This window comes from Haliotis rubra, unplaced genomic scaffold (genome assembly GCF_003918875.1).
Source record: "Haliotis rubra isolate DU_JTF1 unplaced genomic scaffold, ASM391887v1 Scf223, whole genome shotgun sequence".
Lineage (NCBI taxonomy): Eukaryota > Metazoa > Mollusca > Gastropoda > Lepetellida > Haliotidae > Haliotis > Haliotis rubra.
In genome coordinates, this window is record NW_025766259.1 from 710,447 (window position 1) to 832,342 (window position 121,896).

Below are 121,896 nucleotides of genomic sequence, written 5' to 3' on the forward strand. Positions count from 1 at the left end.
CACACACCAGCCCATAAAATATATTATCGATGGATGACACCAGGTGTTTGCAATTCAGGTAACATGTCCTGATCTACTGGTAGCATCATCCACTCAAACATTCCATAAACACTGTAAACAATCCCGTCTTGACAATCCCATACACTTGGTGTTACAATCATGTGGATGTAACAAGAATAACAAAAATAATTCCTATCAAAATCAAACATTATGCTCAACACCATGCATAACATGGAGAAATATTTTAATTGTGACATTCCACAGAGACGGAATAATCTTACAACAAAACAATCTCTGTTAAATTGAGACAATCCTACGAAAAATAATGCTGTAATCTTTTCAAACAAAAAGCTATTGAAAGCTTCACTTACCAAAGAAAATTCAGGAAATCCAACTGCAAGCACTAATCCCCATCATTAAGCCTCATTAGGACTCACACACCCAAAGTTCATTGATATTAATCCAGAGTCATCATAAATTACTTTTCAATTCCACCCTTACTTGTTCCAACTTCTATTTCAAGTGGTTGCAGCTGCCATTTTAGTCATTTGTAAACCAAATGGATGTAACTGCCAATGGAAGGTTTGGGATGGTGACGTCACACCAAAACTTTCCTCATTAAAGTTTGTTCTGAATAATGAAAGTTTGGTTATGATTTATGTATCAGTGATAAAGACTGTCACTCACAAAGGCAAATTTACAATAAAACACTTCGCGCATCATGAAATATGCTCACAGAGCACTGTCCTCCATCAGGTAATGAACTTCAATTCTTAAATATCTTTGTCTGTCAGTCCTCTCAGAACTATTACTCACATTAACATATAATGTCAACACCAGAATCTTGATAATCTGTAGAAACAGATTGTGATGAAAATATATGAATGGACACCTGAAAATCAATGACATCAGGTGTTCATTACAAAGTAACCACAAATAATGAAGCTTATACAGTATATCCAAGAAGGATAAGTCATGTGACTATTAACCTTCTAGAGCCATAGGAAGATTGCCTAAACAAGGCCTCTTCAGTAAACGGGACATTTTGCAAATATGATCGCTGGTAAATATTATCAATTTTATAGGACATTTGACTATCCTTGTAGGACCATTACCAATGCCACCTTTGCACAGTGTGTGTTCATTGAGGTGATCATGGGCATCTTGAATCCACCACAGCTTGTGTACCAAGATATCTCATACTGTTGTACAGTTTTTAAGTTCATGTATTCAACAGCAAATAAAGCAAATTAAAAAAACAACAAAACAAAACAAAAAAAACCCAAACCTTCTAGCGGCTCACAAGCAGCTTGGGTTATCCAAGGTAATAATCAGATTGTTTGGGCGCTTCTAGCGTGCATTATGCATGAAGAAATGCGCATGATCAATGGGCTATAATTATCGATCTAAACTGATCCAGTATCACTTGTTTGAGTGGCGTTTAGAAGTTGGTGTGATGAACAGCGAGGAGGGTTCTATGGATATACAACTTCTTTAATATAATATGAGCTGATGTTTGGTGTAGCTACTAATACCGCTTATCAAAGCAAATGATGTACAATACTAGAGGCAAAGGAATATATATACATAGTAAAGTTGAACAGTAAGTGATTGATGTTTGCACAATTAATGAGGTTGATGTACAGGCTGGAGGATGTTTACACAAGAAGGCAATTGTTACACGAACATCTTTCTTGACTCTAGACTTCAACCGGCCATGAATAGAGACCAAGGGTATTACATCCCAACTGCCTACAACCAACACATCACCAAGCAATCTTAATCCCATTATTCTCCTGTCTGCCATATCACTGGCTTCCTCCCAATAATCCCCCATAGCTTACTCTGTTTGTGTAACAATTGCCTTCTTGTGTAAACATCCTCCAACCTTGTACATCAACCTTATTTATTGTGCAAACATCAATCATAGAACTCTCCTCATTTTGATCCAGTATCATGACCATGTATGATCATACCAACACAGCATCTTCACAGCACAACTACACACATATTGACGTTGATCATGGAATCTAGAATATAATAAATCACAGATACACTTCTAGAAACATAAAAATGTAATGTACAACTGATCATGTATGTTCAGATGCGGATATTCCTGTTCCTGTCTGAAACATGATGACATCCTTATACAGGAGACACACATGGACGGTTTCTGACATGTGACTAACGTAATACATGGTTTTGAAAGGAAAAGAAAGATGACCTTGACATTTGACAAGCACAAATAAAGGCTAAATATTCTTCCTTCATGCACCTAAAGAAGTTCATTAATTGTTTTCACCACAAGCATTGATTCTTCCTTCTGGTAATTCAAAACACCCCAGTTTATTATATTGCTTTTCAAGAACAAGCATTGCTTTTGTTCCATGGCATGACTTGATGCCTCACATTCAACATTAAATGAAAAAAGATATTCTGGAATTTCCTTAGCTGTCTTACTGCAATGTTTTGCAGAATGTTAAAGCACACAGGTGCTTTAACAATGAATCTGAATTTCCTTAAATATGCCATAAAAATACTTCTTGCCTCAGATTTACAAAAACTAGATGAAAATTTAATCTTTGATGTATTCTGGATTTTAAAACACAAAATCTGCCTTAAGAAAGACTGCAATGTTTGGTGCAATGTTAACATTTTGTAATCTGTATGGGTAATAATTGTTATAGACTGCAAGTGACAAGGCATGTTTTATGATGATATCGGCAAGAATGAAGACTTGTTAATAGATGTACAAACAAAGCTTGCTACTGCAGTACATCTCCATACAGTCTCAGAGCACAGAACATAACAGTGACATATCCTTGGAGAGTTCTTTGGTCATCAATCAATTAATCTGAGTTGAACAAATCATTCATATTGTAAAGTTATTAAGGCTGGCTAGCGATACATATCATAGAGATCGATAATCATAGAATAAACATTGATCAATTATCGTTAAATATCAGTGAAGTAACTTTGAGCTAAAATGACAAGAAGGTCTGAAAGAAATTAGGTTGATAGTTCGGCTTATCTACGGAACGTACCATTTGATGCTGATTTTAAGGGTTGAGTTGACCTCAGCTTATCTAGGACATCGGTTTATCTACGGTAATATATGGTAATATATTTCACGTCATTGGTAAGTGGTGACATGTTTGTGCGTGGATTACTAACAAAACAGCGTCTTGACCATAAGTTTGAAGTAGCAGAGGAATAAACACAAACTTTTTATTTTCTGTGAGTATATTAAAAATTCTTTCTATTACAAAAGTTAATGTATGATAATTATCAATAACACAATTTTCCTATCGATTATCATTAATAATTTTTCCTATCAATAATATTTCTGATTATCGATCATTTTAGCCAGCCTTAAAATGTTATTGTAAAATTCCCCCACAATGATGCAGCTAATGTAAAACCTGACCCATCACTTCCTCCTGCTCCCTAACATCCCTCCTTAAACTGACCCCCTCCCCTCACCACTGCATCTGTCTCTGCATAAGTAATAAGTAGGAAGTATGAGGTTAATATATAGTTACTTCACATCACTTTAAGTAATTGTGCCATTGTGAAAATATAAGTGTAGAAAAATCTAATTTGTGGGATATTTTTCACAATAAGTCCTACAATCCACAGAACTACTATTGCAGGATGTGTTTTTGATTTATAAACAATTTGCAGTCAAAACACCTGACAGGTTGCTGAATTGTAGCTCCTTATAATGTGAGAGGGATCCTTACGATCTGTCACCATATAACAGTGTATGTGTATCCCATACCATCTGTGTGCAACAGTTAACAGTATGATGTAAATAAACATGTCAGTAAGTTATCCTCAATAATGCTGATATCACTGTATGTCAAAGTATCAACTATACACCATTCAAATAAAATTTCTCTGCATTGAACTTGAGAATAATTCTATTTTCTTTTCAACAGTGGACATTTTTTTTTAATTAGAATTGATATTTACCTAACTTCCAACAACTGGTTAAATTTTCATGCCTCCGACAATGGAAGAATGTTATTACTCTAAGCATTTTTTTTAGAGTTCACATACGCCCAATTTCCAATAATGTAAGAGATTGTTTAACTCCTTCACTGGAATCAAGATGGATTTCAATTCCTATGATTTAGTTTCCCAGAAGAAAGAAGGAAATTATCACTCTTTCGAAAATGAAAGAGATTTCTATTCTCCTTTTTGGGAATCAAAATTGATCTGAATTCTTGTGATCACATTTCCCAGACAGCAGAAGAAATATGTCTGTCTGGATATCACATGAGGTATGGGTGTCTTCTGGGTTGTAGGGAGCAAGATATTCCTTGGTGACTTCTCCTAAGCATTATCTGTAAAAATAATAACAGATAGCAAAATTCATATCTCAGGCCCGGTAGTATAGTCAAAGTATAAAGTGTGGATGATCAAAGGATACTACACACTCCAAAATCTACTGAAATTTATGAAGAATAAGTGTATTCTTCACTTCACATTGATATTCTTATTTAGCATATAATTTGTTATGTGAAACAAAAACAAAAGTCAGGTCATCAATTGATCCAGAAACAGAAAACACATGAAAGAAATGTGCACATATGATTTTATATTGTTGTTACATACTGAGGCTAGAAAGGTTTAACTGAAACATGTCAGCCTGTAAATAGGTGAGTCTGCACCAGACAAACCAGTTGTTACTTTGCCCAACAGTATGATGAAATGCTTTAATCCAAATCATGCAGTAGTCAAGGGACCCGCTACCTGATTCCATCTAGGCACCTTTCAACACAAGTACATGTAATAGGTGTCTGGGATCATTTTAATCCTTAGACCACAAAGGTTTCTCTTCCTCACATATGATCTCACCTTCAGTGTAAGCAGTGTCAGACAGAACAAGCTGGAATATTTTTGGGTAGAGGTGTTCATGTTCCTTCCCTAGCATGTCCATGGCCATCCTTGCTCCGTCCTCCATGTTGCCATCTTCATCCTCCTGCAGCGCCTACACAGAAACACAGAGGTCATTGCCAACAAGTATTATGGACACACAGAGGTCATTGCCAACAAGTATTACGGACACACAGAGGTCATTGCCAACAAGTATTATGGACACACAGAGGTCATTGCCAACAAGTATTACAGACACACAGAGGTCATTGCCAACAAATTATGACAGATACTCTCTGTCCATTGCCAACAAGTATTACGGACATACAGAGGTCATTGCCAACAAGTATTACAGATACACAGGCGTCATTGCCAACAAGTTTTTACAGACACACAGATGTCATTGCCAACAAGTATTAGGGATACACAGAGGTCATTGCCAACAAGTATTACAGATACATTCTGTCCATTACCAACAAGTATTATGGACACACAGAGGTCATTGCCAACATGTATTACAGATACACTCTGTCCACTGCCAACTAGTATTACGGACACACAGAGGTCATTGCCAACAAAGTATGACAGATACTCTCTGTCCATTGCCAACAAGTATTACAGACATACAGAGGTCATTGCCAACAAGTATTACAGATACACAGGCGTCATTGCCAACAAGTATTACGGACACACTGAGGTCATTGCCAACAAGTATTACAGACACACAGAGGTCATTGCCAACATGTATTACAGATACTCACTGTCCATTGCCAACAAGTATTATGGACACACAGAGGTCATTGCCAATAATTATTACAGATACACAGAGGTCATTGAGAAACAGAGGTCATTGTTAACAAGTATTACAGATGCACAGAGGTCATAGCTAACAAGTATTACAGACACACAGAGGTCATTGCCAACAAGTATTATGGACACACAGAGGTCATTGCTAACAAGTATTACAGATACACAGAGGTCATAGCTAACAAGTATTACAGACACACAGAGGTCATTGCTAACAAAGTATTACAGATGCACAGAGGTCATTGCCAACAAGTATTATGGACACACAGAGGTCATTGCTAACAAGTATTATGGACACACAGAGGTCATTGCTAACAAGTATTATGGACACACAGAGGTCATTGCTAACAAGTATTATGGACACACAGAGGTCATTGCCAACAAGTATTATGGACACACAGAGGTCATTGCCAACAAGTATTATGGACACACAGAGGTCATTGCCAACAAGTATTATGGACACACAGAGGTCATTGCCAACAAGTATTATGGACACACAGAGGTCATTGCCAACAAGTATTATGGACACACAGAGGTCATTGCCAACAAGTATTATGGACACACAGAGGTCATTGCCAAGAAGTATTACAGACACACAGAGGTCATTGTCAAGAAGTATTACAGACACACAGAGGTCATTGCCAACAAGTATTACAGACACACAGAGGTCATTGCCAACAAGTATTACAGACACACAGAGGTCATTGCCAACAAGTATTACAGACACACAGAGGTCATTGCCAACGAAGTATTACAGACACACAGAGGTCATTGCCAACAAGTATTACAGACACACAGAGGTCATTGCCAACAAGTATTACAGACACACAGAGGTCATTGTCTAGACGTATTACAGACACACAGAGGTCATTGCCAAGAAGCATGATACAGGCACACACTGGCCATTCCTAAGAAGAATCACACCCAGACATATTGTTCACTATCAAACAGCATAATGACACAAATGACAACAACAAGAGTGACTGTCAATAACCAGAATTATAATGGTCACTATCAAGAGGATACAGAAACAGTTTATTACAATGCACAGATGCACTGGCAAGTATCAAGAAGCATAACAATGGAAACACTGATGTTATTTGAAAAAATAATGAATCCACTTGCACTTAGTGCTACGTCTGTTGTAAACCTACTTTACAGTATTGACTGTCGTAGCACTATGATCCCTTTGTGCAAGTGGGCCTTGGTCAATATCTCTAACTAGGGCATTCAAACAGCAAGTGATGTATCCAATCCCTAAGAGACGCATAAAGAAATAATCAGTCAGGTTCTTTTCAACTAGATTAAGACCATCTTCCAATGTGACACAGTGCAGGTCCATCGCCTTCAGTAAGGTTATACCTGAACAGCCTTGTAGACATCGATGAGCTTGTCTCCAAGAGCTGCCTCCAGCTCCGCTCGCTGCTGCTCGAGACGACTGAACAGGTCATCATCGTCATCATCATCATCCCCAAACTGCGTCTCTCCATCACTGTCATCTGGTAGTGAAAGGGTTTCAGCATATAGATTAATGGTGACTTTTTACACATAACATAACATTTCACAATCTCTTGATTCCAGTGAGCTAAAACTTCAATATATTAGCACTACGACCCAATCTTTTAATTGTTCCTACATACATTTCATCTCAATCGATTCTTAGAATACTGAGAATCCATTTCAAGTCTGAGTGTAATTTACTTTCTGGTTTGTTTGTTTTTTGTCTATAAAAGCACTGTGTATGCAATTGTTTATTATGGAATCCTGTATAAACAGGTGATTGATATCACGAACATCTCCCTATCGGGTACATTGTAGTGTTGGGAATTGGTCAAAATCTCATAATTGATGATTGGTTCATTACTACCGATCAATCATCGAAAATAATTGGTTAGCGTCATTTATGAAATTTTTAATGCACACAAAAAATACGGAAAAAAACGTAGTTATTTTGGGGGCTTTGGCAAAATTTCACATCTCTAAAGGATGACTAGTATGTTAGGAACATAACTATCTTGGTGTCTTTAAGATAATCTCAATCATGACTTGGAACGAGCTTATAATGCTTATGAAATGTAACAGACAAAACCAACCTTGTGAAAAATATTGTTGATGAAAACAAGTGTTCCAGAATTATTTGTGTTCGATTATGAGAAAACGTGATCGATTGCTTGGTCGTTTAGTCACTGCTACCAATCTTCGATTATTTCAATTAATCGGATCACCACTAGTACACTGGCATGCAATCAACAAATTTACCTAGCCTGACTACCCTGTCCATAAGCTGCCTTGTTGCACCAGGCCAGGTTGAACCCAGAGTTGGCTGGTAAATAGTATATGGCATGATAATATTGCAGTGCTTTATCCCAATAACGGTTATGCAGAGTTAAATACACCATTGTAAAGAACATTCAACATTAACTTTATAGAACCACTCCTGAAAGTTATAGGTCTCAATCAGCCCTATTTCCTACCAAAGAGATCTGATGTAGAGATTCGGTCATCATCGTCATCATCATCGCCGTCAATAAGTCGTTTCAGTTCTTCTTCATCATTGTCATCCTCATTGTCATCCTCATATTTATTTTCATCCTCCTCTTCTTTTTTCTCTCCCTCTGCCCCCTTCCCCTCTTCATCTCCCCCCTTCCCCTCATCATCTCCACCCTGGCCGTCAGCCCCTTTCTCTCCATCAGGTTGTTCTCCTGCATCTTCAGTGGACAGACTGAACTGGATCTTATTGGATCCCCCACCTGGAAGCAACATCACAAAACAAATAAACCACGAAATATCTCTAAAACAAAAACATTATTTGGCCTCCCTGAGTTTACTCTGTAAGAACAGAGACCATTTAAAAAATAATAATTATTATATGGTCTCTGGTAAGAATACTCTAAAGTATGTGGCAAACAATGTGAACAAGAGACCTGTGAAGATCCGGGTTAGAATTCATCTTCAGCAACCCATGCATGTCATAAGAGGTGACCGCCGTTGAAACAGGTAGCGTTGGTCAGGCTCATTGACATGTGTTAATCAACAACCAATCAACCGTGTGACCAAGCAACTTTTCATTATGCTCTCATGTTCTCGCTGGACGTTAACAATAAATAATGACTGGTGCATCCGTTCACTAAAAGCATATGCTAACATGTGTTACGATTATAATGAGTGTGGATGATGGAAGGGGAATTGACTTATATATGTATGTTGCCTGGTATCATCATGACTTCAGTGGAAGCTTAGGAATGGAAGGTATCGACTAACAGGCATAAGTGTACAAGTGTCGTAATTAAAATGAGTGTTGGCTCAAATTTTGTTTGGTTGAAATGAATGAATACAAATGGGAAGACTTATAATGATGAATTTGGTATCAGTGTTGGTGTTGTTGTGTCACGCCACAACCAGCAATATTCCAGCTATATGGCAGTAGTCTGTAAGTAATCAAGTGTGGAGCAGACAACCCAGTGATCAACAGCATGAGCATCGATCCGTATAATGGGAAACGATGACACATGTCAACCAAATCAGCGAGTCTGGCTATCCAATCCTGTTAGTCACCTCTTACGACAAGCGTAGGTTACTGAAGACCAATTCGGACCTGACATCCACATCAATTTGATATCTTTCACTAAACACTGCCAATGAGCTGCAATAAACAGCACACATACAGATACTAATGTCTTAATTCTTAAACGCCCCATAATGGCTTACTGTCATCATCAATGAGGAGGCTTTGCATTGTAGCTCGGACACTCATTAGGTCATCATCATCATAATCTTCATCGTCATCATCATCATCATCATCATCATCTTCCTCCTCAACATTGTCTTCATTCTTGTTCCTACAATCAAAATTGAAAGAAGAATGTCAACAGCATTTCAGCTCCATTGTCAGTGATATATGTTTTTGATGATTACCACTTTGGTGAAATTCACAAGCACAGGTTTGTCATAACTTAACTCTCACATATAGCATCTGATGCTACTTTCTATTGATGCCATGGCTAAGGTCGTTCACACAAAGTTTCAGATTAATAGTACTTTCACAGATGTCAATATTGCAGACACACTAGAAAATGAGGCAACGGCAAATAAGATATTTTTAAAAAAGGCAACATTTGCAACAATTGACATCTAACTGAAAATCTATCATACTTTTTAAGAGACACCACAGCTGGGATCATCACACAAAGTGGCTTGCAGTACCTGATGAAATGTGGCATTTGCAGTAGCTTACAACAGACAGAATGAATGACTGACAACAGGCCAAAACATCAGCTCACTTGTTTTTCAGTTTTCTAAAACTGCATTGATTGAATGTGAACATCAACAAACATATGCTTATAATAAACATATGAAAGATGGTTTTATTCTTTAGTTTACGGATATATTTGGAAACTCTTTTGGTGAGGTCGTGGAAAATAATAATTAAATCCTTGACTATTTTGGTGTTCTTCAAAAGATAACTATGTTGTGATTTGTGCAGTATAAGTGAAAGCTTGTCTTGTTATTAAACCAGCTGCAGCCTGGTGTCTTGTAATAATGTGCATTTAATACCAAATCATTTTGCACTCAAACAACACCTTTTCATATTCAGTAGGATAATAAAACAAAATAGCTTTCATAGTTTTTGTACCTATTCAGTACACAGTCAAATATGTAAACAATACACATCAACATAACAGAATAAGACGTTTTGATTCCCTGACAAAAATTATTGGGTTGAAAAGACAAAATTGTCATAAAAATGATATTAATGGATCATTGAACATCAGTGATAAGACCAGCGGTGGTCTACCAGAATCTTCCAACACTCACAGATAAAAGTATAGGTTTGTTGTATGACACGATTAACCCATCACTGCAATATATCTACATTACATCACATACACAGCCCACATTTTGACATTGTTTGTGGGACCATCCAGAGAATGGATCATGGGCATAATGGTTTTCTACATGAACTAGTGTAGTCGAAACGGATGTGGTCCTAGATATAGATCCTGTGCTGATGGAAGAAAAATTCTTGGTGTTGATTGGTAGTGGACGTACATTAAGACCCTATTGCACCTGTTTGCCTTCCATGTTTTACTACCTTTAGATGGTAAGTCAGCTTTTATTATGTTTTAATCACTTTTAGATAGATAGATAGATAGATAGATAGATAGATAGATAGATAGATAGATAGATAGATGATAATACTTTATTACTCATGAGGGAATTTTGTGTTTTATAGTAATCACTTATTACATAGTTATACCCATGAAGATCCGGGATAGAACTGGTCTATAGCAACCCATGCTAGTTTGGTACAAACTGAGTTATTCACACATCACTGCCATATAGCTAGAATATTGCCGCGTGAGGCAACAAACAAACAAAACAAACAAATATTACATGCTTAATGTATGCTATAACAACAAAACAAAACATCTTGTTGTTAGTATACAGGTCTCATAGCAAATTTCCGTTATAAAACAATCCAAGTTTTATACAGATTTATTCAAAACAGTGTGACCAAATGTTCACTGAACGGGTCCAATTACACTCATTCACCTATTTAGGACATTTTTCAGAGAAATTATTATTAGAAAATAATATCAACAAATCATACTGATATGGAACTTATTATTTGGAAAGTTTACAATCCAAAGAATTTCAAGGAGTCTGTGATACAATCTCAAGAACCAATAAATTTGCCTTTGCGTGGTTTTTCAGAAGAGACACATTCACGGGAAAATTTATGGGTTTCAACTTGTGTAATATGGGGAACATGAAGTTCTGGAGTATGTTCGTGCATGTCGTGTTCCTAATATTACACAAGTGACATCCATAAACGTATTCATCACTTGTGTTCACTGTGTTAAATGGGACGGAAGGCAAGACGTTAACTGTATCCAACAGGATGCTGGTCATAGATATAGTCTGTTTGCAGTGAAAGCGTGACCGATGAATTTCACTTTATACATAAAAGTAAATCAAATAAAGTGAAATTAAGATTGCGAATCCTCATAATTTTACCTTGCCAACTGAACATGTAAATGTCAGAATTTTTTCAACTTACGATAAAAGTTGTTTAACAAGCGATCATAGTTTCATTAAATGAAACACCGAGAACAAGTAGGGTTGATCTAAGTTAACGCTCATCACATACCGCACATGCATTTGTTTCACTGTTCCAACTACTGCGCTTACCCCTTGTAATACAAACCAATAATAATGATTTGAATCTATGATCGTTTGTTAAACAACTTTTATCGTAAGTTGAGTAAAATTTTGAGATTTAAATGTATAATTGGCAAGGTAATATTATGACGATTCGCAATCTTAATTTCACTTTATTTGATTAACTTTTTGGTTTAAAGTGAAATTCATCGGTATGTTTTCACTGCAAACAGACTATAGATTTTACAGTACATACAGCCGAGGTTAAATATCAGCCTCTGAAAACACTCATAATGCAACACTACATTGGAAGCAGTTTCTTTCCATAATGCCTACAGGAAAACCTTTTTTTTTTTTTTTTAGCACTTTATTGCATTTTTGTAGGCATCTCAACATGTACCACATACATTTTCAACATAGCATACATTGTAGATCCAGACAATTTCTGTTTTATGGCATATATTTCAATATGGCAGAGTATGACAAAAAGGAATTATGTAAAAAGGCTGTGGCATGAAGACCAGAAGGAGATGAATGTTTCATATCTACAATCTGTGTAGAGAAGCTGGTTACTGATGTTACAGGACCCTTGTAAAACAAATTTAAGGCCATTTCAATGCAGCTTTTTTCTGACATTTGCATGTATATATGTAATGTTTGGTAACAATAATAATCAAGTTTAGTACATTTCTTTTTTCTTTGTAACCAAATATAATGTGTGTTACATTTGGTTCTAAATTGATTCCAGTTTATATTTAATCCATTCCAACAAGAGTTACCACAAGCTTTTTACATGTACACAGACAAATAGAAGATGTAATAGTTTCATTTATATCGTTACAAAATGTACATAAAGGAAAATCTTGCAACACTACATTGAAAGTAGTTCCTTTCCATAATGCCCATAGCAAAACTGATATTTGGAAAAATCACTACATTATATTATCCTAGGGTAGTAAACGTATATTGAGTTTCTGACAAAACAAACCCCCGACCGCGTCATACCAAAAGACGTTAAAATATGGTACTTGTTGGTCCCTGTCTGGCACTCGGCATTAATGGGTACAACAAGGACTGGTCGGCTCAGAGTCAGTATAATGTGTCTGAGAGGGGTATTCATGCTTCACTGCGGCATGGTATCTCAGTGGGCTAGCACTATAAAACCAGCTTAAGTCTGGGCTAGGACAAGCAGCTGCGAAATATTCTCAAGTACGACATTTAACCAAATTGCACCTCACCTCTGACAAAACACTGGACAGATGCCATTTTAAACAATGGATAATGATTGATGTAAATAACACAAAAAATGGTAAATATAAAACAGGGCAATGGCCTAGCTGATCCCAAACCTAAACAATTTACGTGTATAATCACTGTGCGAACAGTAGTGTTCGGGTTTTAGATGCATTAGTGACATTTTCATAACAAAGATAGGTCTCATGAGATCAAATTAGTGTCATATGGGTGACAGGACCTACTGTTTATATACACAACATGGATGGCATACTGGTGTCAGATCAATGCCATCTACTTGTACGTGGTGTCGTTTAATTTAAGTGCTGTGTGTGTGTCTTTATATGTGTGTTGTGTGTATTCCTCTCTCGGTAATGCTGTCATTTGCAAAAAAAATACATTAAAAAAATACATTATATATTAACTGTAAAATGGGCCATAAGGCTGCATATTACTGAATAAAGTGTCTGTCTATCTGTCTTTCATTTGCAACCACTCTATCATGCAAAATTCATCTAGTCTATACTTGCTTGATAACTGTTAAAACCTACACCAAAAGGTTGCTTTCACTTTGATAAAGAAGTTGTTCATCAATATTTGATATCTTTCCATACTGCTCCAACTTCTAAATGCCCCTCAGAGACGTTAGTCAATACACACCATTTTGATTTTGAAGTTGGTTTTGAAACAGAATTCTAGTTAAATCATGACAAGTCAGCTCCACATTGAGATGAGCTCCATATTTCGATGTTTACCACATTGAGGAGACCAGTGAGCACAGATGTGATATTTACCAACCTAGGAACTTAATCTGGCTAAAACGGGTTAAAAATGGTACTTGGAGAAAAAAAGTGGAAAAATTGACAATCACTGACTGACTTTACCAACCTAGGAACTTAATCTGGCTGAAACGGGTTAAAAATGGTAAATGGAGAAAAAGGTGGACAAATTGATAATCACTGACTGACCCACTAACTGGTTCCTTTACTTTGGAAAAAATCATATTTTGTATTGCATGTACTACAGATTTACAGACTGAGTATTTGAAATTAAGCATTAAAATCTTAGGGTCCTTGACATGATTTTAAAAGTTAAAGATTTATGATGCTTCCTGGAGGTCTTTCGCCCAATTCTATATTGTGTTGTTCAATAATGTTTTTATATTTGGAAATGATCCCAAACTAGTTTTAGATATAATCTCTGATAATCCAGTTGTTACACTGTCCTTTGATGACAGCTTTTTATAAAGTACACAAATATTTATTCTTAATGAATGCTTATCTGTCATCACAATTGTGATGTACAATTTTAACTCACTCACTCATTATCCTCCACAGCTTTTAAAGTCAGATCAATGTTTCCACTGAAACTCATATTCCATGAAAAATACAAAAGCAGGATTAAAAATGTTAATGTTCTAGTGTTCTCCAATCTTCTCACAAAATAATATTTCAACTTGCATCAATTTTCCGAAGTAGAGTTTTTGCAGGCCTCTGATATTGATTATAAGCCCTGACTACAACATCAATCATTATAAACTTTCTACAGCAGACAGACCACAGCAATATTATTTCTCTTTTAATCCATATAACCTCAATAATAACCTCCAGTTATTTCAAATTTATTTTCTAAAACATAAACTTTTGAGTGACCATGATGAATGATCAATAAAGATGCTCCATTTTACTACAGCGTTATTGATTGATGCCTACCCTTGTAAAGGACATGCTATTTCATTGGCTAAACGAACAGCGTACCCAAGTGACAAGATTAGATCACTTTGTGTCTGGAGTTAATGAGATGACTACTGCAGCAAATGCCAACAGACCTTCAACTTGATCACACCTGGATATCCTGGTGAGGTAAGTACATAAGCTTCTTAAGTGTTAAAGAGTCTAGGTAAATGATATACTTACCTGCAGTGAAATAGAAGTAGTCAAAGATGTGTCTAAAAAATGTCTACCTATTACAAACAGTAAATGCAGAAATAGGTGGAAAAAATGCCAATCACTGACTAACCCACTCACTGGTTTCTGTACTTTTGAAAAAAATATTTTTTAATTCTTTTAGATGTTTTATTTTGTATTGCATGGTCTACAGATTTACAGATATTTTAAATTAAGCATTAACATCTACGGGTCCTTGTCATGACATGATTTTAAAAGTTAAAGATTTACGATGCTCTTCATTTAAATACTACACCAGCAAATCATAATGACCCAAACATACCGATTAATTTTGAACACAGTGCAAAATGAGAATTCCTGCTTAGATCATATTTTATTACTGACATGCCTGCACAGCATGTCAGTGACAAGATTAGATCACTCTGATCTCGATGAGTTGATGAGAATACAAATACCAACTTTTAACTGTATCACCAAGGGATGTTTTGGTGAGGTAAGGATATCAGCTTCTTCAATGTGAGAAGGATATTCTTTTTAGTGTCATGCGTGTCAAACATTTGTTTCTTATATAAATGACTGTCTATATGGAAGGTAACCTCATGTAGAAATTGCACAAAGATAGTAGAGGTAAGTCATTCAAATATTACTATCAATATGTTTATACGGGGTGCGCATTATTTATTTACAACCTGCACAGTTGCATGTTAAAAATGACTGGTGCAGGTTACCTTTAGTAACAAGTAGCACCCGGTGCAGGTAACAATAAATCCTCCAACATCTGATAGTTGTCATCGTGTGCTTTAATTGGGAAGTAAGTGACTGTAAGTAATATGTTTCTCTCCATGTGACTTGTTACAAGCAGCAACACTTGTGTACTTCAGAAATCAGGAACGTCAGGGAAAGAAATCTTTCAAAATTTCCCACTTGACCACAGGACCAGTGAGTGGACAATAATTTGTGGTCTGTCTGTACTTCAATGGTCCAAAATGATATTCGTAGATTTAATTGTCAATACAAAATTCCCTGGCTACCAGGACCACTGCAAACTTATCATTTAGTGGTCCTGGTGAATTTTTACTAGCCAGGCACCACTGGACCAGCGTAAATTTCACACACAGGCAGTAACCATATAATTTAGATCTATAACGAGTGAGTGAGTTTAGTTTTACGCCGCACTCGGGAATATTCCAGCTATATGGTAAATAATCGAGTCTGGACCAGACCATCCAGTGATCAACAACATGAGCATCGATATGCGCAATTGGGAATCGATGACATATGTCAACCAAGTCAGCGAGCCTGACCACCCAATCCCGTTAGTCGCCTCTTACGACAAGCATGGATTACTGAAGGCACATTCTAACCAGGACCTTCACAGGTAATTTAGATTTATAAATAAAGGTAATGCAAAATTGAAACAGAATCATTCATCATTTATCGTCATGGGGTCAGGTTCTGTTGAAAGTATCTGATACTGAGGACTTGTTATGAAAATTTCTAAACAAATATATATGTTACCAGTGACATTTTCCTATGGTACAACCAAAAGTTTGATGATGCAGTCAAACTTATAAGCCAGGATGCACTCGGTGCAGATACTGAATAAACGAAATCAAACCCTGTTATATAGAACAAATGCCAGATACCAGAGCTTTGCAGAAAGGTGACCATATCTTGCCCGACTGATGGCATCCATAACAAACATGTGCAAAGACAGAATTGTGCCTATAATGAAAAACAAATCAACATATGGTACAAATATAATAGCGAATTTGAACACTTCAGTCACTGAACATTGTTACAGTCCTCCACATGTTGACATATAACATTTTGAAAACTTAATATATGGTGTATTTGAAAGGAGTAATACTGATCTAACATTATTAGAAAAAGAGTCATACAAAGCCCTTTGAAACCTTTCAAAAAAGGGCATACTCAGTTGTAGAACCAATAAAGTTGTGAAATGTAGATACCAAAGGTTTGAGCTACTTGAATATTGCTAGACAAAGGGACATTTGATCTGTGGAATATTGAAGTCCTCCCCCTTGACATACGACCTTGTTAACCCTTATCCCACCAAGCTTTCTTCATATCCATTACCGCCAAGTGGGCCTGTGAGGCCCGGTCACTCCTTTTGATTTATGTAAAAGGACCTGACAGGATATTACGTTCTTCTGCACTAATAGAACAGTCACTACTGTCACTAACACTTTCTTCAAAGAGAGGTTCGAACTCATAATCTGATCCACTGTCAGAGGGTACTGCATCAGCACCACTACCATCATCATCTGCAGCAGCAGGTTTGAGCAAAACGTCGCGAAAATTGCCTCTCAAACTTCCTTAAGTGGCATTTAGAAGCTGGTATGATGAAGAGGAACACTTTGTATGGATAGACAACTTCTTTATTGCAGTGGAGGCGACGTTTCGGTGTAGATCCTAGCACCGTTATCTAGCAAATGATACACAGCATCTGCACAAGGAGAAATATATACATTTGGGTTTATACAATAGAAGAGGTTGATGTGTGTTGACATGAGGCTTGTTGTGAAATGATTGAGGCCAGTAGACAAAGGGTGGGTTATTCTTGATTAGTTGATCGTAAGCTGTAGGGATGTAATAACGTTGATCTCTGTTGATTGTCGGGTTGAGCCGTTTGATGTTGATTGCCTCTAAGAGTTCTCTTATCCCTTGGCCTACCTATGGGATCACATCTCTCCCCCATCATCAGCGAGATCTACATGACAGAACTCGAAGACAAGGCCCTCCTCACCTCACCCTTCACACCAATATGCTGTTTCCGGAAAGAAGACGACACAGAAGGACCCCACCACCTTGCTTCAACGAGACCACAAAACCCTCATGTAAGAACTTAGGGACAGAACGAGATAGGTTCGACTCTACACAAGCAGCTCACAGTTCCCTATCATAGACCACTCTACGCCCGAGCCACCATCAAGGTCCACAAAGACCCCATCAAAGCCCATCTCCTAGTCTGTTCCAGAAACACAGTCCATTACAATACCAGCAAGCATCTCGACCATCTTCTCGCCCCTCTAGGTAAATTAGGTAAATCCTTTATCTCAGACTCCAACGAATTCTGCAACAAGATCAGCACCATCGCCCAGCCAGGCAAAATAATGAGTTATGATGTGGTTGATCTATTCACCAATGTACCAAGAGACGAAGCCCTAGCCATCATTAGAAGAAAAGTTGAAGGCATCCGCGCTAAACCTAAACACCCATCTCACAGTAGAAAGCACCATCCGCCTCATCCATTCCTGTATAAGTTCAACATACTTCACCCGGCCTGATAAAATCTACCAACAAACCCATGGTCTACCTAGGGGGATCATCTCTCTCTCCCATCATCACCGAGATCTACATGACAGTACCCGAACACAAGACCCTCCTCACCTTACCCGTTACACCAATATGCTGGTTCCGGAAAGAAGACGACACTTTTGTCATAATCAACCCCCCGATGATCCCATCTGCCTTCTCAAACACCTTAATGCCCAGCATCCACGCATGAAATTCGACGTCCAAGTAGAAAAAGACAACAACAAACTCCAAACAAGTGTCTACAGGAAACCAACTCGCACAGACCAATATCTTCACTTCTCATCTAATCACCCACTGCAAGTCAAGAGAGGTATAATCGCCACCCTAACCAGAAGAGCAAAGAACATCAGCTCCACAACCCAAGGCCTTGAAGTCGAGTTAGAACACCTTCGCCATGTCTTCATAAACCTTGTTCAGTACCCAGCTACTCTAGGAGAACCATCAAGACCACCTAAACCCAAAAGACAAACCACCACGTCAACAATCATCCCCGTTCATCACCAGTATACCATATGTCGATACAACCAGCCACCATATCCGCAGATTACTAAAGAAGCAAGCCAACATAGATGTTGTGTTCCAAAGAGGAACATCAATTCAGCATATCCTACAAGGATCTACACAGAAACGTCGCATCCACTGCAGTGAAGAATTTGTCTATTCATAAAAAGTGTTCGACTTCTCAAACTTGCTCGACGATTCATCTTTGACTGGCAGTTACTATGCAATGTATTCATAAGGAAGCTTTATCAAGTGGTGTTGACTGGAAGCTGAGGGGGGTGACCGGGCCTCAGAGGCCCGGCAAAGCAGTTAATGCAATAATATTTGCTTTTTAAAATTAATGGTAATTATTTCAAAATAATTAAATTGAAACTTTTTTACAGCAATCAGTATTGTAATTTTCAGGAATACATTGAATACTGAACATTTATATAAAGAAATGAAGTTTTGGCATACTATCATAGAGCACTTCGGCCCTCAAATGACCCACTTGGTGGGATAAGTGTTAAAATGATTTGGACACATTATATGCAAAGATCTATATATGAGCCAGACGACATGATTTCACCGGCCTCTTTTATTTCCAGTTCAAGTGGACAAATCAGTGTGATTGTTATTGAACCATACACATTATTGATATACCTGAAGCTCAAGTTAAACATCTTGGACAAATTGTCTTGTTTGAGTTTGCTGAAACTCTGCCTTGTATGCATACAGAAATAGCGTCAGCAAGAACAGGTGTAAAATCGCTGCATATTGATATCGATATTTTGACAAAATGTCATGCCTCCACATGTTTGATTAGTGTTATCCAACAAGGAGGCCTAGTATATGAATGTTGTTTTCCCAGTAAACAATTGCTTTCATTTTTGACAAATTTTCATGAACCTTTGAAGATAGAGATGTAACATTCAATCAAAGGTCATCACATTTTGTAATGAATCCCCATGGACCAAGGAAAGATGTTTTGCCTCAAGTCTATTGGGTGAAATTGTGATTGTTGCAAAAATAAAATAAAATGTTTGGACATAACTGAACATGGTTCATTTCTGAGCTTGTAAATAATCAAGCAAATACTCATGTTGGTGACAATCCACATGGCAGTAATTTAACACTTTCTTGGAACAAAAAGAATTCTTAAAAAATGCCTAACAAGTTAGTATCAGGTCCGATATTTTGCATATCCAAGTTTCAGTAATGAGTTAGCCTTGTGGTTAACATGTTCGCTCGTCACGCCGAAGATCTAGGTTTGATTCCCCACATGGGTACAATGTGTGAAGCCCATTTCTGGTGTCCCCCGCTGTGATATTACTGGAGGATTGCTAAAAGCGGTGTAAAACCAAACTCACTCACTTCAATTATGAAGACTGTTCTGGTCAAAAAACAGAAAAGTCACCTGTTAGTACAGGACCAACAGGTTGGAAGCAATACGATGAGTCTTGGCAGGTGTTCGGGAAGTTGTAAAACTGTGGGATATTTGAGGAAACTAATTTCTGCCTGATTATATTACTATCATTGTTTCAAATTTTAAATTATGGAAAATGCTGTCTTGTTCTGTTTCTAGTTGGTCAAAAGAGTTATCAGGAACAATACTCTCTAGTCAATACCATGGGATCTTACTCCTAAAATGATATATTTTAAGTGATGGCTTAAGATATAACATAATATTTTAGAATAATTTGTTTCAGAAAAAATACTTGTAATTAATCAGAGCAATAGGCAGACCTGAGTGCTGAGGTTCTTTTTATCTTAATGGTAATTTTACATACACAATATATACTTTCAGTTTTATCAACATCCAGTATCTTTGCCCACAGTATCAGAATACCATGCAGACTTCCCTGCTAACTTGGGCACTCACTTGAGATTTTAGAAGTGAGTGAGTGAATTGGGTTTTACGCCTATTTTAGCAATATTCCAGCAATATCATGGCGGTGGACACACATTGTACCTGGGTCTTCGGCGTGACAAGCAATCACTTTAACCACTATGCTACCCCACTGCACCTTTATGACAAGCCTCTTACGGCATGCAAAGTCTCCTTATACGTGTTACTGGAGGTCATTGTGCCCATGTGGGAATCAAACCCGGGTCCTCATCGTGACAAGAAGGAACCACTGAACTGAACCACTAGGCTACCCCACCTTCCCTGAGATTTTAGGAAACAGGACCTTACAATGTTTTCACAGGTAAAACGTTAAATCATACAACACGCCATAGTAACAGACAACAGACCAGTGTACTGCTTTATGACACTTCTGACAACTACATCAGTCCCAGATGATGCTGGCAAACCACTGATTTATGGTGTGTGGGCATTGAGCCATCAGGTGATAATAATGATTAGTCTGTTAAGCCACAGGAAAAACGTTATCATTATATATTTGTCGGTAACATGAGCGTATAGGATATCATGAGCTGAATCCAGGAGAAACTGCTATTAACCCATTTAATTGATAACAATTCAGATATGTTTAGCCTCACCACGAAGTGTATCAGTAAAAGTGATATCATATTCAATGGGTGCATAATGATCAGAGTGATATATTCTGACAGAAACTGGTTTATGTGCTTTTAGGTAGGAACTCAGATTCTATTTTGCCCTCAATCTCTTTTGGGGCTACTTATCGTCAAACAATTTCCTGCTGCAATATTGATTGATTCCGTGAATCAGAGCTTTGTTGCCACATCCTGTAAATATACGAGTCTGGGGCAACTCTGACAGGGAGTGAGGGAATGAGTGAGTGAGTGAGGTTTTACGTCGCTTTTAGCAATATTCCAGCAACATCATGGTGGGGGACACCAGAAATGGGTTTCACACATTGTACCCATGTGAGGAATCGAACCCATGTCTACGGCATGATGAGTGAATGCTTTAACCACCAGGCTATCAAACCGCCCCTTAACTCTGACAGTAGAGGGTATTAAGTCATAACCCTTCTGGTTACACTGGCATACAAGGAGTCAGTGTGCGAAATAGCCACTGGCTCGCTAGCCCGTGTCTAGTAAAAATCCAGTCGGGCCAGTGACTGTGGAGATCTACTGGCCCGACTGTAACCAGAAGCGTTGTGACTTGCTACCCTCTACTGTCAGAGTTAAGGGGCGGTTTGATAGCCTGGTGGTTAAAGCATTCACTGGCCAGTAAATTTTCATGGGGTCATTTTGAAAATATAACACTCTCACCAATACACTTTTAAATCATGCAAGATTATGGCCTGATAACATGTCCATCATATTGGCAGCTTAATGATGAAACCCGTGTCTACATTCAAATTTCGGGCTAGTGAATTATTGTGTGGGCTGGTAACTTCCAGGCATGGCTAGCCCGACTGGCTAGCAATATTTCGAAACTATTTCGCACACTGCGAGGAGTGAGTGTAAGGTTCCAAGTCCCACTACAAAAGATGTATCATACATTAAGCATGATACTTTCCATGGTTAAAGGCTGCATTTGAACAAAGCGATGATTAACATGCACAAAACTGGCTATTGTGTTGTCATGAAGTGCCATCACTGGGTACATGGCATCAACTTCATAGTTTGATGCTGTCAAACGAGAATACCTCAAAAGTGTTGTTAAAAAGTCCAAATCTTATATAGAACCGACACAACTGATCAGAAATGCTGCAAGTCTATCATCTCACTCACTGCAATTTGATTATTTTGATGCAGGAGAATTTCCTGCTAAAGTTGATTTTTCTCTAAAGAGATTTTTCAAACATTTAGTCTCAGATTAAGTGAAACTGCATTTCTGGAAGTTAATTTTTCAAGTTAACTTTAAACATTACAACTGCTTAATTATGTATGCCATGGTGAATTACCTTCACTTTGTTCTAAGATGGATTAAATGTACTCTTTTTGTAGCAAAACTAAATTCTAAGGCCCATTTAAACAACACTCTAGAAAACAAACCCATTGCTATCTGAAAAATATCTAAGTTTATGATGATGAAGCTGACCATTATTCCATCACTACATCCAGATGCAATCTTTACTGATCAGCGACATTATTGGAGGGGATTGGACTTTTGATAGGACATTCTTCAACTTCATTGACAAATTTGAAAGAAAATTGCAGGATATTTTAGATGACGATCAATCAACGTCCTAGAAATGAACCAAATGAACCAAGCTGACGACAGACCAGCACTTAAAGTACAACAACATTGAGTCAACACAAGGATGCTGTTTGTTCATGTTGATGAGGCTAAGGTGCTGAATGTCAAACTAATCACTGGCACATCTCAGACAACACCACATTGTAATTAAGGACGTGAAATCACACTGGTTGGCCTGTCAGCAAATAATTGTATGCTTTCATGAAAATATCAACACATCATTGTTACGAAAGGAAAACAAAGCGCTTCAAGGAAGACTGTGATCGGCATGACTGGAGTAGTTCAGTGTTTGTTCTAGCATTTTCATCCAAGCTTAATTTGTATCAGAGACTAAAACAGTAAGTGAGTGAATGTACTGGCAAACAAGGTTAAGCTGAGCACCGACCCGACAATTGACTTGTATTAGCATGTATGAGTGCCACCACTGGCTTGCCATTGTGAGCGAAGGTGTCCCAGGTTGTCCGCGAATCAACTGTAGTGCTACACCGACCACGTGAGAGCTTTATGAGCAAGGCGTGTGCAGCTATGCGCGGAATCAATTTCACCGTCATGCAATGCACGTGCACTACACACATATATACATACATACAATCATTTGTATAGCACCGATATCCAGTACAACTGCTCAAAGGCTTTGTTTTCCCTCGATCATTGGATGTCCATCACAACGGCACATCGTATTTTCAATCTCAACTCCCTGGGGATCATACACGCCTTGCTGCCTACTAGGCGCACCGAGCTAATGTGGCTTTCCCATCCTTACGAGGTACCCATTCACAGCTGGGTGGACTGGGACACATAGTCACAGTACTTTGTCCAAGTTTACTGCACGTTGCTGGACACAAAGTCTGCACACAAAGTTGACTCCAAGGTTTTTTACACAGGTAGGCTCGATAGGGTTGTGCACCTCCAAGCACAAAGTTGACTCCAAGGATTACTAGCCTGGCTCGATCCCTCAGACAGCTCACCCAGCCTGGCGCCTCAGACAGCTCACCCACCTCGCCCCTACAGCCTACATCTGTTCTACCTTTCACAAACCAAATGGGTTCGCTCATTGCAGTGCACCGCCTACTTCTCGTAAACGTGTTCTCTGCGCCGGTCCAACTTATCCTTGTTTGCCAGTAGCTGCCTGTTGACCTGTCAAAGTTATTCTTGTGACCTGGAAATCATTGGGTAGACAGGCTTGAAAACAAGGGGTTGATGTCATGAGCATCTATCCACGTCTTTAGGGTATGGTGACCAACTATCAACCATGCTACTCACTGCTTTAAAGTTGGCCACTGTTTTGTGAATCTCAATATAATATTCCTGTTCTTTGTGTGGCAGGCTGTTGAGTCATCTGAAAAGTGACATCCTTACTTTATCAGGCTCCTGATGGTGTAAACATCTTTGGTTCTGACCTCAGGTCAAACATAATTTCAATTCTGCTACTTTTGACATTTCTGTCTTGTGGGATCGAGACAACCACAGATGTGATCTGAAGCCAGATGCCCTCTCTGCATGACCAAAGAAGCTAAGTCTGTTAGCAAGCTCACAAGCTATTGGACTTTTCAGTTGGAATTTCTACATCAAGCAATATCTACTTGTTTGTTGTTTAACACTTCAATCTGCAATATTCCAGTTAACTGACAGAGGCAGGAACAAACATGTTTGGACCAAACGAGCAAGTGATTGATATTGATAGCAATGAGTCACTGCCACCAGGATAAGATGGTAAGCGGCCATTTGAAACAAGGTGATACTAACTGTACCCAACCGATCACAATTCTGTTTGCTTTACATGACAACTAATAAAGGATCTGATAGTGTGAGGAGGGGGGAGGCATTCATTGACCCAAGACTTCTGATTGGTCAAATAATCTTGGCAAAGTACTCAACGGTCACATGTTGATTTGTCCTACCTGCGTCTAGTGTAAGCTTAAATGATATCCATCAAAAGTGCTCTCTTGGCTAATGCTTGAGAAGCACACTCACCTGGGCTGAGATTCATTGATTCCATCCCAATCTACATGATCTCTGTACATCCTACTGTAAACAAAGATCACAATCTGCCTCTCCATCAAGCCTAACAATACGGGCTCAGGTTCTCCTATATAGTCCAACATCCAGATTGATAGTTCTTGAGCCACAGAACCTATTGGGATTCAGGGTAGAGCCTTCAGATATTGTACCATGTAGGGAATCAAACCCAGGCATGACTAGTAAATACTTTAACCACTAGGCTGCCCTACTGCCCATTTTCTTTGTTTGAGAAAGAATCATACAGGATTCAATAACATATGGTTTTGCCCTGATACCACCCTGCCGTGCAGCAATCAAAAGTAGTATTTCCCTACATTATTAAATCACTGGACTTAATGGAGAGAAACATTTTCAACGAATTAGGGACAGAATATTTTTTAATTTTAAACGTTCTCATTCGCTAAACTATAACATAAACAATCAATGACCATATTTCAGTCAATACGTTTTAAAACCCCAAGAAACTGCTACTGGTAAACCATCAACCAAGTCAACCACCAGTGTCACAATCCATCAAGACTGGCATCAGAGTGACCCATTCTGACCTAGATTCCCGGAGGAGTGAGTCAGTTAATTTGTATGCCTTTTTTTTTAGCAATATTCCAGCAATATCACTGCGGGGGGACACCAGAAATTGGCTTCACACATTGTACCCAAGTGGGAAATCGAACCTGGGTCTTCGGCGTGACCAACAAATACTTTAACCACCAGACTACCCTACTGCCCATATTAGGTCTTACAGATGAAGTTAGGAGCAGACACTGATCATGCCAAATATATGCCTATCCCAATAGCAAGTGTTCTGTGTCTAAAAAGATCTTAGCAAGATATTCTTGAGACAAGGTGTTACATCCAGATTGTGTTACTTCTTTAATTTATCAGAACATACACCTTTTCTCACAAAAAAAAACACACAAAAAAACCAAGACGGCCTCAACACTATATATCACATCGACCTTGTACACATGCATTTGTGTCCATTTTCTTTTCATGCTGAAACTCTGGAGAGTTCCATAAAAAGAGATAAAAAACTAGGTGAAAGGAAAATACACTTTGAGAGATACTAATGCCATATGTAGAAAATCAAAGAAAGTGTTCTTGAATACCATAGACGTTCTACTGAGTGCCTCATCAGCCAGAGAGATTTACAGTAAGACAAGATATTTATCATGTAGCAACACAAGCTGAGATTTCACCTTGTCCACAAACAAAACCACATTGATTATAAATACAATGCAAACATGTCCACCCTAGTATGTAGTATTTGCATTATACGGAACTTGTACAGCAGAGGACTGAAGGCAGTGGATATTGATTATCCAGTCGTGAGCCTCACATAGAAGCTGACTGTGTAACAGAAGAATCATTTGTTTTTACAGTACATGATATAATAAATAAGTATATTGAATATGATAAATTTGAGTCAGTTGAGCAAATTGTTTCAAGTCAGGATGCAGGGATTTGAAATCTTTGGTGACGGGACAAACTTAATCAGCATGCACTGATCAAGTGGTAAGATCTGACCCAGCAAGCCTTGTACATATTTAAGCAGCGTTGAGTCCTTACGAGTTTTTCCTATAGCTTTTGAATCCCCAAATCCTGAAATAGGTAACTTTCAACATTACGGAATTAAGAAGGGTCCTTTGATTGAAATGCTTTACTTTGAACAGCAAAAGCATTTACTTCGAATGAGTGAGTGAGGAGGAGGAGTGGGTGGGTGGGTGGGTGGAGTGAGTGAGTGAGTGGGTGGGTGGGTGGGTGGGTGAGTGAGACACAGAGAGGAGTGAGTGGGTGGGTGGGTGGGTGGGTGGGAGGAGTGAGTGAGTGAGTGAGTGAGTGAGTGAGTGAGTGAGAGAGAGAGAGAGAGAGAGAGAGAGAGAGAGAGAGAGAGAGAGAGAGAGAGAGAGAGAGAGAGAGAGAGAGAGAGAAAGAGAGAGAGAGAGAGTGTGTGTTTTACACCACTTTTAGTAATATTCCAGCAATATCGTGGTAGGGGACACCAGAATTGGGCTTCCCACATTGTACCCATGAGGGGGAGAAAGCCAAAGCAATATGACACATATATTACAGTTCAATTTTTCAATTCATTTTTCATATATGCTTAACATTGTTATAAAAAAGATATCTTGAATTACATGTTCACTTTTGAAGACCCCAATCTGTCAGTGTGGAAATATCACTTTTGATCAATGTGATTGGGTCATTAATAACTTGGGGAATCAAACCATGGTCTTCAGCGAGATGAGTGAACACTTTAACCACGAGGCTACCCAACCGCACCCTTGAAAAGCAGAGCAAGGCGGGAAGAAAAAGTACCTGAAAAACCTGTCCTAGACCTCGCAGTATTTGTTTGCTACAAAAAACGAGGTTGGATTAGAATTGGTCCCCAACCCATGCATGCTTGAAGAGCTGCCAGGATAGTGTAGACTCAGACTCGCTGACTTGGTTGACACGTCACATATCCCAATTGTGTAGATCGATGCTCATTGTGTTGATCACTGGATTGTCTGGTCCAGACTCAAATTGATAGGATTTACCTAACTGATGTTGGAACTTTCTTCAATAGCTTGTAGAATCGCTTTAGAGATCAGTCCTAGTGGGACTTGCAGAGCTTCTTTGATGCCATATTTGTATGGGCTTGTATTTATATTTGCAGAGAGTGTTTGGCCTTCAGTAACAGTTGTGGAATCTCTTAGATGCAATCTGCTACTTTGTAAACTGGAACGTTTTACATTTCTTTATTTTTCTACAATTATATACAATTATGTTAATGAAGTCAACACTGTTAGCTGTTTGGATATTTCCTTTGGGCAAGAGGTTATTATCTCAGGATAGTCCATATTTGTATAAACTGTTCGTTGTTAAACAACACACTTGTCGCTTGTGACTAATTAAGTCTGTACAGACAAACCAATAATTGGATTGTTCGATAGTTTTTTGGCAGAAGTTGACGGATGACAAAGTAGACAGAAATGTTTTAGATTGCATCTTCTGTACTACATGGCCTGGCTTAACAAAAGCATATTTACGGTACGAAGAAGTTTGTATAAACTAAACTTTGTGTCTGCTTTAAAACCAGTGATTGATATCAGGAGCGATGATCAAACCTCTTGGTTTGTTTGTTTCTTGTTTACCGCCTCACTCAGCAATATTCCAACTATATGGTGGCATCTTTAATTTGTTTGCATCGGAAACATCCATCTTAGCTACCTAATATTGTTATTTCATCCATATTGTATTGGCATTAAGGAGCGTAATATAAACATAATGCTTGTGTATTTGAAAAGAATGGTCTTACAATGTCACATATTTTATTGTGTTCTTTGTGGATACAAGAATAACCATGGTTACACACAAACATTGCGAAGCTCCAATGGTTGAGTTCGCCCAGAGCTAATTTGTCTTGTCAGTTTTTTCCCCACATCAATGCATAAGAAGCTTGAATGGGGAAAAACAGTACAGTCGAACACCGTGGTCTCGATATTCGTGGGACCAAGAAAAAATATCGAGTTATCTGAACTTCGAGACATCCGACCAGGGCATATCATCACATATCACTATGAAAGAAAACAAAAAGTTTGTTAACTATCAGTAGTCAGTAGCGAGTACTTTGATTAAATTTCAAACTAATCAAATAACAAACAAGTGACAATATCAAAGTAGTGTTTACCGCATCCCTTTGATTCATGCCGCACCGTGTAATTTTGCTTGTTGGGACCATGAAATTATATCGAGATATCCTAATTAAGATCCTTAGTTATCAGAGTTTGAGACAATCGGTGCCCGACTGTAGTTCACTTTTCTTCACTTATTCTGTTTCACGCAATTATTATCTCCCTTGGATGTGAACAGAATAGGCAGAAAAACAAATAACTGCACTTGTAAAGTGCATAGTATTCTCAGCATGAAGGCTGTAGTAGGTTTTGAGGGGTTATAAATTAGTGGTTCTATTTGCTTCAAGAATCTCTTCAATCAAAGTTTTACTGTTCTTAAAGAGTGCTTATTGACTCATATCCCTTTCAACCATATTGTCTACAATGTGTTAATGGCTGATTGTGAGCCAAAGTGTCCTGATAGTATTGATTGCTGACTCTTACTATCATCAAATCAGCAAATCTGACCACCCGATCAAGTCAGTCGCCTCTAAAGACAATCATGGGTTGCTGGAGACAAATCCTGACCCAGATCCTCAGGGGTAGAGCGAACGATTGATGAAATCTTGCTTTATTCCTGTTATTGAACATCATGACAAAACTGTCGTATTGCTGCCTGCAGCATAAAACAGTGAGTGAGTGAGTGAGTTAGTATGGTTTTACGTAGCTTTTAGAAATATTCCGGCATGATATCATGATGAGGGACTCCAGATAAGGGCCAATGTGGGGAATCGAACCCGGGTCTTCAGCATGATGAGCTGACGCTTTAACCATTAGGCTAACCCACTGCCACAGCTTAAAACAACAGTCAGGAACTAACTGATATATATCATTCATATCATGATATGATATTAATTTTAATATTTTCAGGGACTAATCTCAGATTAATCTGGTCCTGTCCTGTAGGGTCCATATCCCAAATTTCCTAATTTGAATTAACAATATTGAAATTTCTAGGAAATTAATGATCATAGCAACAATAAATCCTACTTTGGACAATATCACAATATTTTTGCCAATGTGCCAGCCAAACACAGTTTCAAATCCTTGCATAAATCCCTCATATTGTCATTGGTTGTTATTTCAGGCATGGAAGCTGCGTTATCCTGCTTAACACATCGATGATAGAAGGGGTAACAAGACACAAGATTCTAACATCCATTTATGGACATAAATAAAAGAATGAACTTTTGAGGTTCAGCAAAGTCCAAGTCCTGGTATTTCAGCAAGCCATCTTCAATGAAAAGGCTTCAACCAGAGTACATCTACAATTTCTCCAGATCATCGTATGTGAACCCACAAATGACACTACTGCTATAATTACATGCAATATCTCAAAGAAAGTGCTGAAAATATTTGAGACTACATGCGAAAGTCTATTCCAATTGATAAAAATCTGAACAAAACAATCTTGTTAAGTGGAAGTAACATTACCTGGAAAATAGGAGATAACTTTGTTTGTTCATGTCTTTATGCTGGTTAATTCATCATCATTTGAAACCTCAGAACTAAAACTGTCAAAGGAGAAAAACGTTCAAATAGAACACTTACTTTCATAGGCAATTTATCATGTAACCAGGAAGTAATTTGGGCATGCAACGCTGGATCAGTTCAGAACCTCAAAGAATCCGACTGACACTGACTAGCTTTACCTGTCCTGCTATTGATTCCTTTAAAAAAGCAAAACTTTAATAAGGTAGTCTCTTTGTAAATGGTTTTCACTATAAGTAAGTGAAAGGTTGGAAACATCTGTTTCAAATAAGTGCCACAATTGACACATAGATACCTCTGGTTGGCCACTTCTGATTTGGAACTCCACTAGAACTGACTGTACCAGTGAAGCTTGTAGAGTCAAATTTTACTGTCAGACTTTAAACTGGCAGTTAAAACTGCAGACTGAGCCTCTCCTACATATGAGCAGACGTCAGCATAACAAGGGTAAATAACAGTGTTACTGCTCCTTCTATAGAGACAATGTCCAGCACCAGCCAGTACACGATAAATGAACCTGAGGAAGAAGAGTCGAGACTGCTGCCTCTCTACACCCTCATCCCAACTATCATCTGCATCACAGGGATGATCATCCTGCTGTCGGTGGCAACATTCTCATCATCATCTCATACATCCGTGACAAACAGCTTCAGACCGTCCACAACATGTATCTCCTCAACCTGGCAGTCACTGACCTTCTTCTGGGCATGATCAGCATGCCTTTCTATGCTGTCTACACCGTCACTGAATGGCACTGGCCCTTTGGGCAAGGATTCTGCAAGTTCTTCATGTTTGTGGACTTTGCGCTCTGCCTGGAGTCTGTCCTGCTCATCATCGTCATCAGCCTTGATCGACTAATCCTGGTCACCAAGGGTGCTGCCTATGTGTCGGAGGAAACCTTCAAGGTCGGTTACATCAAGGTGGGACTGTCCTGGGTGTTAGCCTTGTCCCTCTATGGTCCTGCAATCATTGGCTGGGACTACTGGGTCGGAGAGTCAATCGTAGAACCCGAAGATTGTGATGTTGAGTTTGCTCACAATTTCAAATTCACTCTCGTCACTTCACTGATAGAATTTTTTGTTCCGTTTTTGTCCATATCAGTTCTGAATACTTTGATATACATTAAGATCAGAAAGAGAGCAAAAATATTTGCTAAAAAACCAAACACACTTGATATCCATGCTACACCTGCATCGTCATCCATGAAGTTAAACAGTCATACAACTCAACAGTCTGAAACAACAGTCCTCAAAACTGGCCATATTTCAGAGAAACTTGAAAAGAAAAAAGTATCCAGCAATAAACATGATGAACCCAAACAGGGAAAGAAAAGCCAAACTCGGAGAGATCTGAAGGCAGCCAAAGCTCTGGCTGTTCTGGTGTTGGCTCTGGCAGTTTGCTGGGCTCCATACACCATCTCCACCATCATCATTGCCTTCTGTGACAGTTGCATCACCAGTGATGTCTACGAGTTCCTCAACTGGCTGCTGTGGTTCAAGTCCTGCATCAATCCCTTCCTCTATGCCTTGAACAGTGCTAGATTTACACACAACATCAAGAAACTACTGCAATGCAACAGAAGATGTTCATAAACCAGGGCTGGATTTAAATAATCTGATTTACCTTGCACCAGACATGAAAAAATAGCTCCACCAGACAAAGCTAGACATTTATCAATGTTGAAAGTGTGCACATAATCCTAAAGCATCCAGTTTGATCATGACAAACACCCAAAAGAGTGACAAACTACACAAAACACTGGGATTATTGGTTATTTTGTTGCTTAACGCCGCACTCCTCAATATCCCTGCTATAAGGCAGGCGATCTGTAAATAATCGAGTCTGGACCAGGCCAATCCAGTGATCACCAGCACGAGCATCGATCTACACAATATGGATACAGTGACGTGTCAACCAAATCTGCGAACATGACCACCCGATGCTGAAGGTTGCCTCTAAGACAAGCATGGGTTACTGATGTCCAATTCTGACCCGACTCTTCATGGGTCCTGTGATTATTGATCTAGTATGGTAAACATCGCTTATTGAACATGTTTACAGGTTGATGTTGTTTTGACATTTATATGCTGGACACAAATTTCTATTTTGCCATGTGATCATTACATGTAGACATAAATATTAGGATGCATTGTAAAATGTTTTATGTATCTAATTCTAGCAAGACAATGTGTGATACTCGATTCTGATTTGCTGAGAGCTCATCAAAACCGTACTTAAATGACAGTTTAAGGACCGCTAATTAAAGTGACCGATTCACCGCGTATGAATACAACGAACTCGTTGACCCTATTGTTTGTAAACAAACATGTCGGACATCGGCAATTTCTATCTCGGCAGCATATTTGGTGTTTTTGAAGCGAATGGTTTGAAGAAGAATTTCTTGACCCTTATCCCAGTGAAGAAACTACGAAGCTGGAAAATCAGTCAGCAGCGCAAAAGCGGCAGTATATTCAAAGCGGGTCCAGATCTACGTGTGTTGACGTCGACAACACATGTCGGTCCACACGTCCTAACCTGACCGCTTCCGTCCCGGCTGTAATGCCCAGTCCTTCCACTTCCACTGTCCATGTATCCCACATAAAACGTGGCATGTCAGGTCTTTTCCAAATTGGGAATAGTAGGGTGGTTATCAACAATTATTTCCGTGAATAAAGTTAGCGACCTAAACTTAGCGAAGTTCACGGCTTGCATTTTGGCAAGTCATTACAGTAGGGAGATCAATAATTCGGGCTTGAGAAATATCAAATAATTGTACTTGCTCACAGTATAAACTGTATTTTTTTTATTTATGTATGCTACTTGTTACAAATACAAGCATACTGGTTTTGAAATATAGCATTTATGTTGTTGAAAATGTCTTATTTTGTTCATTACACAACCTGTCCCTCAAGAGGACGATTCCAAGCGATTTCCAGGACAAAGGCCCCTTTGTGCCTTGTGTTCTTGCGCACCAAACAGTTCGGTTTGAAAACGCTTATCACTTGTGCTAGAATGAAGATATAGCTACTCTGTTTTCAATTTTTCGGCCCTTTATCGTTGATTTAAGACCGCTAAATGTTTAATTTAAAACCTCACGCTAACGCTAACGCGTTCGGTTTTTAAATTACATTTAGCGGTCTTAAATCAACAATAAAGGACCGCAAAATTGAAAACAGAGTAGCTTTATCTGCTAAATGAAGCCCTATACTTGAACTTTGTCCAAACAACCAACTTCATCATGTTAATCATTAATAATGTAGGTTTATTCTCACCAAGGTGAATGGAGTTTAGTGCATTATTAATGCATTTCTTCTTATTTTTATATATGTTAATAAAAGTTCAAGAACAATGCTCTTTCCTGTTTTCAACATTTGACCGGCAAATATCTTCAGTGATAACTGCAGGTGACAGGTATTTGGTACATCTGGTGCTTTGTGGTACATTTATCCCTGAACATATTTTAGTCTGTGATATGCCATGACATATGGTAATGAAAACAGTTTGTGCTTTATTTTTGTTGTCACTGTTGTGCTATTTTATCTTTCTGCTGGCTTGATTCTATAAAATGTCAGAATAAATTTGCATTTGTTGTCTCTGTCCTTCTTTATATCATTGAAATAAGATGCTTTACCCTGCTTTGCTCTCTCCATCAAGTTCTGACAAACCCTTCATAGTAAGTCAAGTCATGAAATCCTGAACACACCTTCACTTCCAAATGAGATATGAAGGCTGTATTGGCATGTGTGTCATGGGAGTTTAGGCATGTATGGGCATGGGAGAATAGGCATGTATAAGTATGGGAGTTTGGGTATTTGCAGGAATGGGGTTTGGGGCATGTATGGACATTGGAGTTTGGGCATGAATGGGTGTGGGAGTTTGGGCAAGAGTGTGCATGGGAGTTTAGGCATGTATGGGCATGTGAGAATAGGCATGGGAGAATAGGCATGTATAGGTATGGGAGTTTGGGCATTTGCAGGAATGGTTTGTGGGGAATGTATGGACATTGGAATTTAGGTCTTAATGGGTGTGGGAGTTTGGCCATGTATGGGTATGGGAGTTTGGGTATTTGCAGGGGGGTTTGGGGCATGTATGGACATTGGAGTTTGGGCATGAATGGGTGTGGGAGTTTGGCCATGTATGGCATGGTATGGGAGTTTGGGCTAGAGTGTGCATGGGAGTTTAGGCATGTATGGGCATGGGAGAATAGGCATGTTTAGATACGGGAGTTTGGGCATATGCAGGAATGGGGTTTTGGGCATGCATGGGCAATGAATGGATATGGGAGTTTGGGCATGTATGGGTATTGGAGTTTGTGAGTTTGGGCTAGTGTGAGCATGAAGTTTGGTAATTTATATGCATGTACAGGTATGGGAGTTTGGGCTAGTGTGTGCATGGGCTTTTGGGCATGTGTAGGCATGTATGGGCACGGGATTTTGTGCATGTGTTGGCATGGGAGATTTTCAGTGACTGACATCAACTATGCTGTGGAATATGATGTCATGCATCAACTAGGTTCACCAGTCTGACTACCCAATCCTTATACTTGCCTCTAACAACAAGCAGGGTTTTTTGAAGACTAACTCCAACCATCCTCTTCATCAAAATGACACAGTGTGTTAACTTACCTCAACATTGTTATTCCTATTCAAAACTGTCATCATTGACATTTATTTTATACAAAGTCACAACGTTATGCTGAGTAAATCGATGCTCATTCTGTTGATCACTAGATTGTTTTGAGACTCGACAAAGTCACATACAGTGTGTTAACTTACCTCAACAAGGCATTGTCATTGCTATTCCTATTCAAAACTGAAAAACTCATCATTAACATTTGTTTTTGAGATACAAAGTCACATACACGTTATGCTGAGTAAATCAATGCTCATTCTGTTGATCACTGGATTGTCTGGTCCAGACTCGATTATCTACAGACCACCACCATATAGCTGGAATATTGCTGAGTGCGGCGTTAAACAAAACAACAACAACAACAACAGCAAACAATAATATACATTGACATCGGTTGATATGTACATGTAGTATACAGTCACAACTTGCGGAAGCCAACTATGAGAGGTGGTATATATATCCTAAAACTATTCCAAGGTGAATACTTCCTAGTTCAGGTTACAGTTCCGGTTTCTCAACTCTGGTGTGTCTTAGCGTCAAGGTCACCCTACTCACTAGGATAACATTTACCATAGTAGAAGTGTATGAAGTCCTACCTTCCTCATAGACAACTGACAACTTCCTATTCATGAATAATTCACACTCACATTTGCACAGTTCTAATGCTCCATCATCATGGGGCGTTTGACAGATCTGTAGTTAGTTACGAGAACTTATACAGAAATATAAGGCTGAGGTACAGAAGCTCACCTTTAGAGGTCAGGAAGTGAACATTACTTATTACAATAAAACCATATAATCCAATGCTACATGCTTATTTGAGCCTTATCATTTCCCTACATATATCAAACACTTATTACCAAGTCAAAAGCCAGTCATATCTCTAACATATCAATGACTGATACAATTTCAACATCATATTTAATCAAATTCCTGTTTGTTTATTGGAATAATGCTCCTTAATGCTGCAATATTCCAGCTACATGACCACCATCTGTAAATAACTGATTGTGGACCCTCCATTTTGATCTTTTTAGTTAAACCTGTGAGTGAAGGAGTGAGCGAGTATAGCTTTATGCTGCTTTAAGCAATATTCCAGCAATATCATGGTATGGACACCAGAAATGGGCTTCACACATTGTACTCATGTGGGGAATCGAACACAGGCCTTTTGTGTAACAAGCGAACGCTTTAACCACTAGGCTACCCCACCGCCCCTTAAACCTATGACACACAGTATGCCTTTATTCCATGGAAGTCAAGAATAAGAGAGACTGAAATGCTGTGTTTTGAAATATTCCAGCGGTATCACATTTAGGGACAACTGAATGAACAAAGTGTACCACTAGGCTACACTACCACCATAACAAAGTACATAAGTAATGGGACAAGTATCGATTCCAATACCTTAAATGACCTGAACATCTACAACCACTCCGATAAATAGATGTAGTTAGCTTTACTTAAAAATAGGTTGAAACTAACAGCTTATCCACTTATGTTCTTCTATGTATATATGTTCCCAACATTCCAACACACAAGCATTTAATCTAACCATTCATCTTTGGTGTCTTATTCCCTTTGTTCTCTCAGGTTCCCATGCTCAACTAAGCATTTAATCTAACCCATCTTTGGTGACCCTCTCTCAGGTTCTCATGCTCAACTCCAGTGATAAATGCCCGGTCAAATAGGGGCCTGTAGGCGTGACTACCTGACCATGGAAAACCGATGTTGCATGTCACACAAAAAAGTGACATTTATGATAATAATAACACAAAATTACAAAGTCATTGATAGTTGTACAAATTATTGAATGACATGAATGCAAATTAAAACGATAAATCAAATGGTCCAATTTGGACCAAAATGTGAGTTGAGTGACATTGGACAATTTTTTACAGTGAATTTCCCGTATGTGCATATTTTTAAGAAAGGCAAATTTAGTGTTTCCCTGGCAGATTATTCATTGTAGATCCAAGATATAAAAGTAATTTTGTAAAAAGGTACACAAATGCTTCATAACTCTGAGTGACTTAATATTTAACGTCACATCAGCAATGTTTCAGCAATAGTGACAAATTTAACTCTTTGAGGGGTGGTTGTCACGCTGAAGATCTGGGTTCAATCCCCCACATGGATACAATGTGTGAAGCCCATTTCAGGTGACCTATTGTGATATTGCTGGAATATTGCTAAAAGCGGTGTAAAATCATACTCACTCACACACTCTTAACACTTTAAAAATGTTTACTTTAATTGAAACTACACAAAGCCATCTCATGTACAATGAAGCTGCAGGTGTGAGTCTCATGAATCTTGGTGGCCTTTCTCCCTTCATGAGGGATGTCATCTGGTGTGGCTCTGCCCTAAGCTATGTGCAGGCCACCAGATGCATCAATCATGCTCGGCCATGAAGGAGGAGGTATGTGCCACTGATGTACTGTCTGTTGTGCAGCTGCTCATAAACTCAACTCAGGGTTTGAGTTCAAGGCGACATTTGTGATAAATATTCACTGCCACTACCAGTTTGCATGACATCCACAACTTTCCTCAGAAACAGGCGTTATGAACCATTTTGACCCTACAACATCACTTAACAGCTGAACACATGCGTTACAACTTGTGAAACACAGTGTGCTATGTCTCCAGCATTGTTTGTTGTTTTATACCACTCAACAACATTCCAGCTACATGAAAGGGATCTGTAAACAATCATGTTTCATGCAATGCCACTACACTGTAGCTCACCCGTATTGTCAACGAAGACAGCCACTAAACACACATTGCTATCAGCATTGAATTCAAATGTTTTATTCACAAATACCAAGTGAGTGAGTTTCATTTTACGCTGCTTTTAGCAATATTCCAGCAATATAACGGTGGGCTTCACACATTGTAACCATGTGGGGAATCGAACCCAATGCGCGAACACTTTAACCACTAGGCTACCCCACCCCACCCACAAATACCAAGGTTTAAGAAGCCAAATATTCATTCTAATCAACTACAAGACAGCCTAGAGGTTAAAGCATCCACTCGTCATGCTGAAGATCTGGGTTCGATTCCCCATATGGGCACAATGTGTGAAGCCAATTTCTGGGTCCCCCGTCATGATAATGCTGGAATATTGCTAAAACTAAACTCACTCACTCACTCAACTACACATTTTAACATGATTTTACATCATCCGTGTACTTACCCATCAGCTAGCTTAACAGTGGCAGCGTCCGCCTCACTCTTCTCAGTCTCCTCTGATTGGTTGTCAGGTGAAAGGGGGGACTTTGATTGGTCATTTCTTGGAGAAGTTTCTGGAGTTGATTCCTCTTGGCTTCCGGCCTAGACGACATAGAGAGACACTCTCAAGTATAATTGGTACATTCCATTGATACTAATATTAATTATCTGGGGGCGCGGTGGGCGAACTGGCTAAAGCGCCAGGCTAGTGATCCAGCGAGCTTGAGGTGACGGGATCGAGCCCACCTGTGACCGGGTGTAAAAAACCTTGGAGTCAACTTTGTGTGCAGACTCTTTCAGTGTTGTCACAACCCCTAGTGTACAGTACACAACCCTGTGCACTTAAAAGAACCCACGAATCCGTTGGTATATGACCAGATGGTGGCCACATGAATACGTGCAAACACCCAGTTGCGGGTACAGCAACGTGCAGTAAACATGGACAAAGTACTGTGACTATGTGTCCCAGTCCACCCAGCTGTAAAATGGGTACCTCGTAAGGATGGGAATGCCACAATAACTCGGTGCGCCTAGTGGCTGCAAGAGTTGTATGCTCCCCAGGGAGTTGAGATTGACAATACGATGTGCCGTTGAGATTGACATCCAGTGAACGAGGGAAAAAAAACTTTAGCGCCTAGAGAAATTGCCTTGCAGTTTGATTTGTGCGCTATACAAGAACACTTATTATTATTATTTATTATTATCTTCTGATTGTCCTGTAATAAATGAGATAATTCTTTGGTTTCACATTACGTTTTAACTCGCTGTTCGCTGTGCGCATGCGCAGAGCGTGTGAAAAATATCCAATGGCATGCTTCCGGTTTGGTCGTATGTTTATCGATAGTGTAAATGTACGCTAAGTAAAAGTTGTTATGAAAATTATTTACGTTGTGACAACTGTTCATAGCTGAGTGAGTGAGTGAGTGAGTTTAGTTTTACGCCGCACTCGGCAATATTCCAGCTATATGACGGCGGTCTGTAAATAATCGGATCTGGACCTGACAATCCAGGGATCAACAGCATGAACATCAATCTACGCAATTGGGATGCGATGACATGTGTCAACCCAGTCAGCGAGCCTGACCACCCGATCCCGTTAGTCGCCTCTTACGACAAGCATGGGTTACTGAAGGTTCATTCTAACCCGGACCTTCACGGGTCATAGCTGAGTACATACTTCCATTTGCCTATGCTTTTCAATAATTGATGTCCTATTTTGGTTGCAACTCCATCAGAGACGTGTTTGTTTAGTTGTGAGAAGGGGATCTGCGGGAAGGACGGTGGTGGTGAGATGTCTTTATACAAGAGCTTGTTAACATAACTTAAGCTATTTATTTAAGTAATCCCGGCCTCTGTTTCATAAATCAACTTGGATCAGTTGTATTCGACATAAAACTATATATTTGTTTTGATTTTTGTTTTCTTTGGAGTGTTTACGCTATCGATAATACGACCAAACCGGAAGCATGCCGGTGGATAGTTTTCACACGTTCTGCGCATGCGCATAGCGAGTTGAAACATAATGTGAAACCAACGAATTAGTTGATAAACATTCTGTGTTGAGATAGATGACTTGAAGATTAACTAGCCCAACTTTCAAGCTCTGTTTGTCTTCAAAACTTATCCCTAGTGGTATTCCCATGTAGACAAGTGATTATCTCCCCTTGCTATGACATCACAGCGCGCAACTTGGAATAACTATGACTTAGTTTAAAATTTCATTTCCATTTCTGTTTCCCTTTGAAGATTTCTTGCCTGCACAAAAAATATTGCAACATATTCCTGGAATATTGCAGTAACACTAACTTTTCATTTTGTAAAATCATATAAATAATTATTTTGAAAAGCTGAGAATGAAAATAGTTACTATCTAGTAAATATAGGTTTCAGTAGTAATTCAGCTGATATATCTTTTCAAACACAGGGTTTTATTTGATACCCCATGATTGACCAATCAGAATCAAGCAATTTCCTAATTCATAGTGGAATGTTATCGAATTTGAAGTCAGCAATATTTCAGCTACATGGATGTGACCTGTAAATAATCTGGTAAATCATAGACAAAATACATGAACAGTATGAGATTCAGACCCCGGATCCGAAATAAATGTCAGAGGCACCCAAATTAAACGCAGAAAATGTTTGAATTAATAAAATGCATATTAGAACCATTTCGTCAATATTTGGCAAAATTTTCATAAACGTAAATGATCATAACTTACTGTCAACAGTGATCAAGCCCCATTTCTTGAAGCAAACTTAAGTTTTTACTCAAATTTCAAACTGAGTTTGAGTTTTCTAAAATATTCCATTTCTCAAAAGAATCTCAACTCAAACTCAATTGAGATTTGATTTGAGATCTCGCTGAATAATTTTTGTCCATGTTGTACGCAACATGAAGTGGCCGTAACCTCCGTTTCTACCTTGAATATGTTATCCCATGTACATCATTTTGGAGGAAAATAATTACAATTCAATTTGAGTTGTTGAAAACCAGTAAAACAAATCAAAGTATAATTGTGTAAATTGATTAGTTTGGTTTGTTTAATGACGGACTTAGCAATATTCCAGCTATATGGCAGCGGTCTGGACCTGACAATCCAGTGATCAACAGCATGAGTATTGATCCACGCAATTGGGATACAATGACAAGTCAGTGAGCCTGACAACCCGATCCCGTTAGTCGGCCTCTGAAGACAAACATGGGTTGCTGAAAACCAATTCTAACACAGACCTTTACAGGTCCATTGCAAATAAATTGTCTAAGCTGATGTAATGTTTGCTGCTGTCATCGATGTTAGAATGCATATCATGGTGTAAGACATCAGATACAGGCTTCTCCCTGATGTGTAAGTGATTCAACCACTAACTACTTCATGGTAAACACAACGAAGATGTTTTTCCAAATTCTCAACAAGGCCGACCAATTATACAGACTATTGATGTCTGGTTGAGTGTATTTTTTCAAATTTACCAGTATCACACAGACACTACCATGCGTAGTGCATTGATTGGCCATTGATTAGCCATTTGAGCAACTGCAGTATCTGAGTTTGATGACAGACAGGTGGGTGTGCTTCATCTTCCCACATGTCACCAATAGGTACTGAACAAACACTGAAACCATTAGCAGATGGCCCGGAGAAGTCATCCATCTTTCACAACAAACATCTTCAGAAATGTCCAACCTGGGATCTCCTTTAGTATGGCTTGTAGTTTTCCAATATTTCAGCTTTTAAAGATTGCTGTCTGTAAATAACTGAGTCTGTATAAGTGAGTGAGTGAAGTGTTGCACCGCTTTTAGCAATATTTCAACAATATCACGGTAGGGTACACCAGAAATGGGTTTCACACATTGTATCCATGTTGGGAATCGAACCCAGGTCTTTGGGATGACGATCGAATGCTTCAACCATCCCAATCTACCCCATCGCCCCGAGTCTCGATGAGACAATCCAGTGATTGATATCATGAGCATCGATCCAGGCAGTTATCTGACAGTGGCATCACTGCATCAGCTTATACTCATAGAATAGTACTTCTTGTTTCAGTTATTGTCAGTAGGCATTTTAAACAACTGTATGTTCAGTTATAGGTTTCTATGTGAAATGTTGCAGGTTAAAGGATGGATGACATTTTTTGTGCAAAAAACAGACAAGAAATCTGCAAAGAGAATGTTTTAGGGTGAGTATGGGTTTACACCGCTTATTCCAGTATTCCAGCAGTATTCCAGCAAAATCTCGGCGGGGTACACCAGACATGGGCTTCACACATTGTACCCATGAGAAGAATCAAACCCGGGTCTTTGGCGTGATGAGCGAACTTAAATTATGAAATGCACCCTTTAGTATAATAAGAGGTGATCCTTAGCAAACATTGAGTAGTACATGATTTTTAGGCAACTGAAGGTCAAGGCATCAATATGGTTAGTTTGATTTGGGTTGCTTTAAGTAACGTTGAGCTGGTGCTGTCTGCTCTGGAGCACATACATACTTTCACCAAAATTCATGTAAACTATGTTGAATGAAATCTTGAAACTTGAAATTTTTATAAAACAGATAAAAAAGTAAGTCATGATATACAACAATTTTACAACAGATTGCGTAATCACAGGATGAACTTGATTATTTAAGTATGGATTTGTTCACGCTATTCCAGAACTTTATGCTCATGGTAATGTGTTTGCATTGGAGAAATAAACATAAAATTCATTGCATGTGCAATTTATCCAAAATCTATAATTTCCAGCAGATTAATAACACAAGAAAAGAAAATGGCCTTGACTAAATGCAAAATATACAGTTATGTCCAAGGTGTAATGAATCTGGGTAAGTTCATTTACATGTGCATGTTATCTCTATGTACATGGTTTATCGGGATCATGTTGTGAATCATGCAGACATGTGTGTATTTTATAATTGTGTAACAGCTCCTTCATTGCGTAAGTGAATATCGAGTCCATGTTTAACAGGATACTGGTTCATTTTCCAGGACACTATCAGACTATCATCTAATGTGTGCTAATATTTTTTGGTCCCGAGAAACTGAAAGACAATATTTTAGGCACTTCACATACTATTTTCATTTTATATCTATTACTGTTCTATATTTCTGTGAGACACTTTAATATAGGATACAACTGAAATATTGCTCACTGGGCAAACCAATGACCTCTTTATGTAACTGTTCCTACACTGTGCTTTAGGCAATGTCAAATATTCACTTCACGTGACAATTTCTACATTAAGCTTCAGAGAATGAAAAATATTCACATTATGTAACAGTTTCTTCATTGAGATTTGGGCAATGTCAAATATTCACTTTATGTCACAGTGTCTACATTAAGCTTCAGAGAATGAAAAATATGCACTTTACGTAACAGTTTCTAGATTGAGCTTTAAAGCATGTAAAATATTCACTTTACATAAGAGTTTCTACACTGACCTCAAAGAACATAAAATATTCACTTTATGTAACTGGTCCTACACTGGACTTTAGAGAATGTAAAATTTTTACTTTATGTAACATTTTCTACATAGAGTCATGAAGAGTGTAAAAAGGGCCAATTACATGCATTGTTAGTAACTGTTAGTAAATGTACCTTTGGATCAGTGATTGAAATTATTTTCAAACTCAACCAGACAGTCGGGCAGGTGACCAATAAATGTTGCCTGTTCGTCTTGAAAGTTGCCTGGCCGCACTTTTGGTGGAGATTTTTTTCAGGCAGCCCGACATGACGGCAGGCTGTTATTTCGATCACTGCTCTGGATTATGGTTGCCTTTCAAACTAAGTCACAGTTATCCCTTGTGGTATTCCTATGTAAGCAAGAGATTATCTCCCCTTGCTGTGACATCACAGTGCAACTTGGAATAACTACGACTTAGTTTAAAATTTCATTTCCATTTCTGTATGTCTCAGTGGTACCCACAGATAAAAGGCAACCATAATCCAGAGGGAACGTTAATGACATTATTTATTCACTTTATTTAACTGTTCATCCTAGAGCTTGTATAGTGGCAAGTAGAAAATATTTATACTTATTAAATGTATGTGCATTACCAACCATGATAACATGCTGATTTGTTTCCTAAAAGTAAAACAGATTGTGGCTTACATACAGTGTTTGTGATGTTTTTAGGGATGCATTTTGTTAGATTTCTGCCCCCTCCCCATCTCTACTGAAGTTACAACCCAATGCTGGATCCCGCCCTGACAAATACATGTCTTCGTACCTCTTCTTGTACAACATTTAGGTCCATGCTGATATGTCGGCTCAGCGTGTGTTGGACGGGGCTCTCACACTCAGACTTGTTCAACTTGGACAAGTCAGGCTCGGAGGCTGTGCGCATCAACTGCAGAAACATAGAGTTTACTTTCAGCGTCTTTTAACAGTATTTAGATGTTCTTCACATCATCTTATGATCAAGAAGGGTTGATATTATAATATTCCAAGAGATGGTGTAATTTTTTTACATCAAATGTAACTGAAGATGAATTCCAGTTTTTGTTGGTATATCATTATTACAATGATTTAGGGACAAAATATCTACCACAATATTACCATTCATATCCTAATACATGTAAATTTAATTTGTTATGAACATAATAATACAAGAAATATTCACAAATTTGCTATGTATATCCACCATGGTTTTGTATATGGAAACAACCATCTGCAAACATTTTGATTGGTTTGTTTGTTGTTTAATGCCGCACTCAGCAATATTCCAGCTATATGGCGGTGGTCTGTAAATAATCAAGTCTGGACCAGACAATCAAGTGATTAACATGAGCATCGATCTACGTAACTGGGATATGATGACATGTGTCAACCAAGTCAGCGAGTCTTTCAATGTATGTTTATTCCTTCTTTACTTGGTCAGTTGTAAATGAGGAAATCTACACACCCCAATATCTCGGAGGTCAAACTGGCCTGTTGTTATCCCCTTGGTCACCAGCTTGTTTTTATCACCACTGAAACACAATCACACAAATAAAGGATTAAGTAGTGACAGCAAGTAACTAGACCTCCATTGGATCACAAGAATCATTTTCAAACTTCCAGTTGGATAATAAAGTATGATCTGATCTCTGATCTGATCTGATCTGATCTGATCTGATCTCTGATCTGATCTGATCTGATCATGTATGTTTGGATGATCTCAAACCAGAGGAGGCAGTTTCCCTCATAGTTTAACTGTCTAGCATCTGAGGTGAAGAGCTTACCACTGCCTACAACCTGAGCAGCTCGAGTGGCACTGCCCCACAAACGGTTCAACCCTTCCCCCAACTGCAGAGTTCAACACAGCCTCCGAACTCCACACTGCTTCTTAGCAACAGAGCTTAACACTGCCACCCTGCTGAATAGTTCAACACTCCCTTCCAGCTGCAGGGCTAACCTTATTGCTCAACCACTTGAGTTCAACAGTATCTAGCAACACGGATGTCTTCTGGTAGAAATAACTGTACTATGACATCATGTAGCATGTTTTCCAGAACACTTCATACACCCTAACCTTCTCCATGCAATACCTGTCCTGAGTATCCAACTCACCTTCCACCCATGTTCTCAACAAGCACCTGCTTCTTCTTCTCCTTGTCCCCTGCTCCCTCTTCCTCCTCCTCTTCCTCCTCCAGCTCCACCTTGTCAAACAGGCTGCCTGCCCCCTGACTTCGCACAATGTCAGGACCAGTCACTGGTGGGATAAACATCTCCATCATCAAAACATCCAATACAAACAGCCAACACCTTCCGAAACCAGAGTATAACATCAACTTGATTGTCCATTTTGTCATATCATCTGACATACACTATCATTCCAGGTTATACATCCGTTCTTTGGAAAAGAGCAACATGCTTATTTTGACAAACAGAGTTGCAAACACAAACATGCATCATAAATAATAATAATCAGTCTAAGTAAACTTAGGATCAGTATTAGTCGTTACACTGCTATACTGAGTCTAACAAAATCTTGTGGAAGGCGAAGCATCAGCTGACCTTTTCAAAAACAATCAGAACACACCTTGATAGAAAGCTGACATTCGCACATACCTTTTGAACTTTTACCTCAAAATGTTTTGTACCTGAGCGATTCGAATGCTATTTTCCGTGCGAGGCTTCCGAGTGATGCACATAGAGCACGCCACAACAGTGAGTAAACAGTCGCTGAGAATAGAGTTTTGTCAGTATTCAAGGATGTCAGCTTGGGGAAATATCAGCTAATGATAGCCATGTCAACAGAAACCCAAAAGCGTATATTCTGCAGGTCACATATCTGTGTTTTAAGCGGGTTTTCATTTGTAATGAGATCAGTGTTGGCGACCGGGGAAGAGAAAATCCATTTTGTAAGTCCTGCCAAACCCTAAATAGTATCCGTTGTCTGATTGGTTAAATCCGTTCGGCCGTCTCACGTTTGATTGGACGGTCATAGGTCGCTCAAAGGTTACCTGATGCAACCTTACACATGGTTTTGTTAAACTCAGTATAGCAGTGTAACGAATAATACTGAGCCTAAGTTTACTTAGACAGAATAATAATGACTGTATAATCAAAGAAATGACGAATAAGCAATAGGGATAGATACAACAAAACACATAATAACTCATAGAAAATATGTTACAGTGTAAGCAAAACATAAGTAATAATAACGGAAAGATGTTGAGGTTAGTAAGCATACAAAGTTTTGCATATTTTGACTCTAACCATAATATTAGGTGCCATTAAAACTATACAGGTAATGCTATATAGCCAAACACCTATAACAACTGTGAATGAGTGAGTAAATGCTGTTTATCCAGCAGTCAGCAATATTCCAGCTTTAAAAATTATATCTATAGACGTGCCATGGATCGGGTGAGAAAGTCATTACAAGTCACGGCTGATAAATCAGGAGATTAACCTGCAAACTGTATATTGCTTGCTACAGCTGAAATTCATAATACTGGTGCTATGTTGACAAGACAAACGGTGGTCAACAGTATGAGCATCAATCCATGCTATTAGGTCACAATAATGACAATCAGGGCACACATCGCAACCACCTGTTTCTCTATTCTGTTCTAAGCAAACAGTACAATTGACAAATCCTGAAAACCACCTGAATCTTTGCAGTCTGAATGGTCACCTGCGCATCTAGATTTAAATTACACTGCAGGGTTACTCGAAGTGAGACAAATGGAAGCAATATTACTTGTTGTTATGTTTTCGTTATCAAATTACTTTAATGAATTCATGAATTACTCATCTAGTTGTAAGCAATGGTAAATGCACGAAGTAATAACATGGAAAATACACATTGTATATAGAACTGAGTTAGTGAGTGAGTGAGTGAGTGAGTGAGTGGTTAGTTTAGAGCAAATGTGATCACTATAAATACCCTGTGTATAGTCATGTGTATTGACACTAGTGTTGGGAACTGGTTAAAATCTCATAATTGATGATTGGTTCATTACCACCGATCAATCATCGAAAATAATTGGTTAGCGTCATTTATGAAATTTGTTAATGCACAAAAAAATAAGGAAAAAAACCATGTAGTTATTTTGGGGGGTTTGGGCAAAATTTCACATCTCTAAAGGATGACTAGTATGTTAGGAACATAAATTTCTTGGTGTCTTTAAGATAAATTCAATCATGACTTGGAACGAGCTTATCAGAGCTCCAGATAAGAGCTGTACCCACTGTATTTGGGTATTATGAATGTTGAGTATTTCATTTTCCGTTACCCACTGCTTTCAAATATGTGGGTATTTCAGTGATTTATAATGTCATTGAGTAAGTTTATGAAATGTAACAGAACTGATTTCATAAAAAAAACCAACCTTGTGATACCAAAATATTGTTGTGGAAAACAAGTGTTCCAGAATTGTTTGTAATTATTTTTCAATGATTATTGAAAGCGATTTTACCCAAATACGCAGCTTATCTGGGCCTCTGCTTATAATGCTTATGAAATGTAACAGACAAAACCAACCGAAAATATTGTTGATGAAAACAAGGGTTCCAGAATTGTTTGTGTTCATTATGATGAAAACGTGATCGACCAATCTTCGATTATTTCAATTAATTGGATCACCACTAATTGACACTAAACTAAACTAACAAAGTTTAAGGCATTGTGAAGCCTTGCCAAGGGCATTCTGAATAAATAGGCAAAGACTTTATGCAGGGCAATAGTGAAGCCTGGACAAGGGTACTGTGAATAGCACTGATACTGACATTATGTGCAGCATTTTGAAGCCTCCTGTAGGCCATGAAGAGACAAGGTGACAGTGAGCACGATGAGTTAGTGTTGTTGAATTTGACAATCAAAATAACGACATTATAGTCCGTTTTGGGTCAAATGAGAACAATGAATGATTAAATAACTCGAAATAGGGCTAAGTGCACAAAATATAAATAAGACACAGAAAAAGTTGTTTAAGAAACAGTCATGTAATATTGTGCTATTTTCACGCTTCACTGCGAGGTATGACAAGTGGCTGGTGGAACAGTGCTGGCACGCACTTCAGGTGCAACTCAGCACAGCCAGGTGAGATGATCCCTACTAGTCAGGAAACAGCCGGCGCTCTTCCACCAGCGGTTTATCACCCCTCGGTGTGACGCGTGAAAATACTGACTGACTGAGTTTGGTTTTACGCCCCTTTTAGCAATAATCCAGCAACATCACGGCGGGGAACACCAGAAATGGGCTTCACACATTGTACCCATGTGGGGAATCGAACCCGGGTCTTCGATGCATGAAAATAGGACAATATTACATGATGGTTTCTTTTTCCGTGATCGATCATAAAATGTCAGATTTCAGATCCTGTTGGGTACAGAGGATTTAGGACCATGTATCTTATTTATGTTTTGTGCATTTATCCCTATTTCGAATTATTTAATCATTCATCATTCTCATTTGAACCCAAATGCACTATAGTTGAAACTGTTAGTACGAAGATAATTTATGAAGCCAGTGTAACCAGAGTTATGTTGTGAGTGTCAAGCCAGTATCATGCAGTATCTGCCACACACAGAGACAATGCTGACCAAATAGTTCCTCGGGCAGATCTGGTTTAGGTAGAAGCCTAGGTTTAGGAAAGACATCAGCAGCTTGGTGAGCAATACCAGATTTCTCCTCCACTCTGACATCCTGGAGTTCCTCCACCTTCTCCTTAACCTCCTCTTCAATCTCCTCCACCTCCAGATTCTCATCGGTAACCTTCACCTTATCATCACGAACACTGGGCTCAATATTAGCTTGTTTCACCTCTTCGGATTGGCCAACATTCTCTTCATCATTCTCATCAATGACCTCTGCAATTTCATTGGATGAAAGTTTTCCTTCCTGACCAATCATATCTGATTCCTGGGAGGACTGTGTGGCTGAAGGATGTGCAATGTGTGAGAGTGCATCATCTATGAATTCTACATCACACATAGAAGAGAAGGGTCACTACTTGTGCATTATATTTACACACAACAAGATTTGCAAATTCTTTCTTAGTGGGAACATTGGTATTTCTTTAAGTCAAAACAAACGAGCAAAGATTATTCATGATCTTCCATATTAAATAAATGAGAAAAGAAATAAGCTTGGTGTTTTTATTAATTACCGATGTTATATTCAGTACTGGACATTTTTGGGGGACCCTATTTTATATTCTAGGACTCCTAAAAGTTTTTAATTCCCAGGACCACCAAAATAATTAACGCATCTGAATATCTCATTTAATTTGTATACGACAGCATTTAGGCACAGACTTAGTTAATAGTATCTATATTGCTTCCCATATCTGTACTGAATAATACTTTCATATAAATCATATTCATACAGTCACGATGCTTTAGTGTTATTGCAGACTACAGTTCATAGGAGGCGAGGTGAGGTGAAATTGGGTTTAACGTCGTGCCTGAGAATATTTCGCTCATATGACGACGTGCATGCGTGTTTATGTGTATGTGCGGCTGCTTGTACTAGCCCAGACTGAAGCTGGTTTTATAGTGCTAGCCCACTGAGATACCATGCCGCAGTGAAGCATGAATACCCCACTCAGACACATTATACTGACTCCAAGCCGACCAGTCCTTGTTGTACCCATTAATGCCGAGCGCCAGGCAGGGACCAACAAGTACCATATTTTAACTTTTTTTGGTATGACGAGGACGGGGATCGAACCTGCGACCTTCCGCTATCCGGGCGGACGCTCTAACCACTACACCACGGAGGCGGTACGGTTCATAGGAACTGATGCCTAGCTGGATACATTTTCTTCATCAAGTGGTATCACCTAATATCCAGGCATCACCTTGAAGTGAATAAGTGAGTGAGTTTAGTTTTACGCCGCACTAAGCAATATTCCAGCTATATGGTGGTGGTTTGTAATTAATCGAGTCTGCACCAGACAATCCAGTGATCAACATCATGAGCATTGTTCTACACAATTGGGATACCATGACATATGTCAGTTAAGTCTGTGAGCCTGACCACCTGATCCCGTTAGTCTAACGGATCCAATTCTAACCCGGATCTTCATGGGTCTCACCTCGAAGTTAGCTGTTGGGTTTTATGTTGCTTTTAGCAATATTACAGCAATATCATGACACAAGATATGAGCGAACAAGTTACCTACAGACCCTATCATCATGAAAGTGCAAGAAGAATTTTGTAGACTACAAGGATGAAGCATGCATGCATGGGTTACATAAAGTAAAAGAAGAAAATGATAAGACAGCAATAAGGCCACACAAAAAAGATTTGTTTGTAAGAGTGAAAGACTTCAGTTTAACAGTATTCTTAGCAATATTGGACACATGAAAAAGGCATTGTACAAATAAGGATAAGTAAACTAGGGTGTTAAGCATGACAAACTTTCACTTAAACCACTGGGCTACCCCACTGCACCATCATTGAATGAATTACTGCTACCTTTTCCTAAAATGTTTGTAGCTGATATTTCATAATTTTGAGGCTAAAGCGAAACAATTAAACTACACATTTTATTCATATTTTTATTTACTGTCTTTCTGGAGAAAAACCCAAGTTGCTAGGTGAAAAAATAAAGCAATATATTTTTATAAACAAGTCTTTGCAATATTCAGCTATATAAAAGTGAACAGTAAATTATTGAGTCTGGACCAGACGAACTGGTGATTGACATTATGAGCAACTACCCACGTATGCAATTAACCAAGGCACCTAGTCTGACAACACAAGCTGTTTCTGGGAACAATTCTAAACTTGAATTAATTTCTGTTATTCAAAATGTCATCTGAATACATTCTTGTATGTGCACTTTAACCCATTCCTGATGTTCTGGCAGTTTAACATAAAAAATCATACACAACTGTTCGTGGTAAATGTGCATCTTTGCACTTAGTCAAATGAAAAATGCTTTCAAAATGTTATATTTTCTACTTTTTTCCTCTTTAAAGTGTTGGCAGATTGATAATTCTATTCCAAAAGTATCAGATCAATAAGATGTGTTAGTTAGGCAAACCAATCAATTTGTTGTGACCTTCAGACATGTAATATAGCTACTTATGACAGGATTACATAAGATACTGTCAACAGCTAGGCAAACATACACAGCTCACATACACCATTATTTCTGGGTACATATGGGTTTATGCAAATTTTGAAATACCAAAGAACCAATACAATAACACTTAACAAATTGTTTTCCCAACTTGAGATAAGCATAGTGAAAATGATTCTGTTTATAGTAAGTCTTTGCTTCACTGGAGGCTACACAATTCTTAGACCTTAGACAGGAACCCTCTCATAAAACAAAATTTATTGCAAAGCACAATAGTTTTCAGATGATAAATACAAAATAAAAAGAAATTCTCAACCATCAGTGATCATGTAGATACGCAAATGGTAAACACACTTTCATAACAACATCACTCTTGCAGATCTGCAGATCTCAAAACACACTTAGAAAAACCACATCGCTCTTAACGTTCTGCAGATCTCAAAACACACTCTCATCTCATCAATCATGAAGATCTGCAGACTGCAAAACACACTTTCATCACATCACTCTTGAAGATCTGCAGATCGCAAAAAAGACTTTCATCACCACATCACTCTTGAAGATCTGCAGACTGCAAAACACACTTTCATCACATCACTCTTGAAGATCTGCAGATCGCAAAAAAGACTTTCATCACCACATCACTCTTGAAGATCTGCAGACTGCAAAACACACTTTCATCACATCACTCTTGAAGATCTGCAGATTGCAAAACACACTTTCAACACATCAGTCATGAAGATCTGCAGATCACAAAACACACTTTCATAACCACTGAAAACAAAAATCTACAGATCCCAAAATAGACTTCCATCACTACATCACTCTTGAAGATCTGCAGACTGCAAAACACACTTCATCACCACATCAGTCATGAAGATCTGTAGATCACAAAACACACCTTCATAACCACCCTGATAACAAAAATCTACAGATCTCCAAACACGCTTTCTGAGCCACATAATCATGAAGATCTGCAGATCGCAAAACACACCCTCATAATCACAGTGATAACAAAAATCTACAGATCTCCAAACACGCTGAGGCACAGACATCCACTTACAAGTTTTGTCAGCAGTATCAGCATCTACACCTTTGGCAGCTTTGGCCATGGCAGCATCATCAGCAGCTTTAATTGTAATGGTTCCTTTCTGTATTGGAGTCTTGGAGATGGTTATGGTGGCACCCACCCCTGATGCAATGGGGGGTACTACAGGAGACGGGGAGGGTGGCGCTGGGGACTCTGAACCCTGAGAGCTGGTGCTGCCACCTACAGTATGACAATAAGAGTGCTTTGTTTCAAGGTCAATTAATCTGATTGTGTCAGTTAACAACACAAAGCCAGGAATCTGTCATCCTATTGATCAAAAACGTGAGTGAGTATGGTTTTACACCGCTTTAAGCATGTTCCAGCAATATAACGGCCTGGGAAACTAGAAATGGACTTCACACATCGTACCCATGTGGAGAATCAAACCTGGGTCTTAAGTGTGACAAGCGGACACTTTAACCATTAGGCTACCACCCTCCTATCGATGGAGGTGTCATAAGATGTTTTAGCAATTTAGACAAGAGTATCAATACAAATCTTATACATTTAATTCTTCAGTTACACAACAGAGATTATCAATTATCAAAAATTGTGCCACATTTGGACAGGCAGGGGGCGTAAGAATTCTGTCAGAGATAGACAAATACTTTATTAACTCACACAGGAGTGGCGGGACAAATTCTGTTATAATATATAACAAGTTTTATGGATAACAACTTCTTTATTTTCGTGAGTGCGACGTTTCGATACAGATTCTTGTACCGTTGTCAAGCAAGAGTGATACATGAAGTGTAGGAGCTGCATATATATACTGTATATAACAATGAAACAACATAATAGACAAAGGAAACAACATAATTGCCATGATTGGCTAAGCAGTAAGCTGATGAAGCCAGTAAGTACATAAAGGATAGTGAATGGAAGCCAGAGATGTAGTTACAATGAGATGTTTGTACAATGGATGGCGATGTTTATACAATAGACTGGGCTTGGTGGAGGAGTGGATCATAAGCAGATGGAATGAAGTATCCTTGGTCACGGTTGATGGTAGGCTTGTGGCGTTTGATGTGAATGGCTTCTGTGAGCTTGCGTTTAGTGAAGTCCGTTTGGTTGTTGGCGAGAATGGTGATGTCGGACCACTCTATTTGATGATTGGGGTTGGCTTTGTACGGATCAATACATCCACTACAACTCCAACCACCCCCCTAAAGTCAAGACCGGCGTCATCTCTACATTGACCAGAAGAGCCAAAAACATCTGCTCAACAAACCTACAGGAAGAAATTGAACACCTGAGGAAAGTCTTTGTAGAACGCATAACCACTACCCACCTGAAATAGTCAACAGAACCATCGAAGCAACGCTTTCACCTCCTGCCAAAAGATCTAAACCAGAATCAGCCCCCATCAAGATATCCATTCCCTACATTGGTAAACCATCACACCAAATCAGCCGACTCCTGAAACAACAGGCAGGAATAGACACTACCTTCTCAGCGTCCTCCAGCCTCAACAACCTCCTCCATGCCAACGGAAGAAAACAACCCACCGTCAACAACAACAACCCGAAATGTGTTATTTACAAAATAGACTGTGATTGTGGACAATGCTACATAGGTGAAACATCCCGACCCATCAACACCCGAAGTCAAAGAACATCGCACCTCTGTTGCTAATTCGACACCAAATCAGCTATCTCTGACCACATCAAAGCCAACCCCAATCATCAAATAGAGTGGTCCGACATCACCATTCTCGCCAACAACCAAAGCGGACTTCACTAAACGCAAGCTCACAGAAGCCATTCACATCAAACGCCACAAGCCTACCATCAACCGTGACCAAGGATACTTCATTCCATCTGCTTATGATCCACTCCTCCACCAAGCCCAGTCTATTGTATAAACATCGCATCCATTGTACAAACATCTCATTGTAACTACATCTCTGGCTTCCATTCACTATCCTTTATGTACTTACTGGCTTCATCAGCTTACTGCTTAGCCAATCATGGCAATTATGTTGTTTCCTTTGTCTATTATGTTGTTTCATTGTTATATACAGTATATATATGCAGCTCCTACACTTCATGTATCACTCTTGCTTGACAACGGTACAAGAATCTGTATCGAAACGTCGCACTCACGAAAATAAAGAAGTTGTTATCCATAAAACTTGTTATATATTGTACGTCTCAACTTCTAAAATGCCACTCAAACAAATTCTGTTATCTTCTCACATCACTAACAGAATATTTATCATGTCCAACAAACAATATTTCACAATTTTTACTTTTCTCATGTTCATCTTAAAATTCTCTCTATATTGACACACTGACAGATGAAGGACAGCAGAAAAAGAACACAGACCTGATCGGTTACTGTCAATGGTCATGGTGGCATCACAGATTGGCATCTTCTGTAGAGCACCGACCAATGTATTGCTTGGCTTTCCCCACTGGTTCCGTGGCGTCACTTGTGGAGGGGAGGTCACTTCTGACTTCACAACCTGGTCTCCTGCAGATGTAGCTGAAGCCACACAAGATACAACCAAATGATCAGCATTGTGTAACTGTGACTCAGTGGTTCACAGCATCCAAATGATTATCCAATACAGCACTCTTAGTTAATCAGAAACCATGTACAGACATAACACAAGTTATGGACTTGTATAGTCCGTTTGGCTCAAAAGCGGACCGATGAATTGCAATCTAACTCGAAAACTAATAAACATAAAATACTCAGTGAAATGCTGATCATAATCAAAACATCATACCCACTCTGTGAGGTTTTTGCAGAATTTTTGTCCTAAAAATAATAAACTTGTTTAACAAACTATCATTAAAATATTGACACAGTTCACTATTTGTTACGAGGAAGGAGTGCAGAGAAAGGGACAGCCAGGTGTTCGAGAGCGGATGGAGACAGCACAGCACAGGTTAATGAATAAATAACTTTGTCTGTGAACGTGCTTCTCGAACACCTGGCTGTCCCTTTCTCTGCACTCCTCCCTCGTAACAAACAGTGAACTGTGTCAATATCTTAATGATAGTTTGTTAAACAACTTTTTTAATTTTAGGACAAAAATTCTGCAAAAAAATCACAGAGTGGGTATGATGTTTTGATTATGATCAGCGTTTCATTGAGTATGTTATGTTTATTAGTTTTCGAGTTAGATTGCAATTCATCGGTCCGCTTTTGAGCCGAACAGACTATAGAAGACAAAGACTGATTTGTGTCTGTCAGCACTTTGAACAGATATGTCAGGGAAGGATAAAGAATGTTGATGTTTCCACTTCAATGATACCAACAAGATTCTGTTTGTATGTTGTTTAACGCCACATACAGCAATATTGCAGCCATGTGGCGGCGGTCTGTAAATAATCAAATCCAGTGATCAACAGCATGAGCATCGATCTACGCAACTGGGATACAATGACATGTGTCAACCAAGTCAGTGAGCCTGACCACCCGATCCCGTTTGATGCCTCTTATGACAACCATGGGCTACTGATGACTAATTCTAACCCGGATCTTCATAGGTTGTACCCACAAGAATTATACTGACAGTATCTTTCCTTGGTAGACGTGTCTACAGGCATATTTCAAAGCCCAGTTTATACCCTAACTTTTTCACATCATGGTGACTTGAAATACCTAGAATATGTTGTACACAAGTAGAACTGCATCTCAGTCACTACAATAACCATTTTAGTTAAACACAATGAAGTTAGTGCTCAAATATTTGAAACACACTTTTGCAGAGAAGGACTTAAAAAAATAACTGCCTTCGCATAATTGTTGGAATAATTTCAGAAATGTTTTTGAAGACTGAATGAATTTGTGAAATGTTCTCTGATTGGACAACTGATATACACATGATTATACTCTCCCAAGCAAACCAGAATGGTCATCATAAACAGGACAGGAGAAAATTAGACTTCTATACTAGCCAGTAGAAATTCTTGGTTTGGGAGCTAGCAAAGCAAAGATTATACTCATGGCTAATCCTGGACTTAAACTTATGATAAGCTGATTCTTGCACAACAAAGGATTACAACTCGGTGCATAAAACTTTGAAACGATAAACTGAACCACCCATTGAAGGGAAAACACAAAATCACCACCAAAGATCACTATCTAATGTCTGTCTTTAGTAGATTTAACAAAACAAACAATACTGGTATTCTGGGGAGATGGGTGCACATTACCTTCCATCTGAGAAGCAGTTTGTTCGAGGGGTAGATTGGCCAGTTGACCTTTCTCAGCTTCACCCCATTTCGACCTTGCACTTTCTGACCCATCATCCTCTTCCTGTATTGCAAGGTCAGGGGGTAGAAGGGTTTTCCCACTGACTCCGACCTTGACCCTACAACAAAGGATGTGGTAAGTATGTATCCTGTAAAAATAAACACTTGAACCTACCACATAGATCTTTAGTGTCTGTGAATGATGTTAAATTAGATAAAATTGGAAATCTCCATCTTTTCTGCCAAAGATATATAAACGAGTTCTTTCCATACCGAGTTTTACTTACATGACTAAATTGACTAACTGCAAACTGAATGAGGCAACAATTCCATTGATACATCATCCTGACATCTGTTGCATGTGTACATAGCCTGTGATCCAAGAGCTTCTGGCGGTTCTAATAAACACTTTTATTATCGAATATATGGTGGAAGAGCAAATTTCACCATTATCCATCAATGTTTCATCAACAGACATCTTCCTAGTGACAGACAACAGTACATGTCTATAGTTGGACTCTATCTTTGAGTCAACAAGGTACTGTCAGGACTCACCTTATCATTTAATCGCTTCAGTATTTCATCCTTTTTCTGCTGCTTAGCGCTCCTGGAATTGATGATGGATATATAAAAAATGTGTTAAAGTTAAACCTGTGGATCAGAAACAAGTTTCAAGATAAAAGGCAATCAAGTGTTCGAGGGACGTATTTGTAAGAACTGTGTGCTACTCACTTAGGTCTTTCTGGGGACTCCTTCTCTTCGACCGCCCCTATTGCATGTAGAGCCCCCGTGATTGGAACTGCTGCCACAGGCTTCAAGTTCACTTTGGGTGTGAATGGTCTGGAAGATATTGACTGGATATCAACGAATATTCCATGTAAGAATAAAGCCAGTTTGGCCAACTAGTAGCTAAGGGTTCACACACTTGACTGATCCAACAACCTTACCAGTTATACCTCACCCTTTCTACCTTACCCTTATTTGAAATATCTTACGTTAAGCCAGTGTGTCATAATCTACGCTCTGTTACTTCTTCCTCATCTGCTATATCTAACCCTCCCCTTTTATATTATCATTAAAACCTACCCTACCTTCAGCTATTACATCTCACCTTCAACTATATCTCACTTCATCTGTTACATCTCACCTCACTTCTTATACTTCACCCTCACCTGCTATATCACTATCAAACCCCTATTACCAGTCATATTTAACCCTAAACTGTTGTACCTCACCATTACATTTTAGACTTTACTCTCATCTGTTACAACTCACCTCTTATACTTCACCCTCACCTGCTATATGACTATCAAACCGCTATTACCAGTCATATTTAACCCTAAACTGTTGTACCTCACCATTACATGTTAGACTTTACTCTCATCTGTTACAACTCACCTCTTATACTTCACCCTCACCTGCTATATCACTATCAAACCCCTATTACCAGTCATATTGAACCCTAAACTGTCGTACCTCACCATTACATTTTAGACTTTACTCTCATCTGTTACAACTCACCTCTTATACTTCACCCTCACCTGCTATATCACTATCAAACCGCTATTACCAGTCATATTTAACCCTAAACTGTCGTACCTCACCATTACATTTTAGACTTTACTCTCATCTGTTACAACTCACCTCTTATACTTCACCCTCACCTGCTATATCACTATCAAACCACTATTACCAGTCATATTTAACCCTAAACTGTCGTACCTCACCATTACATTTTAGACTTTACTCTCATCTGTTACAACTCACCTCTTATACTTCACCCTCACCTGCTATATCACTATCAAACCCCTAATACCAGTCATATTTAACCCTAAACTGTCGTACCTCACCATTACATTTTAGACTTTACTCTCATCTGTTACAACTCACCTCTTATACTTCACCCTCACCTGCTATATCACTATCAAACCCCTAATACCAGTCATATTTAACCCTAAACTGTTGTACCTCACCATTACATGTTATACTTCACCCTCACCTGCTATATCACTATCAAACCCCTATTACCAGTCATATTTAACCCTAAACTGTTGTACCTCGCCATTACATGTCAGACTTTACTCACATCTGTTACAACTCACCTGTTTTCTCTAGCTCTCTGCTCTTCTCTTTGTTTCATCTAACAAATGAAAAAAGGCAATGAAAGAAAACATTTTTAATATATAAGACGAGTATATGGATGGCAACTTCTTGTTTATTGTGTTATATAATAAACAAGAAGTTGTCATCCATATGCTCATCTTATATATTCACCATCTTCTAACTGCCTCTCAAGAATCTCATTTTAAAATCTACATGAAACCGAAAAAGCTTCATATAAACTATTAGACCTTCAGATTCTGTCTGTGAGGAATGATGTGACCAACAATATCACATTCTTTTACATACCAGTGACACACCTATTTGTTGTAAGACCTCGTGGATAACTTTGACAAGAAGGGAATCCGGATGCATATGATCTACTCTTCAAGTCTCCACCATACTACCATGAGCATTGTCAGCCAAATATCAGTCCACATTGACCTTTGTTTATTGGCATTCGTTTGTGTCCACAGTTCCAAAGTGAAGACAAATGGAAACAAGTGTTTCATTCACAAATTCATGACTCATTAATTTGGTACTTTAACGACAAACAAATTTTAATCAGGACAATAAAATATGTGTAACTGCCTATTTGTTAAATAAGATATTCTCTTTGACTGACTGACTGACTGAGGAGCAATATTCCAAACATATGGGTAACAGAAATGGGCTTCACAAATTGTACCCATGTGTTGAACCCAATAAGATAGGCTACCCCACCCCTATTCTCTTTGAAGTTCAGTGAAGCAATTACTCCTTTCACTGATGAAACAAAAAGAAAGGTTTATTTGTTTGTCATTTAACGCCACACTCAGCCCTCACATAATCCTCTCTCTCCTTCATTCTCTTCATGATCTGCTGCTTCTCCTTGTCCAACTCTTCCTTCTTCTTCTGGCTCCACTCGTCAGCCTGCTTCTGTACACAACACAACACAATCACAATATTGCAAATAGCAGGGTTCTTGAAGCAAGTGAAACAATGATTGTTTGTTGTTTAATAATAATAATAGATTTATGAAACAATGATTGTTTGTTGTTTAATACCACACTCAGCAATATTCCACTTATATCATAGCTCCCAGTTAATAATCTGTCTGAACCAGACAATCAGGTGATTGATGCTGAGAACAATTCACAAGACTGGAGTATAGCGACCACCTCATCCACATCACCATCATCAGCTGTTGTGGAGCAATTCGACCATGGAGTTATGAGGGTATAACTTGTGTGGCAACAATGTTGGTTGCATTCAGTATATTCCAGGTATATGGAGGCGGCCTGTATATAATCTAGTCAGGACCAGAAAATCCAGTGATCAACATCATGAGCATCATTCTACACAACTGGGATACAATGACATGTGTCAACCAAGTCAGCGAGTCTGACCACCCGATCCCATTAGTCGGCTCTTACGACAAGCATGGGTTACTGAAGACCCATATCTTCACGGGTAGTGTGTCAACATGCTTTTGAGAAATCCTAGACCATGTGAAGGACATTGGCATCAAAAGTTCATTTGAAAATAAGTTTTCATTTGTAAGTCTGGCAATACATTTTTTCAATAGTATACAGTTAACAATATTTCTTTATACTTACGGTCATAAATGCATGATGATTAAGTAACTGATGATAACAGATACAGATGTTCTTTGATCTAATGACGCAATTACATATGCCACTAACATGCAACATGAAACATGCGACAGCAGTTATACCATGCACAGTGAGTGTTGGTTGACCATAAGATGCTCCTTTAACACTATTTTTGGGGCAATGATTTTAGTAAGTTGTTGGGGGAATATTCTTTGATATGTCACAGTATGCATTTATTATGTTCAAAAGGAGAAGAAGAAGCCTAGCAGTTAAAGCATTTGCATGTCACACCAAAGACCAGGTTTGATTCCCTACATGGGTACAATGTCTGAAGCCCATTTCTGGAATAAATTCAGATCATAATCTCACCCCACCCTCAAACCTGCCAAGTATAGAACATACCCTTAAAGCCTCCATCTTCTTTTTTCTGGCCTCCTGTTCACTTTGACCACTTGGTGGCTAAAGTCAGAAGCAGACAACTTCATTCAGCGTGATTTCCAAAATGTTTAAACCCACACTCAAAAATATTCCAGCTATATGATGGCAGCCTCAAATTATCAAATCTGGACCAGACAATCCACTGACTGACACTGTGAACAACAATCCGTGCAGGTACGATCACAGGATATGAATTAACTCACTGTGACCACCCAATGTATTTGGTCACCTCTTACGACAGCAATGGATGCTGGTGACCTAACCAGGAGGACCCCACTAAGCCCTTACACTGGACTAGGATCCTGTCTCATACACGTTCAACATAGTCATCATTGTAATAATATCCAGAACTTTCTTTAAAGTAAACTATCAATGGCTGATTTCATACTCAAGGGGCTGATTTACAGCATGTGCATGATACATCACATTACCTGTAGACATGTAGGGGAGTCATCAACATAGATGAGAAATAATTCTAGATCTGATTTCATAAAACTGTCACAACCACTTATTTAAGAAAATGAACCGTAATCAGTAAAGTCTTTGACAGCAACAACCTTTGTGTTAGATTCTGTCAAATGAAGTATGGGGAATACAATCCAAAAATGTCACCATTTATGTATGGCTATACACATCAATTCATATTATATCACTACTCAGTATGTTTACTCACAAACACACATTAGGTGCTGATAATTCAATCAGTGAAGCATGTGGTAGGCATAATGTGACACCCCTACTATCTACTGTCCCTTATTGAGAAACCATTAACAACTAATATGTAAAACATATAGCTATGCAGGCAGTATGCACTACTCAAAACAGAAATAGTAACTGGCAATGAAACAGATGCGTTATATCACAATCTACCACAGTGCAAAACACTTTAATTACAGCCTATGACAGGTTGACACAAACCAGACAGACAGACAGACAGACAGACAGACAGACAGACAAATATATAGAACATAGAGACAGGGGAAGAGAGCAGCCAAGCAACACAGACAAGGGAACAATGGCAGACAGAAGCAGAGAAACAAACAGAGAAACAGAAAGACAAATATATAGAACATAGACACAGGGACCACAGAGCAGCCGTGACAGAGTGACAATTCTAAGATGCTTTGGTGAAAGATCAAAGGTGCTGACAGTGCTTTATCAGATGATAATGTGCACTTTTTGCATTACGTCACAATGTATTGGCGTCACTGCGCCATGCTAGTCTGCCCCCTCGTAATCGAACACTTTTGCGTTACATCACAATATAACCGACGTTACGATGCATGTCAGTTGTCATCGCTTCATACAGCCTCCTACAGTAAACTACTCCGTTGCATCCCGTTTCTTGGTTTGCAGTTGCTTCACTCAGCTAACATCACTAGTGGAAACATTACATTTATGTTTTCCTACGGATAAAATGTCTCAGTTCGACTCACAATTTTACAGCGACACGGTAACGTTCGCAATGTTTACATTCCCACAATGAAATCGTGGAATGTCACTTGACTAGTCAGCTTCATCTGGATCTGCTGATCTAAACTTTTGTTGGTAGTAGAAATGTGATGTTCATATTGCCCCATATTGTTTACTATGAGCACAGATGTAATTCAAATAATTTATAGAAGATATTTAACCCGAATGTAAACCGTCATCAAACTGTTTATCATTTGTTTTTCTGGCAACGTTCGCCTTAACGTAGGGGGGCAGACGAGTCAATAGAACAGCTCGTCAGTTATCCCTGTGCGAGGATTCTTAATTTAGGTCACCGACACCGTCGTTTGTTTTCTGCCTTAAATTAATCGTAATTATCCTTAAAAAATATTAACTTTGGCATCTTAGAAAAGAAATACAGTTCACTCTACCACCATGTATAGTGTAATAAAGCACACTTTCGCCCTGAACTATTATAGTTAAAGCACGAGGATGCTTGCGGTACAAAGATGTAAACACAAGAGTAAACACAGAGATCACAGTGGCAGAGAAGCAATGACACATAGACAGATCGCGAACAGAGACACAACTTCGTTTTGTTTAACACTGTACTAAGCAATGTTCTCACTAAATTTCTGAAGATGTGATCAGATACAGGGAGAAGCAATGGCAAAAAAAACACAGAAACATAGAGCCAGAAACAAACAGACCCTTTCTTCTTTTCCTTGTAACTTTCGCCGTTCCCTCATGTTCTGTTCCCGGATCTGTCTCAGCTTCTCCAGGTACTCCTGAAAGTGTCGTGTCATTCTCAATACATACTTGTACATCATCCACAAACTACACCTTGTCTGTGGCTTAAGAATGTTTGCCAGTCCTTGAGTAAGTCATGACCTTAAGGTGTCATCCTACGCTTTATCAGAAGATATCAGCTTTTCAGTGATATCAGTATATCAGTAGCATCAGAGTATATATGCAACTCATGAGAGCTCACCACTTTGACTGAGCTGACACAAACATGTAAGGTGTCAATAAAAGATCAAAATACCTACAATCTGGGAATTAACCCATAACGGATCCTGGTATGACTAAGGGGCATAACCTAGTAAATAAACTGTGTGAACTGAGATCATTGGGCCAGCCATGCCTGTTACCTTATTTCAGCCAATCATCACTCACCTGTTCTTCCCTGTTCCTGGCATTGGCTGCCCCTCCAGCTGGCCTGGCTCCCTCTGGCAACAGAAACAGTCACAGTCAACTGTGTTGAGGTGAGGTGAGGTGAAATTGGGTTTTACGTCGTGCTTGAGAATATTTCGCTCATATGACGACGTGCATCCGTATGTATGTGTATGTGCGGCTGCTTGTACTAGCCCAGACTTAAGCTGGTTTTATAGTGCTAGCCCACTGAGATACCATGCCGCAGTGAAGCATGAATACCCCACTCAGACACATTATACTGAGTCCAAGCCGACCAGTCCTTGTTGTACCCATTAATGCCGAGCGCCAGGCAGGGACCAACAAGTACTATATTTTAACGTCTTTTGGTATGACGCGGTCGGGGATCGAACCCACGACCTTCCGCTCTCCGGGTGGATGTTCTAACCACTACACCACGGAGGCAGTCCAACTGTGTTGAAGTGTCATGAGACTGGTAAAAAATATATACCTCAACTTCATATGTCAACAACTTCAATCTGCTTTTTACCTATGTCTCATTAAAAACACTAACAATTCTTCAGTTGCCAACTTCATCATTACCTTATCAGGTTTGTTTCTTTGTTGTTTCATGCCGCACTCAGCAATATTCCAGCTATATAGTGGCGGTCTGTAATAATCGAGCCTGGACAAGACAATCCAGTGATCAATAGCATGAGCATCGATCTTTGCAATCGGGACAAGATGACATGTGTCAACCAAGCCAGCGAGCCTGACAACCTGATCCCGTTAGTCGCCTCTTACGACAAGCAAAGTCGCCTTTTGTGGCAAGCATGGGTTGCTGAAGACCCACCTCATCAGGTAAAGAGTGAGTATGGTTTTGCGCCGCTTTTAGCAATATTCCAGCAATATCACAGCGGAGGACACCAGAAATGGCTTTCACACATTGTGCCCATGTGGGGAATCGAACCCGGGTCTTTGGCGAGACAAGCGAACGCTTTAACTACTAGACTACCCATCCGCCCCCTTCATCAGGTAAAGAGGGTGATAAGGAAATACTAATGTGGCATTACAAATGTATTCTCTGACTGACATTAATTATCAAACCATGTCTATGAGACTTACTTGCAGAGCCAGGTCGGGAGATAGGTGTAGCAGGAGGTGTGTACTGGAGGTGAAGAAGTAGATACTTATTATATATAAACATACAGGTGAAAATGAACTCTTATACACTGACATCTTAATGCTCCAGGAATCTTAGGATACCAATATTGAGATATATGAAACATTCCTACTAAAATGTCATAAACATTATTTCGTTGTCATTAGAGTGGACTGAGCCATACAATAAAGTACAGATTTGGTTTGCTTAATGTCGCACTCAGCAATATTCCAGCTATATGGTGGTGGTTTGTAAATAATCAACTCTGGACCAGACAATCCAGTGATCAACACCATGAGCATCAATCAATGTAATTGGGATATGATGACATGTTGTCAACCAAGTCAGCGAGCCTGACAAACTGATCCTGTCACTTGAGAAATCAATCATTTCATAAAACAAGAGAGAGTCCTAAACCAGCTGGACAGCTACATATTTCCATGAGGAAAACGCACCCCATACAACTGTGCATGTCCCCTCCGTTTGTTTAAAGCTGCTTCTCTCTTCCTGTTAACAAACTCCTCAGCAAGTCTTGCTCTCTCAGAGGCCTGTGCTGCAGCTCGTCTGAAACCACACATTCAATGTATGTCACAACTCGCTCGGTATATACTTTACAAGCAAATGCTTATTGCAATTTCTGGTTTGAAAATATTTTCAGCAGGTTTAAACATGATAATTTCCTAATTCAACAGCATTATTTCACACATATGACAATGGGCCTGTAAATGATCTAGTTTAGACCAGTCGAACCAGTGACTGATAGTATGAGTGACATCCCACGACATTGGGTGCGATACATGCAGTCAACCAAGTCACCAAACTTCATCACCTGATCAACTACCACCAGCCAGAATCCCCACAGACAAACACATTGATTGAAACACTGACACAAGCACTGTTCCTGTAGAATGCAATTTCTGGATAAACACGTGAATTCAAGTACCTGTTTTCCTCTGCCTGTTTTACGTGATTGTTGACGACATTGGGGCCTCGCTGTAACGCCCTGTTGATGTAGTCTCGATCGGCCTTGTTCTGACCATACTGCTGACCAGGTCTTGGTGCAGCCATGTAGTTCTCTATAACAGTCATCATGATACTAACACCAGCAGGGGGAGACATGTAAAGCAAGCACAGGAATGAGTAGGGTTCAATGGCGAGTTGGGTTGAGAACAGTATTTCAGCTACATGACAGCAGGCCAGTTTCATTACATTAAACCTTAAGTTACAGGTAAAATAATGAGAGACAAATGGCTTGGGTTAGGGCAGCACATCTGCATACGCTATTGTTACACCCTAGACCACTGTAAAACTTGCAACCATATTTAAGATGGTGATGTGGGGAGAATCAGGAGAGAGTCATGTACAAATCTGAACCAAAGAGGATAGGAGTGCCCCAAAGATGTGAAATAAGAAAATTGGACGGTTGTTATTTTGGTACCATAAATCATACTTCTTGGATTGTCCCAGTATCAAAGGAGGATTTCAAACAACGTACAAGAATATTTTTTAAAAACCCATTATTTTGCTGAAATTGTTCAGCGAAATGCAAGTCACTTCTACAAAGCGAAACATTAGTCCTTACTACATAACATGAAACGAGAAAGTTGTATTTCCAACTGAGCAATTTTTACTATTTTGCTGCAGATGCAGGGCTGAAAATAGACCTCTAGGCAGGTCTAGATGGATACTTGTACAAATACTTCCATAAATACTGATACCCAAATTTTCCTTGAAACAACAGTCTATGTCAGAGGGTTGAAATAATATCAATGTTTCACTATTCCATCTTTCTCCCAGAGAGCACACACCTGGATTCTGTCTCGGTGCTGGAACAGGTGGGGCGTCATGGACTCGGGCATTTCTGTCATCCTGGATCCTGTTGAGGTAGGCATTGTACTGGTCGTAGTTGCCTCGATCCTTCAGGGGAACCTTGTTGTCGTCAGGGCGAATCACAGCAGGCTGGTGCAGGGCAATGATAAAAGGCATGATAGTGTCTTTATTTCATTCAAGATCATATCATTCATCGCTCTTAAACTAAAAATTGTCAGTCATCAGCTACATGCACCATCCTCCATCCCTTTACAAAACATAACTCCAGTCTACAAAAGTTAATCTACATCAGTCTTCTGTGGCAGTCTACTTTAGTCTATAAAATACACAATGCCATTTAGAAAGTGGTCAAATGTAACGTGTTATATTTGGGATTACACTTTCTTTGTAAAGTACAGATTCTAGTACTTTTTTTGTTGGGTTGAGTCCCATCCGTGATTCGAACCTACACCCTCAGAATCAGGCACCTAATTGCCAGCACACTTACCAGAGGGGTACCCAAAGTCCGCAGTCTAGTCTACCAGTTGTCCGACTTCCATTTTTGTGGAAGCCGCAATGGCTGAGCGGTCTAGGTGTCTAGTCGACCATATGTATATGTACATATGTTACTCTAGTCTAATCAGTCTACATTAAGTCTGAGGCAGTCTACTCTAGTCTAATCAGTCTACATTAAGTCTGTGGCAGTCTACTCTAGTCTAATCAGTCTACATTAAGTCTGTGGCAGTCTACTCTAGTCTAATCAGTCTACATTAAGTCTGTGGCAGTCTACTCTAATCTAATCAGTCTACATTAAGTCTGTGGCAGTCTACTCTAGTCTAATCAGTCTACATTAAGTCTGTGGTAGTCTACTCTAGTCTCATCAGTCTACATTAAGTCTGTGGCAGTCTACTCTAATCTAATCAGTCTACATTAAGTCTGTGGCAGTCTACTCTAGTCTAATCAGTCTACATTAAGTCTGTGGCAGTCTACTCTAGTCTAATCAGTCTACATTAAGTCTGTGGCAGTCTACTCTAATCTAATCAGTCTACATTAAGTCTGTGGCAGTCTACTCTAGTCTAATCAGTCTACATTAAGTCTGTGGCAGTCTACTCTAGTCTAATCAGTCTACATTAAGTCTGTGGCAGTCTACTCTAGTCTAATCAGTCTACATTAAGTCTGTGGCAGTCTACTCTAATCTAATCAGTCTACATTAAGTCTGTGGCGGTCTACTCTAGTCTATTCAGTCTACATTAAGTCTGTGGCAGTCTACTCTAGTCTAATCAGTCTACATTAAGTCTGTGGCAGTCTACTCTAGTCTAATCAGTCTACATTAAGTCTGTGGCAGTCTACTCTAATCTAATCAGTCTACATTAAGTCTGTGGCAGTCTACTCTAGTCTAATCAGTCTACATTAAGTGTGTGGCAGTCTACTCTAGTCTAATCAGTCTACATTAAGTCTGTGGCAGTCTACTCTAGTCTAATCAGTCTACATTAAGTCTGTGGCAGTCTACTCTAATCTAATCAGTCTACATTAAGTCTGTGGCAGTCTACTCTAGTCTAATCAGTCTACATTAAGTGTGTGGCAGTCTACTCTAGTCTAATCAGTCTACATTAAGTCTGTGGCAGTCTACTCTAGTCTAATCAGTCTATACCAGTCTGTGGCAGTCTACTCTAATCTAATCAGTCTACATTAAGTCTGTGGCAGTCTACTCTAATCTAATCAGTCTACATTAAGTCTGTGGCAGTCTACTCTAGTCTAATCAGTCTACATTAAGTGTGTGGCAGTCTACTCTAGTCTAATCAGTCTACATTAAGTCTGTGGCAGTCTACTCTAATCTAATCAGTCTACATTAAGTCTGTGGCAGTCTACTCTAGTCTAATCAGTCTACATTAAGTCTATGGCAGTCTCTCTCTAATCTAATCAGTCTACATTAAGTCTGTGGCAGTCTACTCTAGTCTAATCAGTCTACATTAAGTCTGTGGCAGTCTACTCTAGTCTAATCAGTCTATACCAGTCTGTGGCAGTCTACTCTAATCTAATCAGTCTACATTAAGTCTGTGGCAGTCTACTCTAATCTAATCAGTCTACATTAAGTCTGTGGCAGTCTACTCTAGTCTAATCAGTCTACATTAAGTCTGTGGCAGTCTACTCTAATCTAATCAGTCTACATTAAGTCTGTGGCAGTCTACTCTAATCAGTCTACATTAAGTCTGTGGCAGTCTACTCTAGTCTAATCAGTCTACATTAAGTCTGTGGCAGTCTACTCTAATCTAATCAGTCTACATTAAGTCTGTGGCAGTCTACTCTAGTCTAATCAGTCTACATTAAGTCTGTGGCAGTCTACTCTAGTCTAATCAGTCTACATTAAGTCTGTGGCAGTCTACTCTAATCTAATCAGTCTACATTAAGTCTGTGGCAGTCTACTCTAGTCTAATCAGTCTATACCAGTCTGTGGCAGTCTACTCTAGTCTAATCAGTCTACATTAAGTCTGTGGCAGTCTACTCTAGTCTCATCAGTCTACATTAAGTCTGTGGCAGTCTACTCTAATCTAATCAGTCTACATTAAGTCTGTGGCAGTCTACTCTAATCTAATCAGTCTACATTAAGTCTGTGGCAGTCTACTCTAGTCTAATCAGTCTACATTAAGTCTGTGGCAGTCTACTCTAGACTAATCAGTCTACATTAAGTCTGTGGCAGTCTACTCTAGTCTCATCAGTCTACATTAAGTCTGTGGCAGTCTACTCTAATCTAATCAGTCTACATTAAGTGTGTGGCAGTCTACTCTAGTCTAATCAGTCTACATTAAGTCTGTGGCAGTCTACTCTAGTCTAATCAGTCTACATTAAGTCTGTGGCAGTCTACTCTAATCTAATCAGTCTACATTAAGTCTGTGGCAGTCTACTCTAGTCTAATCAGTTTACATTAAGTCTGTGGCAGTCTACTCTAATCTAATCAGTCTACATTAAGTCTGTGGCAGTCTACTCTAGTCTAATCAGTCTATACCAGTCTGTGGCAGTCTACTCTAGTCTCATCAGTCTACATTAAGTCTGTGGCAGTCTACTCTAGTCTAATCAGTCTACATTAAGTCTGTGGCAGTCTACTCTAATCAGTCTACATTAAGTCTGTGGCAGTCTACTCTAGTCTAATCAGTCTACATTAAGTGTGTGGCAGTCTACTCTAATCTAATCAGTCTACATTTAGTCTGTGGCAGTCTACTCTAGTCTAATCAGTCTACATTAAGTCTGTGGCAGTCTACTCTAATCTAATCAGTCTACATTAAGTCTGTGGCAGTCTACTCTAGTCTAATCAGTCTACATTAAGTCTGTGGCAGTCTACTCTAGTCTAATCAGTCTACATTAAGTCTGTGGCAGTCTACTCTAGTCTAATCAGTCTACATTAAGTCTGTGGCAGTCTACTCTAGTCTAATCAGTCTACATTAAGTCTGTGGCAGTCTACTCTAGTCTAATCAGTCTACATTAAGTCTGTGGCAGTCTACTCTAGTCTAATCAGTCTACATTAAGTCTGTGGCAGTCTACTCTAGTCTAATCAGTCTACATTAAGTCTGTGGCAGTCTATTCTAGTCTAATCAGTCTACATTCAGTCTGTGGCAGTCAACACAAGTCAACAGGCTACAGAGGTCTATATCAGTCTGCTAGGGTTGGGTCTCCACCAGTCAATCTGAGCTAATATACCAGTAACTTGGTTGATCAAAGTAACACAAGTTTATCTTAGATTAACTTAGATTAACTACAAACTTACACTATCAGTAACTTGAAAAAATTGTTTAAGTAAACCAACAGGCCTTACCCTTGGCAGAGGTCTGGGAGCAGGTTTAGGAGCCTGAAAAACATAGGAAGGAACTGTTAGCTTCTACAGTATGCTAGCATCATGGATCCAGGGAAACACCAGATATTACACCACACTTAGCATCGCCACAGTTATACCACAGGTTTTGGAACATGTTCCTGGAGTGAAAGTTGTTTTGTTAAACAATAAACAGTGTAACTGTCGATCAGACCAGTCAGGAAAGAATCAAAACAGAAAGAATAAGCAACACTATCAGGTTACCATGATATCACTGCACAAACCTGACACATCCAACTCTTAGTGGAAGTGGCGCATCTCCCAACACAATCAGGATACCATGCCAAGCGACTGTCCTGACACATGCAACTCAATGAGAGTTGTGCATTCAACACAATTAGGATACATTAACTCAGAATCTCTCAAGTAATACCTGAGTGTTACCTTAAGTGCTGAGTTCTAAGGACCGCATATGACGTATGGCTAGGGGGTGATGATGCTTTATATGGAGAAGCATGTACAATGCGAATGACACCCCACCCACCCCTAAAATGTATGTACAAAGTGACTTACAGCTTGTGGGGGATTGTTGTCCTCAGACCCTGCTGAGTCAATGAGGCCCTTCCATCCCTCCTCTCGTGCCTTGTTCATACGAGCCATCTGAAACATCGCCATCTGTCAGTCTCTACACCACAACATCCTACATACAACAATACTGTGATATAACAACAATAATCGCACAAAGGGGCAGTGGGGTAGCCTAGAGGTTAAAGCATTCGCTCGCCACACTGAAGACCAGAGTTCGATTCCCAACATGGGTACAATGTGTGAAGCCCATTTCTGAAGCCCCCTCGCCGTGATATTGCTGGAATATTGCTAAAAGCGGCGTAAAACTAAATTCACTCACTCACTCACTACAATCACACACCTACAGAGCAACTAGGTAGACTCAGGATAGTTGAATTTTGACAAAACAACAAAACATTCAAATAAGTGTTTGCCACTAATATGGCAATGTCCCCCGCCGCTAAAGAAGAATGAGATATTTATAACATGTTTACTACTTTTTATTTTTAGGTCATACACAAGATGCCTGAAATGACTGGTGTCTGCATAATCACCCAGTGTAGGCTGTCAACATGACTGAAGATATTGGGTGCTATGTTTTATGAGTTATCACATTAACAACAGTCTGAAAAGTGGTCAAAGTGTCATGGTGACCTTGAAAATAAGGTCAAGGTCACCAAAATCAACTGGTGTCTGCGTAATACACCAATGTAGGCTGTCATCAAATTTGAAGACATTGGGTACAGCAGTTCATGAGATACCACGTTAACAAGAATAGGGACATCATGGACGCTGCTGAATACATAGTCCCTGGTGTATAGCATTTGGAACATTTCAGTATAGATTCTTACAATGTCATCAAGAAGTTGTTATTTATAAAGATACTAGCCAAGTCTGCCAATCTAACTTTACCAGACACTTTGAAAAGATTTCTGACCTAAATCAATCCATCATGGAATATTTGTCAAACTTCATAAAGATACAATTCCATTCCTCTCCATCCTTAATTACACTGTTTGTAAACAACATTTCAGTTGAAACAAAGCGTGTGAGAACTTGATGGGAGGAAAGCCTGAAGTAATGGAAGTCTGACCCATGTAACACTTTAGTGAAACCTATTTGTAAAGAACGCGTTTGCTGATATACGGTAACTAGAAACATAACCCGAGGCAAACCCGGCATTTCACTTAGGGCCAGTTTGATTATTGCGAAACTGGTTTTGGTTTTGAAACTGGTTTCACCTGTTATCAACGCGTGTCTAGTTTAGGATACATGGTTTCAAAGTGAAACTAGTTTCTAGTTTTATAAACGAGTGGATAGTTTCACCATCCGGTTTCAAAATGGATACCCAAAAATGTCTCAGATACAGCATATGTTTTTCATTTTATCAGTGAATTAACAAATAATAAAGAGATGAGATACTTTTGGAGGTAAATATTTAGCATATGTAATTATACTGTTACAAGTAATTATATATACAAGTTACATTAAATAGTCATGTTCAATAGACTGGGGTTTTAAATAATATTTTCCTAGTTCTCAGTTGATTTTTATCATTATTTTGGTTCCAAAACTGCTGCTCTATTTTGCCACCAAGATCAGCTAAACTTGGCTTTCGTTTCCGCCATGTTTGTTGTGAGAACGCTGAAACCAAAACTCTTGAAACCTGCCTCGGAGATGGTTTTGAAGTTTCAGAACCCAGTTTTAGGTTTCGACATAATCGAGTGCATGGGTTTCCTGACACCAAAACTGGTTTAGCATAATCGAATAGGCCCTTAATTAACATTAGGTTCTGGTACACCTAAGGGAGGCCACTCTGAATATCAGACACTGCTACAGTTTCACACAAAGCATATGGTCAATAATGGTGTGAGACCTGCTGGCAGGCTTACCTTCTGTCTCTCTACAAGGTCCTTGTGTTGTCTGGCATACATCTCCTGCTCCTGAAACAGAGGAACTAGTCTATCAGTGGGTGATTGAGTTTGGTGAGTTTCACTATTCTGTTGGAAAGCAAACAGTACAATTGACCTATTCCATCCTGGAAACCTCCTGAGAATGAATGGTCACTTGTGCACTGGTTATATTGATCGAAATCACACTTCAAGGTAACTGGAAGTCAGACAAATGGAGTTTAGTTTTACGCCTCACTCTGCAATATTCCAGCTGTATGGTGGTGATCTGTAAATAATTGAGTCTGGACCAGACAAACCAGTGATCAACAGCATGAGCATCGATCTGTGCAATTGGGATACGATGACATGTCAAAAAAGTGAGCCTGACCACTCGATCCTGTTAGTCGTCTCTTACACAAGAATAGTTTACTAAAGATCAATTCTATCCTGTGTCTTCAAGGGCTGAATCCACACAAGTTGCAACAAAATATATATGAGTGAAAAGCAGCTAATATTTTGAAGAATGTGGATTTGAAATCAAGCTGTCAGCATGACAACAGGGCAAGAAAGCATACCCTTTTCTTCATGTCTTCTCGTCTCTTATTCTCCTTCTGAAGCAAGTCCTGTCTCCTCTTCTCCCAGTCCTACAACAAGACAAACAACAGTGATGCGTAACAGCAGTGAAACAGTGAAACAAAATTCACACAACAATAGGAACATATAAGAACACTGACAGCAGTGACGCACAACCGATACACAGCAGTGACGCACAACCGATACACAACAGTGATGCACAACAGCGATACACAACAGTGATGCACAACCGATACACAACAGTGATGAACAACCGATACACAACAGTGACGCACAACCGATACACAACAGTGATGCACAACCGATACACAACAGTGATGCACAACCGATACACAGCAGTGATGCACAACCGATACACAACAGTGATGCACAACCGATACACAACAGTGATGCACAACCGATACACAACAGTGATGCACAACCGATACACAACAGTGATGCACAACCGATACACAACAGTGATGCATAACTGATACACAGCAGTGATGCATAACCGATACACAGCAGTGATGCACAACCCGATGCAACAGTGACACAACTGATACACAACAGTGAGTGACGAACAACCGATACACAACAGTGATGCACAACCGATACACAACAGTGGACGCGACAACCGATACACAACAGTGGCGCACAACCGATATAACAGTGACGACAACCGATAATACACAACAGTGATGCACAACCGATAATAACTGTGATGCACAACCGATATAATAACAGTGAGTGGCACAACCAATACACAACAGTGATGCACAACCGATACACATAACAGTGACGACAACAGATATAACAACAGTGATGCACAACAGATACACAACAGTGACACACAACCGATACACAACAGTGATGCACAACCGATACACAGCAGTGACGCACAACCGATACACAACAGTGATGCACAACCGATACACAACAGTGATGCACAACCGATACACAACAGTGATGCACAACCGATACACAACAGTGATGCACAACCGATACACAACAGTGATGCACAACCGATACACAACAGTGACGCACAACCGATACACAACAGTGGTGCACAACCAATACACAACAGTGATGCACAACCGATATACAACAGTGATGCACAACCGATACACAACAGTGACGCAACAGCAGCAGGGTTTTACCTCGGCTCACATAACATTGGGGTGCCAGGCACCCCTAACTATCAGAGTTAAGTCTTTGCAATATGAGGGTCCTGTGGAGAACTGTATGTTTTAATAATTTCTTTATAGCCTGGAATGAATCATTGATCATATGGACTGATGGATGAAATGATGTGCATTCCTGCTCTGAAAGAAACAACCAAACACTTAGCAAAGTCATAGATGTGTTTTGGCTACAGTGAGTGAGTTTAGTTTTACGTCGCACTCAGCAATATTCCACCTATATAGCGGCAGTCTGTAAATAATCGACTCTGGACCAGACAATCCAGTGATCAACAGCATGACCATCAATCTGCACAATTGGGAACCGATGACATGTGTCAACCAAGCCAGCGAGCCTGACCACCCGATCCCGTTAGTCGCCTCTTACAACAAGCATGGGTTACTGAAGATTCATTCTAACCCGGATCTTCTCTGGTGCTGAGGGTACACAGAAGAATATTGTGCATCCCTCTGGATTTTTTTTTCTGCGTCATTTCCTCTACATTTGTGAGTACTGGACACACATTTATGCATCGCGTAAAACCCTGCAACGGTGACAAACAACAGCAGTGACTCGAACAACACTGACACAGCATTCTCATTGTGGTCTACAGGGGACAGTTATCAATATTGCAACCCCCTTAGTTAGTTGATCAAATAGCTACAGTCAGTTGAATCTAGTCACAGACTTACCAAGAGGTTCCATTACATAACAGTAGCTTTGTTGTATTCTGAGTGTGTGACTGAAAGCTCACCTGCTGTCCTGGGATGATCTTTCCTCCACTGGCATTCTTCTTCTTCAGGTCAGGTCTGGAAAACATAAAACATGTCAGAGGTCACACTCATATTTAGGTTTAAGTAAAACCTTTTATGTTGAAGAAGATTGAAAGCTTACATTCACTGGTTATCAGATGACTGAAACATCATCAAAGTTCTGAAAACTTCAAATTACTCATCCATACTGTCTACTTCTAACACGATTTGGACCATCAAACTGATACAATTCAATTCAAATGTTAAAAACAAGCTATTGACAGCCAATGACTCAAAGCAGATTTAGGATTTTGAAGAAGTTGGGGTACACACCTTTAGAACTGTGAACAGGCCAACAAATGTACTGCACTATAGTGCAATACAGGTATCTATCTGTATTGCTACGGTATGTGCATTGCAATATATTGGGAGCAAAGGTGTTAGCAGTTCTTGACATTGGTACATACTAAAGTAAACACTTCTCAGCATGGTCAGTTGCTGCCATTTTGTAGTCATGGATACAGGGGAGATAACACTGGAGGGGAAATTACTTGTGCATTGTTCCATCAATCAATTTCCAACAGAAACACCTTTTGCGAATGGGTTTCTATGGTTTAAAATACACATAAAAACAAAAACTTTTTAATAACTAATACACAGGAAAAAATAATATAAATAATATGGCAATAAGAGAAAAATATTGCAATAGAGAAGTGTTTACCAGAATACTATACTGGTAATACAGTGCTGTACATGAAAACTCAGGAATAATTCCAACCAAGGAACATTAGTATTCATCCTCCTAAAGCACGAACAATGTTATAGAGATATGTACCGGACTTCCTTGGACTTCCGTGCTAGAGGAACTCCATACACAGCAGCTGGGTTGTACCGCCCTGCTGCAGAGCCAGGTCTAGGTGATGGAGCAGCCCTTTTAGGTCCAGCTGAAACAACAGTGTTCCAACTGCATGTACATGTGTTACAACAGCATCAAAAATCAATCTCATCTGGAGGATGAAACAATATTTTTCTTCATTTTAAAGTAACAACAAGGTTTCATGTGAAGCAGAAATGAGTGTCTAGTACATACAACAATATAGAATGGACACAGGAAACAATAAATATTACATCACGAGGGACAGACAATTGCATTCATTGTACCAAATTCTTCACAAGAAGTACAAAGTTCCTCTATTTAAAGTGCATATCTTGCAGTGCACTACACTAATCCATTTCATTACATAACATCGTCACGATATGGCTGAGATATTGCCGATGTGACGTTAAATATTAACTCACTCACTCACTCATAACACATTTTCCCTGTGAGGACCTTTAAAATTACGAAAATGGGGCCACCTGGACCCCTAGTTTTGAAGATCAGGTAAATCCCTCAAACAGTAACATAGATATCAATAAAAATGAATTTTTTTGATGATAAGTGATTCTTAGAACTTATTATTTATAAAAGTATCAAGTATCTATTGCCAGAACGTACAAGCTGAAAGCCTGAGAGTCACAGAATATTGTACCTACCTGAAGCAGGCCTCGGTGGTGGGGGTAAGGCACGAGCTATTTTCTGTCCGTGTAAAAGGGTGTGGCTGAACTCCTCTGCCATTTTCTGTGGGGAGATAACAAACATGAAACTAGCTGGTAAATGGTCCTTTATCTTTATTAATATGGAGTTAATACGCCTCACAATAAACTTTTCTTTACACTCACTGAACAAAAGTGGATTATGCATACTTGGGGGATATTGAATGAAATATGTATCATCAATCAACACAACAAATCATGTCCCACAAGATGCTATGATTGCTGGACATTTTTAGTTCAGTGTAATTCCTTGCAGTTATCATGCCTCAGATTTTGACAAAACTAGTTCCAATTTGTTTTGTATACATAAGAATCATCCAGTAGAATCATTAATGGTACTGTGGTCCACCATCAGCTCACTACTTTTCTCACCTCTTCTGTTAACAAATTTCTAACTCTTGTTATGATGAAATTCTTCTTGAGAATGGAGTTTATTGATGGACGGTCTCTGCAAATAAGCATTTGCAAAATATATCTCATTGAAACACTTTAAGCTCGCATATAAACCATCCCTAAAGAAAACATGAAAAGACATTTCATGAGATATGACCAAAATAATATCAGATAATAAAATCAAATTAAATGAATTGACAAAAATACACACCAAACTTCTTACATACATAACTTACATAACTTGTTGGAACCGATCATACAACGGATTAGCCAAAGAATAGCCTCTGATTGTCACAAAGAGAAAGAATAGCTGCATGTCAGCTGTCATTTGAAAACTTTAAAAAAAATGACAAACACTTTGAAAATAACTTAGCTGGAAGAAACAGTGAAATGCTTGCTGCCTTACCTTGGAGCTCTCTTGAACAGCTGGGCAATCAGGCCTCTCAGTTCATAGCTGTACTTGGGTGGAATCGGAGGGTACGAACCTCTGTCGGAGAAAGAATTAAATCTTCAGCAACTACAAACTGAAGTGCCACGAACATTAAACACTACACATAAGCATGTTAAATGCCAAGAGTCAAATATGACCATGATAAGATATTCCAAATACAACTCACCTGATGATCTTCAGTACTAGGTTTTTCATATTGCCAGCTTCGAACTGAAAAAGTAATTATAATAAAGGTATCAATTTCATGTTCCTGACAACATTTTAATTATTATAACATCATAAGAAGATTAAGACAACTCAATCAAAAACAGAATTTCACATTCTTTACTTCTTCAAAATTCAAATTTTGTATATCTGTGGAGTCAAATGAAGCTGGTCTCAATTTTAGGACCATGTTATTTAAATTTATCATTATAATATGATTAAGGAGTAAAACAATTAACTGAACACAATTCAAAAGAAGTCTTCAAAAAGCCAGAACAATCTGATTTCTCAGTTTCAAGTGTTCCTTTGCCAAAAATATCATGATGCAAGAGGCAAGAGTTTAATTGCCAAATACAAGGAACAATTTGAAATATATTTACAATTCAGTTAGTTATTTTACATTTTAGTTATTCTGTAAATTCCTGTTGATTTGAACGCTCAGTATGTAAGTCTCGAAATGAGAACAATAAATTGCAAAATAACTAAAAGTCAGAAATAGTCTATAACATGTTAATACAGTACAAAGTAATGAATATCCTGTGCCAACAATTTCTATGGATTGTTATTTTTTATACCCATCACTTAAAAAAAGTTGTTAAAAACTATCATGTTGTTATGTGTACAAATTGACTTCTTTAACAGAGGGGACACAACAGTAGAAGGAACAGCACAAACATGTACCGGTACTACACATGCCACATAGTATATACGTCCTTGTTGATTGACAAGATGCGCTACTCCTCAAGTGAGGTGAAACAGTCTATTTTCAAAGAGAAGCAGAGGAAGGAAAGCTGTTTTATCCATTTATAATAGATACTTGAAACAAGCTTCTTAAGCTCTTGGTATGTCTCCTAACAAGCTGAAGAATGCTGTCCATCAGTGAGACCTGAGAAATCAGGTTAAGCAGGTGGTGAACATATCACAACCATGTACAGTTAATAAGACCAATGTATACTTACTGCGTGTTTCAGTGTAGTCAGTTCATAGAGAACACAGCCTAAAGACCAGATATCACTGAAAACAAGCACATGTTGCATAAAGCACATTCAGGTATATTGATATGCTTTTGTTTGTTTGTTGTTTAACGCCTCACTCAGCAATATTCCAGCTATCTGGCGGCGGTCTGTAAACAATCGAGTCTGGACCAGACAATCCAGTGATCAACATCATAAGCATCGATCTACACAATTGACAAATGACACATGTGAAACCAAGTGAGCAAGCCTGACCACCTGATCCTGTTAGTCACCTCTTACGACAAGCATGGGTTGCTGAAGATCAATTCTAACCCGGACCTTCATGAGTTATATTGATATGCACTTGCTAATGCATACCAATGCTGAATGAACAGGACAAGTATGATAAGACCATATTTGTCCCATGAGAAAATTAAAAATCAGTAAAACCTTTAGAAATAGGTATGAAACATTCAGATGTTGTCATAAGGAAGGGTGAGAGAGTAAGTATGATTTTAGCAATATAATAGCAATATCAACGACAGGAACACCAGAAACGGGCTTCACACATTGTACCCATGTAAGGAATCAAACCTAGATCTTCATCATGATAAGCGGACACTGTAACCATTAGGCTACTCATCCCCATACCAATAGGAACCATATGTCCATTTCAACATTTTTGAACATCACTGCATGTAACAAGAAGACATATACATGTATTTGTCCAAAGGCTGACCTAAAAATTTAGCCAAGAACACATCAAAACACAAGGTGAACAAACTCATCTGGTCACAAACTTGTTTACAGAGATATTTTCTCTTGATCGTAAGTAATAGAAACCGTATCACCAATTACAGCCATTCTTGTGAAATTGATCATGACAGAAGTTCCAAATTTGCTATTCAATACTCAGATTCACCCCAATATTTCTTAACTATTATGTTAGATAGGCCATACTTGATTATCCAGTGTATTGAATCTCCATTCTATTATAATCAAACCCCAGGACCCATTCGGTCACAGCATGGTTTCAGCAGAGACATCACTATCTCACTGGCATGGATCGGTTTTCAAGAGACCTCATCTGAGCTTGCCCTTCATGTACTTTAAGCGTTTTAGCTGGAATGGATATTTTCCTGAATACGAAGATGGTGGAAAGAAGTCCTTTTCATTCCAGACAATCTGGTTTTATCTGTAAAGGTTTGTGAGTCTATTTGGTAGTGTTGTGTAATTACAACTGGAGAACACGGGAAAACAAAGCTGGGATGGCAAAAGGGTCCAGAGTATAAATTATACCAGCATGGAGAAATGGAAGACTGGTTAATAGAGGATGCATGTGGGCAAAACATATGTCCAACCTTTGAAGAGTAGACACATTTTCAATTTGCATTCCTGACTATAAAAGACGTTCATTCACACTCCAACTTACCTCTTGTTGTTGTAGGGCTTGTTCTCAACTATCTCTGGAGACAGGTAGTATGGTGTACCTATACAAGTCCGAGCCAGTTCTACAGTACTGAAACACAATCAGTCCTTTGTAGAAACACTCCACTGAATATGAAAAAGTTCACAGATGCCTTGATATGAAATATTGATATCGGAAACATGAAACATCACATATACTGACATAGTTTTAGAACAAACTTTACGGATGAACAACTTCTTTATTCGACGTTTCGTTATAGATTCTTGTATCATTGTCAAACAAGAATCTGTATCAAAACGTCGCATCCCCCCGAATAAAGAAGTTGTTTATCCATAAAGTTTATCCTAATCTGATTCACCAACTTCTAAATATGCCACTCAAAGAAGTTGATATAGTTTTTATCATTGTTATTTTAGAATAATATCCTTATCTGAGAAACACTTACGGTTTATTGAAAAATTAAAGTTCATGTGAAGAATTTTAGTGGCCCTTTCAGTTTCCATCCAAACAACTATTCATTGATTACCTAATCCATAAATAGCTGGGATATAACGAACGTGTAAACGGATAAAATATATTATGTGCATTAATCTGAAATTAATAATAAAAAGAAATGAAAACAATATGGTTACCTGTTCAAGACTTTAGCAATTCCAAAGTCTCCAATTTGTATCCTTCCATCACTTGTCAGAAATATGTTCTGAAAAGTATACATGAGATTAAAGTCTTTCTTAAAATAAGTAAAGGATAAGTCATCACTATTGTTGTGCAAACAAACACATCATATAACATCTGCTTCACCATACCACCTTTACATGCTGAAGTTTCACCCTCTCTTCAACATCTTTAAAACTCTTCCCATCCCCACAATCAAGCCCTCCTTGACCTCCCTCTCTTATTATCAGGAATTCCTGCATAGAATTACTTTCTCAGTCCTATTCAGTTTTTGTGAAAATTTCATCTTTCCTTCATATATAAATCAATTAATCCTTCACCCTTCCCTACATCACCCTACATCTTTCCCTCACACCTTCCCATCATCCCCTCACACCTTCCCATCACCCTCACACCTTCCCATCACCCTCACATCTTCCCATCACCCTCACACCTTCCCATCATCCTCACACCTTCCCATCACCCTCACACCTTCCCATCATCCTCACACCTTCCCATCACCCTCACACCTTCCCATCACCCTCACACCTTCCCATCATCCTCACACCTTCCCAACCCCTTCACATCTTCCATCACCCTAACATCTTCCATCACCCTCACACCTTCCCATCATCCTCACACCTTCCCATCATCCTCACATATTCCATCACCCTAACATCTTCCATCACCCTCACACCTTGCCATCATCCTCACACCTTCCCATCATCCCTCACACCTTCCCATCACCCTCACACCTTCCCATCATCCTCACACCTTTCACCCACACTTTCCATCATCCTCACACCTTCCCATCATCCCTCACATCTTCCCATCACCCTCACACCTTCTTTACATCACCCCTTCTCTACATCACCCACATCTTCCTACATCACCCTTACAACTTCCCATCATCCTCACATCTTCCCATCACCCTCACACCTTCTTTACATCACCCCTTCTCTACATCACCCTCACATCTTCCCTACATCACAACTTCCCTCACCACCATCACACCTTCTCTACACCACCATCACATCTTCCCGACATCACCGCTGAACTTCCCTACATCAACCTCACACCTTCCCTACATCACCCTCATACCATCTCACCATCACCCTTGCCTATATCACCCATTCCCATCACACCTTCCCTTCATATTTCCCCATTCATCCCCCATACCCATCTCCCCTCACCTTCATTCCACCTCACCTTCCAAATTACCCCAGACCATCCCCCTCCACTCCTACCTACCTGTGACTTGATGTCTCTGTGCAGGATCTTCCTGTCATGGATGTGTTTGATAGCCAGGCATGTTTGCACAAACCAGTTCATTACCTGGTAACAACACAATTACATAATGTGATGAATCCACGAAAATGAACACAATCTGAAGTACAAACAGTCCATCCCATCCCCAAAATAACAATTAACCCGACTGTCTTTGATAAACAAGTAACAATAGCAAATTAATTACAAAGCAGAGATACCAATGACAAAGGCAAACCAAATGCCATGCTATATGAAGCATATACAGCTACCGAAAACTCCTCTTGGATGCAGATAATTCATTGACTGACTGACTGTTTGGTTTTTACGCCGCTTTTAGCAATATTCCAGCAACATCACGGCGGAGGACACCAGAAATGGGCTTCACACATTGTGCCCATGTGGGGATTCGAACCCTGGTCATCGGCGTGACGAGCCAACGCTTTAACCATTAGGCTACCCCACCGCCCCTATCAGTGACAATCCTGAAATGATGTAAGACTATTGGAATCAAACTAATCAAAATCACAGATCACATGTTCCATAAACAGATGACAACTGATTTTCCAACTCTTAGACATACACTCAAAGTTCGGAGTGGTATTTTCTTCAAATTAAATCAGTACAATTCTTGGAATTCAAGTGAAAATGTAACATGCTACCAGCTTACCATCATACCAAGAAACTTCAAACATTATTACAGACAGTCCACAAGAGTAGATGGACTCCGATTAACACATGGTTAATTCCCAGACTTCCTGGTAATGTTACCATTTTGGACAAAAATCACAGTACCTGGTCTTCTGAAAATAACAGTCCTCTCTGATTATTGATCCGTCCATAAAGGTCTCCTGAAACAGACAGAAGATGAGAGCTTGATGTTTGATCCTCCACAACATGTCACTACTACTTCTCCATGCATTATACACACAGTTTTCTTTGATTGGTATTATGAAAGTTGAGGAGATGAAGAATGAGGACAATTTTTATGGATAGACAACTTCTTTATTCTGTATAGGCGACGTTTCGACAGATTCTGTGTCATTGTCCTCATTCTTCATACACACAGTTCCTCAAAGTCATTACAACATAATGTTAAATCTAGAACCATGAGACCCGTGAAGATCCGGGTTAGAATATTGATCTTCAGTAACCCATGCTTGTCGTAAGAGGCGACTAACGGGATCGGGTGGTCAGGTTTGCTGACTTGGTTGACACATGTCATTGTATCCCAGTTGCATAGATCAATGCTCATGCTGTTGATCACCGGATTGTCTGGTCCAGACATGATTATTTACAGACCACCACCACATATACTACCCATCAAAAGTTTAGACTCACTTAAAGCACTCACTACATGTTATGTATATATATGTGGTTCGAATATGAATTTCTCCCCTAACTTGGGGGAACCAACTGCAAACGTTATGCAGATGAATTGCACGATGATCATGCATCAAATTGCTGAAAAGCATGTGCAAATATCGTGCATGTGAACAGCTGCGTTTTGGTGTAAAGATTTGTTAAGAATTCGCCAATTTTCATCATTTATTGAACTCATGACAATAACCTTTTCAAGGTTACGAATTTGTTTAACAATATATCAGTTCATGTGTAAACAGTACCTTTAAACAGTATGGAATATTTTTCAAAATTTAGTTTAGAACAGTTGACTGAAGTAAGTGGCTACACTACACTAGTGAGTCTAAACTTTTGATGGGTAGTATAGATGGAATATTTGTTGAGTGATGCAAAGTCAGTGCAATGTACATCATTGCATCCCAGTTACATAGATTCATGCTTATGATGTCAGTCATTGGTATGTCATGTCCAGGCTTGATTCTTTACAGACTGCTGTCATATAGCTACAATATTGCTAAACACTAGGGCTGCAATGAATACACTATGTGGCGAATATGATGCGTATCATGAATATTGGATAACGAATACGAATAATTATTCACGAATACAATATTGTAGTTAAGTGATTGACGTGCAGTATGGAACGGACATGTTGACAGGTTTGATTTGTCACAGCAATAACCAGTGATCTCATGACACTCAAATTTGGTATGTAATAGTTATAGATGACAGTAACATGTGCAGCCTTGGCCAACTAACATGACTTGTACTGCTGCAATGCTAGTACATGTTCCATTCTTGTATATCTCACTTTGGAAAGGACATAAGGGTTCAAGTAAAACATGCTCCCTTAAAAAAATTGTAAATATTCGGTTCTGGTGACCACAAATAACGAATTGAATTCATGAAGGGCTACGGTTCGATTCACCAAATATGCAAGTGAATCGTTACAGCCTTACAAAACACGGCGTTGAACCACAAACAAACAATATTTGAGGAACAGGAATGATTTTGTATGGATAGACAACTTCATTAATGCATTGGACGCCACGTTTCAGTTTAGATTAACACTGTTATCAAGAAAGCATCTACACCGTAACATTGAATCCATTGCAATAACAGTGTCTTCTAAATGCTATTCAAAGAAAAAAACATATTTGAAGAAACGATAATGAACACACCTCCTGCACAGAAGTCCATCACGATAAACAAGCAGCCCGTCTCTGGAACAACAAACATGACAAGATCGTCAGTCACCTATTAAATAGAGTGTGTCATAAAACCTTAAACCATTCCTTCTCTGGCATTATGTTCATGTTACTATATTCAAGTTGTACAGTCCACTCAGAGAGTAAGATAGCATTTCATCCTTATACAACAAAAATACAAGGTGGCGGGAACAATCCCAAGTCATAATACAAAGAATATTTTGACTTTAGTAAAAATTAGTATGGCATCAAGACATACAGAGCCCAGAGGTTAAAGTGCATGCTTGTCGCGCCGAAGACCCGGGTTTGATGTGTGAAGCTCATTTCTGGTGTCCCAAATCGTAACATTGCAGGAATATTGCTAAAAGCGACATAAAACCCAACTGACTCACTCACACAAGCACTTCACAATCCCAGATTTCCAGCTTACCCTCAAAAGACTCCCTGTAGGCCACAATGTTTGGATGCTTCAGCTGAGCCAGTACTGCAACCTACAACATGTCAAAACCCTCACTTAAAACATTTAAAAAATAAACACATGTCATTACCATATACAGTCGAACCCCGTTTATCCGGACATTTTGGTTACACTCGGATATCGTCCGGATAGCGAGGCGTCCGGTTAACTGGATCAAACAAGCAAAACGCATTGACAATGTATATTGAAAATTTATTCATGTATGTATATCAGTAAGTCAATAGTCAAACACGTATAATCATAACAATACCATATTCAATATCACACCAATAAACTTGACTCGATATCACATATCACATGTAGCACATTATTTCCTTAAAAAGTCTGTGATAGGTGTCTGCTTCCTTGGTTTTATTTCTTCAAATCACTTCACCAAGTCCATCAATAAATTCACTGAACGTTCGTCTCCAGTACATTCGTAGAAGGTCAACAGACTGTTAGCGTAACAACTGCTTGTTGTTCATCATCATCTGACTGGTCGTCTGTCGGTGGCTGCACTCTGTTGATGATTTCTTTATCAGTTAGCTCATGGCCAGTTTCCACGACAGTATCTTCATCAACGTACTGTTCAGCAGTTGGGACCTTGTCGGCGTCACTTCGTGGTAACTGCTGCATCAAATTCCGCGGCTCAGCTTAATCCTAATCCTAAAGTACTGTCGGAAATACTAGAAAAATGCTTTTTAGTCCTTAATATCTTTATAAAGGTGATAAATATACTATGTCAATATATCAACTCGCCTATTGTCTACCTAAATTTATTTCAATCGATTTAACATCCCCATGCATTTAAAGGGCAGTTTACAGGAGAGAATTTGGTACCAAAGCAGCAACTTAAGGTTTTTTCAAAAACAGAAAATCTGAAATAGCCTTTACATTTATGCTAATAATACAGGTGGTGTAAAAATATGAATTAACGTTTTTCCTAAACAAATAAATGTTGAATGTTTGTGTTACTTTACTTAATTATCGTTTTCTTTATTGAAGAAATATTAATATAAATGTTAAGTCTTGATAAATAAGTTTCCCGTCATGCATGCACATCTTTATCACAGCGTCCACTATGGCCAACGATTTGCAGTCGATTGTTGCAAAGGTTTATAGTTTTTTTTCTGCTTAAAAAAGACAGAGGTAAACCTTTCATTAGTTTAGAAAGGGTTAATTACAGAACGTGTAGAGCTGTTGGCATGTCTTACCAACAAGTTTACAATATTGTAAACAAATCAGACAAGACAGGGACAGTCTCAAATACAAAACCGGGACATAAAACCATCCTTGACAACTTTGACAAGGGAGTGCTTAGATGGGCGGTCTACAAACTTTATGAGAAGAAAAATATATATATTCTAAAGAAGCTACACCAGTGACTTCGTTAAATCTTTGTCCAATGTTCACAACTAGATTAAACTGACCGAATTACATCCATATTTTTTCATTGAAATATACTGTTGACATGCAAAACATTTATTAAAACGTTGCACATTTCTACAATCAATCGATAAGATAACACAAGTGATAGGATTTTTTCCAATGTACAGTAATTCGTATGTTTATTTCAAAACAAACACATACACAAATGATCCCTTACATAACTGATATGTATACTATAATGCACATATTCAACATTTTGCAGAAAACATCTATTGAGATGACCCTCGCCCGAGCGTGTGCTCAGGTGTCAATTTCACCTGTCGATAGCGTGCATGCTGATGACGTAACACAGGCAGTTAATGTTTGTTTCAAATAACGTCCCACTACCCCTTATTTTTCTAAGTTTTTGGTATTTTCATCAGTAAAAAAATATTTTAGAGCATGTCTCAAAATTTATTCCCTCGGTCTACATTAGGTAGATGTTTCTTGAAGTGATATTTGTTATTTAAGTAACTGTAATACCTCTGAATTTTAAATATAAGTCAAAAAGCATTTTTCTAGCATTTCCGACAGTACTTTAATTAGCATGTGTTTTTGTTACTGATGTGATGTTCTCACACCTGCCACAAATGAAGTGACACGAGTCCCTAGTGTTTTAATGGGTACTCAATTCACAGCAAACGCCTGCCGAGAGATTAACAATGAATACACTTAGTCGTCCTGTAAACAATACTGACGTGAAACATACATGTACACATGCACATGTGCCCAGATCTTTCCGTCCAGATAACTGGATCATGTTAAAATGGAAATCTATGGGAATGGTCTGAAACTTCTCCCTGCGGGTCCGGAAGCGCGGGGTCCGGCTAAGCGAGTACAATTACTGAAGGCAAGTTTCGTTTCACCTAAAAATCATCCGGAAGGCGGGGTTTACGGATATACGGGGTCCGAGTAAACGGGGTTCGACTGTATTACCATTTATGGTCATTTTTGTTGGAATCAGGGGAGTGTCTCACAAAAATATGACAGTCTCTGTAGGAAGACATGACAAATAATACACATACAGTAAACAAGTTTATAACAAACATTCTTTTTGTCATGGCCACTTACAGTATATTTTAGCCAAAATACTGGTAACAAACTATGGTTGTAATAGACTAAAATCAGTGGTCTCTTTGAGTTCGTTACAAATGTAGTTTCCTGTATTTGGGGAGGATCAGGGCAAAATGGACACTTCATAACAAAACAGAGTGGTTAAAAATGTATGTTGTCCTTACAAGGAGGGCCATGGAAAGACACATCCAAAACATAACAAACATGATGGGGTCATTATTTTCAATACATTACAGCAACAAAGAACATCTGCATCCCAACACAGTACGCCCTAGCTCGCCCCAATCCCCAATTTCTATTCATTTTAAGGGCTTATATATACAAAGCTACCATATTCCAGTTCATAAATTGCATTCAGCAGCAAGGCAATCCAAAATAATCTTATATTATCAATACAGCAATTCATTAGATATATATGTTTGTCTTTTTCTTACCTCTTTCCGCGACTCTACTCTTTCTTTCTGGCTCATCTGAAACCAATGGGAAAAGAATCCATAAACTGATTAGGTAGGTGTAAGTTACCATTGTCATTGGATATGGGAGACAGAACTGAGTTTCACACTGACACTGCCTATAACAATAGATGATGCCAGGGGAACACAATATTGGCTTGAGGACATAGTCACACGAGTCATACAGGTAAACACAGGTAAACTGTTCAACCAGTAGGGGTGCGGTGGGAGAGCTGCCTCAGGTGCCAGGCTAGTGTCATAATCAAGCAAGCTTAAGGTGCTGGGTTCGAGCTCACCTGTAACCGGATGTAACTTACCTTTCAGACTCTTTCAGTGTTATCACAAACCCTAGTGTACAGTACACAACCCTGTGCACATAAAAGAACCCATGAATCTGTTGGTAAATGACCAGAGGGTGGCCACATGAACATGTGCAAACACCTAGTTGCGGTTACAGCAACGTGCAGTAAACTTGTACAATGTCCCAGTCCACCCAGCTGTGAATGGATACCTCGTAAGGATGGGAAAACCACATTAACTTGGTGCGCCTAATGACTGCACAAGTTTTATGATCCCCAGGGAGTTGAGATTGAACATATGATTGCGTGTGTGTGTAACATTACAAGAACTGGTCCTGATTGAGAAATTAGAGGTCATTTGCTTTATGAATAAGTATCAAAATTCATGACAAGCACTGCAGGTACTACAACAGAACTTTTCTAAACATTAATGTCACTTAAGGTTTGTCTTATGCCAGTGTGGATAGAAAACCATCAGATGGGCAGTGTAATAGCAGTGTAGTAAAGATGTAGAAAATTTAGCCTGTCCACAGGACTGGCAGGTCAATTTTTTTACCAGCCCTGCCAAAATCTAGCCGGTCCTCCAAATATAAATAAAACACCATTTCAAGACTTAAAACTGGTTTGTTTTATTTTAAGCTATAATTTAATATGCACACACAGAGCTTGGACTGTTAAATCTCTCCTAGTGGAATCATCTGGTTACAACATGACAGAACTAGTCTTCAGACAAGTCATCAACATCTCCATCAAGATCTGAAGTCAGAGTCATAGTCTGAATCTGCATCCTTGCCAGTTGCACATTCAATATTGACTAAAATAAGAGTAAATTCGCTCAGTCATAGCAGCAGACCGACCGATGAGGGTCGCGCCATTTTGGTTTGAAATTGGGGGAAACAAGAAACACATTTTCCTATTGTTGATTCTGTGACAACCGGACAATCACGCACTTCCTTACTAAACTCGTTTCAAGAAGCTAAGGGAGAGAACTCTGTTCTTATAGCAAACATATCTCATCGATTTCGTTTGCGATAATTTTATCTGTTTGATTATTCTAGTATCCTTTGGCAGTAAATATTCAAAAAGGTTATAATATAATAATGATTATGTCATTGGTTTGCTAAAACTGACCTGACATGAGGACGGACAGGATTTTTTGTAACCCGTCCTCCACAAAATTCACCTGTCTCGGACGTTGGGACGGGCTATCTTTCCTACACTGGTGATAGGGTGACAATGCTAAAAGACCTTGTGTCTTTTCCCATCTATTTCTTGAAGTTAAACTTAGAGACTTTCTACCAAACCGAAGTACTGTCTCTGTGTAACCACTACTTAATATATGTAGTAAGATATTACAACGATGTGCCTCACTCTGAAAGTGTTGGTTTGAATCCTGGATGGGATTCAAACCAAGAACAAACCCACTAGAATCTCTACATAGTACTTTACTGAGAAAGTCTTAACTCAAATATACCATGTTACAGCAACAAAAACAGCTTTGCTAACAATATAGGATACAATATTCTTACAGTTTGTGTGACATGCTTGAACCCTTTTTCAGTCAGTGTCATTGATAACATTGATCAGCGGGTGATATTCTCACACCAAACAACCTGTGAAGGTCCGAGTTAGAATGTTGATCTTCTGTAACCCATGCATGACTTAAGATGTGACTAACGGGATCGGGTGGTCAGGCTTGCTGACTTGGTTGACACATGTCATCGATTCCCAATTGCGTAGATCGATGCTCATGCTGTTGATCACTGGATTGTCTGGTCCAGCCTTGATTATTTACAGACCGCCGCCATATAGCTGGAATATTGCTGAGTGTGGCGTAAAACTCAAGACACTCACTCACTCACACCTAACACATCTACTACATATGACCAACTAACATTTGATAATATGTCGTGACTGAAATGACATATATCTGCAGAATAATGCAGGATTTAACAAGTGTTTGCCACTTTGCTATGGTTAAAAAATTATGAAATTATATTTTTATTTACATATTTACGGCCTTTACAAAATGGTTAACTCAATCCACTTTCTCACATGTTTCTATAATAATGACTCATTACATTTGCTATGGTTAAAAAATTATGAAATTATATTTTTATTTACATATTTACGGCCTATACAACATGGTTAACTCAATCCAGTTTCTGACATCTTGCTATAAAAATGACTCATTACAATTGAAACAATATTTGAAGAAAATGGGCATGGGTTTTCCAGATTTGTGTACAGTTGTGCAGATCATCTATATTTGTTTACTGGTCAGCCAAATAAAGTGTGAATACTCCAAAGAGGCATGTTTGGTGGATATAATCTGTTCTGTTTTGGTAGAGATCATCTAGAATCCCTTAGACGTATCTATTGTCACATCCTGACAAAGCAAAGTTACACATTAGGGAACAGACCAGATGGCCATACTAGTTGGCCAAGCAATGACTTCAGTAATCAATTAATTATTTATTGCTCATTGCAGTCCAAGCTCTATCTCATTGGCACCTAAATCGATGACAACATTTTATTAGCAGCTAATGATTGAAAATAAGACATAAATTCAACAAAACATTTCTCAATGAAATGACAGATATAAAATGACACACTTACCTTTCCAATATTGATTTCTTTGATAACAAATTGTCCTCCAGTTGCTTTTGCTTTCACTAACAATGCTTTTCCAAAAGCACCCTCACCGATTTTCCTCACTCTCGTGTAATTATCCATATTGAAACGTTTTCAGGCTGACTAGAAAAAATATCGAAAAGATAACGCACACAAACAGGAAGAACTCGGTTAGGAATTCTTTCTTGACTTGAACTTGTCTTCTAGATTCAAGTGCGATAAAGACAGTGACATTCAGCTATCTGACTGAAAGTGTAAAGAAAACGCTCTTCTGTGAAGAACAATTTACAAAATATATCATCATTGTTTTGTCTCGTTGTCTCTCATTTCGGATATCCTGTAAAACAACAAAGTTCGTTGCCTTACGCATTTAGCAGATGATCGGACTCCAATGTAAACTATGCAATGTACTATTTCCCTAAACCTGTTTTACTTTATTCACCTTCTGTGTATCTTCTTTTAATCATGGTCAATTTCTACTGATTTTGTAATACTTCTATTGTATTTAATATACTTATTAAACTGTATAATATCAATTAAAAGAGATTTTGTAGTTTCTGGAGAGCAGTATGTTCTTTTTCCTCTTTACATACTCACATAGTTGTTTACAATATAGTACTCCAAAACTACCGGAAACGTCTTGATGCTTAAAATCTGGAACATTTTGCATAACATTTTCTGGTTGAACTTCAAACACCATAGAAAGATCAATGTGTGTTTTGTAAATATTAATGTATGGATGACATACTATGCTTTCGTAACTGTTTTCAGTTACGTACAAATATATATATTGGAATGTCCCGGTGTTTTGATCCGATGTAAAGAAACCTCGTAGGCTCTTTACTACGCTTCCTTTACAATATATACAGGTAGGCAGCGCTTAAATATGCAAAGAGCTCGTTGTGTATTTCTTGCAAAGTGAGAAATTGTTATACGAAGGAAAGCATGCCAGCATGCCTTATCCATTCGTTTAACCATATTTGACGTTGACTGCTGTGCCCCATCATTAAATCGCGTTTTTATCAAAGCTTCTATCCCTGATGTGAAAAAATACGTTCCTGTTATTTATCTAGCATACATAATCCGTTTTCGTTGGGTTGTTCAAAATTGGCACAAGGCAAAAATGGCTGCTTCAGCTTTGAGGCTTGGGCAGCATCTAAAAGAACTGCGCTTTCATTTATGCCAGAAGTCACCAGCTAGCAAGGGCGTAAGGTGTGGTTTTCTACATAATGTAGCTGGAAGTGGAAGAAAATGCTATGACAGAACGGCGTTATTTACTCTATTTCTGTGTTGACATTTTGAAGGGCAAACGTATCCAAGAGATTTTGTCGTTTCTGAGTCAGTAACAATTTAACTAACCACTGAACTGAAATATTGTTAATTTTAATCATGTTCTTTTACAATAAATTCGACAAGGTCTTTCAGTTTATTGCACAAGACCGCCGATTATGAGGCACAGCATAGGTGCAGCGCTGGCTGAGTTTGTTGGCTGGCTGTTGTGGCTCACTAACAGGTTGGGGAAACCTACCGATCGGCCTATAATAGGCCAAATGGGATATTATAGGCCGTTCTGCCTATTTTGCTATAGGCCGATCGGCCTATAGTTATGATATTTATCAAATAAATTTTAAGCGGTGCATGTCCGCATGAGGATATTAACATCATTCAAGTTTTGATGTCCAAAGGTTTTCATTCAAACCCTTTTTGAGAATTTTCATCACATAATAAAGGAGTTTGGAAATTGCTAATTAAATATAAGTCTGTAATATTTTTTGACAGTTTGCATTGCAAATTAATGACATAGATATTCAGTGTTAGTTTTCAAAAGGAAAATCTATGCAAAATTGTGTTTTTAATGAAACATCTTTTCCTGAACATGATATAAATTTCCATTTTGTCCAAAAAACGTATTTTTTTCAAGCTGAGGAGGTCCATTAACTATTCATCTCTATAATCATATAAAACCATTTCGTGCGGAAATTGATAGTTTGTGAAATAATTAGAAAAATGTTCAAATATAGCCCGATCGGCCTATCGCAAAGTAGGCAGAACGGCCTATAATATCCTGTTCGGCCTATTATAGGCTGATCGGTAGGTTTCCCCAACCTGACTAATACTGAAGGGTTGTTGTCGACACCTGTATGTACTACAGACCTGTACCTCAGGTACATTTCTGTATACAGAAACTGAATTGAGTTAAAACTATTTAAGAGAACATGTAGTCAAATCCAATACAAGCCGATCCCTTAATTAATGAAGTTAGACTCTCCCATTGTGTTAAAACAGTCTGAAATTGACCGATTAGCACAAAACCACTCGTCACTGCTGACTGTTCAAAATTCAACGGATTAGGTCGTAATCATACTAAAGATTGCTGGAGGGGATATACACATTTAGAATACATAAAGTAATGACACTGTGTAATTACTGGCCTCAGCTTGTGTATGTATCTTTACAGATCTCTCTTTTTGTGGCATAATGTATACATATATTCTGATGCAGTGAATAGTGCAATAACCTGTTTGCCATATTCCAGTTTACTTGTGTTTATAATATCTATGTATTATCACAATGGTCAGTTTTCCTTATTTGTTTCAGGGATTTTGTAGAGAAGTACTATGTTGATCTAAAAAGACACAACCCTAAGTTCCCGTTCCTCGTCAGAGAATGTAGCAACGTCCAGCCCAAGCTATATGCTAGATATGGTAAGGTTGATGGAACATCAATGCAATGTAAGTTGTTCACTGGTCTCGAGAGGGACATGGGCTGATGTGCCCTCGATGTTTGTTTATGTTCCCTGAGCCCAAAGGACGTGGGGAACATAAAGAAACATCGAGGGTACATCAACCCATGGCCACCGAGGGACCAGTGAACAACATATGTATCTTACCGAATGCCTCAATGGTAATTTTGAACTGTTTGAGGCATGGGGATCGGATCATAGTATGGAGTACCAGATGACAAGAAAAACAATTTAGAGTTATCTCCCTTCCATCAATTAGCATTCGCAAAACATTGGTAAATTCCGTACATCATACGTGATTCAGTGTTATTCGAGATAAAGAATTACTACAACGAAGTACCAAATGAGTTTAGCATTCCCAGCGGGGTACATAGAAAATGTTACTCGCTTGTTAGCGGGGTACATTGAAAATAATAGTAGAGCACTCAGCCAATCAGAAAACAACATTTATGTGTGAGGCAAGATAATGATTTATGACTGATGAGTGTTGTCAATAAGGCTTTATTGAATGTGATGACTGCCAGAAGGGATCCACATGACAGGTCATCACAGCCTGTTGCAGTGACATGCTATATACTGAAGTCAAGAAATTAAGCAACAATAAAAAATTTTGGATGAATAATTTGTTGTTGCAAGTTTTGGATGTCATGTGATTCAACATGCACCACAGTAGCAGTCAGTTTAATATATGGTTAAGACAACACAGTAAAAACCTTTGAGTACAATACTGTTGGAATGGCCAACAAAGCCTGCTGTGTTGAAAGAAACTTTCCCACCAGTACTGCTACTTCTTGTGTATGATGTCTCAGTTCTCATCCAAAACTACTTTTCAGTCAATTAAATAAAATAGGATTGTTAAAAAAGCATTCCAAAAAATATTCACTTGTAACCAAGAGAAATTATCTGCAAAGTTATGGATAAAGGAGACTGAGACGGTTACATTGCTTCCTAAACGAAGCAGTAGTAGTGGTTAGGTCAAAGTTAATTACTAACCGGTTGGTAGTTAATGAACAAAGAACTCAGCACTATTACAGCTATATGACGACAGTCTGTAATTGGTTAAACCTTGCCCAGACAATCCTGGAGTAGTTGTCCTAGACGTGATAATCGAAAGGGGATATGATGCTCAGACTTCTTATGATTTTTTATATATTTCTGTATTGCATGACATGTATTCCTTTGACATTTGCTGTCTGTTACAGAATTCGGCAAGGAGTCCAGCCTACCCCTTACTGACATGACAGCTGAGCAAGTGTTGAAGGCCGTAGAGACGATGGCCAAACGATGAATGAATGCTGCATTGTGTAGACTTTGTGTAAATAATATTGATAACGAGTTCCATTCACTATCAAGGAGTGTAGAAATAGATGTTCCTTTGAGAAATGAGTTCTCTTTCGTGAATAAAATCAAGTGAAAGACTTACCTTTGTATTGTTTTTGTTTCCTTCATGTTTAGTATATCATGGTGAGAGTTCAGGCACAGGTGCAACACCTTCAAGGTACCATAATTTGTTGTGCAGAGTTGTGTCCCTTAGTAGGGCCAGGACCCGCTGATTGTGGTTCCTTTCTGATTATGATCTTTAGTTGATTATGAAATTTACACTCTGTGATCGAACAGAAATACTTTTCAAAGCAGTGATAGCAGTTGGGGGGATTCCCATGCTGTCTACATGCAGATGGGAGGGCCAATGGTTATTCAGGCTGACACATCAACTGTATTTAATAATACACTTCTTCCATTCAAACACTTGAACTCTCCATCCCATGCGTGTAAGAATCACTTCACAAGTTATTTTATTGAATTCACTGTTTGCACATCAGACAGTCACAATGTGGTACTGATCACAATTTTTCTTCTTTACAAAGTCCTATTTCTAAACCAATTACATATTAATGTTTTGAAGGGTTGACATTGATATTCATCTAACAAGCTACATGAGGCGACGGGGTAGCCTTGTGGTTAAAGCCAAAAACCTGGGTGCGTGTTCCCACATGAGGACAATGTGTGAAGCCCATTTCTAGTGCCGCCTGCCATGATATTGCTGGAATATTGCTGAAAGTCTCATAAAACTAAACTCACTGACTACAAGCTACATTGGCTACTTGATAGAATTATCTCGGGCTTGTCAAAATTATTTTTATCAGTGGCGCAACAAATCCTCCATCCATGCTATTATACACATCGCAGATATTGGATTATTTACTTACTGATATTGATATTTGGTAATAAATAACAAGAAGTCAGCAGTTGATGAATTATTCATTATATTCAATGGAACAGATACAAAATAAAATATTTGCTATGTTGACAGTGGTACTTTATCATAACAGTAACCAGTAACAACATTATTGTTGAATTAAATGTATAAAGTGTTGACTAATATCCAGCTTTGTTTGGATATGTTCCATTTTGCATGTGTCAGTTTCAAACATAACACACAAACTGAAATATAAACACTCTTTTTTAAAACATTCATGAATATTCCAATCTAGTGATCTCGCATCACAAATTGAATTCATGAAGGGATACAGATGGATTCACTACATGCTCAAGTGAATTGTACGATCCTTGTTTACCCATCATTGTAGGTCATTTCATGATGGTTGGTATTGTGGGAAGTTCCATTTTGTTACATCAAATAGAGAAACTTTCAAAGGGAGGAGAACTGAATCTTTTAATGTGTTCCATTGGACTAAGCATCCTCTATGGGAGGTCAGTGGTTCAGTCCCCTGGCCACATCACATCACACATATGTAGATATGGTACTTCTTGTTATATGCAGGACTTGCTGTGGTATTGAAAATAATAGCAAAGCATGAATACACAATAGCTAAGTCATGAATACTCAAAACCAACTAAACATATTAATAGAATATTTCATCAAGTTCATAACATGACCTTGAAGCACTATAAAATATCCATTTTTTGAATGATACTCCCCAAATATTTGAACTATTTTGATTACCTCCTACTACAAAGTGTAATATTTTTCATCTATTTAATCGTAACACAATATTCACATGTAAGGGCCAAAAAAACCGAAAGATCTTTTGGATATTCAAACATATGTTAAGAAAATAACACAAATAAATTTTGTTACAAAATTAATCGGAAATTTGGTTCAAAATCATTATTATGTTTATTATGAAATTTTAAAAAACATCTGTATTCTGGAAGCTATGGTTCGTTTTAGATTCGTACTTTAAAAGGAATCAAACTGGTTCTACGTTTTGTATGCGCAGAAAACTACGCTTTTATAGTAGACAGAAACTCAGTTTCTGAACTCCGATCCTGAATTTAGAGAAACCAATATGTCAGCCTCCATGTGGCATGTGAAATAACAATAACAGAAACACTGATTACATACCACAATCCCTGAGTAACTAGTAAGTAAACCATTTAGTTGTATCTACTATCTACACTATGACCAGTCGTAATTTAAAATCTGGGTTGTTTGTGACAAAGATCATCTACACTCTCACAGTCACAGTCGAGTTTTTTGGTGACCGATCTGAAAATGAAGTTCATGAACACATGTATCGAAATAGATGATAAACCATGTTTTATCGCCTGGCCCTCAAGTCAACTACAATCAAAATGGTCCGTCTGGACAACTGGCAGTCTACAGCTTACAGAACAGCGGACACCTGTTCGCCAATCTTTTGGAGTGAGTGATTGAGTTTAGTTTTACGCCGCACTCAGCAATATTCCAGCTATGGCGGCGCCAATCTTTTGGAAGTAGGGTGTTGAAGTTCGAAATAAGCGAATAAACACCCCGCTCCGCCAGAATGTATACAATATGAAAATGTTGTAGAGATAATCAAGCGGCATGAAAAGGTTATGGTTATGTGCTATATCCTGTTAATATAGTTTCTGCCAGATGTGTATCCAGGATCTTGAAGAAGGTCGGGTGCACAATGCTGCACATACATAAAGTGTCATGGCAAAGGTCACAGTTGACATTTATGAGAAATATGGTGGGCTCATTGCCAGGATCTGCCCAATGCAGCTAGTGCATTTTGGCGTAACTACGTGATCTCTATCATTATGTTACTACTGGCTAACGTGTTGATCAATCAATTATAAACATAATCACAGGAATTTCTTCATCAGAAGCTGCTCATCAAAGATGGATGTCAAGTGGACTTCACTATCCAGTCTTTTAAGCAAGGAAACATTAAGTGCTATTAAAGCTCTCAAGTTCAAACGGATGACCCCAGTTCAGGTATGTCTGTCTGTTCCCTCAGCAGTGAGTAGGTACCAAGTCCTGCAAAAAAATCCATATCTACACTAAAACCCTCCTAGTCCAAAGACCGATATAGTGCAGAATCTCAACTAAGTCTAGAGACCCTGTCGGTACATAGATCTGTTAGACAAGGAACCCTGTTAGTCCAGAGATTCTGTAAGACCAAAGACTTATTCAAGATGTTTAAGGGTCCTTGACAATCAAGCTCATTATTAGACCAGAGGCACAACTAGACCAAAGACCTTGTTAGACCAGAGACTGTCAATTCAGACCATGTGACCCTACAACCTTGCCTTTTGAGTGATCATCTTGGAAGATCTATAGTATAAATACAGTACCCCATATGCATGACACATTAATCCTGACAATTTCTCTGGGCATAGGAGGGCGGTGGGGAAGCCTAGCGGTTAAGGCGTTTGCTCGTCCTGCCGAGGCCCTGGGTTCGATTCCCCACATGGGTACAATGTGTGAAGCCCATTTCTGGTGTCTCCCGCTGTGATATTGCTGGAATATTGCTAAAAGCGGGGTAAAACTAAACTAACTAACTAACTAACTAACTAACTAACTAACACTCACTCACTCACTCACTCACTCACTCACTCACTCACTCACTCACTCACTCACTCACTCACTCACTCACTCACTCACTCACTCACTCACTCACTCACTCACTCACTCACCTCACTCACTCACTCACTCACTCACTCACTCACTCACTCACTCACTCACTCACTCACTCACTCACTCACTCACTCACTCACTCACTCACTCACTCACTCACTCACTCACTCACTCACTCACTCACTCACTCACTCACTCACTCACTCACTCACTCACTCACTCACTCACTCACTCACTCACTCACTCACTCACTCACTCACTCACTCACTCACTCTGGGCATAGGACTGTACAGATAACCCATGTTCCAGTAAAGTGTGTTCCCCCTCGAGAGTGTGTTATTTTTACCCGACTGCCTGTTTCTTGCTCATGCGATCAACCTCTGGTTTGCCTTACTAAAACTAAATTGTAAACCAACAGTCACTGTGTTCTTTAATCTGATTGGTTGAAAAACATGATCAAATGGTATTCGATTCTCGGAAATTTGCTGCGTATTATTACATACAAACATCGCTCACACCATTGTATTGTTATGTCGTCAGCTGTGATGACGTCATTCAAATCATATTGTGAAGTAAAGTCCGAATGATGTCACAAATGAGCAGTTCCAGATGCTACCATATGAGAGACAGCCGAAACGGCCGGCTGATGACATTTCACTGCTGTACCCGTACTCGATGTCAATGAGTGCAGACACAAAACATGTGTGGACCTTTTGGCTTCAAATTACAGAAATTTTTGATGTTTATCGACATGTCGATAAAACATTTTGTTTAGTGCAGACACAAAACATTGTGGACCTTTTGTTATTGTGTTTATAATGATAAACATCATGTTGGAAGTTATTGGAATATTTCATTTGAAACCTCCGTCTGATGCCGTCGGTTCCAAATGAATTCCCGTGCTTCAAATACTCAAAAACACCCAGAAATTGGCCAACACATGATGTTTATCTCCTAGCCAACTATCTTGGTATTGCTAAAGTTGTAGCTGTGTGCATTAGCAACATTTATTCTTCGATCTTTATCACGTTATGCATCTATTCCAGGCAGCATGTATCCCGCAGTTCCTGCGGAACAAAGATGTTGCTGTTGAGGCAGTTACAGGAAGTGGGAAGACGCTGGCCTTTCTTCTCCCTCTGCTGGAAATGTTGAAGAAAAGAGAGACTCCCCTGAAGAAACATGAGGTAATTGATGAATCTGGGCAGTCTCCCCTTATCCTCCAGCTCTACTTAATCTCATAAGATCAAATTTCTTTAAGAAATCTCCAGTCTCAACACATTTACTTTCTAAACCCTGATTGATAGTATATAGTTTTCATATTAGTCCATTGTTGAAATAAAATTGACTTCAATGTTTAAAATTCTGATAAATTTGAGCCAGTTTGCCAGACAAGCAAGTCTAATACACTTCCAGTCTGGTTACAAACTTGTCAATTCAGATATTTTCCTTTATGCTATGAACTGAACAATAAGGACAAATAACTACAGATGCGAATAATTTATGGCTGTGTAATGAGTTTATATTATCAATTCTTTCAAACCAAAATCTTCAGGCCTGCATGTTTTGAATGTTGACTGTCTATTACTAGTATCCTGATCTCTGAGAATGGTCTATTTGAAATGCTGGTACCTTGTATACTGTTATGAAGCAATGGGATAAGCGTCGATTTGAAGGAATTGCTTGTCAAAAAAACTTTCATTGTTTGATTCTCAATATTCCTATGGACCACCTCCATGGTGTAGTGGTTAGAGCGTCCGTCCGGAAAGCGGAAGGTCGCGGGTTTGATCCCCGACCGCATCATACCAAAAGACGTTAAAATATGGTACTTGTTGGTCCCTGCCTGGCGCTCGGCATTAATTGATACAACAAGGACTTGTCGGCTCGGAGTCAGTATACTGTGTCTGAGTGGGGTATTCATGCTTCACTGCGGCATGGTATCTCAGTGGGCTAGCACTATAAAACCAGCTTCAATCTGGGCTAGTACAAGCAGCTGCACATACACATACACACGCATACACTTCGTCATATGAGCGAAATATTCTCAAGCACGACGTAAAACCCAATTTCACCTCACATTTCAATAATGCTATGATTATTGATATGTGACATCTGTCCTTACTGTCCCCCTGCCTTGATGTACCATTGCTCACTCACACACCTGCAAACTATCCCAACCTTGTCAGTAATATATGACACTGGTAGAAATTAGTTGAAGCATGGCGTTACCATGGTTACAGGTGGGTGCAGTGATCCTGACGCCGACGCGAGAACTGGCCATACAGATCGACGAGGTCCTCTCCCACTTCCTCCAATACTTCTCTGACTTCTCCTCAGTACTCTTCATAGGGGGTGCTAATGTTGGGGCTAATATCGACAAGTTCCTCGCACATGGGCAAGTAGCTTCATAATTCAAGATTGATGCATTGATATGTATTGTAATGTAAGTTTTCAAACACAAGATCCCGAGTGGAATCCAGGTAAGTACGTAGATCCAAGAACCTATGATTGTTGTAAGAGGCAAGTAAATGAATTGTGTGGTCAACGTGTTGACGTGTATGAATAATAATAAGGCTCATAATGTCAGTCATTAGATAGTCTGGACTAGTGGGGCGGTGGGGTAGCCTAGTGGTTAAAGCATATGGCTCGTCACGCTGAAGACCCGGGTTCGAATCCCCACATGGGTACAATGTGTGAAGCCCATTTCTGGTGTCCCCTGCCGTGATGTTGCTGGAATATTGCTAAAAGCGGCGTAAAACCAAACTCAGTCAGTCGGTCAGTCTGGACTAGTCTTGGTTGTAACCGAATATTGCTGAATATGGGTAAAACGATAACAAACAAAACAAGCTGTGTCCATGTTTTGATATGCATGTTCATATCACTATCAGTATGAGGATATCATTTTTGATACTATTTCCAAATATAATCATTAATAAAATCATGCATTATTTTTATCAGAATTCAATGTCTGATGTCAGTTTAGTCAATGATTGGACCCAGTCTCTTTAATCACATTTTGCTCCATTGCAATACCTCCCGGTGTGAGGATCTGGCAACACCTGCATAGAAACACATCATCTAAACTTCTATAGATGCGCGAGTGGAGCTTGGAGAATGGCATGTTTAGTGTCAAGTCCCAAGAATAACCATAATATATACAGTTTTGCATGGAAAATGATACACAGCATGCTATTACATTGACAGGGATGGTGTATGTCCCCAGACCAAAGGGTAGACTACTGAGTTTATATTTGTGTTCTGATTAGGTGTGGGGTGGTGGGGTAGTGTAGTGGTTAAAGCGTTTGCCTGTCACACCGAAGAGCCAGTTCGATTCGCCACATGGGTATGGTGAAGCCCATTTCTGGTGTCCCCTGCTGTGATATTGCTGGAATATTGCTGAAAGTGGCATAAAACACAACTCACTCACTAACTGAATAGGTGTTCTTTTGTCAAGACGGGGCAGTGGGGTAGCCTAGTAGTTAAAACATTCACGCGTCACACTGGAGACCCAGGTTCGATTTCCCACATGGTTGCAATGTGTGAAGCCCATTTCAGTCCACCACCGTGATATTGCTGGAATATTGCTAAAAGCGGCATTAAATCATACTCACTCTTTTGTGAAGAAGTTTTATAGCTAGTAAAGAAACAAAGACTGGTTGGTCCGAGTTCTCTCGTGGTTACCCTGACATAACTAAGTTTATCGTCACACATAGCATGAGGGAAAAAGATGTGGTCGCCTCTTCATTTTGTTTATGGTATGTTTTTGTGTTATCAACAGAGGTAATATTGTGATAGCTACACCAGGTCGGATGGAAGACATGTTCCAGAGGAAGCAAGGCGCATTTAACCTGGCTGGTAGCGTCAAGGCCCTGGTGGGTACAATTGGGGGTTGCTCTTTTGTTTCTACCAGTTCTACTTTAGGTGTTCATTAATCTACAATTAACTGTGTTGGAATTTAACGGACTGTGAACCTTTCTCCTGCTTCAGCGAGCCATCTAAACCCTAATTGTTTTACTTTAATCGTTAGTGTAAAAATACTTGTTACTTTGTGTTTAAAGAAAAAGGAATATCGTGGGATATTTGAAATATGATCGACTTAGGCTTTTAAGGTTTTAACGTCTGAATTCACTTACTTCTACATTTATTCAGGAGGTGCTTGTCTTGGATGAAGCTGACCGACTGCTGGACATGGGATTTACAGCCAGGTAAATGTGCATATTTCCTATCTTTATGTTCAGGCTTCAGCATGCCGGTATTTACTGTGATTGTATTTACTGTTTTGGGGAATGTGTGTTGAATAAAAGTCTTGGTTCCTACTGAGCCGTGAGGACAGATTCAAATAAGGGCCAGGTGATATTCCTATTGCCTCTGCCGATTATGTACCATCATTCCCTGCTCATGTTCACCATTCATGCTATCGATCACTGGTTTGCCTAACCAGTTTTTTTTATCCACTTGATATGAGTTGTATATTCCTGTGTGGAACAACAACTGGAACAGTGTTGTCGCTAAAGTAAGGCAAGAAATGCTTGGAAAATGCTTTTTGGCAATTATTTGATAATGGTTGATATTTCAGATTAAAAAACTCACATTAAATCATTCATACCACCTCGACCTAATATGGCATGTGAGTAATCATGGTGTATCATTTCCTAATCAAAATGATTACTCATAAAATATCGAAAAAACTTCAAAGAAACAAACTATACTGTGACCCACCTGGCAGGCAGACAGGGCGACAGCATTATGTAATGCATGGGCAGTACATGTCAGGGACCCGTCTCAAAATATCAAGTGTCAGTATCACTGCTGGTCAAGGACTCCAGCGGAATTACAACAGGTGCCGCAGACGGTATTCGTCCTTGATTTTGAGAACACAGTCTTCAGCCTTTTGCCACACATCTGGGGTAATTCTCACAAAAGAAGCATACACAAGCTCTTTAAGGTCTGAAAGCATGAATGTGGTATCATTGAGAGCAATAAACTCCTTACAGTTACCCCAGATCAGCTCGATGGGACTAAGCTGGTGTACATGTACGCAGTGCTATGTGGTCTTGTTTTGCAGCTAGTTCGTCAGTGATGTACTGGATTGGCTTTTTTTGCTGCCGGATTTTTTTCCATGAGCTGGGCTTTGTTTCTGATTGCCTGTAAGGCACGTTACAGGAAGTGAGAAAATCCTGTAACTGAGCCTTGAGATTGCTCATGGTGGGTGAGATGGTACCAGGGACATACAGGTTATGGTAAAGTTATCCAAAATGCTAACGCTTGGTTCGTCCAGCTGCGGTAAAAGCTGATGTTCGGACCAATCCAAAAATACCTGCCCGTTCATTTCGCTATGGTAATCACCATCAGATTTCTTGGCCTCAAAAACAAAGTCACAACCCCCAATCAGTCCCTTGCTACGGGTACCAGCATGCAAGATGATCGGGTGTCTATCTTTGCCTGATGGTAACACTGGTGCCTTAGAACAATCTGAAGGAAGCCATATCCGATCGGTTGAGTGATTTTTATTACACCAGGTTTCATCAAGGTATATAATTTGAAACCCCAAATTGCGGTATTCTTGAACTGTTCTGAGATAAGCTGATCGCATGGACAGGATTGAGTACTTTTCTCTAAACACAGCTCTGACATCTCCCCTTTTGGTGTACCTGAACCCCATTTCTACCAGAGCTACAATAAGTGTTGTTTTCGAGACTATTGTATCTTTGATCTCATCTTGTATTTTAGAACACGTCATACATACAGTTTATAAACTGCATGGCATATGACACCCTTATCAAACTATCCAATTTGTGTTTCCTACCTGGCTTTGATTTTGACACGACCCCTGAGGTAACTGATTTGTTTACAACTTTGTAAACCTGACTATATGTCAAATTAAGGGCTTTACACTATAGTAAAAATTGTCATAGCTGACGAGAGGTTTCCCCCTTTGTTTCTCCAGTATGAAATACTGGCATAAAGTTGAAATTAATTGTTCTACAGAGATATCAAGTCACATGTTGCCAGTTCAGTGCTCATACACAAAGTGAAACTTCTATGGGTGAACAAGATTATCTATGCAATTTGAATTAAGAGATTTTTTACGTAAGTATTTTGAATATAACTACTACAAGAGTTCCATCTTTTTCACATATAGGTGTTAAAAAACCAAAACTTCTTACAATCATTTATGTAATTTAATTAGTTGAGGCTATATGAATAATTACAGTCTGTATTATAGTCTGTACAGTTTGTACTTTATTTATGAATGTTGTTAAAAACGTCAAAATTTCCTCCTGTGAAGTCACCCTCAAGTGCATTTTTTCATCTGAGCTTTAATATCCAACTAGGTACATGTATCATATATGTGCTTTTATCTTGTGTCAAATTCATCATATTGATATTGAAGCCAAAAAGCGTTTTCCAAGCATTTCTGGCCTTACTTTAAGACTTTTCAAGAAATGTTGAATTGACTATTAGGTGAGCTGAGAAAAAAACTGATGCTGATTATGTTGGTCTCCATTCACAGACAACCACTGAGGTCCCTTGGACTGATTTCACAGGCCAGTCCATAGATGTTCATGACGTTGCTGATATTTTAGCAGACAATAATTTCAAAGAACAATGGACACATCTGTTCTCATACCGCTGAGATGCATCCATGCACCCAGACACACACACACACACCCAGACACACACCCACATATCCACACACCCACATATCCACCCACACACCCACACCCACATATCCACACACACCCACACACCCAGCCACACACCCACCAACACACCCAGCCACACACACACACACGCAGCCACAAACACACCCACACACCCATCTACAAGCTCACTCAAATGACAAATGACAAATGAGGCTGGGATTGTTTAGTAGCTACCTTTCTATATTCCAGCATCAACACTATCCTGAGTTACCTCCCCAAACAGCGGCGGACTGGTCTGTTCTCGGCCACCCAGACAGATGAGGTGGAGAATCTGATCCGAGCAGGGCTGAGGAACCCATTGAGGATCACAGTGAAGGAGAAGTTGTCAACGGAGTCTGAGTCGCTGCAGAGGACGCCACTGACTCTCAAGAACTACTACATGGTAAGGGCCGATCCACTCACTCATCCTGGAGAAGACACTGGTGCCCTAACAGAATGTCTTCTGTTATGTTTCAAACAGGCCATTTCTTAATGTGAAATGTACAAAGTCAGATTTTATTTTCTCACCTGTCTGAAATTCAAGTGTCTTGCATGCTTGGCTGTGATCATTCTGAATCTCTTAGAGAAGCTGAAACATTCTTGTATCAAACAATGAAGCCACTTGAATTTGACAAAGAACATTCATTCTTTTTTCAGAAGAAGTCCTCCTTGGGGTACATATAAGCATTTAAATGTCCATTTTAAATCCTACGACAGTTGTAACTATATTTTTTAATAAAATATTGACAAAACAAAAAACTCGTTTTTGTCTTGTGAGACCACCCCTACAGGGCCCCACCAGACCCCCTACAGCCAAGATGAGCTTCGGATTCTCTGAGCCCCATGGGTAGCACCAACCCAGGCTTCGGCACTGGTAGGGCGCAGATTCCCGGCGCCGGTAGTTCAGGTCTCGGCCTGATGTTTATCGACGTCTTGACCAAGATGCTATCGAGTGTGCCGGTTGTGCTACTTTGACCTTACCACTGAGTAGGTTCGTCCCTGAGGCAAGTGCGAGATAGAATCGCGGCTGTGTTGCCTCGGGGTGTTGTCCACGTCGAATACCCGAACCTTTGGAGTTCGCCTCCCGGAGAGAAGCCTGCTTCCAGCAAGGCATACGGGACAAGGCCTCACACTCTGCCGTCAGTCTGCCGTTCTTTCCCCTTAACAGCTCAACATTGTATGCTCCACTCGGCGCATCTCTCAGCTCTGCTGAGGGAGCTGGTGGAAAGGGGAGAGAGCGCCGGTGGTATTTTTTCGTCGGCGACTCTGGGCGGCATCTGACGGAGGTCTCAACTCTCATCTGGCTAGGGACTGCATTGTAGCTGTGCCAGCCAAATGATGAGTGCGGTTATGGGCCTATGACACCCGGGACTGTCTCGAGGAATACGGAAGTCCGTTGAGCTTCTGGTTAATTCCTCAGGTGCCCAGGCACCGGCAAACATTAAGTTGCCGACTGCTGGGGTTTACTGTATTCTGCCGCAATCCCCGGTCGGAGCGACACACTCCAGTGTCGGCTTCCCGGGAGACGGCGAAAATACTCCGTGCCGAGATCCAGTCTCTGCTGGGCAAGGCAACCAACGTGGTGGTTTCCAATGGTCAGGACAATGTGGGGTTTGACTCCATTTATTTCATCGTTGCCATTAAGAACGGAATGTGCAGACCCATTCTCATCTGAGAGCTGAACAAGTTAATAGAGGTACTGTCCTTCAAGATGGAGACACCGCGCTCGGTGATCTCATCTGTCGACAGGGGATTGGTGCACATCAATCGAGCTGGAGGTCGCGTACCTCCTTGTTCCATTGCACCCTGATTTCAAGACTTACCTTCGGTTCTTGTTTGACGGGACGCGCTACCAGTTTCGTGTGCTCCCCTTAGGCTACATTACGGCGCCAAGGGTGTTCACCAAATTGAGGTTTATTACAGCTCAGATAGCCAGATCGCAGTGCCGGTGTTGTCACCCGTACCTAGGCGACTGGCTCATCGTGGTTTTAGCATAACTATTGAGTCTGGGGACCTCACGATCAGTGTTGGTCAGTCTTACGAAACTGGGCGGAATTGTCAACCTCACGCAGTCAGATGGACAGACGTCAGGCGTCTCTCCGAGGGTCCCCCCGCTGGAGACACCGTCGCTTCAGTCCAGCCAGATACATCCCTACCGGGTTAGGGCGATGTTCTGGGCGACCTGCAGTCTCTTGACGACGAAGTCACAACCTGCACATCAATGTGCTGGAATTGACAGCAGTCAGGTTGGTGTTCGATCCCTCACGCCGGGATTCGAATGACCTTTTCGGCCAGACATTCTCACTCTGAACGGGGCGCCACACTCGGATTCACTGGGTGGCTTGGCCTCTGTCGGGTATAACACCCAGACACGCGGAATTCCTGCAACCGTTGCAGACACAATTCTGGCTTCGAGGCGGGATTCGACACCCGTTCAGTGTGTTGATAGGTGGGGCGCGCTGGTGTGCAGATAGGGGGATTTCATAATCCCTATTCTGCGGATTTAGTTCGGATATTGGAGTTACTATAACCTCGTTTTGGTTGAGAGCCTTATGACCTCCACCATTCCCGGGTACTCCATGGCTATTTCCACGTTTCACATCTCGTTCGAAGGTGCTCTGCCTAGGCAGCATCCTCTCGTACATCGCGTCGTAGCTGGCATGAACAGGGTTCGACACCGGGCGGCGACCCAGCCCACCTTAAAATTGCCACTTATTCTCAATTGGCTGTCTGGCCCTGATTTTTCAAGTATATCGTCCCTCTCACTTCACTTGTTGACGTGGAAGACGACTTTACTTGTTGTGGTGAGCTCTGGTAGAAGGGTCGAGTACATCCATGCGATTCCCACTGACCCGACACTGACAGTATTTTATACTGATCATGTCCGTATTCGCCTCCCGGATACCTACCACTCTCAGTGCGATATTGCTTTCCACGTGACTGCTCACGTCGCACTTCCACCCCTTACCTAGCCTTCCACACCAGGGACCAATCTTTCGATTGCTCACCCATGACTGTCACGAACGAACGAACAAAAGGGATCCGTACGGGTACCCATGTGTTCTGTTTGGTGGCGGGAAGACTGGGGAGTCTGCTAGCAAGCGCACTTTATGTCGTTGACTTGTTTCCGTAATTGTTCGGTTACAATGATAAGGTGTACCTCCCCCCCGAGGGGTTGAAGGCAGACTGGGTAGGGCAGATGCCGCTTTGTTGGCAATACACAGCGGCACTGCTGAATGAAGAGATCGGTTCTGTCGCTCTTTCGAGCCGGCAGAACACCTTCATTCGCCATTACCAACTTGACACGCATTCTAAGGATCGTGCTATGTTCAGTCTTTCGGTTCTCTCCAGTGGAGAGTGTCCTGCCACCCTGACCAAGTTAGTAACTGGTCATTGGTATCGGTTCTGTGTTTAATGTCGATATATTTCATATCACTACATCGTATTAGCCTTACCATCCTTTCGGGTTGGGTCGAGTTTGGGTGTACATACGTCCCTTATGTCCTCTTCAAGAGGGGCGGGTCCGCTTTTGAACGCTTTAACCAGTCATATGTTATTAACCCGCCTTTGGCGACGGAATTGGGCACGAATCCCCACGGGCACTGTTTGGTATGCCTCTTCGCATGTCACGCATGTCACGTGAGTGTAATGGTGAGCCAACACATGTTCGCCACGCTTTTCGCTATTCAGGGATTTTTGTACGCTTACAGTATTTTCCCTCTTCCCGAGACTTCGGTATTTGGGAGTCTGTGTTAATCAGCTTTGTGGGATGGTGGTCTACACTTACCCTCCTCACCGAGAGTATTTGGTGGGGGTGTTTTATCCTGTTTTTCACTGCACAATGCATGGCGCTTTGTACTGCTCGATTCCTCAGAAAGATTTTAGCCAGGCTAATAATTTCTCTGGGTTTTATCGAGGTCCCGGCAATCCCTCTTCCAAACAGGAGGGGTGCATTCGAGCATTAGCTTGCAGTACTTATTAGCTCGACTCCTGGGTTATTGGCTTTTTAGCGTTTAAATTTTTACGCCATCCCTACCCTTATACCTCTCGCCACGCTTCTCTGGCTGGGGCTATATTAGGGTTGGGAGTTGTTTCGGCATGTCCCCATACATTTCTTTCCATTGTAATGGTTGGGGATGGGGTTTTATGTCATAATTGATTTGAGCCAATTGAAATATAAGCTTGGGCTCTCTAGTTCACGCCCCCGTCTGATTGGCATCAGCGGTCAGGTGGCTCGCTAGGTGTTTTTTCTATTTCCGTATCGGTTGTCGATTTCACTCCACCACGGGTTTAGTTGTTGCCAGACAGAATGCCACTCCCGTTGTCTAATATCTTTGGGAGTCTGTCATATGCTTATATGTACCCCAAGGAGGACTTCTTCTGAAAAAGAATGATACAAACCTGTAGAGGTTATGAATTCTTTGAAGAAAGTCCTCCTTGGGGTACGGCCACCCGCCTCCCCTCATTCTGTCTGACACGTTCAGCATGAAAAGTGAGGTACGAGGTAGACGGCGAGAGTTACCTGCTCTTGGCTGTAGGGGGTCCGGTGGGGCCCTGTAGGGGTGGTCTCACAAGACAAAAACGAGTTTTTTGTTTTGTAAATATTTTATTAAAAAATATAGTTACAACTGTCATAGGATTTAAAATGGACATTTAAATGCTTATATGTACCCCAAGGAGGACTTTCTTCAAAGAATTCATAACCTCTACAGGTTTGTATAAATTTTACATGGTTGCTACAACAGCCGTTTTGAAAACCCATCTGGAACAACCTTTTGACCATTTTCCACTAACTGTAATTCAGTTTGATGTCCATTTATACATGTAGGATGTGTCACTGGCAGAGGACATTCGGCAAGGATGAGGGAAGAAATAATTTGACATCTTTGTGTTGACTTAGATCGTGGATGCAGACGAGAAGTTCAACCAGCTGCTCCACTTCCTCAAGGAACACAAGCAGGAGAAGGTGATGGTGTTCTTCAGCACATGTGCCAGCGTGGATTACTTCTCCCGTGCCCTCCAACAGTGAGTATATGTACTTCACATCGAACTACTTCTCTTTAGCTCCCAGGATCCTGGTTCACCCATATCATGTTTCTTGGTTTGTCAGCACTGTACCCGTGGTTGTGAGTGAGTGAGTTTGGTTTTGCGCCGCTTTTAGCAATATTCCAGCAATATCACGCCGGGGGACCCCAGAAATGGGCTTCACACATTGTACCCATGTGGGGAATCAAACTCGGGTCTTTGCCATGACAGGCGAACACTTTAACACTAGCCTACCCCACTGCCCCCATTAGGTTGTGGGTTACAGCAAGGTGATAAATGTGAGATCTGCATGACTTTGGTCTAACTTTGCACATCAAGATGGCACGCCATGATACAATTTTACAATGGTTGATGTTTTTATTTTCCAGCATTCTAAAGAAGAGCCAGATTCTCTATCCATGGAAAAATGAAACAGAAACGAAACAAGATATTTTGAATTTCCGACAGCTTACCAATGTGTACATGATGTGTTGACCTGTTTCAAAGCATGTGTGTTACAGTGGTGTGTTGACCTGTATTACAGATGTGATTGACCTGTACTGATGTGTGTTGATGAGTACATTGTGTTACCTGTGGTGTGTTGACCTGTACTGATGTGAGTGAGTGTGTTGACCTGTACTGATGTGTGTGTGTGTTGACCTGTACTGATGTGTGTTACAGTGATGTGTTGACCTGTACTGATGTGTGTTACCTGTGTTGACCTGTACTGATGTGTGTTACAGTGATGTGTTGACCTGTACTGATGTGTGTTACAGTGATGTGTTGACCTGTACTGGTGTGTGTTACAGTGGTGTGTTGACCTGTACTGATGTGTGTTACAGTGGTGTGTTGACCTGTACTGATGTGTGTTACAGTGGTGTGTTGACCTGTACTGATGTGTGTTACAGTGATGTGTTGACCTGTACTGATGTGTGTGTTGACAGTGTGATGTGTTGACCTGTACTGGTGTGTGTTACAGTGGTGTGTTGACCTGTACTGATGTGTGTTACAGTGGTGTGTTGACCTGTACTGATGTGTGTTACAGTGATGTGTTGACCTGTACTGATGTGTGTTACAGTGGTGTGTTGACCTGTACTGATGTATTGACCTGTACTGTGTTGTCCAGTGATGTGTTGACCTGTACTGATGTGTGTTACAGTGGTGTGTTGACCTGTACTGATGTGTGTTACAGTGATGTGTTGACCTGTACTGATGTGTGTTACAGTGGTGTGTTGACCTGTACTGATGTATTGACCTGTTCTGATGTGTGTTACAGTGATGTGTTTACCTGTACTGGTGTGTGTTACAGTGATGTGTTGACCTGTACTGATGTGTGTTACAGTGATGTGTTGACCTGTACCTGTGTGTGTTACAGTGATGTGTTGACCTGTACTGATGTGTGTTACAGTGATGTGTTGACCTGTACTGGTGTGTGTTACAGTGATGTGTTGACCTGTACTGATGTGTGTTACAGTGGTGTGTTGACCTGTACTGATGTGTGTTACAGTGGTGTGTTGACCTGTACTGATTTATTGACCTGTACTGATGTGTGTTACAGTGATGTGTTTACCTGTACTGGTGTGTGTTACAGTGATGTGTTGACCTGTACTGATGTGTGTTACAGTGATGTGTTGACCTGTACTGATGTGTGTTACAGTGTTACAGTGGTGTGTTGACCTGTACTGATGTGTGTTACAGTGATGTGTTGACCTGTACTGATGTATGATGTGTGTTGACCACTGATGTGTTTACCTGTACCTGTACTGATGTGTGTGTTACAGTGATGTGTTGACCTGTACTGATGTGTGTTACAGTGATGTGTTGACCTGTACTGATGTGTGTTACAGTGATGTGTTGACCTGTACTGATGTGTATGTTACAGTGGATGTGTTGACTGATGTGTGTTACAGTGATGTGTTGACCTGTACTGATGTGTGTTAGTGTGTGTGTGTTGACCTGTACTGATGTGTGTTACAGTGGTGTGTTGACCTGTACTGATGTATTGACCTGTTCTGATGTGTGTTACAGTGATGTGTTTACCTGTACTGGTGTGTGTTACAGTGTTGACCTGTTGACCTGTAGTGGTGTGTTGTTACTGAGTGTGATGTGTTGACCTGTACTGATGTGTGTTACAGTGATGTGTTGACCTGTTCTGGTGTGAGTGTGTGTTACACTGATGTGTGTTGACCTGTACTGATGTGTGTTACAGTGATGTGTTGACCTGTACTGATGTATTGACCTGTTACAGTGATGTGTTGACCTGTACTGATGTATTGACCTGTTCTGATGTGTGTTACAGTGATGTGTTTACCTGTACTGGTGTGTGTTACAGTGATGTGTTGACCTGTACTGATGTGTGTTACAGTGATGTGTTGACCTGTACTGATGTGTGTTACAGTGGTGTGTTGACCTGTACTGATGTATTGACCTGTACTGATGTGTGTTAGAGTGGTGTGTTGACCTGTACTAATGTGTGTTACAGTGGTGTGTTGACCTGTACTGACGTGATGGCTCGAGGAGTGGACATTCCTGAAGTACACTGGGTCATACAGTTTGACCCCCCAAGTTCAGCCAGGTAAACAAATGCTTATTTAGTTTAGATAGTAATGCCACTCCATGCAAATTTAACATAGCGAGTTAACTTAACGGAATATCACTTTGGTTTATAACACAACACATCAGCTTAAATCCACAGAAGAAAAATCGTAAAATGACGTGTCAGTTTAATCCTAAGTGTGAGTGTGGTGTGAACAAACCAATATGATGAGGTGACTATGGGATCCAAACTCATCATGAGCTGATCCCGGGCAGCTAAGGGACACAACTCACTTCTCATGTAATAAGGAAAACTTTCAGAATATACATCTGTTAATGCAGGAGGGAGGCGTGAGCAGTATGGGGTCACATTTAGTTTGGTTCTTGGATATAGTCTGTGTTTCCCCTAGATATTTTTTATCCCCCGCAACGAGTTTTGCGGGGGGTATTAAAATGGTCTCTGTCCGTGCGTGCGTACGTGCGTGCGTACGTCCATCTGTCTGTCCGTGCACATTTGTCTTTTCCGGAGCAGAACTCTAAAACCGTTCAATATTTCTTCACAAACTTGGCACATAGATAGATCTGGTGGTGTACTGGTGCCTGCTGGTAGTTTTGGAATACTGAATAAAATATTTTTGGCATTTCCATGGCAACAAGTTTGACATAGACTGAAATTGGTGATAGTGCTCCTTTTTGGAGCAGAACTTTAAAAACCTTTCAATACTCATCTTCTATAGCCACACCTAAATATTTGACATAATCATAACTTGTAGACATAATCATGAAGAGTATTTTGCCATTGCGGGGGATATTGATGACTTTGTCTTCTTGTTTTAACTTTGTTTAAGAATTTCTCCAAACCATAAAGTGAAGAGTACAAAGTGCTGGGATTTACCCATGTTTACACATTCCTTTCAGCTGAATGAACATGTAAAATTGCTGATTAATTATTATCATTTATCAATAGATGAACAACCATGCACACATGGCAGCATGTTCAATGGTTTCTTTGAAGGCCTAATATTCTTCTTTTTTTTTTCGTTTTTCCCCACCTCCACACCAGGAACTGTAACAAAATATTGCAATGTCTGGTCTTGATGTGTGTATTTCTGTCTGTTTAGTTCTTTCGTTCATCGATGTGGTCGTACAGCTAGGATCGGGAACAATGGCAACGCCCTTGTGATGCTGCTTCCGGCCGAGGACACCTACACCACCTTCATCAGCATCAACCAGAAGGTGAGCTGGCTGTGTGTATGAGGAGGATTCTTGGTGTGTACATGTCATACAAATTGTTGTTGGTTTCTCCAATGTTGTAAAAGTCCAGGGCCAAGACTTTCGAAGTTCTTTTAGCGCTATGATAGTCGAAAGTTAATGTTGATGTATGTTATTTACAACCATCTTAACACTAGGGGGAGCTTCGAAAATCTAGGTCCTAGATTGAATCAACTTGCTGTGATATAACTGAGCATTCATTGCACTATGTATTTTGCAATCTGTCTGTGATGTCTCCATGCAGCTCTCCTGACAGGTGGTGCAGTGGTATAAGGTGCCACAATTCTCTGTACAGAGTTGCTTCCCTAGGGCCAGCCCCTGTCACTTATGAGTCTGGGTTTGAATCCTATTTGCTCTGATTATGGTTTATTGGCAACTGACATTGACGGTAGGGTAGTCTAATGGTTAAAGCATCCACTCCTCACCCTGAAGACCCAGGTTCAATTCCCCACATGAGTACAATGTGTGAAGCCCCTTTCTGACGTCCCCTGCCATGATATTGTTGGAATATTGCTAAAAGCGGCGTAAACCAGCATAAAACCATACCTACTCACACACTCACACAGCACCTTAATTGTGACTGTGGGTGAACCCAAAGTGGTAAATATCTGAGACCTGCATCAATTCAAGGTTTCCTACAACATTAATCTGCCACGATGTAATATAACAAAGTGATGTTAAACCCAACTCAGTCTATACAGCTCTCCACATCTTCTGTGTTTATGTACAGGTGCCAATGGAACAGCTGGAGATGGCAGAGGAGGTACACAACTACCTGCCCGCGGTACAGAAGCTGGCTGGCAAGGACAGGTATGTGGTACATACATGATCCATTCTGTATCCTTCCCAACAGCTCTTTTTCACAGAGGGAGCAGTAGCCTAGTGGTGAAAGTGTTCAATCATCACGCCGAAGACCTGGGTTTGATTCCCCATATGGGTACAATGTGTGAAGCCCATTTCTGGTGATATTGGAGGAATATTGCTAAAAGCGGCGTAAAACTAAACTCACTCACTCATTCACTTTATTACAGAGGCCATTTTAATACATAGTGTCTCATAACACCTGAGTCTTGTGATCGAATCAATTATCGTAAAATGATTGCATGAAGACTAGCAAACAAAATGTATAAAATGAAAGCATCTATGTAGAATAAGAGTTAGTAGAATTGTGTCCTAAAATTTATAGGTGAGGTGAAATATTGGGTTTTACGTCGTGCTTGAGAATATTTCGCTCCTATGACGACATGAATGCATGTGTATGTGTGGCTGCTTGTACTAGCCCAGACATAAGCTGGTTTTATAGTGCTAGCCCACTGAGATACCATGCCGCAATGAAGCATGAATACCCCACTCAGACACATTATACTGACTCCGACCCGACCAGTCCTTGTTGTACCCATTAATGCCGAGCGCCAGGCAGGGACCAACAAGTACCATATTTTAACGTCTTTTGGTATGACGCAGTCGGGAATCGAACCCACGACCTTCCGCTCCTTGGGCAGATGCTCTAACCACTACACCACGGAGGCGGTCTCCTTAAATTATATGCTGCATAGACATATATATACATGTATATATCTATTGCAATAAATCTGTAATTTGACTGTTTATGTTGTTTCTGTGAGAGATACTCATTGTGCAATGTGTAACTTTCAGGGCAATATATGAGAAGGGGATGAGAGCCTATGTGTCCTTCGTCCAGTCCTACGCCAAACATGAGTGTAGCGTGATATTCAGGGTCAAAGGTCAGTACAAGAAAATTTATAGATGTATAGTTTCACAGTTCATCTGTATTTGTTGGGGTACCCTTGAGCCCGGGTTTCATTAGGTTGGTCACAACTCTTCTGCTTATCTACAAAGCTGGATGCAGTTCTTAGATTTGTGGGGTGGTGGGGTAGCCTAATGGTTAAAGCGTTGGCTCGTCACGCCGAAGACCCGGGTTCGAATCCCCACATGGGTACAATGTGTGAAGCCCATTTCTGGTGTCCCCCGCCGTGATGTTGCTGGAGTATTGCTAAAAGCAGCGTAAAACCAAATTCAGTCAGTCTTAGATTTGTTGACTTTGTCGATTATATGTCATTGATTCCCACAAGCTCATTTTATCAATCACAGGCTTGTCTGGCCTGCAACATGAACACCAAACAAACTTGTTGGTGATTAACAATGACTGTTAATGTAAGCCACACAGTGCCCTTCCAAGATAGATAGTAAGCAAACTTTGTTGTGGTCAGTTTTGTTCAGTGTTACTTCTCTCAAAGTTGGCTGAGTCAACTAATCTCTCATTGTTTTTTGTTTGTTTGTTTTTAGTTTCCAGGTTTTCCCTGATTATGTGTTTAAGTTTGTTAGCACTATAACCATGCCCATGGTTTTCACCAAAGTGGTAGAAAAAAGGACCTGTACCACCTGCACATGTAACTGGGAAGGGGTCACACTTCATCAAGAAGACACACCATTTTATAACTGCAATATTGTTAAAAGTGGCATTATGATGAACTCACTCTTACTTCCCATACTTGGGTGAATATGATACTTGGGTAAACACTGAACATATCACTGAAAAACAAGGTACCCCTCTGCAGTTGTTATGTTTTAGGAGTAGTGAACAGTCTGATGAAAAAATGACTGCATGATTAAACCATTGTGATTTTGTGTCACTCACAGTTTTCATAGTGCTCTTCATACTTGCAAAACTTTCAAGACCCTATAACTATAATATATGTGTGTGGTTGTAATATACAGAAATATGATTTTGAACATGGCTTCCTTTTCAAGAGTTATGTTTACCTAATTATCAAACAGCCTTGATGTTGTCTTCACAGATCTCGACTTTGGTAAACTAGCTACTGGATTTGGTCTCCTGAAAATTCCTAAAATGCCAGAATTAAAAGGAAAAGATATTCCCAACTTTCATCCAGCAGAGATTAATGTTGACAACATTCCATTCAGGTTAGTGGCTACAAATCACTACTGAGTCGGTAATTTGGAGGAGTTCACACCATATGTAGGTGAGCTGGGATGTGTCCCAGGTGAGTTCATACCAGATATAGGTGAGCTGGGATGTGTCCCAGGTGAGTTCATAACAGATACAGGTGAGCTGGTATGTGTCCCAGGTGAGTTCATACCAGATATAGGTGAGCTGGGATGTGTCCCAGGTGAGTTCATACCAGATACAGGTGAGCTGGTATGTGTCCCAGGTGAGTTCATACCATATGTAGGTGAGCTGGTATATGTGACAGGTGAGTTCATACCAGATATAGGTGAGCTGGTATATGTGACAGGTGAGTTCATACCAGAAAAAGGTGAGCTGATATATGTGACAGGTCACTTCATACCAGATATAGGTGAGCTGGTATATTTCACAGGTGAGTTTATACCAGATACAGGTGAGTTGGTATCTCTCACAGGTGTGTTGATCTGATTGATCAGACACAGGTCATCTGGTACATACCACAGGTGAGTTCATACCAGGTACAGGTGAGTTCATACCAGGTGCTGGTGAGTATGTATGGGTCACAGGTGAGTTCATACCAGATACAGGTGAGCTGGTATGTCCCAGGTGAGTTCATACCATATGTAGGTGAGCTGGTATGTGTCCCAGGTGAGTTCATACCAGATGCAGGTGAGTTGGTATGTGTCCCAGGTGAGTTCATACCAGATACAGGTGAGTTCATACCAGGTGCTGGTGAGTATGCATGGGTTATAGGTGAGTTCATACCAGATACAGGTGAGCTTGATATGTGTCACAGGGGAGTTCATACCAGATGCAGGTGAGTTGGTATGGTCACAGGTCAGTTGATCTAATTGATCAGGCACAGGTGTTCTGGTACATACCACAGGTGAGTTCATACCAGGTGCCAATGAGTTGGTTAAACATTTCTCTGTGATTAGACAATAGTGTAACGCAATGTAAACACATAATCAACTTTAACTCCAGTAATCATTGTCATTGGGGACCCGTGAAGGTCTGGGTTAGAATATTGATCTCAGTAACCCATGCTTGTCGTAAGAGGCGACTAACAGGATTGGGTGGTCAGGCTCGCTGACTTGGTTGACACGTGTCATCGGTTCCCAATTGCGCAGATCGATGCTCATGTTGTTGATCGCTGGATTGTCTGGTATAGACTTGATTATTTACAGACCGCCGCCATATAGCTGGAATATTGCTGAGTGCGGCATTAAACTAAACTCACTCACTCACTCACTCCAGGAACAAGGAAATGATTTTTGCACTATTTACTTGAATGACAAATAATGATGACTATGTCTTCATCATCGATTATGTCATGCCTAATTTCACAGAACACCTTAATTTGAATTTTTTGCAAATTTTACAAAAGTTCGAATGAACGTTTTCAAAATATTTCAGTATATGTTATTGATGTAAGTACATGCATGTATTTTAAGTGATGGTCTTTCATGGTCTTGATGTCAACTGTCAATATTTATGCTTACCTTTAACGTTGTCATGTTGACATTTGGGATGCACCAGTATTTGATTCATGTTCCATCTATGTTACTGTATCGCCTGATCAGGAGATAGGTATATATTTATCATTGTGGTTTCAGAGACAAGCATCGGGAGAAGCAGCGCCAGGTGAGGATCGAGAGTGGGGAGCTGCTGCAGAGGCATAAAAAGATGAAGAGGCCACCCAAAGTGAGTGCACAGATCTTTGGATTCTGGCAAAACCAAGGGAGACAACTATTGACTTTATTGAGCAATTTGTGAACAATTTATGGGCATCATTGGCATAGGCCCAGTTTGTTGTGCTCAAGGTATTTTATATTTTTCTCTCTTTCAACACCATCTTGGAAACTTAGAATGCTTAGAATTATTTTTAAAAAAACAAGTCAACGATGGTTTTGTTTTTTCAGTACAGTGACATTAAATTTGAACTCTGATATTTGCTTTTCAGTCCGTGCCGTGGTCCAGACAGAAGGAGAAGGTTGAAAAGAAGAAGAAGAGAGTGGAGAAGAAACTCCGTGCACAGAAGAGGAAACTGGAGGAAGTTCAACCAACTAACGACACTGAAGAGCTTGATGACCTAGATTCTGACTTGCGGCTCATGAAGAAGTTAAAGAAAGGGAAAGTAAGATATTGCTTAAGATGCAATCACACAAGTGATAAATGTAAATTGAAAAACTTGTAAATGTATACTACTCAAATATCTTTAAGGACTACTTTATTTTTAATCTTACCACAGTTAATCTGACAGAGCTTAAAGTTATGGTAAAGGACCACCTGATTTTGTCATATTCCTTTTGTTAATCTGTCTAATGATGCCCTGATTCTTTCATATATTTTAGTTAATCTGTCTAAGGACCACCTGATTCTTTCATATTGCTATAGTTAATCTGTCTAAGGACCACCTGATTCCTTCATATTGCTTTAGTTAATCTGTCTAAGGACCACCTGAGGAACCATTTTATGTACCTTTAGATTTGTCACAACTGTTTCCATCATGAGACACTTGGACCTTTCTGCTCACATCAAGCTGATATAGTTCAGCTTTCAAACAATTTTGTTCACTATCTCATATCCTTATGAATATAAAAAATGCATGTGGTATAGCAGTGAATCAATATGAAAGGACCCTTTTGTTTCATATGTGAATGTGTTCTCACCCTCTTTTGTCCCTTTCAGATATCAAATAACGAATTCAACCAGGAATTTGTGGGAAGTGCATTAAACAAGTTGGACAGTGACTCGGAGTGTGACACATGACAAGGAGTCGATGAGGCCATGCTGTGATGTAGTATATTCAATGTCCAGATGTTTTCTGGAAGACAAACTGAAGGTGAAGGTCACGGAAGAACTGAGGACCTGAAATAATCAGCAGGTGAACAGCGTATCACTTCTGATGGACATGAAATGGGGAATAACCTCTATGAATTCGTCCTCTATGCAGGATAGTGTCAATATTACGTTACATCTGAAGATGAGTGTCATTAAACAGCAAGATATTGCCCATTTAGAAAGTGGTCAGATGTAACACATGTTATATTTTGGAAGCCTCAGTGGCTTGACTGAGATGGCTGACTTTGTGTGCTGCAGATTAGATGCCTGACTTGGAGAGAGTGGGTTCGAATCCCGGATTGGACTCAAACCAACAAAAGTACTAGAATATGTACTAATGAGAAAGTGTAATCTCAAATATAAATAGCATGTGTTATATTTGCCCGCTCTTTCAGAAATAGTTTTGAAGAGACAAACAGATATTGATGAGGTAATCATGTAAGATTATTCATTTTCTTATTGAATAATTACAATAAAACAATACACCAAAGACCTTTTTTAAAATACTTCTTTATGCTAGGGTTACACTAAGTTCCCTGTGGGGGCGGTTGGGTAGCCTAGTGGTTAAGGCGTTTGCTCGTTACGCTCGAAGGCCCGGGTTTGAATCCCAACATGGGTACAGTGTGTGAAGCCCATTTCTGGTGTCGCCCACCGTGATATTGCTGGAACATTGCTAAAAGCAGCAGAAAACCATACTCAGTCAGTCAGTCAGTATGTTCCCTGTGGCTACGGCAGTCTCGTTTCACCAAAACGTAGTGCGCCTCGGGATTTTGGTTATTTTTTTCCTCCAAAGTTAAGTTTTGTTCAGTCCTGCTAGTTTTTCTTATTGTCTATCACTGTGATGGGTTGTTGGGAAAAACAGGCTGATGAGTCCCGGAAGCTCAAAGCCGCACTATGGTTTGACCCGCAGTCCGCTACGGATGCCCATACATTTCCTCCCGGCCAGTCACATTCCGATGGGTTCACTCACATTTCTAATGTTTTGATCAAGGTTTTGACACGTTTTGTCAAGACGTTTAACGGATGAAACGTGGATTCCGGCCAGCTTTGGAGCACATTTGTGCCCACGGTGACTGCCAAGGCAAATTTTTGGACCCAATAAAAATCTGCCACTGCATTCATGGACTGTGTCGTTTGCTCGGTCGGTCCCCCCACGTTTTCTCATGTCCATCCGGTTTTGTCCCCATTTTACTAGGTTTTGACAAAACAGGGCTGCCATGGCCGCCGGGAACATAGTGTAACCCTGGCATTAGGTTGGCTATGTTTTATATTTTAATGCCAGGGGCAAAAGTCCTGGTTCATTGTCCTAAAGTTGCGGAGTCGCCCTGAATGTGTGAGTGGCTGAGTTAGCAATATTCCAGCAATACCATGGCGGGGCACACCAGAAATGGGCTTCACACATTGTATCCATGTGGGGAATCGAACCCGGGTCTTCAGCGTGACGAGCGGACGCTTAAACCACTAGGCTACCACACCATCCTGATTGTGTTTCAGGTGTGATGGGACCACCTCCGTGGTGTAGTGGTTAGAGCGTCCTCCCGGAGAGCGGGATGTCGCAGGTTCGATCCCCAACCCTGTCATACCATAAGACATTAAGATATGGTACTTGTTGGTCCCCGCCTGGCGCTCGGCATTAATGGGTACAACAAGGACTGGTCGGGTCAGAGTCAGTATAATGTGTCTGAGTGGGGTATTCATGCTTCACTGCGGCACGGTATCTCAGTGGGCTAGCACTATAAACCAGCTTAAGTCTGGGCTAGTACAAGCAGCCGCACATACACATACACACGCATGCATGTCGTCATATGAGCGAAATATTCTCAGGCACGACGTTAAACCCAAATTCACCTCACTTCACCTCAGGTATGATGGACAGCATCCCTTGAGGTTTTGCTCTCACATTAAGCTGGCCCTCCCAGGATAGTGCTGGCAGACCATTTAAATGAGCATTGATGCCAACTCAGTTACTTTTAAAATTTGTTGCTTTTGCCTTCAGTGGGTTTCTTGTAAATGTTTAGGAAAGGAGCAAATGGACAGAACACCACCAACACACCTAATCTTAAAATATCTGGGGCGGTGGGGTAGCCTAGTGGTTAAAGTGTTTGCTTCCCCACATGGGTACAATATGTGGAGCCCATTTCGGGTGTCCTCCACCATGATACTGCTGGAATATTGCTAAAAGCGGCGTAAAACCATACTCACTCACTCACTTAAAATAACATATTACCTGAAGAAATTGCAAATGCAAATGGTGAACAAGTACAAATATATGGTACAGGTCTGTAGCTGAAAGTAAGGACAGAATATGGCAGGTGAATGTACTTCAACAATTATTTATTACAGAAGAAT

The 121,896-nt window shown here is 39.7% G+C and overlaps 5 protein-coding genes across 6 annotated transcripts; 3 read left to right on the forward strand and 2 right to left on the reverse strand.

The window, feature by feature from the left end:
- Nucleotides 1–7,044: 7,044 nt before the first annotated feature.
- LOC124277539 (prostatic spermine-binding protein-like) lies at nucleotides 7,045–9,442 on the reverse strand. Its single transcript, XM_046713248.1, has 3 exons — nucleotides 9,397–9,442; nucleotides 8,163–8,438; nucleotides 7,045–7,187 (listed from the first exon to the last, which is right to left on the reverse strand). The coding sequence occupies exons 1-3, from the start codon at nucleotides 9,440–9,442 to the stop codon at nucleotides 7,045–7,047; spliced, it is 465 nt and encodes a 154-aa protein (XP_046569204.1).
- An 8,247-nt stretch (nucleotides 9,443–17,689) lies between these two features.
- LOC124277540 (histamine H3 receptor-like) lies at nucleotides 17,690–31,708 on the forward strand. The gene is made up of 4 exons (XM_046713249.1): nucleotides 17,690–17,851; nucleotides 18,098–18,270; nucleotides 30,700–31,331; nucleotides 31,464–31,708. The coding sequence occupies exons 1-4, from the start codon at nucleotides 17,690–17,692 to the stop codon at nucleotides 31,706–31,708; spliced, it is 1,212 nt and encodes a 403-aa protein (XP_046569205.1).
- A 24,581-nt stretch (nucleotides 31,709–56,289) lies between these two features.
- On the reverse strand, nucleotides 56,290–91,087 carry LOC124277559 (serine/threonine-protein kinase Nek1-like). Of its 2 annotated transcripts, XM_046713275.1 has the most exons (31): nucleotides 90,614–91,086; nucleotides 87,678–87,713; nucleotides 84,715–84,775; nucleotides 84,258–84,299; nucleotides 82,510–82,565; nucleotides 81,700–81,783; nucleotides 80,427–80,494; nucleotides 79,798–79,884; nucleotides 78,369–78,423; nucleotides 77,372–77,415; nucleotides 77,161–77,241; nucleotides 76,734–76,809; nucleotides 76,302–76,386; nucleotides 75,601–75,709; nucleotides 74,768–74,822; nucleotides 72,834–72,902; nucleotides 72,259–72,309; nucleotides 70,373–70,459; nucleotides 69,803–69,835; nucleotides 65,994–66,144; nucleotides 65,129–65,261; nucleotides 64,641–64,749; nucleotides 64,149–64,191; nucleotides 63,048–63,100; nucleotides 62,582–62,659; nucleotides 60,405–60,461; nucleotides 59,233–59,325; nucleotides 58,410–58,447; nucleotides 57,040–57,147; nucleotides 56,863–56,914; nucleotides 56,290–56,426 (listed from the first exon to the last, which is right to left on the reverse strand). In XM_046713275.1, exons 1-31 carry the CDS (start codon nucleotides 90,728–90,730, stop codon nucleotides 56,385–56,387), a joined length of 2,253 nt encoding a protein of 750 aa, XP_046569231.1. In that variant the 5' UTR covers nucleotides 90,731–91,086; the 3' UTR covers nucleotides 56,290–56,384. The 2 variants fall into 2 exon arrangements, with proteins under 2 accessions (XP_046569231.1, XP_046569232.1); XM_046713276.1 differs by lacking the exon at nucleotides 60,405–60,461 and having other exon boundaries at nucleotides 90,614–91,087.
- A 499-nt stretch (nucleotides 91,088–91,586) lies between these two features.
- Nucleotides 91,587–94,793, forward strand: LOC124277560 (NADH dehydrogenase [ubiquinone] 1 alpha subcomplex subunit 2-like). The gene is made up of 3 exons (XM_046713277.1): nucleotides 91,587–91,840; nucleotides 93,227–93,333; nucleotides 94,574–94,793. The coding sequence occupies exons 1-3, from the start codon at nucleotides 91,752–91,754 to the stop codon at nucleotides 94,657–94,659; spliced, it is 282 nt and encodes a 93-aa protein (XP_046569233.1). The 5' UTR covers nucleotides 91,587–91,751; the 3' UTR covers nucleotides 94,660–94,793.
- A 1,867-nt stretch (nucleotides 94,794–96,660) lies between these two features.
- LOC124277561 (ATP-dependent RNA helicase DDX55-like) lies at nucleotides 96,661–120,037 on the forward strand. Its single transcript, XM_046713278.1, has 17 exons — nucleotides 96,661–96,757; nucleotides 97,485–97,596; nucleotides 99,285–99,422; nucleotides 100,476–100,630; nucleotides 102,014–102,107; nucleotides 102,385–102,440; nucleotides 105,132–105,324; nucleotides 109,822–109,946; nucleotides 110,336–110,419; nucleotides 112,426–112,521; nucleotides 113,603–113,717; nucleotides 114,484–114,563; nucleotides 115,410–115,498; nucleotides 116,573–116,699; nucleotides 118,320–118,407; nucleotides 118,667–118,840; nucleotides 119,395–120,037. The coding sequence occupies exons 2-17, from the start codon at nucleotides 97,501–97,503 to the stop codon at nucleotides 119,473–119,475; spliced, it is 1,791 nt and encodes a 596-aa protein (XP_046569234.1). The 5' UTR covers nucleotides 96,661–96,757; nucleotides 97,485–97,500; the 3' UTR covers nucleotides 119,476–120,037.
- Nucleotides 120,038–121,896: the final 1,859 nt, after the last annotated feature.

Bases quoted from the DNA above. Each gene is read 5' to 3' on its own strand.
- LOC124277539 (XM_046713248.1), bottom strand. From the start codon at position 9,442: ATGAGTGTCCGAGCTACAATGCAAAGCCTCCTCATTGATGATGACA. The intron at 8,439-9,396 runs GTAAGCCATTAT...TGTTGCTTCCAG, and splicing joins CCTCCTCATTGATGATGACA to GTGGGGGATCCAATAAGATC. The intron at 7,188-8,162 runs GTAGGAAATAGG...TTTCACTACCAG, and splicing joins CTCTACATCAGATCTCTTTG to ATGACAGTGATGGAGAGACG.
- LOC124277540 (XM_046713249.1), top strand. From the start codon at position 17,690: ATGGGATCACATCTCTCCCCCATCATCAGCGAGATCTACATGACAGAA. The intron at 18,271-30,699 runs GTATAAGTTCAA...TCTGCATCACAG, and splicing joins CATCCGCCTCATCCATTCCT to GGATGATCATCCTGCTGTCG. The intron at 31,332-31,463 runs GTCATACAACTC...AAACTCGGAGAG, and splicing joins GTCATCCATGAAGTTAAACA to ATCTGAAGGCAGCCAAAGCT.
- LOC124277559 (XM_046713275.1), bottom strand. From the start codon at position 90,730: ATGGATAATTACACGAGAGTGAGGAAAATCGGTGAGGGTGCTTTTGGA. The intron at 79,885-80,426 runs GTAACCATATTG...ATTGTGTTTCAG, and splicing joins ATTGCTAAAGTCTTGAACAG to TACTGTAGAACTGGCTCGGA. The intron at 76,387-76,733 runs GTGAGAAAAGTA...ATCTCCCCACAG, and splicing joins GAAATTTGTTAACAGAAGAG to AAAATGGCAGAGGAGTTCAG.
- LOC124277560 (XM_046713277.1), top strand. From the start codon at position 91,752: ATGGCTGCTTCAGCTTTGAGGCTTGGGCAGCATCTAAAAGAACTGCGC. The intron at 91,841-93,226 runs GTGTGGTTTTCT...TATTTGTTTCAG, and splicing joins CCAGCTAGCAAGGGCGTAAG to GGATTTTGTAGAGAAGTACT. The intron at 93,334-94,573 runs GTAAGGTTGATG...TGTCTGTTACAG, and splicing joins CAAGCTATATGCTAGATATG to AATTCGGCAAGGAGTCCAGC.
- LOC124277561 (XM_046713278.1), top strand. From the start codon at position 97,501: ATGGATGTCAAGTGGACTTCACTATCCAGTCTTTTAAGCAAGGAAACA. The intron at 97,597-99,284 runs GTATGTCTGTCT...CATCTATTCCAG, and splicing joins AACGGATGACCCCAGTTCAG to GCAGCATGTATCCCGCAGTT. The intron at 102,108-102,384 runs GTGGGTACAATT...ACATTTATTCAG, and splicing joins CTGGTAGCGTCAAGGCCCTG to GAGGTGCTTGTCTTGGATGA.